General features: G+C 39.1%; 1 protein-coding gene across 1 annotated transcript; it reads left to right on the top strand.

Moving 5' to 3' along the window:
• The first annotated feature begins 18,697 nt into the window (after positions 1–18,697).
• On the top strand, positions 18,698–127,016 carry PHEX (phosphate regulating endopeptidase X-linked). The gene is made up of 22 exons (XM_081327745.1): positions 18,698–19,267; positions 24,058–24,126; positions 27,154–27,315; positions 48,806–48,892; positions 51,390–51,616; positions 53,152–53,220; positions 54,153–54,269; positions 57,337–57,420; positions 57,649–57,794; positions 65,116–65,209; positions 65,757–65,885; positions 74,628–74,729; positions 90,197–90,274; positions 101,633–101,736; positions 107,288–107,346; positions 111,844–111,898; positions 121,533–121,600; positions 121,931–122,061; positions 123,826–123,891; positions 124,023–124,127; positions 124,691–124,767; positions 126,538–127,016. The coding sequence occupies exons 1-22, from the start codon at positions 19,144–19,146 to the stop codon at positions 126,638–126,640; spliced, it is 2,256 nt and encodes a 751-aa protein (XP_081183871.1). The 5' UTR covers positions 18,698–19,143; the 3' UTR covers positions 126,641–127,016.
• Positions 127,017–130,604: the final 3,588 nt, after the last annotated feature.

The raw sequence follows: 130,604 nt of genomic DNA, 5'->3' as shown, positions 1-130,604 counted from the left end.
AAGGGGAATAAAGTTTGAAAACTAACATGACTTTCCTTAAAGAAACCACTGATCAATTGCACTACACTAGTTCAAATAGATATGCCACAATTACTGCACTGCCTAGAATTGTTAAATTCACTTTGGCCTCTAGAGTGCAATAGTTAAAATAAACATTTCACTTTCTAAATTATTCTAGTATTTGTCAGTTTTATTGAATCTTTGTATTTAAGTATGTTAGTTTTCAGAATGTATTTTGATTAAATTAAGAATACGTTTTTCCATTTTTGATTGTCCAGCAATATTTATTATGACCTCAAAGAATGTAAGTTGGTAACCATTATGCAGAATATCATTATGTATATATCTGGCATCGTCTGTTTCCAGTCTTTAATAGGAATTACATTGTTCACATGCTCTAGAACAGGGCATTTCAACTCGTGGTACGTGTACCACTGGTGGCCCTTTGGCACCTGGCAGGTGGTACGTGTACCACAGGTTGAAAAGCACTGTAAAAAAAAGTGTAAAAGTGGATGAGCTGAAGTGGCGGCAGTGCCAAAGAGGCCTGGGGGAGAGTCAGCTGGAGCTGTACTGTTGCTGGAGCTCTGTTGAGAGCCCAGGATCTGCACGTGCAGCTACAGCTGATCAGCACTTCCGGCCTCAGGTGGTGGTGGTGGCCAGCAGCCACATGCAGGCGTCGGACAGAGATTCAGCCGGAGCAGCAGTATTGCCAGGGCTCTACTGAGAGCCCAGGATTGGGGCATGCAGCTCCAGCTGATCAGCGCTTCCAGTACACCTGGGAGAGAAGAAGAGGAAGGAGAGAGGAGAGGATATGAAAGGAGGAGGAAGGGGAGAGAAGAGAGGATATAAAAGAAGGAGGAGGAGGGAGAGAAGAGAGGATATAAAAAGAGAAGGGGGAGAGAGGAAAGGATATACAAGGAATAAAATCAGTACTTTTTCTTCCTTTTTTTACAGTTTGTAACATTTTATTAGATTATAGAATAAAATACAAAAATACAAAGCAAATAGTAGGACACAGTGGGGAGGAAAAAGGGAAAGAAAAGTGAGGGGAGAAGGGAAAGAAAAGGCATTGACTTCCAACTTCCTCTGTTGTAGTAAAATGAAGCATTAACATCAAACTTCAACATTTTACTTTTCCATAATAGTATAAACTAGCCATTTCTATAACAACAAATCCATCTAATCAGTACAACCCAAAATTCCCTCCCCCCCTTTTTTTAGTCATCAAGTTTTTGACACCTTGCTAAGCACTGGTGATACTCAAATATTGCCATGTCCTAAAAGTGGTACTCTTTAGAAGGTCCTTTAGAAGGCCAGATCCTGAAGTTGAAACTCAAATACTTTGGCCACCTAATGAGAAGGAAGGACTCACTGGAAAAGAGCCTAATGCTGAGAAAGATTGAGGGCAAGAGAAGAAGGGGACGACAGAGAATGAGGTGGCTGGATGGAGTCATGAAGCAGTAGGCGTGAGCTTAAATGGACTCCAGAAGATGGTAAGAGCACAGGAAGGCCTGGAGGAATATTGTCCATGGGGTTGCAATGGGTCAGACATGACTTCGCAACTAACAACAACAAAAGTGGTACAATCTGTGAAAAAGGCTGAAAAGCCCTGGCCTATAGTATACACCAGGGGTCGGCAACCTTAAACACTCAGCCATTTGGACCCGTTTCCCACAGAAAAGAAAACACTGGGAGCCACAAAACCCTTTTGATATCTAAAATGAAGATAACCCTGCATATATTTTTTTTACCTTTATACTATGTATAAAAATTATAGTGTGTTGCATTTATGAAATCGATGAACTCTCCCTCCCCCTCCCAGCAAACCACTTACTGGGAAAATCTAACAAATTCCAATCCTTTTTGTCTTTTAAAAGGGTCTTTTTGTCTTTTAAAAGGGGGTGGCTGCCACTTGCCTGTCTCAATAACTGTCTGACAGTTCCTAGGAAACAAGAAAAGTAAAAGGACCACAACAGTTCGCTTTACATGCTTTTCCCAGGGCTCTGAAAAGACGTCTGGAAACCAAATTGATGCTTCACCATTTGGGTTGTGAAGAGACTAGCCTCTGCTGCAGTTCACATACTCTCTTTCTCTGCCAAATGACACTGCCAATTGAATAGCCCCCGCCAATCCTGCCATAGTCCATTCGCTTCTCCCTCGCGCTCCTCATTGTGCCCCTGTTTCACCAGAATCTCCCGTGTAGAGTTGGATGAGGCTTCTTGAAGAGGAGGGGGCTACTGCACCCAAGTAACTGATTGAAGGAGTGGTCCGGGTGGGAAGGGGGCGGCCAGAATTGAGCCCCGAGTGCCTTTTACCTTGCATCAGTCTTATCGAGTGGGAAGGCGCCTCCGCTGCTGCTTCTGACAGCCTCACGCTCCAGGGCGTGAATGAGGTGAGCACCTTTTGCATAAAAGGCACTCCGTGGGGCGAGAGCACATGGCTATAAAAAGCTGACCTTTCCTTCAAGCCTGTTTTCTGCTGGCCTCTGCTTTTTTTCAACTTGGATGGAGCAGAGCCACCCAAGCCGCTAGCAGCCAGTTTGAATGAGAAGAGCATTTCCTCAGGAACCACCTGAAGCTCCGCAGCTGGAAGAGCTTCAGCCAAGGTTGCTTTATACCTTCCTCTCCAGCCTCGAAGCCGCTTAGCACCGTTGGCTGCAGAAAGCCATTCCAGCTCTCAGCTGGTTTCAGCATGGGTCGCTTCAGCCGGCGGGAACTGACCAATCCAAATCAGAAAAGGTGCTCAGACCAAACTGGACTGGGAAAGATGTGCCAGCCAGGCTGTGCTCCAGAAGTTTTAATAAATGCCTCCAGTGAGACTCTTATTGGGGCCTGAAGGAAAGGTCAGCTCTTTATAGCCACCATGTGCTCTTGCCCCACAGAGTGCCTTTTATGCACGAAGCGCCCTCCTCATTCATGCCCTGGAGTGCAAGGAAAGCAGCCAGAAGCAGAGGTGGAGGCACTTTCCCACTCAATAAGGCTGGTGCAAGGTAAAAGGTGCTCTGGGCTCAGTTCCTTCCACCCCCTTCCCACCCGGACCATTCCTTCAATCAGATACTCGGGTGTGGTAGCCCCCTCTGAGAAGCCTCATCCAACTCTACGCAGGAGAGTGTGGAAGACGAGAAGAAGAGCGTGAGGTCAGGTGAGAATATTGGTGATGGTGGTATGGTGGCTGGGGAGGGGGGATCATGGCAGTGGCATTGGCAGCTCCCCCCACCCAGCCTGTTTCCCCAGCCAGCTCCATATGATGCTTGGCAGAAACCCCCCCTCATGCCCCATCTGACCCATGGACCTTCTTTCCAGCAGTCCTCCGTCTCTTCCTTCACTGCCACCACGTGCAGTCCCAAGAAGAAAAGTTTGTGGGCAGTCCCACAAACAAAAGTTCAATCAATCAATTCCAACTTCGCAAGATCTTTTTTACTTGTGAGAAATTGGAATTGATTGATTGAACTCCCACTTTTCTTTTGTGGGATTGCAAATGGTGGAGGAGGACTGGGAGCCGTAGGAGAAAGAGCTGCATGTGGCTCCAGAGCTGCGGGTTGCCGACCTGTAGTATACACCTATAGCAATGTAATTTTTTCCCCTTTTATATTGATCCAAATGCATTCAAGACAGTTTTCATCATTGTTGTGCTCTATTTCTGTAGAAATGTAGTTATTTCTTGTATATAGTGCAACTTCACCTCTTTTATTTGGTCTGTTTTTAAAAATAATTTCAATCCCTATAGCTGTATATTACATTTGTCGGTTTCATTCCGCCAAGTTTCCATAATGGCAACAATATCATATCTGCCCTCATTTACCTGAATTTCTAGTTCACCCTGTTTATTACTCATATTCTGTGCATTGGTTTATAGACATTTGAGTCCATTTTGACTGACCCTGTGTTTACTTTCTACATAGCCTGTTTTGTGCCTCAGTTCCCCTATTTCCTTACCACCTAAATTGTCTTAGTTGACAAAATTGAAGTACAATTTCTATAGAATACACTGACTAAAGTGAAGGATTTATGTATGGCTTATTCTTGTAAATTAATTTCCTATTTCTAATTCAGTTAAGAGCCTTTCTGATCTGATCTACTGTCATCCAAATAATTTAATAAATAAATCTCTCTAGCCTCTAATTCGCTTTTCTAACAGCCTTTGTTGATTTTTTTTTGGTGTCACTAAATATAAGCATGCATAAATTACAGTAGAATGATCTAGATTTTGATTCAGATATACCTTGCAGGCTTATTTTAGATCACATCCCATATTATATAACTATGCAGAAAGGTAGCAGGCATACAGTACAGTATTTCTTTACCATATGGAAGCATGTTGGATTGCCACAAACATTATTAGAAAAATATTGCTTAGAGAGCAACCTGGCACCTTCCAAATAAGTTGTAACTAAAATTCCCATGCAGCGGAATGAAAGTTCTAGAAAACATGGAGTACAATACAAACTTAAAACACATGTAGAGTATTGCTGTAGTTCCTACTGATTAACCCCAGCAGGGTGTACTATTTCCCTATGCTTGGTCTGTTAATGAGGCAGAAGGAAGTGATAAGAGAAGCTTTAAAAAACTGCATACATTTTCAAATGTTCTCCTACATAAACATATGCAGCTCCCCACAAATAGAAACAGAAAAACAAGCAGAACACTAGCTCATTTCAAAAAATTTACTATCACTGTCAACTTCCTATTTCCACGTTTAGCCTTTGGGCTTAGTTTTAGATTTATACTAGACAATCCATGACCAACTAGATAATTGTTTCAGAGATATTTCCTTACCAGATTCCTCAATGCCTTCAACAATGACAGAGCTTCCAATATATTGCCTTCACCACAAACGTTTTTTTTAAATTTCAAGGAGATATTCAGATATGTATCTACCTAGAAAGTAGCCCTTGTTGAACTGTATGTCAAAGTCAAACATAAGTAGTTGTCCACAGAAAATGTTTTATCACATTTTGTTTCATGCCAAAATGATTTATGATAATTTTAATGTCTTAAAAGGTTTTATAGAATTCCAAATTTCAATTCTATGGAAGTCATGATCTTGGATTTTGGATACATACTATAAATTAGCCTATTTGAGGTACCTTGTTTCAAAAATTGTTCCCTACAATGCACTGTTGTGCCCAGCTAAAGGTTACAGATACAAGAGCTTTAGCAATATATAGATGACTGTTTTCACTCAGTGATTTTTGTTCTTCCCATTTCCATTAAGATATGAGGGAATCTCTCCTACTTTATTTATTAACTTTATAAACCACTCCAATCTATATAAATCTGGGCAGCTTAGGGAATGCACATTAAAGCAATAAAAAGCAGAATATATATAGTCCAAAAGAGAGGGGAGAAAACCTCAATTAAACAAACAATAGATGCCACAAAGGGAGTTATTACCCATTCTAACCCAGGGCCTGGGGCAGAGGCAGGTTTAAGGACTTGCATAAACAGGGTGGGAGAAATTGTACAAATTTTGGCTAAGGTTGTGTTTCAAAGAATAGGCATCATGATGGAGAAGGCCCACTTTCTGGATATTGCCAGATGACACTGTTTAATCAGTGGAACTCAAATCATGGTAGTTATGTTAGACCATGCAGGACCATAAAGGAGATCAGTGGCCCTTCCCTTAACAGGCCCTATGCCACAAAAGGCTTTTTAGCTCCTTGAATTGCACCTAGCAGTTTACTGATAACCAGTGCAGCTCACAGAGCAGAGGTTAATATAGGCATGCCATGGGTTGCTCATCACTGCTCATTCCACCACACTTTGGACCAGTATAACATCTAAGTGGTCTTCAAGAGTAGTCCTATGTGAAATATATTGCAGTAGTTTAATTGCAAGATGACCAAAGGACGTGGCTATCTTAAAGGCCTTCAGGGCTAGATACGAGTATAATTGCAAAGGCCTTCTTGGCCACAGATGCCACTTGCTGCTTAACAAACCTGTCCACTTTTGATTTGATTTAATCAAGGACTTAAGGTAGTATCAAAAAAAAGAAAGCACCAGGCCGGATTGATAGGTGACTAACCAGCAGGGCTCTAACTTGACACTCTAGTACAGGGATAGGCGCACGCAGCTCCAGTTGATCAACGGCGGCCTCAAGGATGGCAGGCAACTGCGCACAGTCTTTGGGCAGAGATTCAGTTGGAGCTGCGTGAGGTGTTGCCTAGGTTCTGCTGAGAGCCCAGGATCAGTGCATACAGCTACAACTGATCAGTGCTTCAAGTGCACCTGGAAGAGAAAAAGAGGAGGGGGTAGAAAGAGGAGAGGCTATAAAAGGCAGGTTTTGGTGGGAAAGGGAGAGGGAAAAAAAGACAATGGGGAAAGAGAAGGGGATGGCAAAAGAGAGATGGAGAAGCGCAACCTTGAGGAGAGTAGTCATCTGGAGATGCACCAAAGAGCAGCCGCTCACCTCCCTCTGGAGGAGAACGGCTGCCTGGTGCGTCGCCGAAGAGGGCTAGTTTCGTCCGCACAGTGGCCGCTCGCCTCTGGAGAATGGCTGCCTGGTGCCTCACTGAAGAGGTCCAGTTTCATGCGCACAGCGGCCGCTCGCCTCCCTCCAGAGGAGAACGGCTGCCTGGCGCATTGCCAAAGAGGGCCGGTTTCGGGTGCAGAACGGCCGCTCGCCTCCCTCTGGAGGAGAACAGCTGCCTGGCATGTCACCAAAGAGAGCCTGTTTCGGGTGCACAGCCGCCGTGCACCTCCCTCTGGAGGAGAACGGCTGCTTGGCGAATCGCCGAAGAGAGCCGGTTTCGGGTGCACAGTGGCCGCTCGCCTCCCTCCGGAGAACGGCTGCCTGGCGTGTCGTGGCAGAGGGCCAATTTCTGGTGGGTAGCGGCTGCTCGCCTCCCTCCAAATTGGCTGTGGGAGGGGAGTGAAATCGCTCTGCAGCCCTAGATTTGGGCAGCAGAAGCATTTTTGAAGCCTCTGGAGCTTGCACCCATGGCCGTGGGAAGATTTTACAATGCTCCAGCAGCCCGATCCGGGCGTCGGAGGCCTGCAAAATGCTTCTGCTTCCCAGATCTAGGGCTGCAGAGCAATTTTGCTTCCCCCCCCCAGCCGATTTGGGCAGCAGAAGCATTTTGCAGGCCTCCGATGCCCGGATCGGGCCGCTGGAGCATTGTAAAATCCCATTGCCATGGATGCGAGTTCCAGAGGCTTCAAAAACACTTCTGCTGAGATCGGCCATGGGGGTGTGTGAGCGAAATTGCTCTGCAGCCGTAGATCTGGGTGGCAGATGCAGCAGAGAGAAAGAGAGATTGAGCCAGCAGGGAAGCAAAAGTGTGAGGAAAGGAAAGCATTACAAAGTAAGCAAACTTACAAAAAGGGGAATCTCTCTTTCTCTGTCTCTCTCTCACACACACACTTCCCCACCCCTTTTAATGTCTTCCAGAAGATGGTAGAGGACAGGAAGGCCTGGAGGAACATTGTCCGTAGGGTCGCGATGGGTCGGACACGACTTCGCAACTAACAACAACCACCTTTAATATCATGTCTTCCTCCACCCCCTTTAGTATGTCTTCCCCACCCCCTTTAATATCTCTTCTCACACCCCCTTTAATATCATGTCTACCCCCACCCCCTTTAATATCAGTGAGGCTCCTCCAGTGGACCATGACCCGGTGCTCGCCCCGGTCCCATCCCCCCTCCACCGGAGACCCTCAGATCCTCCCCAGTCCTGCCCAGTTCTGAACAAGTGCCCCTGACGCAAGTGATGTTGAGCTGGCCATGCCCACCCAGTGGGCCACGCCCATCCAACACCCGACAATAAATAAGGGGTTTGGGTTGCAGTTTGGGCACTTGATCTCAAAAAGGTTCGCCACCACTGTGCTAGGCAAATGAAAATAGGAAAGTACTTTATAATAAATATTATAATAAAATTATAATAAAAGAATATAAAGACTAATATTTCAAACTTAAAGGTGCATATATGCACGCAAGAGGAAAATCAAGCATACAGATGCAATGTAGGATTTACAGATTATCCCAAAGCTGCTTTTTTCAAAAGGCAAATGGACTTTGTTTTTCCTTGAGGACATCCTGCTTCTCATTCAAGAAGCTTCTTCTGTTCTCACTTTTTCAGTCAGAACTGAAGAAGTGTCTTGGATGAGAAACAATGTCTTGGATGAGAAACAATGTCTTCAAGGAAAAATAAGGACAACCATGACCTGGATGACTGAGAATCTACATAGACAGATTTAAAGATTACCGGTAGTTACGAGAACACTGAAAAATTTAACATTTCCAGTAATGTATCCTTGAAATTTTTTAAGGACTATGAGTACAGGTACTGTATAATGGCTGAGTTCATGTATGGTGCTAAACCATCATATAATTTGAGTTTGGATTATTTAATCATCCATTGTGGTTTGTAAACTATGACATGATTTACTGCAGTGTTCTATTTGTATAGCAACCAATTTTTACATTGGCATTTTTTTTCAAATTTGTTATATTTATTTATACATATTGCAGAAAAAAAACCTTAGGAAAGGAATATAATTTCTACACATTTAAATAATGTGGTAATACTATTATTAATGGTATACACCACATTTATGTGTTCTGAGAAATACAATATACTCCTTTTCAGCATTTGCACTGGAATGAGAATATATATAGCAGAGTTTGATGATGAAACATGACTATTAGCAAAATAAAATAGTTTCATATATTGAAGTGGATCCCAATACATAACAATAAAGAGATCCAGAAGGTTCATATGATCATAATTGGCAGAAAGGCATCTATTGGAAAAGCAGAAGTTAGAGTACATAGATTGGATTCATGATTTATCTCAGGATTTATTTATAACATAAATAAAAATAAATAAAATAAAATAGCTTAAGAGCTGCCATCTGTTAAATAAATAGCTTAAGGGCCAAATGTGGCTATATGGCAATATACTACAACATTTGTATGTGCCATTAAATGCCAGGTTTGGACCGAGATTATTAGATTTCTTTTAGATGTCAATGTTAATTTCTTTTAGATGCAATGTTTCTTAGTAGTTACATACATATTGGGGCTGCATGTCAGATACCTAGCACTTATTATTGGACAACAGATAGATAAGATGTACTTATATAGTTTTACTTTAAAAGCAAAATAATCAAATTCACTATATGTTTTCAGGAAGAAGGTGGAAAAGGCACCATTTCCTTTTTCAGCATGGCTCAAAATACTGAGCAACAAAGCAATGAAATTTGGAGACTAGCAGCCAGTTCCAATATCAAGTCTTATAGTACAGAAGGAAAATATTTTAGAAGAATGGGAATGTTTTGTCCATTTCTATATAGCATTATACAGAATTCTAAACTCTTATTACTTAGCATCTCTAAACAGTTTTGTGCTATTACCTAGAGTTAGATTTGCGTATTGAGGAGGTTTGTTTTTCCAGATGCAACATGCTTTAAAAAATAGATCTGCACTAATTGCTGATTCCATTCTGAACACAATTTAAACTGCTCTGCTAACTTGTAAAGCTCGTCATGATTTGGCATCAAGGTACCACAAAGATCACCTTTTCTGACCAGAATTGGCTCAGCCTGTTATATTGTTTGGGAGGGACTCACTGTTTTTATTTATTTAATTGATTTTTAGACTGCCTGGCTCACAAAACAAATCAAAGAGCGTACATTGCCATTATGTAAAAACAAGATTATTATAAAACGATATGTGATAGGTTAAATTACAAGTTATTTTAGTGATTAGCAACCAAAAATCTGTAAGGTACACTGAAAAGGGTTCAGGAAGCAAAACCTTGGGTTGTCCAGTGAGATCAGCCTTATTGCAGCTTTTGAGGAATTATAAAAAAGAAGTCACGTTTTTGAGCTTTTCAGTAACATATGTAACTGTTGATGGTCTTATTTTTCTGTCTTTCACTGTTGTGATTTGGGTTGTATGCTGCTTTTAATTTTGGTGACATTGCAAAGGTCATGGAATTGTGGCTTTTGTCTACTTGGATGTTAGCTAATTCTGTAGCATGGTAAATTTTGATAAACATCCCTTCAATTTCATCATTTTGTTTATAATGTATAAAGTTTATTTATGAAAACTATTGAATAGCAACAGATTTAAAATATTGTCCAAAGTGACTTCCATAATTCCCAATAGTTTCCTAATGATTTAGAGACATCTGCATATAATTTCAGATATGATTGTTTAATCAGTTACAAATCTAGCAGGCCACAGTATGATTTATCATGTATATATTGTCTACAAAAGATACCATTAGAGACCATGATCAAATACTTTTTTGTGGATATAGTTTGCTTTTATTTCAATAGTCTTGTGCTCTACCAAACTTGCCATTCTGTCATAAATATGTGCTGTGAAAAGCTGCTTTGCTTGCAGGCTCCAGATTCAGTCATAAAACATTAGGTATAAACGTAATAAACATCCCCATTAGTGGGACATGGCTCTTGGTCATGTAAGAGTTAATTACCTCCATCTTTACACACTCAAGTCTTTGCCATAGAGACATGTCATACAAAAAACCAAAGCTTTAAAAAACATCCTGAAACTAAAAGTTGCCTATGAGTGTATATTTTCAGGTCGGACAAGAGCCTTCATATAGCAATCACCACTGTTCGGTCAGTAGCAAAGGTTGCAGAAAATTCTCTAGTCAGATCCTACTATAGATAGCTGTTCTTCTATTTCAACTTGATATTCTGTATTTTGCAGATTGGCTCAAAGATCAATATCTGTTTTCTCCTTTGAAATGTGTTGTGGAAAGAAAAAAATGCCAAGCTCCACTTAGCAGAAGACTACAGTGTCCTTTTTGTTATATAAAAAAGTAAATATCATCATGGTAAATTGGACTTGAGTTAGGCACTGTGATTTGGAGTGCCCAGAAGTGACATTAATTTCCCTTTTAATGATTTTTCACATTAAATTGAAATTAACATTTGTGATTTATTGATGCTATGAGAATAAATTCTTAAAGAAGGAAATAGTTCAACAGCAATAGCTCTTAGCAATAGCACTTAGACTTATATACTGCTTCACAGTGCTTTACAGCCCTCTCTAAATGATTTATACTACAGCATGTCAAACTCGCGATGTCACATAACGTCGCGTGACGTATCACGACTTTTTCCCCATTACCGGCAATGGGGTGGGTGCGGTTTTAGTATGATGCATCCTTTTTGACATGCCTGATTTGCAGAGTCAGCATCTTGGCCCCCAACAATCTGGGCCCTCATTTTACTGACCTCGAAATGTTGAAAGGCTGAGTCAACTTTGAGCCATTCAGAATCAAGCTCCTGGAGTGAACAGTGAATTAGCCAGCAGTACAGCTTTCTCTAACTATTGAGCCTGTAGTTCAGACATCAGATTTTTCCATTAACAGATCAACAGCTTATTATGTCCTGCTAGTTGACATTCTATCAAGCTGTGTGTCAAACAAAAGAGTTTTTCAGCAAGCAGAAATAAACATGCTATTTTATATTTTATGCAATAAAATGCATTCTGTAATTTATTAGCAATCCATTTTTGTCTTTTATTTAAAGAGCAACCACTCTGGGAACTAATTGCTTTACTGTTTAATTTCATAAGCCATTTATCCTAGACCAGCTTGGATTTGAATAAGTATAGACTAAAATAAATATCTTCACTAATTATCCAGCATATTCAACCACAATACAGAACTTACATATGGATAGCTAATTGATAGAATATTAGACAGTCTTTGTTACATGAGAAGCAAATGGGTTGGTTTTTAGTATTTTGCACTGTTACTAAAAAAATTGATACAAGGACTTTGAATATTCCATTTATACATATGTTCCCAGTAGTATATTATGTTTCATTTCTGAATTACACAAGCTGGTTTGAGAAAAATTGTGCTGCCCAAAACTGACAATATATGAATATTTGTATTGTTCTTAACAGAAAGTGTTAAATCCTTTCTTGACTTTAAGAAAGTTTCTTGCATAATCTAAGAACACTTAAGAAGCTATAAAGAATTGCTAATCCCAACAGCAAGTTCAGCACATTCATTTTATATTAAAAACTAGTCTTTCATCTGGAAAGTGAGCTATGGACATAATGGACCACAACAGAAAAACTGATAGACTATTAGGCTTCTCTGTGATAATACTGGAAATATTATTGTGAATATAGCATCTCTCAGTCTCTGTCATTGAGGGAATAAGTCTCAGTCATTACATAGACTGCCTAAACAAATCTTCAGACAGTATTTAGTATTTCTGAGGCCTTTTTTGCTTAGGACTTAAAAGTATTTGTGTTTAGGACTTACAGCAGAACTGCCTTACAATTAGGAACAAAAACTATCCACTTTGGACAGTGCCTGGAATGAAGAATGAATTAATTAATATTAACCCTTATTTCTTGGCTTCCCATCATCTCCCAACATGCTATCTAAAGCATGAGATCTTCAAGAGAAGCTTGCTGCCCTGGCCAGGATTCTTTGTGTGATACTCTGAGCAGTTCTCAGTGGGATGTCCTATGGATGTGTTCTGTCAGCAGAGAGATAATTTTGTTGTTGACAGTAAGCTTGCCAAACACTAGAGAGAATGGATTCACTGCTGCTAACAGGGAGGAAGAGGGTTCAGAAGATGGAATATCCAGAAAGGAGTAATGATAGAAATAGACTTTTGCTCCTACTTCACATGACAGGATTGCTTCGGATGACCCTGATTAATGGGCAGCTACTGTGTTTCCCAAAAGTAAGACCCTGTCTTACTTTCTTTTGGGCTCTGAAGTAAGTACTAGGTTTTATTTTCAGGGAGGGTGTACTTTTTTTGCCGGTACCGGTACCAGCAGGCCACGAGCATGCGAGGGTGGGGCGGGGCCTGTGCATGGGTAGAGAAGCAATGTGACAGCGAGAGCGTAGTGGCTAAACAGATATGGTACCGGTATGGCCATGGTGGACGGGGGTGGAAAGGTTGCCAGGTGTGGGGCGCATCAGCCCAGATCCGGAGTGCCGCCCTGCCGCCTGCCTGCCAGGGTCCTTCGCCAGCAGCCATCAGTAAACCCACACTGCCCACGCCTCCGCCTTTGGGCTGCTGAGCGCCAGCCTGCACACCTACTCAGTGCTGCAGGCGCCAGGCTAAGGGCAGGCGCTGCATCTCTCATGCTGGCTGAAGTGGCTGGACAGACCACTCAAGACAGCTGGTAACCTTTAACTGTTTATTTTGGAACAGAGCAACAGATAACAGAGACATTCGGCTGGTAGTCCGCTAACTGAACCTGTGGGTTTTCTAACGGTATTGTATTTTTACTGCGCCTGCAGATTTCCCTATACGTCTTTAACGAAATTAGGGTTACAGCTGAACCTGAGTCCACCTCCATGTCACAATAAACTCCCTGCAGCTTGGTCTTAATTTTTACCTTAGGGCTCAAATTGTGCACCCCGACAACTGTCTCCACTAACACTTCTGGGGGCTTTCCCTTACTGGCTCGGTGGGTGATCGTACCTGGGGGGGTAGCCTCCACTTCATGCAGGTTGTCGCGGGGACGGCTTCGGCAGACGGGTTTAATGTGGCCAGTCTTGCCACAATTGTGGCATTTAGCGCTCCGGAACCGGCAATTGGCCCGGGCATGGTTGCCTCCGCAGCTGGCGCAGACGTTGCGTTGTTCTCTTTGAGCTGAAGTGAAGTTTCTTGGTTTGGGATGGTCGTTGTTGTCACTTCGTCTGTTTTGCCTTCTCTCCATTCGGCGTTGTATCGCGTCGGTGTCTGTCAGATCTATGGACTCTTCGTCGCTGAAAGACGCTTCGTCCTGATGGACGCTGCCTTGGGGTTCCATTGCTGTTCGGGTGAGGGACTTCTTGTGGTTGTCTTCATATGCCAAGATCTCCCGGGAGACCTGGGCGAGTGTCATCTCGGGTTTAGACGTGATTTTTTTCTTGAGGCGTTCGTCTCTCAGCCCGATGACCACTTGGTCCCGGATCCGATCTTCTAAGTCAGGAAAGTTGCAGCTCCGCGCAGCGTGCCGGACTCCTGCAATGAAGTCGTTCGCAGCTTCATCCGGCCGCTGTCTTCGCTGGGCGAACTGTACCCGCCAGTACAGTTCTGAGCGGGCCGGCATGTAGTGCTTGCTGAGCCGGTCGATGAGCTCGGAATATGGAACCTCGGTGATCGGCACAGGGCTGAATAGCCCGACAGCAGCATCGTAGACGGGGGGACCGCTGATGTATAGAAGTGCTGCTGCTTTGGCTCTGTCATCCGTAATTTTGCTGACGAGGAGGAACCCCTCGACCTGCCCCAGATGCGACTCCCATCGCTCGGGGTGGCGAGTGTCGAATTCCCTCACTCGTCCGAAATTTGCCATGCTGTCTGGGCTCGGTGGTCCGCTTCGCTGTGGAAGTTAAAACTCCCAGTGACTTAGCTCTGCCAGCCGGGAACTCCCTTCCTGGCCGTGACTTCAGCTCTGGAAGCGGATCCCACCTTCGTCGCCAGTGAAGTGGCTGGACAGACCACTCAAGACAGCTGGTAACCTTTAACTGTTTATTTTGGAACAGAGCAACAGATAACAGAGACATTCGGCTTTTTATAGTCTGCAGCCGGTCGTCAGGTCCAATCAGCGGCCGGTCTTTTCCCGCTTTGCTTTCCGCTCCAATCAGCTTCGCGGAACGCCTGACAGTTCGGTTCCTCGTGGCTGGCGGCTTGTGTTGCTAGACAGCTGAGAGCTGTCAACTAGTGCGCCTGCGTAAGCCGGGAGTTTTGACAGCTGTCAAAACTCCCGCGTGTTCGGCTGTCAAACGCTTTACCTCATGTTATGGATCTATAGCATTAAGTTAACATTTTAAACGAACTTATATACATATAATACACTGGCTGGGTGCTTTTAGCCTCTACTGGCTGCTCCCACTGGATCGTCTTCTGCCTGGCTGGCTGCTGCCACTGCCGCCATGAGGTGAGGTGGTGAGGCAGGTAGCGGGTGTGTGTGTGTGGAGTTGTTTCCCTCTGCCTGCCAGACACCTGCCCAAGCCGCACAGGTTAAGGTTGCTGTGGGGTGGGAGTTGCTTCCCTCTGCCTGCCAGATACCTGCTGAAGCTGTGCAGGGTAAGGTTGCCACGCCCCTCCCCCAGATACCTTCACCTTCCCCAAGTGTTTTTTTTTAACTAACCTGCCTTTCAGCTGTATTGTGTTTCTCCATTCGCTTTTCAACCCTCGTCGCATGTTTGTGGGACTACCGGTAAAAAAAAAAAAGTTCAATCAGACTTTCTAACTTCTCGCGAGATCTCAAGAAGTTAGAAAGTCTGAATGAACTTTTTTTCCGTTTTTTCCCCCACCCAAGTTTTTCCATTTTTCTCCTCAGGGCTTTCTATTTCCCATTAGGGTTGGGGGGCTGTGGGGGTTAGAGTTAACGTATGGTAGGCCTGGCAGCGGCATTGGGCACAATGCACGAGGCGTCAAATGGCCGCATTGCACTGAAACCAGCCGTTTGCCACCTGCCCAATGCTGCTGACATGAGGCTGCAGAAAAGCTGGGTGGCAGTAAGGAACCAGTATAATGGCACGTGGGTCAGAAGGGGGAGGATCTGCCAGGCCTCATGGCAGCAGCATTGGGCATGATGCGCGAGGCAGCAAATGGCCATGGCCAGCAGCAAATGGCTGTATTGTGCTGAAACCAGCCGTTTGTTGCCTTGCACGTTGCGCCCAATGCCACTGCAATGAGACTGCAAAACAAGCCTGGCAGTGGTAAGGAACCGGTATACTGGTACTTTGAGTCATATCTCCTCTCCCCCATCGGCTTCGCCTAGTCACAGAGGCAGGCCGTCCATGCAGGCTCTTAAGTAGGGCTTACTTTTGGGGGACAGGCTTATATTAGCCCCCCCAAAATCAGCTAGGGCTTACTTTCAGGTGTGGGTTTACTTTTGGGGAAACACAATAGTATGAAAGTGGAATATTCATCGGTGCAACAACATCTACAAGAATAACTCTTAAGAGGAAGGATTGGAGCAAAATTTATTAAATTTAAGTGTTGCTCAGCTTTGAACTACTCTGGGTGGATTACAATATAATAATAACACAAACCCAACATACTTCAAAAAACAAAACCCACAAAAACAAAGTAATGAGCAGGATGGAGAGTCTGGCCAGCAACAAAACTCAGCCACCCTAACTGAAAGCTTGGGAAAACAACCAGGTGGTCAAAGCCCTGCAGTATGCAATGAGGATGGGAGCCAACTGGATTTCATGGAGAACCTCTTTCCAGAGGGTAGGTGACAGAATGTGTGCTTCTTGGGTTCCAAAAAATATGACATTTTTTAATTGAAAAGACATTGTGCCCAAAATCTGTTGACTTGTATTAACCATACAGATACTGTATCACAAGAGAAAAATGGTCCCACTTATAACTGGGCCACTATGCCACATTAGGGACGTGGTGGCTCAGTGGGTTAGGATGCTGAGCTTGTCGATCAGAAGAATGGCAGTTTGGCAGGTCGAATCCTGAGTGCTGCATAACAGAGTGAGTGCCTGTTACTCGTCCCATCTTCTGCCAACCTAGCAGTTCGAAAGCACGTAAAAATGCAAGTAGAAAAATAGGGACTACTACGGTGGGAAGGTAACAGCGTTCCGTGCGCCTTTGGCATCTAGTCATACCAGCCACATGACCACGGAGACGTCCTCGGACAAGCGCTGGTTCTTCGGCTTTGAAATGGAGATGAGCACCGGCCCCTAGAGTCGGAAACGACTAGCACGCATGTGCGGGGGAAACTTTACCTTTACCTTTATGCCACATTAGACATTGTGCCATCATAACCAGTACCTTGAAGTGCACTAAGAACTGATCTGGCAAGCAAACCAGTTGAACCTTCCCAGTGGTCCTATGTAGAGAGTTGCAATAATAAAGCCATGAGAGTGATATGTGTACTTATTACATCCAATGGATGGGCAGACAGATGGACAGACACACACACACAAACACAAACACAAACACACACACACACACACACACACACACACACACACACACACCTTAGGAAACAATATATATTGGTACCATAATGTCTAGTGGCAGCAAAAAGATGGCTTTTTGGTCCAAACAAATAACAGCAGACAATGGCTGTGCCTTGCTCTCAGAGAAGGATCATCTTTCACTTTTATTCTTTTTAGCTCCGGCACTTGAATTTTCAGAAGATGTGAAAGAAAAGCAATTTTACCAAGAGCTACTGGCAGATTTACAATAAATGTAAAAAAGTAAATTTTCAGTAAATACAAAAAAGAAATAGCAGAAAGGCAAAATAGAGCAGAGCTGATATGAAATCCAACTTCAGCAGATGAGACACAGCAAAGCAATTTGCTTGACAGCAATAAATGTTTTAAAAAGAACCTCCACTTCCCTATTTTTTCCCTTACCAACAATTTGTTGCTAAAAGCTCTAGGACCAAAGGATGGTAACATTGGATTTTGGCATAAGCAGATTTTCACTTTGACTTCATATTGAATTCTGCAACCACCTTTCAATGCCAAGCTTCAGCATTGGAATAGATAAGATTTGTGTACTTGGTTTTTTAAATTTGAATCCATATATTTCCTCTGAAGCACTCAAGCCAGTTAAAACAAACCATACTTTGCCCTACAATAACTAGTAGAAGCTGAAAATACAAGGAATCAACAACAATACAACATAGAAAACAACTCCAAATACTGTCAGATTGTAATTCTAACTATATAGTTGCTTTAGCGGACAAATCAAATCCAATCTACTTGCTCTTAGTTTAACTGGTGAATGATACTAGAGCATCTGATGAGGAAGGCTTTCCTGATTTCTTTAGAAATTATCCTACTGGACTGAGCCTGTTGCTACCAATTACAAGTCTGTTCTCATAGCAAATAGCATCTAGGTGTGTACGAGTAAGGAATATCTGGGATTAGCAGGGGGGAAGAAGGATTAAAGCCTCATCTCATGTATTGATTTCTGCTCTGCAGTCAATTAAAACCTGTTGGAAGTCAGCACCCACCCACCCTCCTAGAAAAGGAAATATTTTGGGGGGATATTAAAAAGGACAGAATATTATATTTCCCCAAAGGAATAATGAAAAATCTTAGGCAAAGACAGCCCCAAGTCTCCCTCCTCCAGGCGGAAACCAAGCAGGCCAGCTTTTAGAAATGTAGCTTGGACTGGACCCTGATTAAGATTTGTGTTTCAACAAACCATATGGATATTTGAAGCATGACAATTAATAGAAGAAAGTGACTTTCTTGTCTTCTATCTTTCATTTTTGAGTTTTAATTGAATCTGTCCTAAATGAATTGTTCCCAGCTTTAACTTTTGAAAGTGCAAACTCTATAATTGTAGCATATCAGCCTGCAACCAGGCACAACATTATTATTTAATACATTTTGTCTTTCCTGTCTTCATAAAAGCACTTTACTGCAGCTTTATTCTTGCATAATGTTTGCACAGAACCTTTAGAGACTCCACAGGCACTGAAAAATAACTTGTTCATTTTTTTTGCTTAAAAAAAAATCCCATCTGTAGGTTGTTTTAATAACAAGGTTGCCTTCCACATAAGCATGACTCTGATCTTTGGCACTTGATGTCATAAACAAATCTCCTAAAATAAAAACAGTGTAAGTCATCCCCAGAACTCCTTGGAGCTTTAAAAGGACTTGTAGTTGGAGAAAATTTATTCTGTAAAGGAAAATGATGCAGCATCTAGAGTGAAAATGAATGAGATTCAGCAGATAATCTAATTGCTTAACAATTCTTTTTTTATGTCTGCAAAATTTTATCAGAAATCTAGTTTTTGATTGGAAAAAATTTTTTTGTTTGTTTTAACTGTTATAAACTTGAATGGTGAAACCATATATTGGGACAATACTGTGATTTTTTTTCTGTCCTGCACTGCTGACAAAAATTGGCCTGCTTGCAAAGAACAAGAGCTACAAATTAAATTGTCACTGTGTGCCTTTCCAAGTCCTGATCAAGGAAGGAATTTAATACTGCATTTTATGTCTTTTCTCCCCCCCATCCACTCCCACTTTTGGAAAGAGTTAAACATTTGGAAATGAGTTTTGACAGCAGTGTTAGCTGCTAAAATACTCAGTGATAAAAGAGATTTGAAGAAGGGATTCATGGATGGGACTTCTTTATAAGTCAACAGTAACAAACAGCAGAAGAACGAAAAACCGAGGTTTTTTCCCAGGGAGTTGTGAAAATCTATCCTGATGGAAGGAGAGACAACAGGGAGGTCGATGCCACCCAACAAGAGAGGAGCCAGCAAACTTCTCAAACTGTCTCTCGGTGTGTTTGTGAGCAGCACGGTCGTGCTTAGCATTGCCCTTTTTCTTGGTAAGTTTCAATCTGTTGCACTAGCATAAATACAATTTTCCAAAATTCTGTCTGCAGTGGTATTGCCATTTCATCTTTGGTAACTCTTCTAACCAAATTGCAATGGAAAATTTACTGTAGTTTTACTGCTGGAGATTCTGTTTCCAAGTTAAAGATTGCATTGGAGGCTTGAAAGGTCCTGAGATGTATTTTTCTTCTCTAGGATTCTATACCAGTTGCAATTCAGGATTTGGTAAACTGCTCTTATTATTTGTTTGAACAGGATTGGGAATATTCATTTATTCCTTTTTTTGCTACTCACATTTTAACTAAAAAGCAACCAAAGTCTACAAATACCAATGCATTTTATCAAGTTACAGTTTAAAACCTTGAATAAATTGTGAATAATGAACTATAGCAATATTAATCATAATGTCTTTATCCAGTGCTATAAATTGATAACAATATTATATAAAAAGGGCACATTTTTGTTAAAAAAGAGTGCGAATTACTTTGGAATTAAAAAACCAACCAACCATTGTTTCTCCTAAATACTGACAATTAACATGTGGCTTTTGTATAAAAATAAATTATGTCTTTCAAAGCTTGAAATGTATGCATAATCTCAATGGATCTATCGGGGATCCTTATTCCGTTTGATTTCTGTTAAGCTCCATTGTGTACATCAAAAAAGTAAATTTAGGTGTGCCTCAAAATGTTTTATAAATTTTGACTGTGCGTTCTTATTTATGCTTTTGAAATGATAAAACTAAAGATTCCCAAATGAATAATTAATTTTTTATTAAGAGGGGAATAGAGTTTCTGTCTTCTTCAGTTCCAATGAAAGCAAAGTAGCTAAAAGATGACTTCCTCCCAAACATTTAGTAATGGTTGGGCATAACCCTTGCTGATATATATATATATATATATATATATATATATATATATATATATATATATATATATATATATATATATATATATATATATATATATATATATATATATATATATATATATATATATATATATATATATATATATATATATATATATATATATAAATGGGGTTCACTGTCAATGTCCATTTGCCAAATGAGCTCCACAGAGAAATTGCAAGGCAGCTTTCCCCTATCAAATGCCCTCCAGATGTTTTGTGTTTTCAGCTAGTCACAACTCTTAAATGTTAAAAATCTCATCAAATTTATAGAACAGAAATTCCTTGTGACTGTACTTATTAAAACAAGATATCTATTGCAAAATAATACTGCATCTATTTTACTTAGGAAATGGTATTTATTTATTAGTTTTATTTAGATAATTTATATGGCTATTCACTCACTTTCAGTGACTCTAAGCAGCTTACAAAAAATAAAAAAACAATATTAAAAGAGTAAAACCTATTACCCTCTCCCCCCTGGTGACAACAAGCAATCAAATACTTGATGGGTTCCATCCCTTTCTGGGTTGCCCAAGTCTGTTGGCATAACCAGGTTTTCAGGTCCTTGTGAAAGAATATCAAAGTGGGGTCCAGTCTAATATCCGTGGGGATGATGTTCCAAGTGAGAGAGCTACCAGAAGACCCTGGGAAGAGATGGTCCTTTAAATATCTTGGTCCCAAGCTATGCAGGGCTTTAATGGTGACAACGAGCACCTTAAATTGCACTGGGAAGCAAATTGGCAACCAATGAAGGTCCCACATGAGAGATGACTCATGTGCACACCTGGGTCTGCACAGAACCATGGCATCCACTGCATTTTGAACCAACTGGAGCTTCTGGATGCTTTTCTAGGGTAGCCCCAGGTAGGGCATGTTGCAATATATAAGACAGGAGGTGGCTAGGGTGTGAGTGACTGTGAGCGGGGATTGTTGATCCAGGAAAGGGCATAACTGGCACACAACCTGATTTTGAGCAGGAACCATGAGTCCCAGATTACACACTGAATCTGTCCAGGCAGTGCCATCCCACCCAAGACCAGAGATGGCAATTCTTTGTGGACTAAAGAACCCCAAACTCTGGTCTTGTCAAGATTCAATTTCAGCCTTTGCTCCCCATCCAGCCATTAACAGCCTCGAAGTATCACTTAACTCACCATGGACAAAGACATATAGCTGGGTGTCATCAGCATATTGATGATATCTCAGTCCATGGTAACAATGGTTTTGCCTAGCAGCTTCATGTAGATGTTAAACAGAAGCAGAGAGAGTACTGAGCCCTAAGGGACAAAGCAGGGGACAAGGGTTGGGCCTCTTGCTTCCTATCAACACCAATTGAGAGTGGCCATAGACAATGGAAGCGAATCAGGACAACACAGAGCCCCCCCCCCCATTCCCAACCACTAAATTTGCTCCAAAAGGATACTATGGTGACTGGTACCAAAGATTGACAAAGGGTCCAGTAAAGCAAGAATGGATGCACTATTCCCAACCCACCCATGCCAGACTTCATCAAAAAGATATGACCAAAGCCATTTCCGCCCATATCTAGACCCAAACCCTGACTGGAAAGGATCTAGATAATCCATTTCATCCAGGAACCTCTGGAGCTGTCATGCAACCACCTTCTTAACAACTTTCTCCCAAAAGAGAGGATTGGAAACAGATAAAAAATTGTCCCACAGGGTGGAATCTAGCAACGATTTCTTAAGCAGAGGGCAGATCACAGTCTTCTTAAAATGCTGAGGCACAACCTCCTCACAAAAAGAAGCATTAATCACTGCCAGAAGTCACCTACATGTCACCTCCCAAGAAGTTTTTACAAGCCAGGAGGGGCAGATGCTTGCACACACACTCCCTAGGATCCTGTCTTACACCCTCAGTAGCAGCAGGTTCAAACCATTCCCAGATAACTGGGCAAAACCCTGCCCCACATGCCTTCACTGGACCAGCAACCATCCTGGCATCTAACTGGGAATGAAGATGAATGATATTGTCTTCCAGAAAATCAGTAACTTCTTCAGCATGTCCCATCAGGTGGACCTCTGTATCCTCCTTTCCCAGAAGGAGACAGTTCACCTTAAAGAAGGCTGTTGGCTGATTATCTGCAGGTACAATTAGTACGGAAAAGTACTTATGCTTCACCACTTCAAATTGCCATGAATAGCCTTAATAGCAGCTCTCACCTAAGTTTGATTGAGTTGTTCCTTATCTTCTGCCAGTGGCACTCTAGATGTCTCTTCATTCATTTCTTCCTTCTCAATTCCTCTGCATACCATGGGGGACAAAGAGGTCTACAATATGGGTTAGGAGAGGTCACAAGGACACAATCCTATCCACAGCCTCAGTCATCTTCCTATTCCAAACAGTGACTAAAAATTCAGCAGGACTGTGCAGCAGATCTGTTGGTCTAACCCCAATTCTTTCTGAAACCTATCCGGATCCATTACTTGCCAGGGTGGACAGACCTAATAGGTTCTGCTTCTCTGAGGAGTGGTATGTCTCTTGAAAAACTCATTGCCACCAGACTGTGATCTGACATGACAGGGGTACCAAAGACAAGCCTACCAATTCCAGGTCACATAGGTACTGCTCCAATAAGAACACCAAATTGTCATAGTCATAGTAGATATTCTTCCTACATAATCATAGAATTGTAGGACCGAAAGAAATTTGAATAGGGGATCTAACCACTTAAAATTCCTTCCCCATCAAGTAACTTTTTGGGAATAAGTACAAATCAGTTTTCCCAAATTATTACTCCAAATGTAACAAACCTTTTGGCTGAGGATCTGTTGTCCAAGCAAATTGTCATGATACATAAGCAAGAGAGAAAAAATTTGTATCATGACAATATGTCACTTGTTCTGTCATTCCTTCTGGATAAAGAATGCTGGCAAATATACGGAGTAAGGACTAGATAAAATCTTTTTACCGTTAGCTATTGGAGCAAGCATTGAAATATTTGGAGGAATACAGGATGAGGAAAGCAACTGTGAAGTTATAGAAACAGGAAACATTTTTAAAAAATCTGAAGTATTGACTGAAGATGAAAGAGGTTTTTGAAGGTCCTTTTAAGGTCTTCCCAAAGGATTTGTTGATCTGGAAAGGTTAATCTCCTTACTCCCTTCTTCTTCCCCTTCATCCTGTTTATTCTTCCCTATGACGTTTTTATTGACACAGACAGCACTTGTAGCATTTTTAGAGCTTAGGCAAGTATACATTTTCCCCAAAATTGAGTTTGAGGCATTTGGATTTTGGAAATCTCACAAAATGGCTGCTCAAATGCATATGATAACTGATGAGACTACAATTAACATACCTAAATTTTCCACTTCAATTTTTTACTTACAGTTAACAATAATGTTAAATACAACTGCTTTTATTTCTTCCTGGCGTCTTAATTGTTGTCTTTTTTATGTGTATGGAAAAAGGATGCAAATTACAAGTAAACATTTCAGTGCTGTGTTGATTAGCAAATTAATTCTGGACTGACTTCAGTATCATATAATGGTTGGATCAGGATGTAGATCAGGTTCAAAACTCCATCAGCCATAGATTTTCTGCATCACCCTAACCTATCTCCCAGTTTGGTGGCAATTAGTTGTTCTATGAGGCTACTATATCATTTCCATACTTTCTAGTAATAAAAAGGTTCACAGGTGTTGCTTCTGAATCAAACTGGTGTGGTGAGTGAACAAGTGGTTGATAATATACAAAATATATTCTGTTTTGAGGAAGGTATTATATCAACAGATTGACATCTTTTCCTTCTGTACTATCATTGTTGTAATCACCCAACTAATGTCTTTAGAGTCATGAAAAATATTTGTAGAGCCAAAGAGACCACAATCTTGTTATTTTCCTTTTGCAGTAAGTCAAGGACACATCAAATTTTATGCAAAGCAACAATATTGCTTGACTCCTGAATGCATTGAAGCTGGTAAGTAAAGTATTACTTTTTTTAATATAGATAAAGCATATTGGTACAAAGAGATGTAAACTCTTTCCTTTCCTTTTGGATCTCAGGAATCTGTAATAAATCAAAAACCATTTTAACCATTGATAACGTAAGTATAATTACTATTTTTTAAAATAGTAATTACTATTTTTTTAAAAAAAAATTGTTCTATCGGTTCAGGGAGAACCAGCATCAAGAGAAACCAGGAGACCTTGGGCTAGTTGATGTCTCTTCTAGGAAAGAGGCAATCCTTTTTAAGGTAGCTTACTTCTTTCTAGAGATGGTTTTGTTCACCCAAATCATCTGATAGGCTGCTGCAAAGAATTCTTATAGCATTGGATGTACAAAGCTCTCAGATCAGGAGGAGATACAGTAGATTTTGACAGTGCTAATGGACATAATTGTGGCCTCATGCTTTGAAATACTACTATAGTGTTGTGTTGGGTTGAACCCACTTCTGGGTTGAAAGGATTGAACCATGACATCACCATTGCCCAGGGAATGGCCAATTGGGGCTCCTTTTACATCCCTGTTAAGTTGCTCACTGAAGTGGTACCCCTATTTTGAAATGATTTGGGACATTTTGAATGTGTGAGTCCTAGCAAGCAGACAGAGTTCTCTGCAGTGCCAGTTTTGCTACTTCTCAGTTGGATCCCTTCATTTCATGACTAAGTTCTCCTATTAGGCAGTTTGAGGTTGAATTCAAGTGTAATCAATATAAACATTCCCCCAAAAATCAAATTAAAAATACATAAGTAAATCAATGCAAATATATTTCATTGAGATACATTAAATGTTCCTCAAATATCCAAGTAAATGATAAAACTATCATAAAGTAAATAATGAGGTTTTGATATTTGTCAGGCTTTTCGTTTGATAATGTTTTCTCTCCTGAGAAGCTCTACTCCTGATAATCTAAGAACATGCAATCCTAGCTAATTTTTGTCTTGCTGCCGCATCTTCCTTATTTTGATTCTAAGATCCTATTGAGAGGCCATATGTGATTATCAGGCCACCCATCTTACCAGGAAATAACTCTGGGTGACTTACAGACATAAAAAATACATACACATTAAAACCTAAATAAATTAAAACCAAAAATTAAAATCAAGGACATGTGGGGAAGGCAGGGGTGGAATGGGGGGAAAGGTAGGACCTATTACTTAACTAACCACCTCCACTGTGCTGTTCCCCATTGGGGCCCTAGGCCAACTGGCAGAGCCAGGTCTTTAGGCCCTTGAGTCCAACCTGTTCCAGAAGGTGGGAGCAACAGCAGAGAAGGCCCTCCTCCTGGACCCCACCAGCTGGAGAAATCCATGAAGGGCTTTAAAGGTGATCACCACCATCCTGAATTGCATCCAGAAGTAGACCAACAACCAATGCAGCTCACAGAACAGTGGTGTTACAAGAGCCATCCTTGCCCCTCCCCTGAAACTGCCTGTGCTGCTGCACTCTGCACTAGCTGTAGTGTTCAAAATCTCTTCAAGGGTAGCCCCATATAGTGTGCATTACAACAGTCCAAGTGTGAGATGACTAGGGACTGAACAACAGAGCACCAGGAGTCCTGATCCAGGAAAGGCCGCAACTGGCACACTACACAAAGTTGTGGAAAGTCTCGCCGTCACAACTGCCACCTGTTCCTCAAGAAGGAGTCACAAGTGCAGGAGAACCCCCAAGTTGTGAATTGAAACTGTCTGGGGCAGTGCCACCCATCCAGAATCAAGGATGACAAAGTCCCGGATCCCGGATCCCCATGTACCAAAAGCTATTCAGTCTTGCCAGGGTTCAGTCAAAGCCTGCTCTCCCCTATCCAGGCCCCCAAGCCTCCAGGCACCGCCAGAGGGTGGATACAGCATCACTTAGATTGCCAAGAGTGGAGATATAGAGTTGGGTATCATCGGCGTACTGGAGATACCTCAACCCCTGGTGATGGACAATCTCACTCCACAGTTTCATATAGATGTTGAAAAGGAGTGGAGAGAGTACACAAAATAGTGGCTGAGGGCTGGACCTCTCACATCAGTACAGATTGGGACTAGCCATAGAGAAAGGAGCCAAACCGATGGAGAACTGTACTGACCATCCACAGTTCCTGCAGCCATCTCAAAAGGGTACCATGGTCAATGGTATCAAAAGCCACCAAGTGGTCAAGGAGAGCAAGGATGGTTGCACGATTCCCCTCTCACTCTTGCCAGAGATCATCGACAAGCATGACCAATGCAGTTTCCATCCCATAACTGCACCTGAATACTGACTGAAAGGGGTTCATATAATCTGTTTCATCCAGGACTCTCTGCAGCTGCCAGGCAATCACCTTTTCCACAACCTTTCTTAAAAATGGAAGGTTGGAAACTGGACAAAAATTGTCCAGGCAGGTGGGATCCAGTGATGGTCTTTTTAAAGGAGAGGGCAAACCAGGGCTTCCTTAAAAGCATCCTGAAATGTTCCCTCCTCCAGTAACATAATAATCACTGCCGGGACCTGGCCACTACTCACCATCCTGGAGGCTTTCACCATCCAGGAGGGACAAGGATCTAATTGACAGGTGGTGGTGCTGATAGCATCAAAGGCTCCACTACAATAACCAGAAGCTAAAGGAAGATGAAGAGAAGAGAGATAATCTAGAAGTGGCAACCAAAAGATTCCCCCAGATTTTAGCATGGTCACTTGCAGTGACAGACTGAAAAAATCCAGATATAGCCAGAAAAATGAAAGCCAAAATGTTAGTGTATAGCCCAAAATCCATAACTTGAAAATCAAGGAAAAGAGTGAGATGGGCCAATACTTAAGAAAGATTTCTTTCCTTTCATTTTCATATCCTTTTGAAATCGTAGCCTACCTGAACAAAGTCAGATGGGATAAGTTAAATGGTGAAATTAATTATGTGGAAGTAAAGGGAATAAATAAAGCCAGAAAATAATAATCATAAATCTGGAAGTGATTTGCATGCCTTGTATAGCAATTAATATTATCAACTGATGATCCATGAAATTATATAACTTTTTCCAGCTGCCTCCATCAAAAGCAAGCTAAATACATCTGTGGATCCCTGTGATAACTTTTTCCGATTTGCCTGTGAAGGATGGTTACAAGATAATCCAATACCAGAAGATTATTCAAATTATGGAATCTATCCTTGGCTGAGACATAACGTAGATCTAAAATTGAAAGGTAAGTGGATCCTAGCTAACTGACTTGCTTCATATAGCTTTTTGTTGTTATCATCATTTGTTTCTGCTTTACTAAAACCAACACAATCGTGTATTGGATAGTTGCTGGTGACATAATTTATTGAACTTGTATGACACCCAACTCTAAGTGTCCCTTAGTGGCTATTACTTAAGGCAATACTGTTAGCAATCACACAAATTTTCTCCATGACCATCTATCCCTCACCTGGTCCTTCAGGTCTTCCAATGGTGCACCCACTACCACTGTAACTGAATCTGTTTGCCTTGCTGTTGGTCACTCCCCTTTTCCCCTTCCCTCTACTTTTCTCAACATCAAAGCTTTCTTTACAGAGTTGGATCTTCTCATAATGTGTTCAGAGTAGGAAAATCTGTGCCTGGTCATTTCTATTCTGAAATAAACTCTGAATTGTGTTCTTTGGTTACCTATTGTTTTCTTGGCTACCTATGGTAATCTTAGGAGATTTCTCCAACATCAAAATTCAAAAGCATCAATACACTTCCTATCCTGCTTTTTGAAAATCCAACTTTTGCTTCAATAGTGTGTCACAGGGAATATAATTGTTTATGCTATTCTGTTCATTATGGCATCTGAATATCATTTCCAAGACTTTCATGGCTGTTCTACCAAGTACTAATCAGCAGGTTATTTCTTGACTGCTTGTTCCTTTACTATTGAATCATAAATCATTTTATATTTTTTATCCATGTGCTTTTCCTGGTAACAACTGCCTAGATTCATTAAGAATTAGATGGCTCCTTTAATAAATTATTAGTTGTAGAAGGCCAAGGAATGGCCTTGAGGGACAGGAAAAAGCTGCTACTAAGGCAACAGATAAATAAGCCTGAGCGCAGGACAAGAATATAAAATGAGTAAACATCTTACACAAGACCTTCCCTAGTTCGCACAAAGATAAAGGGAGGGAGCAAAGGTATATTTCAGACTGAAAGTCTGTTACTATAGCTTTACAAGAACAGTAGTGTTGACCTACAGCAGAGGTGTTAAGCTGCCAGCCCACCGGCCGGTTGCATCATGCAGAGACCATGCCCACCCCAGCTCCGGAGATGCAAAAAAAGTTGTGATATGTCACAACACGTCACGTTTGACACCCTTGACCTACAGATATGGCATTGGTTTTCTTATTTATCTTGAAGGGCTGACATCATCATCACTGTTGCTGTTGTTATAATGCAGGAATGTTTTACTTGCCTTCTCTCATCCAACATAAAATGTTGCCTTTGCCATTATCACTAAAGTGATCAGTACCCTCCAGCCCTTCTCTACATTACTACTGCCTGTTTGTTTTAGTCAAACAGCTGGGATGAACTTCAGCACCTCTCCTGGAAATATATGGTTTTGGCATATGCTCTCTGGGTTTTTTTTACTCAACCTCCCAGGAACACCCTCCTCTATCATAATGAGGCAGCAGAACAGGACCTTCTTTTGCATTGTTAGCCAGACACCATTAGCTCTATTCTCTCTACCCTACAAGATGGTTCACTCATGTATATTTCAACAGGATGTTAATGTCAGATTTAAGTTTTATGTATACTTTAATTAAGCTTTTAAGCTTTTCATTTTGTACTTTGTATTTTAGTTATTTTCAGTTGCCTTGCACACACCTGCACATAGAAAGAAAGGATATAAACCAAAACTAAATCAAAATGGCATTACCATTTTGTGGTAAGGATCATAGAAGTAGCAGAGCCATTTGTGAAAACAGGCAGGATCTTTAGTGTGAAAACATAAGCCATGTGGTGAAAGCTGAATATACTCTAAGGTTATGAAGCTCACTATTTCAAACAATGGAATTCAGATGAAGTGTACAATAGAATAAAATATTGGAGAGATGGAACAGTGATTGATATTTAATGTGAGTTGCTTAAATTTGTGGATGGCAATTAGTTGGATTTTGAAGTTAAGCAGGCCTGGAGAATGGCCACAGATTCTGTGACAATATCAGATGGAAAACATATTCTGTATTCCAGCAGTCTAGATGTAGATTTAGTTGAAAAGTTATTCCAACAATCCAAGGATTTTCTGACTGTATCTATTAGACTTCTCCAATCTGGTATACTCTAGAGATGCTGGAGTATGTCTCTTGTAATTTCCAGTCATCATAGCCAAGACTTGGCAAGGTAGACATTACGGAAGGCACCACATGTGGAAAGGGAAAGGGAAAGAGAAGGGAAAGGAAAGCTTAGGAAAATCCACTACAGCTATATATGTATTAGAGGAACTGAAGAATGTAATCTTCTGATGGCAAATGTCCTAGAAAGAGGATCCATATTCTTAGTGAATAATTAATATTAACTGAGATAGTAGTACAGTTTCATTCTTGTTATACATGGCATTTTAGGGTTTATGTCACAGATTTTAAAGTGACATAAATTTAATTATATCTCTGGGAAATAGCAATGTTTAGGCATTTTAAAATTGGTAAATTCTATAAACTTTATTTTGCTGCTTTTTTTAAAAAAAACCCTAGATTTTCATTTTATCCAATCAAAAAATATTGGGCAGATTAAAATATAATAAATATATAAGTATCAGAAAATTATTTTAAGGATTACATTCTGCATACTTATGTTTTCTTAAATTTGAGAGGCAGATGAAGCCTGACATTTTGGCTGAGTTGCATGTGGTTCCTCTAAAATTACCTACCACTAAAGGACAGGTCTTGGGAAATGTTATTCATGCCTAGAAGAAAAATATAGTTTGGGGCGGAAATGTGTAGGAAGTGAGATATTTTAATCTGAAAGTTTTCTCTTTATGTTGGATTTTATTAAAAAAACCCTCAGTGAGTTGTTATATACACAGAAAAATACAAGTCTTATTTTTAAGCAACATCAACCATTTACTCTAATTACAGAGCAAAATACCATATGCTGGTACTCTTATGCATATCTTCCAATATCAATATTTTCAAAAAATGATTTATATTTTTCTGATGGTTATGTTTCACATAGAAAGTGTTAGAGATCTGTTTATATGGAAGATAATTCTGTTGACATCAACAGGACTTATTTCTATGTAACCCATTGTAATGTTCAAGATGTTTTGTTCCTCAAATATTATAAAGATATAGCAAGAAATTATTGCACAGCAGTATATTTTGATTGTTAAACCAGATGTGTTTGACCTGATAATTCTAGCATCTGTATATTATTCAAATGTAGAATCAGAGATTTGTGAAGTTCATAAATCTCATGTTAGGGATAACATGCATCCATTTTCATAAATTTAAAAACTAAAAAGTTCAAGTAATTTACTTTTGAACTTGGCTTTCAGGCAAGGACATCCACAATGTTGCTCAAAAATGTAAAGAGGATAGCTGCAATTTCACAGTTGAATCCAGTCCCTTTTTATGTTCATGTAAGCAAGAGAGGATCGTGCTTTGATAGCATGGTTATAGTTACCAGCCTAACATTTTTGACTGGATGCTATGCTTTCAGGAATAATGCTAGACATGTATTGAACAGTAATTAGATTCTAAAACAACTGCTTTTGGTGGAAGCTTATACTGGAATATTCTTCCTCCATAGCATCTTCCAGATGCATTAGATTTCTACTCTCTAACAGTTAGCTTTCAGCCTTGTTGAAAGACAGTAGATAGAAAGCAACTGCCATGTAATAGTGCAGAATCCAGCAGAGGACTTTATTTTCCTGAAGTGTTTTAATGTCAAATCCCTCATGCATTAAAAATAAGCACCACAATTGATGATATAATTTGCCAGTAAACTGTTGAATTTCATTGTTTACAAGGTATTGCATTAGAATTTTAAAAAAATTGAAGGCATGTAAACCAAGTAATCTTAAGCAATACAAAATAGAGAGAGATGCCAAGATTTCGACATATAAAGGTCTTGGTTGAGACTAATAAAATACTTTAATTGAGCTGACAGCCCTAGCCTTACTTGGGTTAATTGAGGCTGCAATCCAGTCAAAACCTATTTGAAAAAGAGCCCACGACTAGACATTTTTTGTATAAGTATGTGTAGGATTACACTGTGAACAACTGTTAGAGCAATGTTTATATTTGACTTGTAATATATTTTGATTTGTGCTTCTTACACACTGTGATATTGCATAAACATTGAACAGTCTCTTCCCCAAAATGAAAATTAAATATTGAGATTTGGATCCCACCTTAGATAAACATCTGGATAATAATTAGCCCCGGATTTAAGATCATAGTCTCAGTTGGGAATATGGGTGACTTGGGTATCATAGAAACCACAGCCCACATTCTTTTTTATTTCCAGTTTTATATGGATATTTGCCGCAAGTTGATGACACCTCTTTTATTTAAACTTCTGGGGCACTCTAATTGTGTTTATCTGCACTGTCCATTAAATAGTAAAAATAAATTTATTTCTCTGAAAGTAGCAAAATTTTGCTTCATTATGTGTAAGCTTTGCCCACAAATGGTTGCTGATAGTTTTTGCTGTTAGGGGATAATTTTTGGGTTGTTCATTTTATTGATTGTACTTTAATTGGTCAATGACTGAAATAAAGTTCTGTCTTTAAAAGTTTTGCTTATACTATACACCAATTGTTAAGCATTTTGTTTCTAATAGGACTCTACTCAAAGTTTTTTCCTCGCTTTGTTTCACATATTTTAGTTAGTTTGGATACCCAAATTCAAGTCTATATTTCAGCTTTGCATGAGGTCATAGATATCTTGTTCCCATTCCTCAGCACTCTTTATATTTGTGGATCCTATTCATTTCCTTGGCTTTTTTTTTTACCATAAACCATTAACCCTTGCTTTCTGTAACCAGTATGGATCGCCTGTTTATTTTAGAATAACCTTTAACCACACTATGTGTTTAGCATAATATGTAGATGGACTTTTATTTATTTATTTATTTAATTTAATTTTTATACCGCCCTTCTCCCGAAGGACTCAGGGTGGTGTACAGGGCAATACAATAAAATACAATATATAAAAATTAAAAGAAATATTAAATACAACAGCCCAATTCAATAAATTAATACAAAGCGTTAAAATACCCCTAAACCCATCAGACCAGGCCGGCTTGTTCAAATAAATATGTTTTTAGGTCACGTTGGAAGGAGCTCCACCGGTAAACGGTTCCAAAGGTCTGGCGCGCCCACAGAGAACACCCTCCCCCTGGGGGCCGCCAGTCGACACTCTTTGACCGTCGGCACCCTAAGGAGGCCCTCTCTGTGGGAGCACACTGGACGAAGGGAAGGTGATTGCAATTTGAAGGCAAGTGCACTTTTTATTATCACCCCCCTTTTTTTTTACAATCTCATCAACAGGGCCAAACTGTTAGTCCTGCTTCCTAAATTCTGTTCTCCTTTTTTTTTATTAAAGTGTTTTACAATTTTTTTTACAATACATATCCCCAAAACCCACCCGCCCCAAACCACCCCCTCCCCCCCCACTTCCCAGAGCTGAATACAGGGTTATAAATATAATAATCATATTTTAACTAATATTATCCATTATAAAATTAACCAAATTCATAATGTGCTTTAACTCCCCTTTAACATAGATACAATCAAATTATTAAAAACATACCGGTAATAATAATAACTTAAACAAAAATATAATCAATACTAATACTAAAATTAGTAACAATCTAAAATCTACTCATAAGCTAAATGGAACTTGTTGTGTATGTAAATAGTTATTAACAAGGTACTTAACAGATTGCAAACAGATTGCAGCATAGCAGGGTTTAGAGCGGGAAATTAAGGTGCATTCATTGGTTGCAATAACCTAGGAGCGGGAAAAGAGACTCCATTGATTGGTTACAGTTCACACTCTTCTCATATAAAAGGTTGCAACATTTGACAGTTAGTCAGTTGACTTTGTGTATTCAATAAACTCGTTCATTGTTAAATCACTCTGAGTCCTCGTCTATCAGAACTAAACAATTGGCGATGAAGGTGGGATAGACAGAAGACCAGAGAATCGGCGAATTGTTGCGCAAAGGCGGCAAATTCGAAAACGAATCACAGACGACCGTAAAAAAGCGGCAGCTTTACTAACGATTTGCGGCACACCGGTTTACCGAATCGCTGTCGGACTGTGTCAACCGCAACCGGTCTCAAGCGTGCCCTATGCTGACCTCCTAGCCAAACTTAAGGTCCACTTTACTCCCAGGAGATCCGAGCTCTTCTGGCGGCGCATCTTTGAGAAGAGGAACCAGAGACCGGGAGAGTCCATACAAAAGTTTGTCGCTGCCGTCAGGGAAGCCGCAGTACGATGTAAATACGATAATTTAGAAATTAGAATTCGGGACCGAGTAGTACTGGGCTTACGTGATGAGCAGCTACAAAACAGAATAATCGCCAAACCCACCGGCGATTTACAGGAGGTGATTGACGAACTTTTAACTTACGAGTCAACCGGGTATCGCGACCCCCCCCCGCAGCAGCATGGCTGCAACGTCCGAGATCAATCAAGAGGGTTATGTGGACTGCGGGGAGGTGGACCAGCAGTGGGAGGAAGAGATCGCTGAAGTCTCCAGGCGATTCGGAAAAATGGCGCCAAGACAACCCAGAAGTGAAGGGCCTGAACCTGCCCACCGTCAACAAACTACAATTCCGCAAAGACAAGCGACGGGGGCACAACGACCATGGAGGGACACCGCAACCAAACCGCGAGACATCGACATCCAGAACCGGTGCGGCAGCTGCGGAGGCAACCATCCCCGCGCCTCTTGCCGATTCCGAACCGCAAAGTGCAGGGCATGTGGCAAGACCGGCCACATCCAGGCCATCTGTAGGAGCCGTGCTCGCGACAACCGCCTTCACGAAGTCGATGTGTGGCCCGAGGGTAAGGTAACCCCTAATTTCAGTGGCAAGGAGACCCCTAAACCCCGGGTTAAAGTTCAAAATCTAGGGGAGGTGGCGCGAGTCAACCGGAGGAGACAGGGGAAAGGCCACAATTTTCCAATAGGAAAATTAAAAATTACAGTCCAGCTGCAAGGGGTCCCTTGCAGAATGGAAATTGACTCAGGGGCTTCAGTGTCAATAATTTCCACTGAAACCCTTGAGAGGATTGAACAAATAAGTGGAAGAAGAATTCCACTTAGTTCAACAAATATTCAATTAACTGACTTCCAAAAAAGCCCCATAAAAATAAAAGGGAAGACCAGCCTTAACGTTAAATTTAAGGGATTTAAGGGGGTCTTAGAATTAATTGTTACGGAGGGACATAGGACTAGTTTAATTGGACTTAATTGGTTCCCTGCCCTGGGCATTTGGATTGGGGGGATAAATTCAGTCATTAGGAAGAAGACCCTCAAATCAGTCTGCAATGAATTTGCAGACGTATTCGATGGATCTTTGGGGAAGTACAAAGGGCCCCCAATTAAATTTAACCTAGACCCCTCAGTAAAACCAATCAGGCTTAAGGCCCGAAGGGTACCTTTCGCCTTAAAGGGAAAAATCGAGGCCGAGCTCGACCGGCTTGTAGGCCAAGGGGTATTAGAACCTGTTGAGGGTGGTTTGTGGGAAACGCCGATTGTCACACCCCTAAAACCCAATGGGGATGTGAGAATCTGCGCTGACTACAAAGCCACCCTGAACATTGGAATGAAAAAGCATGCTTACCCGGTCCCGACGGTGAAGCAGGTCCTCGCGACGATCCAGGACGGCGCCATGTTTGCCAAGTTAGACTTGGGGCATGCGTACTTACAGTTGACTGTTTCTGAAGAAGCTGCAGAAGCACAGACGATAGTTACCCACAAGGGGGCGTTCCGGGTCCACAGGCTGCAATTTGGTATTGCAGCTGCTCCAGGCATCTTCCAAGAAGTGATGGAGAGGACCTTAAAGGGCATACCTGGTGTATGCCCTTACTTTGATGATGTCCTGATAGCTGGAAAAGATGAAGAAATGTTAGTAGAGCGGCTGGAACAGGTACTGGGCAGATTTAGGAGGGCTGGATTGAAACTAAAAAAGGAAAAATGTAGTATAGGGGTTAAATCCACTGATTTTTTGGGGTTCAGGATTGACAAAAATGGAATCCACCCTACCCCTGACAAAATTAAAGCAATAAAATGGGCCCCTAAACCAAGGAACAAGGCGGAACTACAGGCCTTCCTTGGCTTGGTAAATTTTTACCACACGTTTGTGCCACACAAGGCTGCCATTGCAGAACCCCTCCACAGACTCTTAGATAAGAAGACTCCCTGGCAATGGCTGAACAAACACAAAGTGAGTTTCCAAACGTTAAAAGACATCCTTTCCAGTAAATCAACTGTAACCCACTTTATAGAAAACAAACCAATTTATCTGGCGTGCGATGCCAGATAATGGTGTAGGGGCTGTGATCAGCCACTTAGACAACCAAGGAATACAAAGACCCATTGCATATTATTCCCGGACACTAACCAAGGCAGAGCGGAATTATGCTCAGATTGACAGGGAGGCATTAGCAATAGTGGCAGGAGTAAAAAAGTTCCATGACTACCTTTATGGTAGGAACTTTACCATACTGACTGACCACAAACCCCTGTTGGGACTGTTTACCACGGATAAACAGACTCCCCAAATTATGTCGCCCAGAATGCTGAGGTGGTCCATTTTCCTCTCAGCATACTCATTTTCCCTCCAATACAGACCGGGCAAAGACATGGGACACGCTGACGCCCTCAGCAGATTGCCCCTTAGCATAACAGAGGAGGATCCTGCACCTGTGGGACAAATAATGTCCCTACAGGATATTCCTGATTTACCCCTAACTGCTAAAGACATAGCTGAGGCAACAAATAAGGACCACACCTTAAAGAGAGTATTGGCCTGGGTCATGAGCGGGTGGCCAAATGCCAACCCGGACGAAAAATACAGGCCCTATTTTAGAAGGAAGGATGAATTATCAGTTCATTTGGGATGCTTACTCTGGGGAAATCGTGTGGTTATTCCAGGAATTCACAAATCAGCTATTTTACTAGAATTACATGAAGGACACCCTGGAATAGTACGGATGAAGGCGTTGGCTAGGAGTCACTTGTGGTGGCCAGGACTGGACAACGACATCGAGGAATGTGTTGCCAATTGCCATTTGTGCCAACGTTCTAGGCCTGAACAACAGCACATCCGTACGCATAAGTGGGAGTTAGCTAGGAATCCTTGGTCCAGGATTCATATTGATTTTGCTGGACCTTTCCAAGGGTTAACATTTCTAGTAGTGGTTGACAGCTTCTCTAGATGGCTAGAGGTAGTACCAGTCAGTTCAGTAACTTCAGCAAGAACAATACAGGCATTAAGGGGCCTCTTTGCCACTCATGGGTTGCCGGATTTAATTGTGTCTGATAATGGGCCACAATTCACATCTATTGAATTTCAGGATTTCCTCAAGGCCAACTCGATTAAGCATAAGACATCAGCACCCTTCCACCCATCCACCAACGGCTTGGCTGAACGGAACGTGCGGACCACGAAGGACGCTTTAAAAAGAATCATTCGGGGCGACTGGCATCAGAGACTGGCCGAGTTCTTGTTGGCCCAACACACGACCCCATGTTCTGCTACAGGGAAAAGTCCAGCTGAAATGAGGTGGGGCAGGAAACTGACTACCAAATTGGACAGATTACACCCTGACAGACTTCAATCAAACACTGAATTGGACATTCCTAACAGAACATTTAAAGTGGGGGATTTGATCTGGGCCAGGAATTACGGCCAAGGGGATAAATGGATTCCCGGGGTGGTGACTGAAATTTTAGGTCCCCTTTCGTACACTATTGAGGGGGAAGGGAATAGGATCTGTAAAAGACACATAGATCAGCTGAGGAAGAGATCCAGTGGATGCTTGCCAGTAGAGGGGGACCAAAGTATATTGGGGGAAAACAGTACATCCAGATTCAGGGATAACAACATGCTAGAAAGTGTGGTAGAGGAACGGCAAAACATCTCATCCCCTGGTTCCCAACAACAACAACATCAATTTAGTCAAATTGACTGGGAGGTACCCCTGCGAAGTAGGCCAGTGACCACTGATTTTCAAACACAAACTAATACACAAAACAGCAGCAGAGAAACATCAGAGCCTAGCAACCCAGAGCCCAGGTCCAATAGTAACATGCAGCCAAGCAATCAATCAGGAAGAGAGGTCCCTAGCAGCCAGAATAATAGATACCCTTCTAGAATACATAGGCCACCAAAATATTTAAAGGATTTTGTAAAGTAACAACATCAACTGGGGGGTAAGGGGTGTTGTGTATGTAAATAGTTATTAACAAGGTACTTAACAGATTGCAAACAGATTGCAGCATAGCAGGGTTTAGAGCGGGAAATTAAGGTGCATTCATTGGTTGCAATAACCTAGGAGCGGGAAAAGAGACTCCATTGATTGGTTACAGTTCACACTCTTCTCATATAAAAGGTTGCAACATTTGACAGTTAGTCAGTTGACTTTGTGTATTCAATAAACTCGTTCATTGTTAAATCACTCTGAGTCCTCGTCTATCAGAACTAAACAGAACTTTTTAGTCCCATATTTATTCTGAATATAATCTATCCATCTCCTCCAAACTGAAATATATCTTTCTTGCGAGTGATCCTTCAAATAAGCAGAAATCTTAGACATTTCTGCAAGATTCGATACCTTAAGTACCCATTCTTCTATAGTAGGCAAACTATCCTTCTTCCAATATTGTCCCACCAGTAACCGTGCTGCTGTTATCAAGTTCAACATCAAATTAATTTCTTTAGTATCACAATCTACAACAATACCCAATAAAAACAATTGTGGAGAAAACTTTATCTTTCTCTTAAAAATCTTTTGAATGTTCCACCAAATTTTAATCCAAAAAGCTTTTATATTTCTACAAAATTCTGTTCTCCTGAACTGTCATGGCTGAAATTGTTGTAGGGTTAGTGAGTTCTTAATAACACGTGGAATGAAGAAGTTATCTTAGTATCTGCTGTCTTTTGAAAGAGAGAGATTGAGAGTGATAGTTTCTTTTTTGTCATCACAATTCCTGCTCATTTTCCTAACTTAGATTTCAACCTTTCAGTGGCATTGGAAAACATAATAGATAATAGGTTGGTTTTGACTGATGCAATAATCTTCAAAAACTATTAGAATTATTTAGCCAGACCTAGATTAGAGAGAAAATTCTTAATTCTTAATTGGAAATCTATGAGATGTTCCATACCAAAAGCAACTGTAACACTTCCCTCATCCTTAGAAGCAATCTTGGAATGGCCGTAATTAACCGCAGACAGATTTTCAGTTGCTAAGGCCTATAGCATCATCCAGTTATTGTTAATGATACTACTATATCAGCACAATGGTTAAATGATGCTAAAAAAAGGTAAAGGTAAAGGTTCCCCCGCACATGCGTGCTAGTCGTTTCCGACTGTAGGGGCCGGTGCTCATCTCCATTTCAAAGCCGAAGAGCCAGCACTTGTCCGAAGACGTCTCCGTAGTCATGTGGCCGGCATGACTAGACACCAAAGGCACATGGAACGCTGTTACCTTCCCACCATAGTGGTCCCTATTTTTCTACTTGCATTTTTACGTGCTTTCGAACTGCTAGGTGGGCAGAAGCTGGGACGAGTAACAGGCGCTCACTCTGTTACACGGCACTCGGGATTCGACCCGCCAAACTGCCGACCTTCTGATCGACAAGCTCAGTGTCCTAACCCACTGAGCTACCGCATCCCTTAAATGATGCTAGAAAACATCATTAATCATTTTGAACAAATTGCTAAAGCTGACAAATTCTCCCCTCCCTGTCCAATGAGAGGTGCAAAAACTGGCTGCAAATCAGCATTGTGGCCCCACTGTTGCTACTCCATAGTTGCTTTTTAGTTGATTTTTAAAAGGCCTGATTGCTGCTGTGTCCCTATGCCTCTTAGAACCCTCAGGGAAATGAGGACTTGGGGCTATGGAAGCTTTGCAGCAGTGCAGAATAAGAAGAATCTAGAATTAATAGGAGAGAACAAAGAAACCACCCCAAGAGCCTGAAAAAGATGTGACTCCTATCACTATCCCACACCAATGAAGTGAACAATATTGCCTGTGCAATATCAAGCACTTCCTAAAAGCCATCCCTTTGCACCTTCCATTCTAGTGATAATGAGAACACTTTATTCCAGTTTTGAGCCCCATATATTGTACGTTGATATAACTATTAAATGTTATCATATAACTATATAACTATTTCATTCTGAATTGTTGATTAAAATCTTTTAAATGTGTCAGTTTTAAGAAGCATGCTACGTGCAAAATAGTTCCAAATAATAGCACGGTAACGTGTGAGAACATCATGAATGTATTTAAAACATAAATTTCATGCTAATGTATTTTCAAATGTAGCTGTGGCTTTTAAAAGTCAGATATATAAGATTTAATGATTACTGAATGGATAATGGATTATGTTAACTGATGATTTAATATGTCATAAATGTACTGTACTTAGGAGCCACATTGGCTCTCCTGTAAGCTGGATACATGAGAGCTATCTTTTTTTCACAACCCTTGAATTTTCTTAATACTTATGTATTAATTCATTTTTAACCAAATGTATCAAATTAAATGGTAGAAAAGTCAGAAACTGTGTAGGTTAGCTAGATGAGCTGTCCTCATAAAGGCTATGTGGGAAACCAGGAATGAGGAAAAGAGATGATTTGTTCCCTCAGTGAGGTTTTCATGGCTCTTCATGATGTGAGCCACAGGATTTCCTCAGACCTCTTTTGGTCAGGAGAGAGAGACACCACCTCTGAGTTTTGGGAGTTTATGCTGTTGGATCAGGTGAACAGTTTTATTTAGCTTTGGGGTTGCAAGCATTGTGAAATATAGTATTTAACTGACTTGTGCTTGAACTTCATTTTCCATCAAAATGACTCATTGTCTTTTCCTTGAATTCCAAAATCTACAAAGTGTGTACCAAAGTATATAAATTACATTCAGGGTGATCTCTGTATTCCATAATTTTTCTGGTTATCATAATTACCGTTGAAAAGAATAAAATGTAAGATACCAGGAAGCAAAGCTTACACAGAGTGTAAATAAAGCTTCCTGATTTAGATCTTGCAGCTCCAATTAACTGAAATGGAAGATCACAAGCTTTTTATGTCTGTTGAACTGTGCAGAGTCAATGCACAGAATGCTCAGAATTGTAATTCAGCAACATTTGAAGTCAAGGCCAAAATACATGTTACCTTAAATATGTTGTTGCATTTAATGTGATAGAGGGAGAAATAACAGCTGCTTCAGAAGGTATAAATGAGATCATGCACCCAATGCAAACAGAAAGAAGGGCTTGCCTTATTTTTAGCAAAAATAATTCCCATCTAAGGAATATTTAGCATAGCAGTAGTAATAAATGCACTGATTATACTGTAATATAATATTACTGCTTGTGCAGCATTTAGAATGTGGACAAATTTCTACATTATTGTATGGCTGGCACTGGGGCACATCCCTTATTTTCCTGAAGCTATTGGGGCTATAATAAGAAACATGTGGTCCTTTCATAAATTCTTTATTAGTCTAGCTTGTCAATAAGCCATTAGCTATTGTGACAGGGCATTACAATAACTACAATATAACTGATGAGTTCAGATTAAGAAAAATAACAAAAAACTTCTTTGATTGCTCTATGGTCTCACTATAGACAATGGTGGTTATTTCATGACAAAATAGTTTTTTTATTATAGGAATGAATAAGGGAAATACTTTGATGGCAGCAAGGAAATGAAATATCTGTAAAATATGTCAGAAAAATATTTGAGTTTTACTGAGTTCTCTCCTAAGAATTTTTCAAAAAAAAACACCACAACCCTGTAGAGTTCAAAAACAAACACACACCTGGAAAAACCAGCATGATTCCCCCAGCTGCTTATTTTGGCTTTAATCGTTAAACTACCAAGTAGATTTGCAGAAATAGACTAGGACTCTGGATTGGAAGGGAATAATAGACTCTAAACAGTTTTTAATTCCTTAGAAAAATGTACTTTAGAAAGACACATGTCACTGCAATGGAAATTCTCTGCCTAACCTTGTAGTATATCAGTGATAAGATAACTATATCAGGACCCTTTCATGTGTCCCATGCTTCAGTCTTAAAAATTACAAAATGCCCTTGGAGAAGGGTCAAGGTAATACTGATCATCCATCCTTCTAGTCAAGAGCAAAAACATGCATCTTAGTTTTCCCTCTCTTTGTGCTTTCCAAAACCCATCGTTCTAAATACCAAAAGGAGCGATTATGATTTCTGCTTCAGTTTTCTTCCCTCATGTATTCACCTGAGTTTTAACTCAGCACAGTTATGTTTTTAAATATTATGAGGAATGGGCATACATAAAAAAGGAGTAGGGTCAATCGATGTGATCCAGTTGCAGTTGTCCACGTGCACATAGACATACAGCGCATGCATAATCCTAGCCTTGTAACTAGTAGAAATATTATCACATTTGCTTTGGGGCCTAGGCATAATATGATCTAATAAATTGAACCGTGTTTTAGAAATGTAGCCCTACTTATTTGAGCAATTCAGTGGGCCTACAAAAATCTAAGACAGACATGTGAATTTCACGATATCACGTGACATCGTACGACGTATCGGAGATTTTTTGCCAGCAATGGGGTGGGTGCGATTTCTTCATGACGCATCCGGTCTGCGGGCCGGCAGTTTGACACCCCTGATCTAAGGGATATGTGACCTTAGTTTTAGACTTTTAGTTTTGTTTTTAAAGTATTTTAGCTTAAAAGTACTTGAAATATTTAATATTTTTATTAAAATACAGAGCACAGTTTCAACTGAAATGGATATTCTTACTAGTTTAATTTTTACATTTATGTATCTAGAAAGAGAAAGTGCTTTATTGCCATTACAGTTTTTTTATGCTTCAAAAGTTGCTTTGAATATTTAGTTGTAAAAAACTGAGAATGTAAACACATATATAACGAGTTGGGGAGCCAGTCTGATATAATGGTTAAGGCATAGACTAGAAACTCAAACTAGAAACTGGGAGACCATAGATTCTATTTCCACCTGGGGCACAAAGTCAGCTGGGTGACCTTGGACCAATGGGTCTCTTCCTCTGCCCTAAGAAGGAGGCAATGGCAAACTACATCCAAAAGCCTTGCCAAGAAAACTTTGTTGCCAGGTATCAAAATCTCACTTGAAGGCACCTAATAATAGTAATTAAATGTCATTTGGGAACAGACAGTGTCATCTCATCTTCAATCTCATTTCACAAATGAAAATGGAAAATGTGTTTAAGATTCTAATTCTCATGGAAAGGGAACTGACTTGTAAAGAAATCACTGTTAGCAAATAACAGTAATATAAACTTAAATGGTTACTAAAAGCATGATATTGGGAAACTGAGTAATCGGAAACAACCTTCAGAAAATAGCTTCTTTCCCTTTTAAAGAATGTTTAAGACTTTTTGGTGTGCATTTGTAAAATTCAGTGGTTACTTTTAAAACAGTGTGTAACATGGCAGGCTATCTGGATACCCGTAGTCCCAGGGAATAGATTCAACTCCTACTCTAGATTTTCCCAACCTGATGTTCTCAGATGGATTGGAGTACAGTTCCTATCTTGACCAAGGAGTGTTGCCATTAACTATTCTGACTGATGATAGGGGAGTCCAGTGCATCTGGAAAGATGGGGAAGACTAGGCTAGGCTGTGTCTTTGTCATATCCATGCAGGACTGAACTTTTTTATATTTTGAGTAGTCACTTTCTCCTTCCTTCCTTCCTTCCTTCCTTCCTCCCTCCCTCCCTCCCTCCTTTCCTTTCCATCCATAGAGCTATGAAGAAGGGACCAGCACAAGAATAAAAATGTTGAGCCTAATTTTAGAGACTTGTGGTTCCATTTTTTATTTTCAGCAAGCAAAGTATATACTTAGCATTTTCTGTGTTCCTAAATACTCCAGATGTTTGTCTTCAGCATCTCCTTGTTTTTGGAGTTTGGACTATAATCCTTTTTGGAATGCACTAGTGTACTGTTGCAATGTTATAATTAAAGTCTCTGTGTTTGTCAAGTCATGAGTTCCTGGGGGGAGAGGGGAGCCACAATTCTAAGTTTGAGGTTTTCTAAAAAAAAATGTAGGTCCTACTTTAGTAACTCATTGCTGAACAAAACAAAGATCATGGGAACCTGCTTGAAAGGGGCACAGATTATTAGTCCATTTATCACAGTATTGTCTACATTAACTATTCCTTGAGGGAACAAAAAGGCAAATTTTCCTTCCTTCCTTCCTTCCTTCCTTCCTTCCTTCCTTCCTTCCTTCCTTCCTTCCTTCCTTCCTTCCTTCCTTCCTTCCTTCCTTCCTTCCTTCCTTCCTTCCTTCCTGATGCAAATCTTGACTCTTAAGATCCTGGCACCAAACTATGGACCCTAATGAATGCAGTAGTGTTCTGCTGGTGAACTACAGTTCAGATTCAGAAAAATCTGCCCAAAGTTTTCACAGATTGGATCTTTTATGGAATTTGATCCAGACAAAGTAAAAAGTCATTTCACTCTAGATAAATTGCATTCACAATGTGCCTTGCATTTGATCTATGTAGGAGAGATACATAAAATGCAAAGTTGCTTAGTATTAAAAAGATAGCAAAGAATTAAGCAGAGAAAGACTTCCAGTGACTTTGTAGATTTGTTTTTCTTCATAATCATATCTAAAGTTTGCTGTTGACTTTTCTGAGATGGCTCTTCAACAGTCTAGTATATTGTTCTGATAATCCCTGACTGCTCCTCAACTGGTGTTAGCCAGGCTTCATCCTCCTTAACTTCTGAGCTACAACAAGGTCAACCATGCACTAACTTACATAAAGGAATTCCTTCATATTGATCCTTCAATAGGCCAAGCATCCGACTAAAGGCAATGATGATCTATTTTACTTGCATTGCACATGTAGAGATAAAAGCCTTATTGTTTTGAATATTGGTTTATTAATGAGTATTCCACTTTGTAACAAGTCAGTAGTATTTAATGTTATGATTTTAAAGCAATTTAAAGGTTACATTTACTTAGTTTTTACTTTCAAAAGACTTCTGCCTGTTATTTCATTTTCCTTGAGTTATTGTCTTTACCTTCAAAATCAAGAAACCTGGATTTCATCTTGAAGACAAGCGATTCTTTAGGAGGGAGAGAAAAACATTGAATTGCCTAGCCAAAGATGTCTATCATAGTTAATTTAATTTATTTTAATTTTATATTGGATTGTTTTTAAATTTTGCCTTGTAAACCGCCCTGAGTCCTTTGGGAATAGGGCGGTATATAAACCAAATAAATAAATAAATAAATAAATAAATAAATAAATAAATAAATAAATAAATAAACAAACAAACAAACAAACAAACAAACAAACAAACAAACAAACAAACTACCAAAGATGTTCAAAATGTTTTGATATCAGAAGGAGGACCATTTCAATTGCTATTATTTTTAAATCTTCTCCTGAAGATTTAAAGTTTTGCAGCTTCCAAGTATTATTCTTGGTTTTTTTTCATGCTTTCAAATTTATCTATAAAAGGATATATCTAGGACAAAGCAGAAGACAATATGCAATATGTGTCTCAGTAAGGAGCTATTCTGGATTCAGTTCTGCTTTTGTAGAAAGAAGTCCTGGCAGAAGCCCGGTAGTACAGTCAAAGTACTCACAGTTTTGTGAAGGATTTATAATGCAAGCTGGGTCTGGTAAATGCAAATTACTAGTATAATGATACAAGGTTAGTTTGGTTAATTGAAGTTGAACCTTTAAGATACATTTGAAAGTGCATTGATTGCATTGGCTTTGGACTGTTCATTTGAACTTTGAGTGGAGTGTGTACATTTTGCATGTATTGATGTGCTTGTCACTGTAATCTTAATATTATTGGTGCAGTTTATCAGCACCAGTAGATTGTCCCTTTTTGCATCTATCAACCACATAGGCAATGAGAGACACACAGTTACTTCTGGTGACCTTGTGACCAGTAGGCAGCTATAAACAAACACACTTTTACAACATGATAAACCTATTTGCTCGAACATGCTAAGTAGGAGACATGACACAGCCTATAGAAAAAAATGATTAAAGCCTTGCTTAACTAACATAGTTGAAAATATTTCTAAAAACATAAGAATAGAAAGAAGGATAACTTGTGCTTGCCTGTACGATTTGTATATGTTTAGGGTAGAGAAGTGTTAATAGAAAAGAGTATGATGAGATTAGCTCTTTGTTCTGCTAATTATTTGCCTACGCACCACAGATTTTATTTAAGGAAAGAAAAATTGGGGAAAAGTAACTGATTTTAGCTAACTGATTTTTCAGCTGCTCTCTGCTTTCCTAAGCAATCACAGCAAAGAGATAGAGATGTTATATTTCAACTGCTCTCATGGGGAGGATTGTTGTTTTTAAAAAAAGTTGTAATAATAATCACTTTGAATAATTTTTCTGCAAATTCTGGAGTCAATAATAGCTATTCTTGCCCTGGAGTGAAAAAAAAATCCAAGAAAACAACAGGGTCATTGTTCAAAATGCCCAATGATTCCTAGGTCTAGAATACTAAAAATGTTTTGAGGGTTTTTCTAGTGAAACCTGGAGAAATTTTGCTCCATCGAGATATTGGGGTTAAAATTTTACCTGCCAAAGATGAAGAAAATGGGCACCTTACATAAAGTCTGGCAATAAACCCTGACGGAAAGGTTTGATGTGAATTGGCCACCTTTTGAATAAATTATAAACTGAAATTCAGTGTTTTGTCCCAAAGTTGTACATTTAGCTTTTAAGGTAAAATAATGTACATCACATATTCAGAATTTAAATCTTACTAAACAATGTTTCCCAGCTTTCTGCACCTTCTTCTTTGCCCATTTTCTGTGACTATTTTATTCCTATGAATATATGTTAGCCTACATTTTCTTAAAATATATTGATTCATAGATGTAATGGAGGTTTGTCAATAACTTTCCATGTGTTGTAACCATATGGAATGACAGTTAATGCCAAAAACAACTTCCTCTCCCAAATAAAAATGGCATCAAGAAAACAGTGCTCAAGCAATGCAAATATCCTCAAAGTACAAACTTAAAATTACTGAAAAGAAGAAAGAGGAGTAATATTGATTCAGGGGACACAATCTGAGAGGAAAATTTTTGGCTTAATCTCAGAAACAGCAATGTCATCACCCCACCCCACCATTTTTACTCTTGATATGACAAGAACACAGCTAAAATATTTTAGGTCTGAATTTTCATAGATAGGATTTTTTTCCTTCATAAATTAAATGAAAGAAGTTTAATTTGTGAAGGAAGTTGAAGGGTATGAAACCTACAGTGAAACTATGACTGTTTGTAGGCTGGGAAAGTGGCAGGGGCTAGAAATAGCAAGTAAGATTAGAGGTAACACTTTACCACAAATATACAGTTAGTTTCAAAATAGTTCTTTTTCTGTGAGGAAAAGAATCCTGTAGGAGTATTTAGCTTTTAGTGGAGGATATACTTCATTTTAACAGGATATGATTACTATTTACTCTTAGGATAAAGTGTATCCTGTTTAGGCTTAGATCCAACTGATGATGGCTATTCTAAAGATCCTAAACATTTAACTGTACCTTTGTAACACTATCTGCACCACACTCTTCCCTTCCCTGGCTCCATCCAATTCATCCTTATCTGAGTTCTAAATTCAAAGAAAAATGAAATTTAAAGTATAGAAATAGTAACTCAGGGAAAAGACATCAATCTATTCTTATACTAAATATGGTTGCTTTTGAGAAGTAACTGTATTATGAAGGAAAATGGAAACGGGCTTGATTATTCTTGATTACTTCTATTTCATGGTCAAGGAATCATGGTTTTTCCCATAATAGCCTTACAACAAACCTTTGAAGTAAGCAGGGGTGAGAGAAAGTATAAAGTATAAAAGAACAGGATCAGCCAGTGAATATTCTGCTGGAAAATGAGTTTATACTAGATCTTCCAACTCATAAATTCTACTCAATCTACTCAGTATTTTATTGCGTATGTGTATATGTGTTTCTCTCCCCCCCCTCTCTCTCTCTCCTTCTCTCCCTTAGCATTTTCCACAAGTGCTGGCTCCACTTTTTATTTTAACAGATCAACCAAGTGTTGATCCATCTATTGTGACAGGAATTGAGAGAGTGACTGCCCCAAAATCATCCAGCCACCTTTTAGTTCTAAGGCAGGACTAGAATTCATAGTCTCCTGGTTTCTAGCTGGTGCCTTAACTGCTGCATCGAATGGACTGTTTCACACACACTCTCTTTCTAAGTCAAGTACAGATGTCTCTTTGCCTTTCTGGCAAGATTAGGTAAATTCTGTGAATTTACAAAATTTTACATAATTTGAATAGTTTAAGCAAGAGAGCATGAATCCCTTGAGCCTGTATTGGAGTGCACAGATGACTAATGAGACAAATTATGACATTTCACTACTTTGGAGCTCAGTTAAATACTGACTTTGGCACCTGGTGTTTCCATTTTTTGTTTCCAGCTCTATGTAAATCCTGGCTTGAGTCAATTGAGCTGGAATATGTTATAGATAACTAGGTCAAAATATTTAGAATGGTTTCAGGGAAATTAAGGTGGCAGCTAAAGAAAGGGAGCAAGATAATTGACTTCTACATTTCTTTCAAAATGTGTAATGTAATGTGTAATGTGTGTAGTTGTTTTACTTAGAAGCATGGAGCAAAAAACTCTCAGGCATGATTTTAACTTTGCCAGATCAAGCCCTGCATTTCTAGAGTGCCCCTGCATTAGTGTTAATTTGATATACTTCCTTTGGTATTTCAATCATTTACGAAAGGGAAAAATACTTAAAAGTTCTTTCCTTATTTATGTTTCAAAATAACAATAATAGCCAATTTCCTCCATCCTTTATTTTGTCATAACTGTATATATGCTCATTCTGTTTTCAAACGTTTGTATTAAATAACATCTGGCATTTCTTCCTTTAAGGAAGTATTATGCAATTAGAATTATTTTCCAGCCTTTCATATAATATAGTAAATGCAATATATCATGTAATATAAGAAACAGAGCAATATTTAATTATAATCTGGGTTGAATAAGCATAGAAGAATGAAGCTTTTCGAAAAGTTCTCAACATCATCACTTTTTTTACCAATAAAATAAAAGGTGAAAATACATCTGATGTGATATAATTGTTGCTGGCTCTACTAGAATTCTGAATAGGAGTGTTCTACAATGCAAGATTGTATTAGAGTTACCATTTTGGACCAAGTGTAAGAGAGTGCTCTTCAGCCGGTCTCTTTGGTGTTACTATCTATTCTAATGTCAATGATGACATTCTAGAACAGAGTATAACATTAAATGGAACTCTTAACATTTCTCATCATGTGTAGTTTAACATTTTCTAAGTTGCTCAATCAAAAATGTCCATGGCAGCCAATCTAATTTACACAATTATTCCCAAGAATTCAGGCATCTTATCTACATTGTGGCATTCTGATCTGTTTTCTGATAATAATAAATATCTTGGAAAAAATCTATTCTTTGACAGCTCTCCTTGAAAAACCGCTTAGCAAAAGACGAGACAATGAAGCTGTACAGAAGGCCAAGATACTTTATTCTTCATGTATGAATGAGAGTGAGTAACTATTTCCATACTGCTGGAACTATATGGTGCATAACTCTATTAGGAAAAAAAGATGTACAAAACAATCTAGAAAGTCCTAGTGTACCTGTGCAGTGAATTTTACATTCCAGATATGTGCAATGGGCACTTTTTTCTGATTGCACTTCAATCTGTGCAATATTATATCACTTACAGTAAATAACTATATAATACCACAGGCTACTATTGATATTTGTGTATGAAACAGGTATATCTAAGGGACATGTAACCTTTAATGTCGCTTTTTCTAGTTTATTGCTCATTTGTTATACTGGATGGTGTCAATGACAAATGTATTATAACACACCAGGAAATACCAGATCGATTGGTGACTCAGTATGGTAATTTCAGAAGGGGAACTGAACAGTAAGATTGAAACAGGGTTTTTGAATAAATGGTTTATTATAAAAGAATACTAAGTTCATGGTTATGTTAGGATGGAATAGAAAGTGATTTAATTAACACTTTGGAGGGGTACAAAAGAAAGATTGAAGGATTCTGATTCGCATAGAAAGACTGGGGAAGAAGAACTAATATCAAATAATAATGTATTAGAATAATGAGAGATGTTAAATAAAATTTTAGAGTTTTAACACTTCATCTATGATGCCTCAACAACTCTTTGGAAGAAATAAAATAAAAGAAACGAAGAAGGATTATATACCAGGAATTTTAGCTTTGCCACAGAGAAGTAGGAAAATATTTTTTCCCATGAGATCTGATAGGTGCTGGGATGAAGCACTGATTACATTGGTTACATTTGTGTTCATATCTTTAGATTTTGGTGGGTTAATCTTTTGTAGTCCAAAAGCAACTTGAGGAATTATGACACAGTAGAAACAAAAAGGAAAGATGCCACCATTCTTTTATATCATCTTTTCTTTTCTTCCACCTGCATACATGAAACTTTGGAAACTGAACTATATTCAATGTCCAAGAAAACGTTTATGTCTATATTATTGAGATCAGGCCACTTGAAACATGTCTGATAAGACACCTTGTCGATAAACCAAATATTGCATTTTTGGAGAGGACCATATTTTTCAAGCTGATGATTTACACATTCCAAATCAGCATCGTTGAAGAAATGACTCAGTCACAGTTTCTGAGATTGGCCATCAGAAAAGTGAAGCCCAGATATGTGGAGCTACTCATTGACATTTATTCTCACTTTTCCACAAATCCAAAATAGTCTTGAAATACAACTGTAGTCTTTAGTAAATACTAGCACCCCAGAGAATTCACTGAATCCTCCATTTCAGGTAATATAGTTCATTAGCTCTGCCAACCATTTTTTGGGGTTAGGTCTTACCATTTTTACATTCAAGAAAATATTTATATATAAAAAAGACATCTCCATATAGGTAGTCCATGATTATCAATATGTAGCCTAGATCCTACATATTTGTGAGTAGTGAATCATAAATTATAGGAGAGATTCTCATTTAGCTGGAATGGAAATACTTTTCAGACACCTACTGAATAGAAAGAGGAAGGAGAAGAAGAACATGTTACATTCAGACTCAGAGAGAGAGGGGGGGGAGAGACAGTGTAAGAAAAAACTAAGTGAAGAAAGAACAAATAGTTCCCAGACTAGAGAAAATTCTTATATCAACAAAGGTGCCCCAATGCCCTCCAACTATATTTTGACACAAAGATGAGAAGATAAAGCCTAGAATTTAAATCTAGGGAGACAGACCTAGGCATAGGCTTTATAGAAAATCCAGTGGTGGGATTCAGCCGGTTCGCACCACTTTGGCAGAACCAGTAGCTAATTTTTTGTTGCCCAGGCCCAGAATGGACTTCCGGAAGTGGCATCCACACAGAGAACCGGTTGTTCACATATTTGAATCCCACCACTGAATAAATCTGTTTGCACATGGTTTCATTTTTGTCAGCAAATATAGCTGAATTGTGTCTGAGAGTCGTCTAAGCAAAACAGCAACTTAATTTCAAAGTGAGGGGCTGAAGTCTGACAGCCAGAGATTATGTTACTGTTGGTGCTACCTAAAACTGCAATTTGAAATAGAGATAGACTGCCTTGCCCTCTGCTATTATGTACAGCAATGGCCAATATTAATCAGGGTTCCAGTAGAACCATACATAAGTGCCATAATCTGGTACATGCTGGCCAGCTAGCGGAGCACCTGACCATCCATCATACTGAGTCAAAAACTTGGATGATTTGCATTTGCTCTGAAGGTTGCCAGTGACTGAGCAGTAGTCAAGGCCTGAACAGACAGATGGCAAGAGTGTACATTTTTCTGCTCTCTGTGCCAAGACAAGCTATTCAAAGTGGCTGATTTTTAGCCTAAATCTCTGGTTTCACTTGATGTAGAGAAATATACATAATGATAGGAAAGCAGGCTTTTGTTGCCAACAATATACAGACAGATCATAGGTACTTAAGAAGTGGATTTTCTTTGCAAGTTGCCTTATGCTGACTGATTTATTTTTTTCATTCTCCCAGATAAGATAGAAAAAGCTGATGCAAAACCACTTCTCAACATGCTGAAGCATTCTCCATTTCGCTGGCCTGTGCTGGAATCAAACATTGGGCCTGAAGGTCTGTGGTCAGAAAGGAAGTTCAGCATGCTCCAGACCCTTGCTACTCTTCGTGGACAATACAGCAATTCTGTTTTCATCCGATTATATGTGGCTTCAGATGATAAGGCTTCTAATGAGCACATCATAAAGGTATTATTAAGGAAGCCATACAGGTGGCATTTTCAATTAATTTCATTTTATTATTTAGTATTCTGTCCTTAACCTGGAGCAGGAGATGCTGGCAATTGGACTGTAGCAATGTTTTCTAAACAGGACTGGCTTTAAAGACCCTCTAGAGAAGCTGGATAGCGCAAAATACAGTACTGTAGTCTGCTTGCAGGTGAACCACCACAGCCTAGAAACAGCCATTCTGCATTGGTTGAAGTGCAATTCAAAGTGCTAGTTTTATCTTGAAGAGCCCTATATGGCTTGGCTGCTGGGTACCTCCAGACCTTTTTCACATGGAATTGAATGATCTGATATACGCTTTTCAACAAACTCTGTAATGGGAATGGGGCCCGTGTGTATTACAGCCAATGTTTTTTTCATTGTGGTACTTGCATTATGTGACAGTCTTCCCTGGAGTCTAATCAGTGCCCTGATGGTCTTCTTCAAAGTAGTAAAACTAGTAAATACAGCATTTCTAGAAAGCATTTGGGATGGTGACTGTATGCCAATGCTGGGCCTGCAACATATTTCTTATTATTATATCGTTGTCTTAATTATAACATGTCTGGGAGCCCATGCAGATTTTAATGGTATCTAAAAGATAGGAACAAACCTAGAGATAATAAGCACATCATAGATGTATTATTTAATTAATTATTCACTTTATATATAAATGTATATAAAGGTACAATTATGGAAGCCATGCAGATAGGTTGTAAGCTTTTGGATAGACACTTAGCATTCAAAATTAAACAAGAAAGAAGAAATGCAATTTTGTAATACCACGTGGACATCAGCAAGAAGGCCTGAAGCTGTGCCTTACTTTTTGAGTTAATTTATTTTAAAATCAAATGAAATTATTTATTTGTACCCCAGAGAATTCCTTCCTTAGCCACATATGTAAGAAGGTACTGCATATTTTAAATCTGTATTTAACTAACTCTTCAGCTAATTTTTTTAACAGGATTTATAAAACCTGTTACATTAAATTACATCTGTGTTCAACAATATCTTGACATCTGGTTATTAGTATGTATATATGTAAATGACTAAACATTGGAAAATGTATGTAACAGTATTCCTGAAGCATTCTACAGTAATTTCTAATTTAATTTTCAGCAATCTGCTTTACAGAAACGACATTGCTATATTCTATTTAATTTTTGAAGAAACATGTTGGTTCTTAGATTGCCTTGCTATGAGATATTCACATTTTTGGGATGAAGCAAAAAATTGATTGTAAAATTAGAACTCCTCAGGGTTTACATATAGATTTTGTCAAAAATGTTAATAAACAGAAGGCTTTTGTGGACATTTTCCTGAATTCTGAATTCTGCCCACCTCCTTTAACTTATAATACTACATTAGATATTGGCATTGCAATACTGCTACAAATCTATTCACAAGTAGTCTCACTAAGATCTTTGGGTTTATTTTTGAAGTCTGGTTATAGAACTATAGTCCAAATTGTGTTTTTGTAAATCTAATGTATAGTAATTCTTATTTTATTTATATAGTTAGACCAAGCATCTCTGACTCTATCAGCACGAGAAGACTATCTGGATAATACCACAGAAGCTAAATCTGTGAGTGTTATTTACTCAATCACCTAAGTACATTCACAATTTTTCCCCAGCCTATCTGGAATTAAAACTCCTAAAAGCTAGCTGGATTCTGTGGGTGAAATCCAAGCACATCTGCAGAATACCAGGCTTGGAAACTGTTCATTCTTCAATATTTTGTATGCTATATGTGGTATAAAAATGATATTTCTGCTAAAAATTTACATAAACCATATGAAAAGTGAGCTGAAAGAAAATCTTAATTATGTGAGAATATATACCTTGTCACTTACTATCTATACAGTAATTTACATATCGTTCACAACATAGCAAGTAAATATAGGGAAAGATAATAAATGGTATATAGCGATTGTATATTTCAACATATTCTCCCTACTCTGCACAATAAACACACCAATATGTCAGTTACTTATTATCAGTAGAACCTTGCCCTGTTCCATGACCCTGTTCCTTTTCAGTGTTGACCATTATTTGCAGCACAATCTTCTTTGTTAATTTATGAGTTGCAACCAAGGATGTCTTGCTAAGTACAATTTTACCATCATTCATATATTGCACAAGTCTGAGTTCTCTTCTTGTGTTTAGTTTTCTGAATAAATAGATAAATATTCCCTGATAACATAGAAAGATAAAGGAAGTACAGATGAAGTTCACATCCCTGGTTCCTTCAAAACCAAACTTTTGAAGAAAGCTAGGGATCCACTTTCTCAAGATTTGCTAATTAATGCAAATGGAATGCTAATTAATATTTGCGATGATTTACACAACCCGTTAAATAATATTAAAATTCAATAGTGTTACTGAAATTAAAAATAAAAATAAATAAATAATGTGCTATGTTAGGCCATTCAGTGTAAAATAAGGTAAGAAGTGTTATCTACTTGAGCTATTGTCTTTTTTGCTGTATTAATGTCTGAATTCTTACCCCACTGTAGTACAGAGATGCCTTGTTCCAGTTCATGGTTGATACCGCAGTCCTTTTGGGTGCCAATGCTTCACATGCAGAGATGGACATGAAATCAGTGCTTAAATTGGAAATCAAAATTGCTGAGGTTAGTGCCCTTTAAAATATAGATTTCAGCTGCAGTTGTGGTAGCCAGTCTTGAAGAACCCTGGAGTTTTCCCTCTATTCAGCACTGTTCTTTCTCAGATTTGTAATTCAGTGCCATCTTGGTTGCTGTTGCCTCTTCTGCATCTGTTATTTTCATCCATCTGTCTTTGTAAGAACATTTGAATAACAGAATAATAGAGTTGAAAGGGACCTTGGAGGTCTTCTTGTCCAACCCCCTGCTCAAGCAGGAAACCTATACCATTTAGACAAATGTTTGTCCAATCTTTTCTTAAGTACCCCCAGTGTTGGAACATCCACAACTTCTGGAGGCAAATCATTCCACTGATTATTCGTTCTAACTGTCAAGAAATTTCTCCTTAGCTCTAGGTTGGTTCTCTCCTTGATGAGTTTCCATCCATTCCTTCTTTGTCCTGCCTTCAGGTGCTTTGGAGAATAGCTTGACTCCCTCTTCTTCTTCTTAGATATCGGAACACTGCTATCATGTCACCCCAGACCTTCTTTTCATTGCACTTATTTGAACCACAATTTTTGCAGTCAAATTATGCAAACTACATTTAATAAACTTTGACCACTTAGAATGAAAAAATATTCTCATTTTTGATGTTTGAAATTTTGGTAGTTTCAGGATGGCAGGTACAGATAGAGTTTCGGTGATATTTAATCATATATAATTTTCAATGATTTAAATTCTATTGATACCAGTGATTCAGTAAGTTCTTATGATTTCTTTTTAAATTCTTTTTATGCTTTCTAGTCTTTTATGTAATTTTATTTTTGCACTTTATATTTTTTATCTTTTTAATGTTTTGTATCCCATCCTCCTTACATGACCATAATAAAGGTTTTTTTAAAAAGATGATCAGAAACATTAAATTTAAATTTAGTATCCCCTGCTTATAGAGAAAACATATCTGATCATAATCAAATATGATATTTAGAGCTTATTGGTCATGTAACTGTATACTGCCTGTAGCTCCTAATAAGTAAAATACAAACAATATGTTGGTTTGCAAGATAGTTATTAAATAAGAGAACTTAGCTCGTATTTAAGGGCAAGTGGGGAAGTATAGAAATACATATCATGCAAATACAATGAAATTTTTGTATATTTTACACCTGTGTTGCAAAGTCACACACACAGTACTCAGGGTTGGGACTTTTATCATGATGCAAGATCACTTTAATAGAGATAAGTAGGAACCCTTAGCTAGGCAAAATATTTCTTTAAGTCCAACACAAGAAATTCAGAAACGACTCAGGCAGATGCTTCCCTAATTCACTGAAATATAAGAAATAAGTAAAATTCAGTAAGATTTGCAAGATAATGTTATTATACCTAAGCATAATAAAATAAGTTTAGCCTTCTCCTAGAATTGATTTCCTGATCTGATATATCTAGAGGGGCTGGCAGGAATAGCATGAGAGGGCCCTTTCCCTCTAAGATTTTAGAAGGCACAAAAAGAAATAAATATGTGTACAAATACTTTTTTTAAACTGGACCCTATGTTTTGAGACAAATCTCTTTATCAGTGGATTGAAGCAATAAAAATACCTTCACAAGATACAGTCTATAATGGATTAAATCTTTCCATCAAAGTATAACATTTCTAACATACAAATGCATAATGAATACATGCAAAAGACACATTAAACAAGACATTGACCAGGGAGAGTGCCATAGGGGAAAAAAAAACCCTGTACATTCAAAGTATAAAGCAGGGACAAACAATCTTAGAAACTAAAGGAGAACTTAAATAAAACAAACAAACAAAAAGCTGATTAATTAATAAGAGCACAATTTAAAGCATAAAACTGCATCACGAAGCAAGAAGGCCCAAATAAATGTTTTACAAAATGACAAATAACCATTCATGTACTGACCAAACATTTTGCAATAACATCTTGCAAGGATATGGGAAGTTTAAGCTATTTATGGATAAATATATAAGGACTTTTAATACAGAAGAATTACTTGTGTCAGAGTTCAGGATAATTGTGTTGCATAGAGTGAATGGCTGCAAGTTATACATAAATAGCAAAAAAACTAGAGCAAACCTAAACTATATTCAATATGCCATAGAGAGGAAAAATACTGGTAAACTAACTGCGAGAATGTTAAAAATGGAAAAGCTCTAGGTAAAATATGAATATAATTTACTTAAGGAGTGGCTTTATGATTTCTTTTTAGTGTGTATGAGAATTTGACATGTGTGTCTGATAATTGGAAAAATGCTATTAATGTTCTCTTCAAAAAGAAAACTAGCAAGACTGAATGCAAAATTTAAAAGGATTTATTTATTGTGCAAAGGGAGGCGGTGGCTCAGTGGGTTAGGACGCTGAGCTTGTCGACCAGATGGTCGGCAATTTGGCAGGTCGAATCCCGAGTGCCGCGTAACAGAGTGAGCGCCTGTTACTCGTCCCAGCTTCTGCCAACCTACCAGTTCGAAAGCACGTAAAAATGCAAGTAGAAAAATAGGGACCACTCCGGTGGGAAGGTAACAGCGTTCCGTGCGCCTTTGGTGTCTAGTCATGCCGGCCACATGACCACAGAGACATCCTCGGACAAGCACTGGCTCTTCGGCTTTGAAACGGAGATGAGCACCAGCCCCTAGAGTCGGAAACGACTAGCACGCATGTGCAGGGGAAACTTTACCTTTACCTATTTATTGTGGATACCTGGGAAAGGCTTTAGTAGATTTTTGATTGAAAAAATATGAGCGAAACAATCAATAAAATTTAAGATCTGCAATGAATCTTTATGCTGGCCAGACTTTTTCTCTTCAGGAGGACACTGTGGTTATCTGTAATAGCAAAAAACTAGAAGCATAAATTATATTAATTATAATATATAGAAGAAAATTGTTAAAATAGTTATACAGAAAAGTGGCTGTTTATGTATAATTATAAAATAATTCTGTTGTGATATCAGCAGGTTTGATGTAACATTGGTTGTCTCAGTGAAGGAACTATTAAAAAATCTGTTGATGTTAACAGAGTCAGAGTGGATTTCTCAGTACCATAATATTTGTTTACATGTATCTTTGCAGATAATGATTCCACATGAGAATCGAACCAGTGAATCTATGTATAACAAAATGAATGTATCAGAACTCAGCAGCATGATCCCACAGGTTGGAAAACAACTTTGATAATGCATGATTGGACTCGATATACCTTTCTAAATTAAAAGCTGCTTTAGATGTGCATAAGGTGCAATTTAAATTAAAATAGTTAAATATATATGTTCACAATTAAATGCAGCTGTTTTTATGAAAAGTTCAAAATATTTGCAATGTGCAGTGAAGGTTTTTTTTTTTTTTTGTAAGAACCAAAAGCTAAATATTTTCCATATCTTTCAGTTTGACTGGCTGGCATATATCAAGAAGGTGATTGACACTAAACTCTATCCTGACCTGAAGGACATTGATGCTTCAGAAAATGTGGTCGTCCGAGTGCCGCAGTATTTTAAAGATTTATTCAGGATATTAGAAAGAGAAAGGAAAAAGTAAGGATTTCTCACTGATGTTGTTTTACTGCTGGACCTTTAGAACAAAGTGTTGGTTCCTGGTGCACTTTGAAGAAATAATATATACCTGCAGAAGTCTTTCAGTTTGTCACAGTGCTTTTTTTCTAAAAAAAAAAAAAAAAAGGTGCCGGAACTCTCATCTTGTTAATCTTTTATTTATATAATTTTATTTATATATTTATTTATATAATTAAAAATATATATATTCAATTCTTAACATACCGTATTTTCGGGCGTATAAGATGACTTTTTAACCCATGAAAATCTTCTCAAAAGTTGGGGGTCGTCTTATACACCCAGTCGTCTTATACGCCGGAAAATACTATTCACCTCTCTGATCTTTTCTCTTTTCTGCTGGACGGCGGGATCGCTGGGTGAATGGAGGTAGGCGATGGTGACCCGTGGTTAAGCGGCCGATGGCGAATGGGTGATGGAGGGCAAACTCTCGTCAGCTCCTGGGGCGGCTACTGCAGCCGCCGCCGTTGCTCTCTGTAGGACTGGCCATGCTGGCGCTTCCAATGCTGGCTGTCAGGTCCCCAAAAAGAGGAGGGGCAGGCAGTCCCCAGAGGTGCGCTGCTCGACAGTAGGAAGGGAGCACCTTTGCTCCTGCCGAGGCACCGCCTGACCTGCGCCGACCGGAAGAATCGCTTGCCCGGTCACGGAGTGCGGAACAGCGGTACTTTGTGCCCCTCTTGCTCGCAGACCATGCAGTGGCCCTCACCAGCCGGCCTCGGCATGGCCACCCCAAGCCCGGCTCTCTAGTGCGTCTTCCGGGCCCGCCTGGCCAACCGTCTCCTGGGTGGGGCTTGGCTCCAGACGCGGTGGCTGCTCCGTCTGCAAATGCTATCTCAAAGCCGGATCGCGCTTGGCTGTGCAGGCTGCCGAAAGGCGGGGACTCAGAGTTCCCGCGGTGGTTGCTGTTTGCAGAGTCTGGCCTGGAAGAGCGTGTGGCTTTGCACCATTTGCATCAGACAGGGCTGAATCGGGCTTGTGTCGGACACTTGGCAACTGGCATGTATGTATTTTCCGGCGTATAAGACGAAAAATCTTGAAAATCTTCTCAAAAGTCAGGGGTCGTCTTATACGCCCAGTCTTATACGCCGGAAAATATGGTAAATTTAATTTATTGTATTTAAGGCAAATGTTCATAGTAAATTCCAAAGTTTTGTCCAATTCTTGTTCAGCAAATCTTTGAGATTTGAGCCAAGTTTAATTCATAATTTCCTTTAGTTTTTTCATCTGTTTTTGGCTTAGATGAAGTAATGCATCTTTCAGGCATTCACCAAATAAACTAGAATTTCTTGTGAGCATCTCCTTAAATACAAACAGCTCATAAGCTGGTCCTACCTATATTAGCAACTACATTATTGATGGCTTGTACATTTTAAAGATATGATCACATTGGTTCAAGTGAATGAGATGCTCCTATAACCCAAAATGCATGCTATTAATTCATCCCTGCCAAAATAGTTATTTTCATCAGACTTAGTTCATGATGAATTTAGAACACTTTTCTATCAAATTTATCATGAAGACAGCATAATAGGCTGCCATAAGGGTGAAAAATTGTGGGATATCTGAATGATGCAAAAAAAAATGTTGGTAGAGTTGAAAAGAATCTTGCAAAGTTACTTCCTTTTTAAGGAACAAAACAGAAATTTCAAAAGTTATTATAAGGATTTTCCACTTGCTTTGCAGAAACAAATGCATTATATACAGTAAAAACACATGACTTTAATTTAGATATTACTGTCAGAACAGCCTTCCCTAACATGAGATTTTCCAGATGTGGTAGTGTACAGATCCCATAAATGTTAGCAATATGTTTCAGTGGGATGAACTCTGTTATCTATTTGGCAAAGAAAAAAGGAAAAAAATAAGGAGTAAAAGAACCATTTCATGAAAACATGAAGAAGCAGTAGCTTCTGACTGGATAACCTTCTACTCAAATCTATACATGCTTGTTGTTGTTGTTGTTGTTAGCTGCGAAGTCGTGTCCGACCCATCGCGACCCTATGGACAACATTCCTCCAGACCTTCCTGTCCTCTACCATCTTCTGGAGTCCATTTAAGCTCACGCCTACTGCTTCAGTGACTCCATCCAGCCACCTCATTCTCTATTGTCCCCTTCTTCTATTGCCCTCGATCTTTCCCAGCATTAGGCTCTTCTCCAGTGAGTCCTTCCTTCTCATTAGGTGGCCAAAGTATTTGAGTTTTAGCTTCAGGATCTGGCCTTCTAAAGAGCAGTCAGGGTTGATCTCCTCTAGGACTGACCGGTTTGATCGCCTTGCAGTCCAAGGGACTCGCAGGAGTCTTCTCCAGCACCATAGTTCAAAGGCCTCAATTCTTTGGCTCTCAGCCTTTCTTATGGTCCAACTTTCACTGCCATACATTGCAACTGGGAAGACCATAGCCTTGACTATACGCACTTTTGTTGACAGGGTGATGTCTCTGCTTTTTAGTGTGCTGTCTAGATTTGCCATGGCTTTCCTCCCCAGGAGCAAGCGTCTTTTAATTTCTTGGCTACAGTCCCCATCTGCAGTGATCTTGGAGCCCAGGAAAATAAAATCTGTCACTACCTCCATTTCTTCCCCATCTATTTGCCAGGAATTGAGAGGGCCAGATGCCATGATCTTGGTTTTCTTAATGTTAAGTTTCAACCAAACTTTTGCACTCTCCTTCTTCACCCGCAACAAGAGGCTCTTTAGTTCTTCTTCACTTTCTGCCATTAGAGTGGTATCATCTGCGTATCTTAGGTTGTTGATATTTCTTCCGGCAATCTTAATTCCAACTTTTGATTCATCTAGCCCTGCCTTTCTCATGATGTGCTCTGCATATAAGTTAAATAGGCAGGGCGACAGTATACAGCCTTGCCGGACTCCTTTCCCAATTTTGAACCAATTAGTGGTTCCGTGTCCAGTTCTCACTGTTGCTTCTTGACCCGCATATAGGTTTCTCAAGAGACAAATAAGATGGTCTGGTACTCCCATCTCTTTAAGAACTTGCCACAGTTTGTTATGATCCACACAATCAAAGGCTTTAGCATAGTCAATGAAGCAGAAGTAGATGTTTTTCTGGAACTCCCTAGCTTTCTCCATGATCCAGCGTATGTTGGCAATTTGATCTCTAGTTCCTCTGCCTCTTCGAAATCCTGCCTGTACTTCTGGTAGTTCTCGATCCACATACTGCTGAAGTCTAGCTTGTAGGATTTTAAGCATGACTTTACTAGCATGAGAAATGAATGCAATGGTGCGATAGTTTGAACATTCTTTGGCACTGCCTTTCTTTGGAATTGGAATGTAATCTGATCTTTTCCAATCCTGTGGCCACTGTTGAGTTTTCCAAATTTGCTGGCAAATTGAGTGTAGCACTTTTACTGCATTGTCTTTTAAGATTTTGAATAGCTCAGCTGGAATACTGTCACCTCCACTAGCTTTGTTGTTGCTCAGCTTTTCTAAGGCCCACTTCACTTCACATTCTAGGATGTCTGGCTCGAGGTCAGTGACCAACTCATTGTGATTATCTGGGACATTAAGCTCATTCTTGTATAGTTCTTCTGTGTAATTTTGCCACCTCTTCTTAATCTCTTCTGCCTCTGTTAGGTCCCTGCCATTTTGGTCCTTTATCATGCCCATTTTTGCATTAAACCTATACATGCTACTACTGTTCAATTGTTTAAAAATGAATTTATACCAATACAAATAGTAATAAAGTTTATACAGATATAAACAGATGCAAATAAAAGAATTGCATTTCATTTTATTTAAAACGAATGCCATTAAAAAACCTACATTGCAAAAATTAGTTAAACTGAAGAAAAACAATTGGAAAGGAGAAAGAGAAAAAAAACCTCTTTTGTTAGGATTTCCAAATAATAATGTTATAAAATTCAGGTTTTAAGCAAAGGCTACATGAAGTAGTTTTATCCAATCTAACTTTGTTAACAGTTTCAAGAACTGAGAGCTAGCACTGAATCCAGCATAAAACTCTGGCACATACACATCTATTACAAAATTTGCTTCTTTTGCTATCTTTCAGACAGGATGTATTCAACCACAGATAGAGAAGTTGCAATTTGAGTGTATAGTGATATGATAATATTAACATCACTTTTATATATTTAAACTTTAACCTCCAAATCTGGTTCACCACAGTATTAATCTCTAATCATTAAGGAACTACATGACCAAAGCATACAAATAAAGTTCCTTGAAATTTATTATCTCTCCGTCTTAAGGCAAGATTACAGCCAACCTTTCGGAAACATCCAAAATGCCTAATATATTCAGTTTGCCAACACTATAATATAATACTATAGATTCTAAAAACAGATTATTTTGATGATAGAGTATAATCAAGCACTTATTGCGTTCAAGTGATATACCATGGATCTGGAAAGTCAATAAGACTTACCTGCTCTACCAGATTGAATAATCATTCCTCTTTTTCCCTCTTTTTTCAAACTGGCAAGGTATTTAAATCAAATAATCTTCCCTAAATTTTGAACAATATCAGCTTTATTGCTGTAAAACATTGAAACATGTTTTAATGCTTTCGAACAACAGTTCTTCATGGGAAGTATTAAAAAGTTTGTTATGAGTTAAGATTGTATCTTGATGGAGAAGTACCCATTGAATCTGTATCCCATGTGTTCTTATATTTCACTTTCTACAAGGACTCAAACCTGTTTCATAACTCCCTACTTGCTGAAGTCCATAGCCAATTCTGATTTATTTTATTTGCAATTATTCGTATCAGACCAGTTCATTTCCATTTCCTTTTATGTGGCAAAATATTGTTACACTTTTGGAAAATTTCACACACGTTGATCATCACGATGGTCTAATTACAGTTTTATACTTGTTTTTTACTTACCGAAAACAGAAACTGTTAATCTGTTGGATTCTGTGGAACTGAGTTTTTAAATAATTAAAAAAAACATACTTAAAGCTTGATAAACCTTAAAGCTTTTGTTTTCCAATACAGTCTATTCCACGTCATAAAGCCATTAATACTATTTCTTAGATTTGATCATGATGAAAATGTTGTGTACCGTCTTTGAAAGTCTTCTCCAATGTACAGTAGATAACATTTATGGAATTTCAGAGACTGCTAAAAGGTGAGGCTGAAAAGGAACACAACAGATGTTTTAACTGAATATTTTGCCATGGCTGTTTTATATTCTGTATCAAAGATATCAAAGGATTCTTTAGGATGTTGTTAAATTCTCTGGGCAACAGACAGAAGCAACATATGAAGTGGAAACCATCATAGTAGTATTATAGCAGTATTTATAGTAACTTGAGTTAGCAATCATTGTGAATTATTATGTATAATATGCATTTCCGTATATGTTCCTAAAGTGCCTTCATAGCTGCAGTCTTCTTAAAGTGATTTTTAAGTGGTTCCTTCCTCATTTGATTGCTCCTGACTTTGGCCTGTTTCTTTTGTCCTGTAATGTTTAAATTGCAACCATCATTTTCACATGAAAGTAGGAGTTTTGAAATGAAAATCCTGGCTGTTTGCCTTCTAAAAAATAGTTATTAACTTATTTATTTTAAAAAAAGTATTTAAGAGAAAGCAACATTGGTTTTGATTTCAAAACGTTTATCAGTTTAGAAGCCACATTCAGTTGCACTATATTTATTCTTTAATTTTTTCATCTATTTTTTCATAAATTTAAAAGTCCATATGTACTAATTTTTCTGTCTTCATAAAAGGCAAAGCAGAACCTTGGTGTAATCCTTATTTTTATAATTCCATAAGATATTTGAGGTAGAAAATGCTGGATCATCATCCTTAGTTTTGCCCTACCCTAAAACAAGTTGCTTCTCAATTATAACTTGAGCCATCTATTGCTCTTTGTTCTTCAGGAATCTTATAGCAAAAAATCAATTCTTGTTTGTAACACCTTGAAACCAAGCCGATGGATTAATAGCATTGCCTCGCTCCTAGGCACTGGATTAACATGGCCTCTTGATTCCATCTGGCTCTGATTCTATCAAAGCAGTAGTATTCTGTATTAAAACTGATAGACTGCATTGCTCCATGTGAGGCAAGATAAAAGCAAGCTGATTCTGGCCAAATTTTGCACATTTCCTTGAGATATAATATCATGTTCAAGCTTTCCCAATGAGACAACAGCATTTTCTAGGCTCAGTTGAATTTTGAGTTATTGACAGATGGTTGTGTGGTATCATTTGGTGGAGGTGGGATAAGTCTTGATTGTTTCTATGTCTACCAATAATCTGCCTAAAAGGCCTTAGCCCAAAGGTCCCCACACTTTTTCAGTTCACAGCATCCTTAGTGTCACAAAAATATGATGTTGCAAAACCTGATGTTTCTTGTGGTGTCGCTGTGAGATCACTGTAGTGCCCCGTGGTACCTCAGCACACAGTTTGGGGAATTGTAGCCAGAGGTATTCTGTGTACAAGATTTAACTCATTCAGGTAGTCCTCAAAATAATTTCCTATAAGAGGCAAAGTCAAAGATCAAAATAGGTTGACAAAATATTGATTCTATTCTTTCAAACTAAGTTTTTAAAAATGCTTGCCTATTTGCAATGTTTAATTACTTAACATCTATATAGCTTATGTCATTTAGCCTTAAAATGATCTGGTAACATATGTCATTATTCATAGTATGATACCTAAGACGTTGTAGCATTAGATACAAACAGCAGAGGCACTATATTTCTGTTTTATCAAATTTATTTTTTAAAGTTTATATTGATCTTGTGATTGCATTGATTCAGTTATTAACTGTCCAGAATAATGCAAGTTACACTGGAAGAGCAGAGCAACATCTTTTCCAATAAACAATATTCTTACTATATTCCTTGGAATTATATATATTTGGTTCCAGTATGGAACATGCCATTAAGAAATTGATTTCTAAGTCTTTCTGAAGCTCTGAAAGCTAAAATATTCAAGACGTTTATTTAATTTGTTTTTAGTGACCACATTTTTTTTTATCATGATTGATCAATTAAAACTATACTAATGAATACTATAAAAGTTATTAAAAGGAAGGCTGGGTGACTGGACCAGTGACTCTTTCTCATCTCAATCCAACCCACAGAGTTGTTAAACCTTTAATTTAAGACTACATCCCAGTTCAGGATATTCAAAAGGAAAATGTCCTTCATTCTACTGTAATATGTTTTTGTCAATTCATACTTTATTCATATAGTAAGTTGATAGTGTAGTGAATAAGAAAGTAAAAAACTATGTATATTTCTAGTATTGGCTGTACATTGGAACACATAGATCTAGTTGATCTTCGTTGGTATGTATTACAGGACTATTGCCAACTATCTGGTATGGAGAATGGTTTATTCAAGAATATTCAACCTCAGTCGGCGTTTTCAATATAGGTGGCTAGAATTTTCAAGGGTAAGTATGGGACATCAATATCCACGTAATCCATGTCTATAAAATCGGTAACAGCATTTGATGGTCATAATTCATGAACTAGTATAATTCCAGCTAGCCCATCTGAACCAAAAGCTTTTGTAGAGATCAGTGAGTATTGAATTTCTAATCTTTCCCAGATCATTGGGATTTGGATCTTGACAACTGTTTTTTTAAAAAAAGGAGTCTTTAGAGTTTCTTTGTTTACTTATTTGAAAAATAAGTAATATTTAACCATATTATATAAAATCACTCTGAATGGCTAAGAATTAATAGAACACACAAAATAAAAAATTCTTACATATCACCAATGCTGTAATGCTTCCATCACAAAAACACAAATGCTGGCCTTACCCCCCACCTTGGGCCAATGCTTAAGGGAAAAGCCAGGTCTTAATGGCCTTTAAGAAAACAAGGAGGGTGGGGTTGCTCTTTATCTCAAGGCTGTAGGCTGTTTCATTGTGTAAGGAGAGCTACAGAAAAGGCTACACAAGAACTTGCCATAATATATCAATCTTAACCCAAACAGGTAATCCAGGGAACAGGATCTTTGGTGCCTCAATGGGATAAATGTGTAAACTTCGTAGAAAGTGCTCTCCCATATGTTGTTGGCAAAATATTTGTAGAACGACATTTCCAAGAAGATAAAAGAGAAATGGTAGGTTTTATTTTGTTTTATTTAATTTTTTTATATTTGTTTGATTGTTTCAACACAGTAAACAATAGTACAAGAGTTAGGGAATTAATATTATTTTATTGTGGAAAATGAAAAGTCCCAGCTTCAGGAACAAATCACATCCACACAAAATCTATAAGGTTAGATAGATATTATAGCTTACTTAGGACCAGCTAGGTAGAAATGAATAACTGTTTTTCTCTCTTTGAACTGAGTTAGATAAAAACAGCTTTTCTTAACTACTAACTGCTACATTTAACATAGTTTTGTACCAATTTTGCACCATTTTATTACAAAAAGCCTGAGTTTTGTATCACTGTAGATAAGGGAATTCAGATATTTCAAGTTAAGATTCTGAGGAAATTATAGTCCTATGTTCACTCAGTATATGTGCTAGCGTTTGGTACCAATTATACTGTTTTGTTACATCAAGGCCAAGTTTTGCAATCCCATCAAAACTAAGTCACTGATATGCATTCTATGTATTAACATTGTTGTAGCACCTATTGAGCACTGAGAGAGAGCTTTTTACTTCTAATGGATATTCTTGAATTTTATAAATATATGCAATATAAAGAAATAAACAAGTCACAAAACTAAGACACTGAATTTAGACTCACATCTCTGTAAACACTGAACAGAGTATAAAACAAGGTAGTGTGATGTCCCTTTGCTTATCTACAATGCTTGATAGAATATTTACCATAAATCATAAAATGAATGGAGGTCTTATAAGACAGACAGATGTTCATAGAAAGATAGTGGATGCTGTGTGGCCTGTCGCAAGGAATAAATTATCACAAGAAGGAAAACTGCTGTGTGTCAACGCTGCTAACATCGAATGTTCTTGCTTGACAAGAGATGAAGAAGCAGCTATTTCATATGTTAAAGTTGTGTATTGCTTTAAGAGATAGGGTTAAGGCTCGGAGGAGGGAGGAGGAAGATTGTGCCTCAAGGCCGTATGAAATTAAAGAAGATAAGAACTTGGCCAGTTGTCTAACGGAAGGGAAACTGATTCTTTAAATTAATAGGAGAATATGATTAATGACAAAATTAGAAAGGTGGAGAATTGTGTTTTAATATATTGTGCAAGGGGGCGGAGATTTCAGATTCCAGCTTCCTTCGAGCAAGCATTTGCCGGTGTATTAGGCTAATAAAGGACTTTTAAGGTAAACAATGCCTCAGAGTCACTTGAAAAGCCCATACATCAGAAACTTGACACTATGATTCTTGTTATATGGAAGTGAGAGTTGTGTCACAAGAAACATAAAAATATGTTGACTCGGGCACTTAAATATGTGTGGCAAAATAAACAAGTAAAAATGTTTTAAAAATGGTTGATTACAGAACATGGATTGAATACAAAAGTAAGTAACCATTGTGAAAGAAATACTTTGAGGTGGCTTGGTTATACAGAGAGAATGAAAGAGATCAAATTTCAAACTAAAAAAAAGAGAAACAGTGTATGGGTTAAGAGGAAGGGGAAGATTGGAAAAAAAAAACCTGGCTGGCTCCATTAATAAGATCCTGAAAAGAGAAATGTATGAAGCATAAAGACTGAAAGGTAGCATATGTGGTCAATGGAATGATGTAAGCAAGTATAGAAATCAATTGTGAATAGTATGGGTACAAGATTGATTCGAGGTACACACACACACACAAACACACACACACACACACACACACACACACACACACACACACACACACACACAAATAGTTTTAGCTGTTTCCTTTTCTTTCATCCTATGTTATGCTTTTAACTTCTTTTGCTTAATCATTCTTATTCCTTTATGGTACTGCCAAGTTCCAGCTAAGAAGCCCAACAAAGCAAAACACCAGAAACATTGCGATCTCTAATTTAAACTTTATTAGAGATTAGCAAACCGGTATGATAGAAGCTGGCTCTGAGAATATGGTGGGAAATAGATACAGTAATTTAAAGAGTAAAACTTTCCTTCCCCTCTTTGACAGTTCAGGCCACATTGTCCAATTCATCTTCCAGTGATTGTTCTAAGAAGAAACTTTGGTTCGCCAAAACATCTCTTTAGTGGCTTCGGCTGTCACACTGGTAGGGAGCATCTGTGGATCCCAAATTCTCCCCCCTTCACCCCATAACTGTAGACAAACTAGAAGCACTATGGCGGTCCTAAAGACAGTACATTTCATAGTGTTATGTACTGGGTTCGTTGCTTAATGACCAAGACGAGGCGAATGAGTTCAGCAAAGATCATTGCTTATTGCTTGCAGGATCTGAACTGAGAAACAGGGCTGCGAATGCAGCAATTTATATCCTGGCCTCTAGGTGGCGGCCAATAGATTTAAAGCAACCTATTGCCGCCCTAGAAGCAACCAATAGCAGCACTGGAGACGGGTTGTCTGAGGAGCTGGGAGCCGTTAGCCAGCTTCCCTGCTCAAGCAACCTTCCCACGTGGTGTTCCCTTAACAAAACAAGCCCAATACTTTACAACCCTTCCCCCCTAGAATGAACAAACATTATAGCAACAAAAGGAAAGTAATTACAGCAATACAGTTTACAAAAGGTATAACGATAGTGTGAGTTAACACGTTTCCATCCTAGCTAATACAGGTGATTCCTAGCTAGCAGCACAATAAAGGTACATACAACATTATAGCTTCATTATTTCAGGACAAAATCTTGAAGATAATCAGGAGGTTTGCAAGTCTTTGTGGAACGCCTGGGGACCCAGGCACTTCCTGGCCTACCAGCTTGCCCGCCGGGCTGGGTAGACCAGTGTCTCTCAGTTCAAGTGATTCAGGTTGGCTTGGCAATCTCTGGCTGGCCCTTCCAGGTTGGCCCACCGCAGAGTCAGTTTGTTCTGCAGAGTTAGCACAGCAGCTGTAGTACTCAGGTTGGCTTTCTCTATCAGGGGACCCATGTTGCACTTCCAGGCTTTCCTCCCCTACAGCCATCTCCCTGTTGCTCTGGCTGTTTTGGCACTCAGAGTCTATGCATGGACTGGCCTGGCTACTGGTTTGTGGCCCGAGGCAAAATCCTGTGACGAAGTCCTCACTTTGTGGCCGTTCTGGAAAACGCTTCCTAAGGTGATCGATATGGTGACAGACAACTCGCCCGCCCTCTAGGCCCACTTCGTATGAGAGAGGGCCTGACATTTTAGTGATTTTTCCTGGCACTCACAAGTTTCCATGCCCATAGTTCCTGGCCCACACCCCATCGCCCACTTGCAGCCCCCTCGGGGGTTTTGGGCAAGAGGCCTCTGCTGCCACCCGGTCTGGGTGCAACCTGTCCAGTTTCATGATTAGTCGCCTCCCCCAGCGCAGCTCTGCTGGGCTTTTACCTGTAGCCATGCATGGCGTGGAATGTTGGCAAAGCAAAAAGTTGGCCAGTCTGTGGTGCCAGTCCCCAGTCACTATATGCCTTAGTGACTCTTTTGTAGTGTGAACCATACATTCAGCTTGACCATTAGTAGATGTGTGAAATGGGGCCAATGTCGCATGCCTAATGAGGTTTGCTCCCAGGAACGCCTGAAATTCTGCCGCAGATTACTGGACACTACGACGTCTGGCAGCCCATGCATGGCAAAGAGTTTGCTAAGCACCTGGATGGTCCTTGCAGTAGTCATGTTTGCAATTGGTATAACTTCTAGCCATTTAGAGTGGCTGTCAACCACTATAAGAAAGAGCTGTCCCTGAAAGGGCCCAGTGAAGTCTATGTGAATCCTAGACCAGGGAGTGTGAGTCTTCTCCCACCAGTGAACTGGAGCATGCGGCATTTCAGGCCTTGATTATTGGCATGTATAACACCCATGCACCTGGGCCTCAATGGCTTTATCTAATCCTGGCCACCATAAATAGCTTCTAGCCAAAGCTTTCATGGGAACAATACCCGGATGGCCTTCATGCAGTGATTGCAAAACCCTGTCTCTTAGTGAGGTAGGAACTACGACCCCATCAAAGAATACAACCCTTGTGAGCTGATAGCTCATGTCTCCTTGTAAAATAGCTCTGAAACTCAGGACCTGGGCTTTTATCCAGCCACCCTGTGTGTACCCACGGTAGTGTCTTGTCTGCTGCCGTTTCTGCAGCTATGTCCCCTGTGTGGAGGGGAAACTCCAGCAAGTCCTAAATGGATAAAACACAGGCTGTTGGGGCCGGATCTGGTTCAATTTGTGGCAGTGGAAGCCTTCTCAGGCCATCCGCATGGCCCATATCCTTGCCGGGTTTGTGAATGAGCTTAAATGTATAAGCTGATAAAAAAATGGACCATCTAAGCATTCTAGGGGATAGTATGTGGGGTGTCTACCTGTCTGTAGTGAATAACCCCAATAGCAGATTATGGTCTGTGAAGACCATGAAGTCCCTGCCGTATAAGTAGTCGTGGAATTTTTTAACTCCAGCTACTATGGCCAATGCCTCTTTGTCAATTTCAATGTAATTACACTCAGTGGAGGTCAGTGTCCTTGAATAAAAAGCAATTGGAATTTGAGTTCCATCTTTCTCTAAGTGACTTAAGACTGCACTCACCCCGTATGGGGACACGTCACACGCTAAGCAGACTAGTTTAGACTTGTGAGGAAGGAACGTGTGGTAAAAATTGAGGAGGCCCAATTTTGTTTTGTTTTAGGGCTAGGTGCCATCTGAATGGCTTTTACTTTAGACTCATCTGGGTGGATGCCATCAGCATCAATGCGAAACCCCAAGAATTCAGTTGAAGGGACTCCAATACTGCACTGATTCTTTTTAAGCTTGAGGCCTGCTTCTCGCAGCCTTTGCAGGACGGCTCTGAGCCTCCTTGCTAGCACCTCAGTGGATTCTCTGGTGATGAGCATGTCATCAAAATAGGGGCAAACCCCCAGAATGCCCTTGAGTGTATGTTCCATGATGCCCTGAAAAATGCCTGGGGCTACACTGACCCCAAATTGCAGGCGCTTTACTTTAAACACCCCCCTGTGGGTTACAATTGTCTGAGCCACGGCTGTGGCCTCATCAACAGGAAGTTGCTGATAGGCCTGAGCCAAATCTAATTTCGCAAAAATGGTGCCACCCTGCAAGGATGCCAGGATGTGGCTTACTACTGGTACTGGGTATGCGTGTTGTTTGAGTACCCGGTTAATTGTGCATTTATAATCTGCATAGATTCTGACCTTCCCATTGGCTTTTAGTGGTGTTACATTTGGGGTTTCTCACTCACCCCCATCTACTGGTTGCAAAACGCCCTGTTCAACACGTTTATCTAATTCAGTGTCAATTTTGAGGGCAAATAGGACCCTACGAGGCTTAATCCTGACAGGCACTACGTTCAGGTCTAGTTTGAATGCTATTGGTGGGCCCGTGTATGTTCCCAGAGCTGAATCAAATACATCTGCGAATTCCTCACATACTGTTGCTAGACTCGTGACTTGGGTCCGGTTGATTCCGGTTACTTGGATGCCTAGCGCATCAAACCAATCGAGCCCAATTAGGCTCATTCTCTGGCCCCCTACTACAACAACATCCAGGTGCCCTGAAAACCCCTTAAATTTAATGGCTAGTGTGGCTTCACCCTTGACTGTGACTCTGGCATTCTGAAAATCAGTTAGTACAATATCAGAAGGCCTCAGCTTGGCCCATCTCTTACTGCGACTACAAACGAAATTAAATGTTTCAAGGGAAATAATAGAAACAGTGGAGCCTGTGTCCAGCTCCATCTTGCAGGGGATCCCTTGCAGCTCCACCTGAAGTCTATACTTGGGCTTAATCAGGCGGTGAGCCCCTGTACGACAAATGCTTCTGCAGCTGAAGCAGAAACCCATGCTGTGCTGTCCCATGGCCCCGGTAGCTCTCCTGGTCAGATCTTCCAACTGGCGACTCGATGGCCGGTCCCTCTGGCGACCTCTGCAGACAGGTATGATGTGGCCTGTCTTCCTGCAGGCCCGGCATTTGGCTGTCTGGAACCTACAGTCCAAGCGTTGGTGGCGGCCACCACAACCTGGATATCTAAGGAAGGGATCTGCCTTGTAAGTGGCCTCCTGTTGCTTGTTGCAGCGACACTGTTGGTCGAGTTGTCTGTGTAACTTGTCGACTTCTGTGTCGTTTTCGGGGTCTTCTGTGTGTTCGGCGTCCTCGTGGTGGATGGCTTCTTCATGTTGTGCAGTTTTGGCGGGCTGAATGGCTCGTACGGCCCCGCTGGTGGCTTTGTCCACCATGACTTCCTTCTGTGCATCCGAAAATGATAGACTCTCTTTGGCGAAAAGCTTCTGCTGTAGCTCTCAGTTGCGGAGACCGCAGACAAGCTGGTCTTGTAGCCTCACCTCGACATCGGAGAACTGGCACAGGCATGTGGCCTGCCTCAAGGCCGCAATGTACTCGGATGCAGTTTCACCCAGTTGCTGTATTCTTTGCTCGAAAGCATAGCTCCAAGCGATCACCAACAGCTTGGGCTGGAAATGTTCTCCAAGCTTCTCCTTCAAGTCTGCGAAGGATACATACTCCAACGGCATTGGCGCAAACAGGTTCTCTGCTAAGTTGAACGTTGATGGGCCGCACACACAGAGGAGCGTGGCAGCCTTCAGTCCATCCTCAGCGACCTGGTTCACTCGAAGGTAGTTCTCGACCCTGGACAGGCTACTTAATGTTGAATTCTGTCAGCTTTCTGACCTTGGTCATTTCTGTTGGTCTTCGTGGCTGGTGCTTGGCGTCTTCGAATCCTGCTCCTCCGTTGCCCAGGGACTGGTCCTCTGGGCACGTGGTTGCTAGCATGCCTGTGCTAGCTGACCGTGGGGGCAGAATTGCTTTTCCTGCCAGGCGTGTGCTGCCTCTCCCCTAGTGACTTTCAGCTCCGTTGGAGAAGCAGGATCCCACCTTCATCGCCAGTGTTATGTACTGGGTTCGTTGCTTAATGACGAAGACGAGGCAAATGAGTTCAGCAAAGATCATTGTTTATTGCTTGCAGGATCTGAACTGAGAAATAGGGCTGCGAATGCAGCAATTTATACCCTGGTCTCTAGGTGGAGGCCAATAAATTTAAAGCAACCTATTGCCACCCTAGAGACAACCAATAGTGGCGCTGGAGACGGGTTGTCTGAGGAGCTGGGAGCCGTTAGCCAGCTTCCCTGCTCAAGCAACCTTCCCACGTGGTGTTCCCTTAACAAAACAAGCCCAATACATTACACATAGCTTCACAGATACTTTGTATAAAGTTGCTTACTGCACCAGGAAATAGAGTGATGGCTGTGTATGTATTGGAATGTGCCTGAATATATGGTAGGCATAACCCAAAATGTTCTGTAGAAAAAAAATGGGAAAGAAAACTAAATCAAATCTTGAATGAACAATGCCATGCATATTTATAACCCTAGGCGTGCTTACTCCATTAATGCCTTGTACATGCCTCTTTGTGGTAATCTTACGGAAATGCTGGGTTTTAACATGAATATGGACAAGATGTAAATAAATACTCTGGTTTATTTCATTTTTAAAGTGGGTCCTTTTCATTTCCTTAGTTTATCAATCATGTTTCAGCTGCTTAGACATTATGAAATTATGGCATCCCCATGTTCTCTTTGTTGTAAATGCCTGTTACAAAACAAATAATCTATTATGGCATTCTCAAATGTAGTCATTGATGAACTCATACCTTGGGTGTCATCTTGCCTTTCTGCTTTGAACAAAGAGATAATATTTATGATCTAACCCTATTGCTACAGATGTGCACAAAAATCAGAATATACCCCAGAGCCCAATTTTAAAATCTAGAATATAAACTGGCAAGCTCCAAGTTCAGGGAGTTCAGCTCATTAGTGCACTAAGTTAATTGAAACATTACTCTGCCATCAATATTCTGTGAGTTAACCTATTCCCTGGGATGCAGTTTACTCTTGATTGTTGAATGCTCAGTCATATTCTGTCTTAGATTTGTACTGACTTCCATATTGAATAAAAATAATGTGATATTAAAAAGACATTAATGAATCATAAAAATAAGATGCTACAAGTCCCCTAGGTCGTTTAGAGAAGGGCATTCTTTTTTTTTACATAAATCAATATCAAAACACAATTTTAGCCAGCAGTTTCTAGGGTGGTAGTTGAACTGAAACAAGAACAGAAGTGTTGCAGCATCTTGAAGCCAACAATACTGTTACAATATTAATGGAAGTTTAATACAATAATGTTAATCTAAACCTATTTCTTTGGTTTAGGTGATATTAGAAGTTTCACTTACTCCATTTTTTTCTGAGTATTTTGCCAATATTTGTTTTCACATTTTAGATGGATATTTAGGGGAAAATCTGGCTTTGATGCTTTTTCATAATTTCTTTCAACCTAAATACATTTCATAACAATATTGCAATTTTTATCAGTCTCATACAGTTTTGCTAGTATGAGCTTTCTTAGAACTGAAATTAGAGGCTGGCAATACAATACAGGGTAAAAACATATGGGAACTGAAATACAAAACACCTTTAGGATACTAAAAATTGACCATAGGATAAAGAATAGAGAAAACTAAAGTATATTAGGGTCTCTGAAGGTCATATAGACCTATTCCTTCTTATTCTTAAATTGAAGAATGTTCAGTTCGTCCATGTTCTTGGCTGGGAACTGGTTGAGCAAAATAATGCAAATATTGAATGTATAACTAGATGCACAACTGCATCCATGCTGGCAATTTGCACAGAAACACGCTTGTCCATATAGATTTCTTCCCTCCATGGTATTGGATTGAAAATGGCACCTTTCTCAAGGAGATAATGTTTACTTCAGATGGCAGAGCTGACTGAAGGAATTCGATGGGCCTTTATAGACATGTTGGAAAATGAAAATGACTGGATGGATTTGGATACAAAAAGAAAAGCTGTTGAAAAGGTAAGGATATTGAAATACAAGTCTATACTATCATATATGAATGTATAGCTAGAAAAAGAACTTAACGTAGGATTGGATGTTTATTGCAAAGTTCTATCATTTACATCTTGAACTTAGTTAAATCTTTATACTCATCATGATAATTTTTTGATTCCTCATTTTGCATTTAAATAGAACAAGTTAATTTATTATATTTCAATAAATAGTTTTCCTTGCGAGAGAAACTATTAATTTAAGGTTTCAATACTTCTCTTCTTGATGTTATTCAATTCCTGGAATTGATTGGAATTATTGGATTGGAATTATTGTACATCTGTGATTTTAACACAGACTTGAGCTATTTTATTTGTTTATTATTTGTATTCTTATAAAAATCTGGAAATGGTTTAAAATAAAATTCATTGTATGTATTACGATATTGTCAATACAGGTCAAGTACAGTTTCTACTGAATAGAACTTATTACAGTGCATTATGTTTGATTATATTAAAAAGAATGCTTATCACTGTATAATTTATGTAGAATAATCAAATTTGAAATTTCAGTTTAAGATGGTGTGGGGAATCTTAAAGCTGAGATTTACATTTCATTTTTTTTTGAATGGTTGGGAACCACCGTGCAATAATCGGGGAGGATAATGCGCAGTAGGAAGGTATGTGTGCTCTTTAGGCTGGTTGTTAAGTCTATGTTAAGGCACACAGTACAGTTTTTAATGTTTTTCATTCAAACTGACATAAAATTATGCCACTGATTTTCAGCAACTGTGGTTAAAGGTTCAGTTCTCAAAGTCTAATGTTATCTGTAATTTAAAAGTACCAACATAATAGTCTCAAGTATTTTCAGTCAGAAATTATGGTGCACATAATTATTAGCTCATGAAATTTAATACATACCAAACATAACTTTTGTTTTACCTTTTCTGATGCTTCAGTAGTTCTTAAAACTACTCTCCCTTGTTCTTTCAAGTTTTTTTTAAATATTTTAAAAAATGGAATTTGTGTTAGAAGTTGTTCAATTGCTTCCATTTCTTTGTGACCTGATGGAAATAATTTCCAGGATTGTCTGTTTGTAACGAGGTATTTGAATTGCTGTAAGCTCATATTTATGCATTCTGAGATATCTAGTCACTTTTATTTGTTTCATTCTTAATATTTTAACATATAATTATGCATTATATTCATTGATATTATTAGTTATCATTTTTTCACTGAAAAAGATGATAATGATTTCTTTTGTTGTGTAAAAGTAGAATTTAATGACTCTTGTCTGCAATAAGAACACCCCATTCTAAGATCTGCATTATTTTCCTACATCTGTATTTCTGTTAAAGTGGGAAGAAAATTCCAAAAAACAAACTCACTGTGTCTTATTTGACTTCTTAGAAACTATGATAAACTGGCTTGTTGAGGTGGGAAACTTGCTCTTGACTCTGCGGTGGTCTCTTTTCACATGGGGCTTCTTTTATGTGAAACAGCCTTCAAACACTTGATCTTCCAGGAAGCGCATATGTTGCCCTAACAGCTTGAAACCAATTTTTGATGTATACTGTTTTCAAAATTTTGTGTGACATAAGGAAAATATGCAGCTATGAAGGTCTATTAATAGATTAATAGAAGCTCATCCAAAGGTAATAAAATACTTTAAAAACACTTGACTAGTCAGAGGCAAAAGGGAAGAAAACATCCCTTCTCCTTGTTTGATTGGATTGTCGGAAGTGGCTTGCAAATACTTTTCCTGAGGGCGCTCATACTACAGGCCGTATCTGAATCACTAGCAGGTTGTGATGAAATAAAAACAGGTAGGATTTGGTTTTCTACAGTTCTTTTTTTTAAAAAAAAACCTTCAGAGTTCTTAGATGAAAAACAGTAAACTTCATGCTTTTTAGATGATACAGATGTGAAAAATGTATTGAATAACCCAGGATTCACTTAAATTATTCACTATTTAAAAGAATTTACTCAGAGAAGCAGCAGTAGCAACTGGTTTATTTTGAAGGCCAGAAAAACAGTAGCAGCAGCAACAAAACATTGGGATAAAGGCTGAATCAAATTCAATAACATTGTTAGGAGGTTGTGATTTGTGACAAATAGCTATATTTATATTTCATAGATCTGCAGATAAAACAATGAGAAAGATTTCAGTGGCAAAGATGGTATAAATATAGGTTTACACATTGCACACACTAATTACAAGTGTTGTTTAATTTGTGGTTTGTATGTTAAACATACACATGTCCTATCAATTGTTGTTACTTCAATAAATCATGAAATAAAACATAGGTTAGTGCAATTAGTAAATAGTCAAATGCCAAGTGAAAAATGTCAACAGTAAGGATAGCCTACCAGAATGCTCTTTAAGAGATCATTGAAAATAAAATCCATCAAGTAAGCTCTTTGACTACTCCACTGCCCCACTGTAACTTTATTGGAGAATGGGGCTGAGAGCCTTAATACTTTGGGATAGTAATATGCTAGGTACCTAAAAACATTAAAATAAGGTAATTACTACAAAACAATCTTTTGTTTTTGTTTTGCTACAATCCCCATTGCAAATATAACATAGCCCAGTTATGTTTACTTTTAGAAATACATAGAAAATATAGCAATCATCTTCAACTTGGTGTTCTAATTTTGAAACCTTCATAGCCTGATTTTGAGATGACTTTTCAGTGTAGCTATGACACCTGAGATAAAGTGGAAGTGCTTCAGCTGAAGCTGGTGTGTTTGCTTAGCAAAGGCAGCTCCAAGCTTTTAACTTGAGGGCCACTTATAGACTTCTTTGGGCAGCTTCTTAATGGGCAGCAGAGGGCAGCAGTAGCACACTAATTAGCTTTCAACAAATTAGGTAAAATGTTAAACTGAGCATTGTGAGAGTCCCTAGGCAGACATTTGATCAGAACCATACTTTGTCAGTAATATTGTGGAAAATATAAATGGCGGTTTTCTCAGTGAACTACAGAAGGCTGGCGATGGACAAAGCCAAAGTTAAATTTCGGCTCTGTTGTGACCCTTTGGCTCTAGCATCTGGCTAATGGTGCTACATGCGGATAGTTCTGACATCCAGTAGGTACTTATACTAGAAACACTGACATTAAGTAGCTCTTAAATTGGAACAATTACCACCTAATTGGAAACTCTGCAATATGTGCTTTCAAACTTTTTTTTTCTTTTCTTTGTTGCAGTAAGAATGTTTGAAGAATTTATTTATTAGATTTGTGTTCGGTCTTCGGTTCAGAGGCTTAAGGCACCATACATAGTGCTCTCTTTTTCCAGGTCCTTGCACCATAAGAACCCTGTGAAATATAAGTTGGACTAACAGTAACTGATCCTCAATCACCCAGTGAACATCTATTGCTCAAGATGAACATGGATTTTCCTAGTGCCAGTTTAACACCTTAACTACACTGACTCTTTGATTTTATTTACTGATCTGATTTGTTCTTCCTGATGTGTTGTACAGGTAGTCCTTGAATTATGAATATAATGAAGCCTGACCATTCCATTCATAACTCGAGAATTTGTGGGAGTAAATCTTGTACCTTGAACAAGATCACTCCCTGCTTTCGCCGACACATTTGCTAATCGAATGTGTGGGCAAATGCATGGTTCGTTAAGTGCACATGATGTATCTCAGGGTGGGGAAGGCCATGGAGGGTAATGATGTAACAGGACTCCAAGGCATCCCCAACCCACTAAGATACCTCATACTTTCCTTTCCCTTCCTATCACGTGGGACTCACCTTGCAAAAATCTGTCTCCTCTCTGCTGCAGTTTCTTTCCCATTGAGGGAGAGGAGAGTTGACTTCGAAATGCTTTTCATGCCGACATAGTAGCTCCTTGATACTGTAATATCATGCAAATTCAAACTCCCATTCTCTGCAAAAGAGATCAGCTTCCATTCTTGGGGGGTGGAGTGTTTGCTTTGTTTGCATGCCTATGGGGCAAAGTGTGGAATCGGAGTTGGCCGGGCACAGGAACCAATGCTGTCCATAGCCCGGGTGCGCTGCTCACTCATATGCATCGGCCTTCATTTGAGGGCAGGAAGGAAGCCTTCAACTCAGCGCTGGGAAGGTGGAATCATAGCCACTCAAGTGGCTGCTGGCACCAGCAACTTGGGTGTCCTGGTTCTGTCTGAGTTGGAAGAAAGCGGAGGCGCAGCAGTAGGACTACTGTCAAGCAATAAGCAGCGTTGACAACTACTCTCAAACAATAAGGCCCAGGTGTGCTGCTCGCACAGCAGTGGGATTGCTTTCAATAAGGCCAGTGCATGTGAGTGAGCGGCACATCTGGCTCTTAATGTTTGAGAGCAATCCTGATGCCTCACCTCCGCTTTCTTCCAACTCAGACGGAACTGGGGCACCCAAGCCACTGGTGGCAGCAGCCACCTGAGCGACTATGATTCCACCTCCCCAGCATTCAGTTGAAGGCTTCCTTCCTGTCCTCAAACTAAGGCTGATACATGCAAGAGAGCAGGACACCCAGGCCCTGGACGGCATTGGTTCCTGTGCCCAGCTGACTCCGATTCTGCCCCATAGGCTTGCAAATAAGGCAAACACTTTTCCCCTCCGGGGGCTATACTCTCTTTTGCAGAGAATGGGTGTTTGAACTCGCATGATATCATGGCACCCAGGAGCTTCCATTGTCAGTGCAAAAAGCATTTCCAAGCTGACTCTTCTCTCCCTCAAAGAAAAAGAAATCACAGTAGAGAGGCGACAGATTTTTGCAAGGTGAGTCCCGTGTAGCAGGAAGGGAGGGGGAAGCAGTTGTGGGGAGTTGGGGGGGGATAGGGTGAATGTTGCAGAACCTCTGCAGTCATTTGAAAGGGTGAACAACTGCCATGGTGCTGCAATAGTAGTAATTTTAGGACTTGCTTGTAAACACTAGGGGGCGCTGATCACGTAATTTCAAACAAGCGTTAAGTGAATGCCCGTAACTTGGGGATTACCTGTACACATTGGAAATTATCAATCCACTTTTACATGTTCTGAATTTAATTCTTCAAAAATTTCCTTTTCCTTTATTTGGGATCCAGGGTATGTTATTTTTACACTTTCCTCTTTGCTTTCCTCAATATTAGGTGACATCTGTCCTCCACTGCATTTATCATTGCCATCCCCTTCTTTGCTTATTTTTTTAATCTATAATCCTCTGATTGTCCTCAGAATTTCTTCTCCAATATGTTATACAGTCAATTCCAATATCCATCAGTACAAAAATGTGTTTTGGCAACAAAATAACTAATACAAATTCATGCAAATTCATGGAAATGAAATATTATACAAATCAATAGTTGAATTGGCTTAGCAGTGGGAACTAATGGAGGCCTACCTGAAAGGCACGGTGGCCCAGCGACCCAAACTGGCACAATGAAGCAGAGACCAGCATAGCAAACCGGACTACGTGATGCACTGGCAGCTCGAACGATGGAGAGAAGGCAGCTGATGATAGCGCAAAGCAGAGGAACGGTGAGGTGGCTGTGGAAGTGAAAAAGAGTGGCCAGCAGCAATGTGAAGCAGCAGACCAGTGAAGTGGCTGGGGGCAGTGCAGAGGCAGTGCAGAGGCAGGTGGTAGAGAGGCAGCCTGCAGGCGGTGGTGTTCTTTTCTGTGGACCGGGAGGCCTGCAGGTGGAGGCGAGGCAGGAGTGGCAAAGACAGATGGTGGTGGCAAGACAGCGGCAGACCAGAGGCCTACAGGCAGCAGCAAGGCAGCACGACAGAGACTATCAAACACCAAACTCATGGAACAGGCAACTGAGGCTATTGTGGTATGCAATACATGTTCCATGTACGCACTGATGTCCAAAGAACACCCAAACTATACATGCATCAGATGCAAATTATGTGAACTACTACAGGAAAAGGTTACTAACCTAGACGCAACTCTAGCCAAACCCCAACATACTAAAGAAAGCTCCACCCAAACTGAACCAAAAAACGAAGAAATAACTCCCAGAGGATTTGACCCTACCGATAAACTCTTGGAGGAAGACAAATAGAGGTATTTCACACACAGAAGAAAACACAACACCCAAAGAAAGAAACAGCATATAACAAACAAACCACCTCTGCCAAATCCTACCCAACTAGAAGCAGCCCCACTAAAACTGACCAATCGATTTCTCCCCTTAGACGGAAACACGCAGACCCACAAACCCGCCCTCAAAGAAGACATGCAGACACCTAGCAAAAAGACTTCAAATATCCCTTAAAAAGCCACATCAACAAACACACCTGAGATAAACAGAAAAGCACCCCAGACTGCAGCGCCCCCCAAAAAAGAAAGGAGAGTGTTAATAATAGGAAACTCTATCCTCAAAGGAACAGAACCATCCATCTGCAGACCAGACATACAATCCAGGAAGGTATGCTGTCTCCCTGGAGCAAAAATCAAAGATGTGGCCGAGAACTTAACCAAAATAATTAGGCCCACACATTACTACCCCCTCCTCCTCCTCCACATTGGGACAAATGAGACAACAAGCAACCTGCACACAATAGTGAGGGATTACAAACAACTAGGCAATAAAGTCAAGAAGCTAGGAGCACAAATAATGTTCTCATCAGTACTTTCCACCATTGAGGGAAAAAAGAATCTTAGAAATAAACTATTGGCTAAAGGGTTGGTGTCTCCAAGAAAACTTTAATTTCCTGGATCATGGATTGCATTTCCTACACGAAGGACTCTTGGCAAGGGATGACCATGGTGAATTGCTACTACTTTGGTTTTACAATTAAAGAAAAAAGCATTTTATTAAAGAAGAACAATGTGTAACAACAAATTTGGATGCTTTTTGTTTAACAATGTTAACCACCCATTTGTGGTTGAACATCTGCCAGTTTTAGAGAATACTCTAGTGCTTTCACTTGTTTTTCCTTGGCTTAAAGTGACATGCAGATGACCATGCTGGAATACTAGTTTCTCCAGATAAATCAGCACATTCTCCATGGTTTGCCATTAAATTTTATGCGTAGTAACAGCAAAGCATGGCTGCATTGGGAACTGTATCTGCTGAAGAGAGATACCTTCACCTTCTGGTAAATTGAGGATAATTCTTGGAATCATGGGAATGTCATTTTTTAACACACCAATGTTTCTTTGCTACAATGACATTCTTGTGGAATTCTTCCACAATCATCTACATTCATTCTAAGGTCTAAGATGATCACATGACCTTAGGACACAGCAAGAGTCATAAGTATGGACCAGTTGCCAAGCATTTGAATTTTGATCACATGATCATAGGGATGCTACAAAGGTTGTAAGTGTGAAAAATGGTCATAAGTCACTTTTTTCAGTGACATTGTAACTCTTAATAGTCACTGAATGAATTGTTGCAAGTCGAGGACTACCTGTATATTCTCCTTGCTGGCAGAACTATATCCTCAAGTAATTCAATTTCATCATTTTGGTTTTTCTGAATTTTGTCTTCTCCAACGTCCAGTTCGGACACAGAATATCTTCTGTCTCTCTCATTCAATCACATTTCTGATCAGTTGAAACTTAACAAATTTCTCCATAGGTATGATTTTTTTTTGATGCGCAGATTCTCTACATCAGCAACTTTTCTTCTTTTCCCAACTGGCAGAAAATGATGGAAATTGCCACAGCAAATTGCCCCAAAGGCCTAATTTTTACTGTATACATGTATATTGTGAAGCGTCCAGTCTGTGGTTTCAAAGCTCTCCCTCCTAATCATGAGGTCTCATTCCAGACAATAGGCATCGAAGTCAAAGCAAATTTGCATTCTTGGAGGTTTCTTCCCCTCACCCACCAATGATACAAAGAGTATTTTCATTCACTTTGAGAGGTATCTCACCAAGCATCAATATTATTGCAAAACTGGATAATGCCACAGAAACAGCTACAACTACACCTCCCCTATCTTTATTGATGACCAGGTCAGTGTTAAATGTCTTTTACATTCTTCCTGGTAAATCAATGAAAATGATCAAAGAAAGATTATTTTACAAGCAATTACACACATAGTCGAGACAACAAAGAAATCTGTCATTGCCTTGGAGGTTCTTCTTCTTTTGGTATCTTCTATAGTTTATTGCCTATGATCATCAGCTTGCAACAATCGTCTCTCTCTGCAGACATCTTAGAATGATAGAAGGATATGACCATTATGTAATTCAAAAAATACTGGCCCCTTTATGTGATGAAGAAGCATCTCAAGTAGTAGAGGTCACTACTTCATGGAGTAACAATGCACACTTGACTTAGAACATTGGCCTCAAAAATTCCAAAGAATCCTCCACTCTTTTCCAATATTTCTTCTTTCCCATTTCTTATTAGACCAAGTACAAAATCTTGGAATATCCACATAGTACAGTGTTTTTGCAAATGGTTTGTGTTTGAAGAGATCCACAAATTCTGTTAAAGTGATTCAGCATTATCTTGAAAGAACACTTGATGCTGTTGTGGAAGGTGCACTTGAAGGCAAACAACAGCTGGTTCCCTCTTGTGAATTTGAAATTCAGCAGCTGAAGCAACAGCTTCAGAGGACTCAATATGTCAGCTTGTCAAGTACTGTGTGATTTGGTCTTCAGTGCTCAGTGCAAAAATTGCCTGATACTCGATGACGTATTTGGTAGATTTGACAGATGAGCATATATCTACACTGAGCTGACAACTGAAAACCTTCAAATAGTTGTGCATTATAGGCACCACCTACTGAGGAGTTATTTTGGCTTGCCCAAATGTATCATAATCTTGTGGCTTGAATGCTTCATTAAGCCACAGCAGAGTGCAAATGAGGCAGACTCTGCTTTTGGTATTCCATACTTAGCACATGATTCCTTCCTTCCTTCCTTCCTTCCTTCCTTCCTTCCTTCCTTCCTTCCTTCCTTCCTTCCTTCCTTCCTTCCTTCCTTCCTTCCTTCCTTCCTTCCAGCAGCCACAACTTCTCAAATTTCATTCTCTCAGAATAATGGGTCCTGGCATTCTGTAAACTGGCCCATTTCAGCTACCTTTATTGACAGTTTTACTCTATGATGCACAATTTCATTCAGGACAGATTTTAGTAGTACAAGTAGTAGTATAGTTACTAGTATAAAAGTAGTATAAAAAGAAACTTTCTTTTTAAAAATCAGAAACTATTTATTAAAGAATGAATAGCATACATCTACAGCTCAGGTATGATTTATTACATGTTCCCTAACAATTATAAATATTTTTATAAAATGTTCTATAATTTATAAGTGAATGATAGCGAATAAGGACTTTCAGGCTATATGAAAGGATGGCCTACCCAGCCACTGAAGACATGATATAATTGTTCTGTCTTGAATGGGAGAATGAAAAAAATGGATTTTCACAGAGTTATTATGCTGCTCCTTCCTTTGTTGGCCTACTGAACTCAGTATTTGGGAATAATATTGCAGAATCGACACCACAAATTCATGTTTCAATGCAATGAAACTTTAGTTTCAAGCCAGCAAATTGATTAAATTTAAATAAGTCATAGATTTTTTAAAGTACTACACTGACTATTTGGAAACCACCTGGTGCAATATGTAGCTGCTTGTCTGAAACTGGACTAGACCCATTATAGTTGTATCCTCCTACTGTTGCATGTACGCAAGGTGGAATCCACCAGCCTGATATGATCCAGCAAAGAGGGCATGTCAGAAGGAAATTTTTTATTCTGCCTTTTTTCAGAAAAGCTTCCCCTCAGGACAAGGATGCCCCAGTCTATTTTGAAAAGATTTAATTTTTCTGCAGAGCCTTTGAGGATCAAGAGTGTGGTAGATATTGTGGAACATGTTTTCCTGTTAGTGAGAAGCCGATGCTGCATTGAATGTTACTTTTGTGGTACTGAGTTTAGTTACCATGTTTTAAATCAATGTTATACTTTATTGTGCTTTATGGGATAATGGGAGAATCATGTGGTTGAAACTGCATGTAAGTCCTAGTAATCAAGTAAAAAAATTGCTTTCCTGATGCTTCTGAGGTTGCTACAGACAATACATAATGCTGCAATTTCATTTACATATACAGAAGGAATATGGATAACCAATAGGTTGGACTATATGGCACGAATAGTTAGCCAACTAATGTTCACTTCTGTCTATTGGAGTTCTTTTGGATGACACATTTATTATTGCTTAGGGTTTCATTCAATTTCTACTTTCTTCATTGTGATGAACAATGAGCTCTATTTTTTTCTTCTGGATCCTGTGGTAATGAAATGTTTTGTTTCTGCCCTATATTCCTGAAGTTGAAGGTTTTGAAGGTTAAGCTTTGTTTGGGAATATCTTGAGCCATTGGCTTTCTATATTGATTTGAAAAAAAAGTTTGGGGAAAATGCTACTCTTTAAATATTGTCTCACTTGCAGATTAAAATAAATTCATACAAGTGCAAGGTTTTACATTGCATTCCTCATACAATATGCCTCTCAAGCCAACGCTCTTTGGAAATATTGGAAACAATGTAGTGTCCCTATTCTGATGATAAATTTTGATGATGTGACTTGTGATCCAATGCTATCCATATCTTGCCTGCATTAATGGGTTTGAATGGGATGGGATACAGATAAGAAGCATATGATTGTGGTTTACAGTTTACATCTCTTCAGGTAGTAGCTTTTACCCTATAAAAAGCAATTTTAATCTATATGCATCTAATTTACAAAAGCATGGATTCACTAACCAGATGTGATGTTTTTCATCTACTTTGGCTTGATCTGAAACCATTTGTCATGACATGCTTAATACTCTTTTATCTTTTGGTGTTAGATTATTTGCTGCAGTCAGCTTCTCCCTTGTTACCTGGCTGCTGCCAGTGCTCAGTCAGTTGTAAGGAGTTGTCAGTTCCATTAATAATCCTAGCATAGTGCAGACAGATTGTGGAAAACCGGAGAAGGGGAAGGAAATTATATTTAACCCCAAGTTTCCAGCTGCCATTCTATTTCCAGAGAACAGCATAGCCCAAAATATTAACCAAACTGTGTGAGATCAAAATACTTGTGGCCATGTTCATTATCTACCTAAAAAACAGAAGTATGCATGTAACGAATGCATGCATTTGTTACATGCGTACAATAAAGCAGGCGTACCCAACCCCCAGTCCATGGACCAGTACTGAGCCACGGCATGCCAGCAACCAGTCTGCACAAACAAGCAAAGCTCCATCCGTGGGATGGAGGCAGCACACAAAACAACATACTCTGTGGTCCGTGGGAAAACCTCTCCATGGAACTGGTCCCTGGTGCCCAAAAGATTGGGGAGCTCTGCAATAAAGAAGAGCTTGGAGTCAACAGTTGTGCAACAAACAAAAACAGCATAGTAATAATCAGTGCTTTTTTTGTAAAAGAAAAAGGTGCCGGAACTCACACATGTCATACAACCCGCCTTGCCTACCCTACAAGGTTCCATCCAAAAAAGGTGCCGGAACTCCGTTCTGAGCGTTCTATGAGAAAAAAAGCCCTGCTAATAATTCTTATAGAAAGACCTACACCTGGTCTACATTAGGCAGTGACTGGAACTTGGATTTCTGTTAGGTATCTGATAACAATATCATTCTAGTAAGCACTAGAGAATGAAAAAAATCAGCAGAGTGGACCAGAGATAAAAAAGTTTTTTTAACGACTAAACACAGGTTAAATAAATTCCTTATGCTCTTTATTAAACCTAGATGCAATTCCTATTTGCCCACATTATTAGTGTAAAATGCAGGATTGGAAGGCTGTCTTGATACTTAATGTAGTCAAATGAAATAGATTTTAGACATCATTCACATTTCTGCCATTCATTTTCTGATGCATTCTACATAAAGCATTCCACATTGCAATGAACAAGGACATACATTCAGTTTCATAGCTACTAAGATTGTTGGCTGTGCAGGTACAACAATAGCTAGAGAAATGATTGAAGCCTGGCCCTTATCAGCCAGCAAGAGTACTGATTTACAACCAGCTTATCAGGTACTTAGGAGCCAAGGGCTTGGCAGCACAAGGAAACAGTAGCCAGTTGCCAACCATCAACACACCAATCAACCAATAGGAAGGCACCACATAAACAAGACTCATAGAATAGCCCAAAGCACGCATTCCAGTGAGAAAGAATGAGAGGATGGGGGCTCCAGCACGAGTCCGAAAGCTTGGAAGAGGACACCTCTGGTGCTGATGACTGACCCAAATTGGATCTTTTTTTGTAATAAAACATACACTCCTTTTATATAAAATATAAGAAACACTGATAAATTTAATTTGATACCAAACTAGATGTGGGATTGCCAATCAGGAGGTCCAGTTAGAATTCTGACACAGAATGGTTAAAAATAATTTGCATATGAAAAAGACCCACAACCATAGAAACATAATATTTGTCTTATCTACTATGTTCTTCAGTCAGCCTATAATGATTGCTCACTTCATGGATTAAGAGAGGACTCAGTTCTCAGACCCATCCAGGAAGTATGGAAATTAATAAATATGGATGTATAATATACATTATTCAGCAATGTTTCTTTTTGATGACCTATTGATCATGTTTTAATATCACCACTCGCAGATTCAGATGATGTTATGCAGCCTAGTTCTGATTTGAAATATCTTTAGCGTTGCCATTTGATCAATATTTACAGCAATTAGTTCACTTGGAAATCATTCACCAGGTTGGGACAGTTTATCCACATTCATTATTTTCCAAACTTTGTAATTAGTCATGCTGCAAAATGAATAGGTGTTTTCTTTAAAGGTCACAATTTATCAGCTCCTAAAGTTATTATTCTCCTTCTGTTTGCTTAATCCTCTATACTGAAAAGCATGAATGCAACAGAAAATTGCTTAGTTGCTTTAAATGACTACTTTAGAAGACGTGCAAGACCTCTATGACTTACCTAGGTCATTTTAAAAACTAGATCAGCAGAAATTTCAACATTTTTCCCCCACTTGCCCTTTTGTGTTGAATATAAGAAGAGAAAACAATCAGGTATCTTAACCTAACAGTAATTACACAGTGTCAATCAGTCATATACCAAACAAAAATAAGATATGTTTTTTCTTGAAAATAATAAAAACCTGGGAGGCTCTGATGCTCCTTTTGGAAAATTAAGAACAAATATTCTCTTTTGTTATTTACTTCATTTCCCAATTTATTCTGTATGGCATTTGTCTTCTATTGTTTTTCTGTCACTGAGATCATTTGCATGACAATGGGATCTGTCTTGCTTAAGGTTTCGTCTCTTTCTGCTGCTCCTGCTGTTAATCTCCCACTTGTTTTCTGCAGGATGTCACGTATTAATTATCTCAATTAATTGTAAAGATATTTTCACAAGTGACAAATAAATACCTGGGGTTAGCAAGATTAGCCTAACAGAATTTATTGCCAAAGGGAGTAGCTAAAGGCCAGCCGTTGAAGTTAAAGTGTATTGCTATAGTACCCAAGTGGTCAGATTATTCTGTGTGGAAGACAAGATAGCAGAATTTCTCTGTTTCCAGGTGGTAAGATATTCATATTAAAATTCATTTAAATCATTTACAATGTGTGTGTACGACGTTCAAGATTTTTGCCATGTCTGCTTTAGTCTGCATAATAAAAAGAATGGCCACGTGGACTAGAAAACTACCGGTAAGGAATTTTCAGAAACTGAATGGCAACATTTCTTTTATAACTTGATCTTTTTGAGCACTGCCTCTTAGCCAAAAATGAGAACTAGAAAAGCCTCCTGCCCCAAAAGTAAAAGAACAATGAATGCTTATCCTTATCTCCCCATAGTGATCAATACAGGTAGTCTTCAATGTACGACCACAATTGTGCCTCAAAGTTCTGTTGCTAAGTGAAACATTTAAGTGAGTTTTGCCCCATTTTACAACCTTTATTTCCACAGTTGTTAAGTGAATCACTGTAGTTGTTAAATTAGTAACATAGTTGTTAAGTGAATCTGGCTTCCCCATTGACTTTGCTTGTAAGAAAGTCCCAAAAGGTGATCACATGATCTCAGGACACTGCAACTGTCTTAAATGTGAATCAATTGCCAAGTGTCCGAATTTTGATCACATGACCATGGAGATGCTGCAATGGTCATAAGTGTGAAAAATGGTCATAAGTCACTTTTTTCAGTGCTGTCATAACTTTGAACAGTCACTTAATAAACTGTTGTAGGTTGAGGACTTATTGTATGTTTCTTTAGAGAGACCAAGCACTATTAACCTTAATGGACTAGTTCCTACAGAATCTCATCTTCTGTCTAATTTACATTTACATTTAGCCAGGCTATAATCTGGGTTACAAAAATCTGGATAACCACAGGATGGCAACAGCCCCCCACCTACTCAGAAAATTCTTTTTGCTTATCAGTTCAGATATGATGCTTCTTGTTGCCTTCCAGTATTATAGTAAGATTCAATATATGCTCCTGTGAAGTTGAATTTGGCCACAGGTAACTTCTGTATCAGGGCAAAGGGACAAAGTCTCACCTGGGTTTTGCATCAAAATCCAAAATCTCTGATAACTTGGACAATTGTTTATTTTTTCTGACACAATCAAAAGACTGGTTAAACATGTATCTTAAAAGCTTCTTATTACAGTACTGTGTGAATACAGAAAATATTACCTTTGTTTCCTGACACAGAGAGGCAATTATATTTTCCCAAAGGCATGCTTGCCCCCTGTACAATATGAACAAAGTATTCTTTAACCTAGAAGATGTATAGACAAATAATTCTACTTACTGAACTCTAATCTAGTTAATAGATTCACTCCAACACATTATATTTGAAGGGTTTTCAGATGGCTCTGCTTGTTTTATATGTTGTTATCGTACATGAAAGAGAGTTCCTACCATCTGGTTCGACTTAAAAATCATAACAGTGTTCCTCTCCGCCCTCCCCCCCGGCCCCCATATAGGATGTCTAGATTTGAACAATCTGTATATAAAAACTGCGTACCATAGAACCAATCATTATGCTGTATATATTACTATCTTTAAGGGAGGAAAAAGTAACTGCTGAGCAGAGACACTACAAAGCCAAATTTGGAGTCCCTTGGTTGAGAAGAAAGAATGCACAGCTTCATAGAGAAAGATTTTTTTTTAGATCAGATTAAAGCAAGGTAGCAGCACAGTAGGATGAACAGTGAGCAGAATAGGCTAGGGAGTGTCCCCCCCCCCTAAAAAAACCCACATTTTCCAAGACTCTTTCAGCCCTGGAACACTGTTTATGAGCAACATTTGACCTGTGATAGTTACATATTTTTGCATGAAAAGATCCAAACACTAACCATCTCCAACCTGGATTTTTGAAAAATAACAGAAGTTTTTTATACTTACTATGGATAAATAACATTCTGCAGGTTATTTGTTGTTGTCGTTGTTGTTGTTCTTTGCAGGAAAGTAAAATACAGACTTCCTGTTTTTAAAGCTAACAACAATAGCAAGCGCAATTAAGATTACCATATGATTTAAAATTTACTTTAAATGGTCATCCTTGTCATTGTCACGTTTATCCATTTTTTTTCCTAAAGGCAAAATCAGTTTTGGCAAAAGTGGGTTATCCCGGATTTATAATGAATGATACATATATTACAGAAGGCATCAAAACAGTAAGTTTTGCTTTATTATTTTCAATTATTACTTGTTGCAGTTATTGTTATAATATAAATTACAAATGCACGTATGTTCATATACTCATTCACCATGTAGAATGTTCAAGATTTAACCAGAGCAAAGAGTATTATAAATATAAATTACAAATTTCTAGTGCTAAATGCAATCATCCTCTCATTACAAAGCGTCCTTTCCCTTATGCAGCCTATCTTCCATCCTCGTCCTTGTCTCTGCTCTGCTTTTTCAGGATATATTAATGCTATGCATACAATTAATTCCCACTGGAAGTAAAGGAGTAATAACTTCTAAGAGCTTCATTGATGCATGTCTTCAGTTATATAAGTTTGCTTTGTACATTTCTTGAGTTCCACTTAATTGCTCACATTATTTACCTGACATCTTTTGTTAAGCATCATCACCTCTCAGGAGAACCAAATGTTTTTAATTGAAACAAATGATGATGATTAAGTATCCTAAGATGGATTTAATCTCTGAAGAGAAGTGTAAGCCTCATATTTAGCTCCTTGTTTTGCAATATACGCAAATCTTCAAAATAAAACAGTGATTATTGTCAATTGTATTGCTGGAGCAAATTAATGGCAGCTGCAGTCCACGTTCTGAATCATAATTCTACAACTAATTTGTTAAATATTCAGCAAAGTAAAAAGAAAAACAGAGCTCCAAGTATACCATACTGTCAGATTTCAGTTCTGTTTTTCCAGATATTTAACTCCATATTAAAAATGCTTTTTTGTAGAAGAGATATTATACACATACGTGTGTATGTGTGTGTGTGTGTGTGTGTGTGTGTCCCTCTATACCAGGTTTTAAATTCCAGGCCTTCAATTCTTAGGTTTTCTAATCAATGTACTTTCCACCATATTTTTTTCCCTAGCCTTGAGAGTCAGAGAGCCATGCTCAGTTAAAGAATGGTTCCATCTGGTTTGAGTATCACTGGCTTTTACCTCTTATCCTAAACCCCTTTTTACTTTACTGAAAGGTGCATCTGGAAGTTCAAGGTGCATCTTTTTCTCCCTCCTTCTGTGTTTTGGGAAACTGGTAGACACCGTGGGCTTTTTTCCCATTGCTAATTCTTCATAAAGTGGAACTGACAAAATTTTCCCCCTTTCAGATGTATCTATGCTCTTTCTCTGCTTGTTACTAATACAACATTCTATCTTAGTCCTTTCATCACAATGGGCTGCTTGCTGGTTTGTTAGACTAAGAGTTGATAGCACATGTGGTGCTGTGTTTACTTACTGGATGTAAGTAACTGCCTCAGCTAATTCTCCCAAGAAAGCAGGACTCTTGAAACTGACATTTTTTCAAATAGGAACTTTTATTGAGAATTAGTGATAGGAGGAGAGCAAAGCAAGATCTAAAGACTTCTCATGCAAATAGCTACATTAAAACTTTTGTTCACCCTAGAGCCCAACTGTCCAGTTTGCGTCCAGCCAATCCACAGGTGCAAAGGTGTTATGGGAACGGTTCCCAGGTGCTTCACCAGATCTCACAATGGAGTGGAGAAAAGACAGATGGCCCCTGGCACATTCCTTCCCCCTTTTCACATCCAAAGAGATACATCAAAGTTGAGAGGGAACAAAGTAGAAGAAATACATCCATAAGCCTCCCTCCCAACCAAGCAAAGCCTCCCCCCATCCTGTAGAGCTAAGCCTCTCCCTGCCACTAGAATGGCAGAGCCTGAAAAGAAACATTGAAGGGGTTTCTGACATGCTGCCCCCCTTAAAAGAAGGAGAAGTCTGCTGAAGAGACAGAAAATAATAAAATTGGGAGGGGGAAGAGAAAAACAAGTTAATCAGGTTTGTCAGGGTAATGAGCATAAAAACGTTTGAGCAGTTTTGGAGCTCTAACATGTTTTTTTATGAACCCATTCATTTTGGAAGGCCACTAAGTACTGTGTAGCCCCTTGGTGTTTGCGTGAATCTAGGATCTCCTTAATTTCAAAGTGTTGCTCACCCTCTACCATGATGGATAGAGGAAGAGGAGAAGCTGCTGGCCTTAAAGGTGAGGTTATTTCTGGGGGCACCCAACTGAGTGGCAGTGAAGTTGGGTGTGGATCCAGATATTTATTTCCGTCCTTCGATCCTCCTATGGACATGACCAATTATGGGACTGCCTATCCTGGACTTGCCGAACCTATATGCGGCGATACACCAGCACAGACTTGTTCGCCCTCAGGGGTGCCCCCCTCTCCTGGGTGCAACCCGCCTTTATAAATACCTCCAATCTCGATGAAGGGCCCGATTGTTGGGACCCAGAGAGATGGCTGGGCAGGGGCAGGGGCCTTCAACATAAATTTAATAGGAGGCCCCTGGTTAATTTTTTATCAAAAATTTTTATTGGGTTAGGGAGAAGGGTGGGATGGGGTGGGGGTTGTTTGGCTATGGGGGGTGGTCAATCAACCATGGCTCAGGCCAGGCTTGGGTCTGGTCGCGCGGGGGGAGAACAGGGTGTGGTTGTCTCCGGGGCTCTGGAGTGGGTCGTGGGACTGTCGATTCCCACGACGTTGGGGAATGGCAGCAGGTGCATAAACAGAGGGGCGTATCGTTACCGGGGGGGCCGTCTCCGCTATTTGCAAGCGGTGAGGCGCTCCGACCCTCTGTTTCTTCCCCAAGGTTCCGGGAGCGAGGATGTGCAGCCTCCTGAGCTCCGGTTGGTGTACCTGAATGCCAGGTCCATGGTTAACAAAGCTCCCCTTGTTAGGGATTTAGTTGAGGGTGAGCATGCGGACCTGGCTTGCATCACGGAGACTTGGTTGGGCCCGGAGGGTGGGGTCCCTTTGGTTGACCTCTGCCCACCAGGTTTCCGGGTGCTACACCGGCCACGAGCTCAAGGTAGGGGTGGGGGTGTGGCGGTAGCTATCAGGGAGACCTTATGTCCGCGGGAGACCACCGTTCCTCAGATAGTCGGGTGTGAGTCTCTCTTCTTGAGATTTGGTCCGGGGGCACAGTTGGGCTTGCTGCTGGTGTACTTTTCGCCTAGTCGCGCAGTGGCAGCCCTGCCCGAGCTGCTCGATATCCTCTCGGGGTTGGTGATTGAGTTCCCCAAACTTATAGTTTTGGGTGACTTCAATCTACCATCCCTGGGAGGCTCATCTGAGCTAGCTCGGGAGTTCATGGCTTCCATGACGGCCATGGACCTGACGCAAGTAATTTCTGAACCAACTCATGAGGGAGGCCACACCCTTGACCTGGTTTTTTATCTGGACGGTGGTTTGATGATCTTGGTGGGGGCTCTCCATTTATTATGCCCCTGTCATGGACCGATCATCACCTCCTGTGGCTGGTCTTCCGTTTTGCCACCCCCCGCCGTGGGGGTACGGAGCCAATTAGATGGTACCGCCCCAGATGCTTAATGGATCCTGATAGATTCCAGGCGGTGCTGGGGTCCCCACCTGCCTCCGTTGCTCACAACTCGGCGGATGCCCTAGTGGAAGCCTGGGAAAGGGCGGCCACTGAGGCACTTGACCGAGTTGTACCCTTGTGGCCCCTGACCCGGTGCAGATCCCAACGAGCTCCATGGTTCTCCTCGGAGCTCCGGGAGATGAAGCGTCGGAAACGGGGCCTAGAGAGCTGTTGGAGGTCCAGCCGATCCGAATCCAACCGGTTGCGACTAAGAACCTTTATTAGGTCTTATCTCGCAGCGATGAGGACGGCGAGGTGTAATTACTTCTCTGCCCTCATCGCGTCCGCAGAAAATCGCCCGGCCGCCCTGTTTAGGGTGACCCGCTCCCTCCTTAATCAGGAGGTGAGGGAGGATCCCTTGCAGGGTCGTGCCGAGGAGTTTGGACAACATCTGCTGGATAAAATCGCTCGGATTCGGACCGGTCTGGACTCCAACTGGGCAGAGTCTGACGAGCAGGACACGGGCGGTCTTGTCGATGTTATCTGGGAGGAGTTTGATTCTGTAACCCCTGAGGAAGTGGACAGGATTATGGGGAGGCTGAGCTCCACCACATGTTTATTGGACCCGTGCCCTTCTTGGCTGGTTTATGCAGCCCGGGAGAGGACACGAGGCTGGTTCCAGGCAGTTATATCTGCTTCTTTGAGTGAGGGTAATTTCCCCGCCGTCTTGAAGGAGGCGGTGGTGAGACCTCTCCTCAAGAAGCCTGTTCTGGACCCAGCTGTTTTGAACAACTTTCGTCCGGTCTCCAACCTTCGCTTTCTTGCGAAGGTTGTTGAGAGTGTGGTGGCGCATCAGCTTCCCCTGGTCCTGGATGAAGCGGATTATCTAGACCCGTTCCAATTGGGTTTCAGGCCCGGGTACAGCACGGAGACGGCATTGGTCGCTCTGGTGAATGATCTCTGGAGGGCTCGGGACAGAGGATATTCCTCTGTCCTTGTCCTATTAGACCTCTCGGCGGCTTTCGATACCATCGACCATGGTATCCTGCTGCGGCGTCTCAGGGGATTGGGAGTGGGAGGCACAGTTCTTCAGTGGTTCTCCTCCTATCTCCTGGGACGCTCACAGTCGGTGTTGGCAGGAGGGCAGAGGTCGACCACTAGGACCCTCGCTTGTGGAGTTCCTCAGGGGTCGGTCCTCTCGCCTCTCCTGTTCAACATCTACATGAAACCGCTGGGTGAGATCATTCGTGGTTTTGGAGTTGGGTATCATCAATATGCCAATGATACCCAACTTTTTATTTCGACCCCAAACCACCCCAGTGATGCCCTCGATGTGATGTCCCGTTGCCTGGAGGCGGTTCAGGCCTGGATGGGGAGGAACAGACTTCAACTCAACCCTGACAAGACTGAGTGGCTGTGCATTCCGGCATCCCGGGACATTCAAAATATTCCATCTCTTCTTATGGGGGGTGAGTCCTTACCCCCCGTGGATAGGGCTCGCAACTTGGGAGTCCTCCTAGATTCATGACTTACTCTGGAAGATCATATAGTGGCCGTGACTAGGGGGGCTTTCTCCCAGGTTTGCCTGGTGCGCCAGTTGCGGCCCTATCTGGACCGGGATGCCCTGTGTACGGTCACTCATGCGCTCGTGACCTCTCGCCTGGACTACTGCAATGCTCTCTACATGGGGCTTCCCTTGAAGACCACTCGGAGGCTCCAACTGGTACAGAATGCGGCCGCGAGAGTTGTCTTGGGAGTTTCCCGGTACTCCCATGTTACACCTTTGCTCCGCGAGCTACATTGGTTACCAGTTGTCTTCCGGGTGAGGTTCAAGGTTTTGGTTATGATCTTTAAGTCCTTACATGGCATGGGTCCGGGATACCTCGAGGACCACCTGCTGCCTGTGTCAACTCCCCTCCGCCCTGTGCGTGCCCACAGAGAGGGCCTCCTCAGGGTGCCTCCGGTCAGGGAATGTCGACTGGTGGCCCCCAGGGGGAGGGCCTTCTCTGTGGGTGCTCCGGCATTATGGAACCAACTGCCGGTTGAGCTCCGGATGGCATCGGACCTTCGCTCCTTCTGCCGCGGGCTGAAGACCCACTTATTTGAATTAGCTGGTCTGGCCTGATGGGGAATATTAGGGGGTTTTTTTAATGGTTTTTTTTTACTATTTTACTGTCATTGTATTTTAATTGGGCATTGGTTTAATTTCTTTTTAATTTTTGTACTGTTATTTATACATGCCCTGTTAACCGCCCTGAGTCCTTCGGGAGAAGGGCGGTATAGAAATTGAATAAACCTGAACCTGAACCTATTTCAGATTTAACAGGCTGTAGTGGAATTAAGGATTTGCCTTAAGGGTTTTGGGAGTTCCAGTACTACTGTGACAGGGTTTATGATGCATTTTATTGAGAATGGACTCACAAATTTGGGTCCTAGTTTCTTTAATGGCTGCAATGATTGAAGGAACCTAATAGACAAGTATACCTGGTCCCCTACTTTGAACTGTTTAGGTTCCATTCTCTTGTCTGCCTGAGCCTTCTTCTAAGGCATTTCTGACTGATGGCCAGGTGTTTTGCAACTGCTTAATCCGTTCCTTATGGGAAGGGATGGTGGGCTCGTTATTTGGCAATTCGGGCATGGGGTTAAAACTTGTTCTGTGGCTACTTGAAAAGGAGTGAACCCTGTGCTAGAATGGACCACATTGTTGTACGCTACTTCAGCAAATGGGAGAAGGTTGGTCCAGTTGTCTTGTTGATAGATGATAAAATACTGTAGGTACTGCTCCAGTACTGAGTTTGTTCGTTCTGTCCCACCATTTGTTTGAGGATAATAACTAGATGACAGACCTTGGTCCAAAGGTCCAAAAATGTCCTCCAGAATTTTGAGTTGAATTAGACTGCCCTACCAGAGATTATGTGCTGTGGGGCTCCATGCAAACAGTAGATATGTTGTAGGAACATCTTTGCCAGTCTTTGCCATTGGTATCTTTGGGCAAGGGATGAAATGGACCTGTTTTGAGAACAGGTCGGTCACCACCCAAATAACGGTATTTTCAGCACTCTTGGGTAATTCTACAATAAAATACATAGTCATCTCTCTCCAGGGTGCTGAAAGGTTTGTAACTAGTTGCAAAAGGCCAGGTGTTTTTTCCTGCCTTCGTAGGGCAGCTGGCGACATAACCCTCCATGTCTTTCTTAATGAAGGGCCACCAAAATTTGTCATTATAGGAGGTGTAACATTTTCATGAATCCAAAATGCCCAGCCACTTTGGAGTCATGGCAGGTCTGTATAGTCCTTAGTCTCTGGCTTGCTGGTACATACATTTTCCCCGCTACCCATGCAAGCCCATCTCATATGGAACAGAGGTTTTTGTGACTAAGGAACCAGTCATCATTCTCCAATATTTGTTTGAATTCAGATGTGGCAGTGATGTCTGGCAGGGGTTTACCCTTTGATTGTACTCTCGTGGTCACTGGTGCTGCTAGCTGCTGTATTGGAAGCATGGGTTTAACTATTTCTGTTTTTACACTGTTATATTGTGGTAATCTCAATAAGGTGTCTGCTAGGAGGTTCCCCAACCCGGCAGATAGTGTAGAGTAAAATTGAACCGTTGGAAGTATTGTCCTCATCAGGCCTGTTTGGGGGATAATTTCTTTGGGGTTTTCAGTGCTTCCAGGTTTTCATGATCTGTCCAGACCTGGAAGGGAATTTTATGTCTCCAGGTGAGAAGAGCCCACCTTAGGGCATAAGCCTCCTTCTCCCACACTTCCCAGCGTTGTTCTATCTCAGCTTTTTGAGACGTAAGCACAGGGTTATAGTTTTGTTTTCCTGAAGTAAAAGTGCCCCTGCTGGTACTTCAGATCCGGCTCTGTGGAAAAAAGTCTTTTTAATTTCTTGAATGTGGCTTGGCATTCCATTGTCCACTTTAGAGGCTGGCTGGGTTTCGGCTTGCCCCCTCCCTTCATTCTCAGTAAGTTTGTGATGGGGAGGGCCATCTGTGCAAAGGAGGGGATGAATTGCCTATAGGTTAGCGAAGCCCAGGAAGCTTTGCAGTTGTTTCCTGGTGCATGGGACATCCCACTCTAGCACAGCCTGCACTTTTTCTGGATCCATTTCTACTGCTTCATGTGAGATGCAATAACCCTTCCTTGCTGCATTTGAAGCAGGCAGTTGATCGTGGCTGAGTCAATGTGGGTCTGGGTGCCTCTCCTTTCTTTTCCAGGGGAGATCTTTCCAAGTCTTCCCTGATCTGTATGGGTTGTGATTCTGGTCAATCTCTGCTTCCTTGGCTGGGATGCACCAGTCGTGTAGGCAAACTGGGGCCCTGGGAGGAATGTAGGCATTGTATAGCTCATTGTTAAGCCCATCCTGGAAGCAGCTTACCAGGATTGTCCTCCGGCCAGTTGAGACAACATGCCAGGTCCCAGAATGTCTCCATGTACTAGGCTATGGGGCAACATCCTTGCCTGACCATTTTTATGCAGTCCTGTGCCTTCCTGTCTTTGAACCACCATCTTAGGGGCTGATATAAAGTGGTTGAAATTCCATAGCTCTGGGGCATTTGAATTGTGCAGGGTTACCATCCACCAGGCGGCGGCTTCTTCCAGGGCCAGGGTGATGACCCTGACCCTAGCTTCCTCACTTTCAGTGGAGCTCACCAGTTCTGCTGCTGCCTCAGTGACTACGGCCTCACCTTTGCTTCCCCCAGCTTTTTTGAGCTGTTCTCACATCTCCCTCTGCATCATCTGGATTTTATTTATTTATTTATTTATTTTTATTTTTATTACATTTACATTTAAGTCCTGGAACACCTCTATCTTGAAATGCATCACCCGCTTTAGGATCTGGTCAGTTGGATCCAGTTCTCCTTTAGCTTCTTCATCATCATTGAATAGTTCCATCTTGGGCCTATAGCCTGGTTTTTGGCTGCCCCAGGTGAAGGTTACACACTGAACTCTTCCATCCCAGTCTTCCCTTTTCCCCACACCAAATGACCACCTCCCTTGTGGATCCATGGCAGCCATCTCTTCCATCCATCTGGATGAGCTCTCCTAAAGGTGAGTCTTGGTGGTAAGCTCTTCCCCGCATTCGGAGTTGTCCTGCTTGCTGCCATGGAGCGACATAGTGTGCATGGTCCCCACAGTAGGGTGGATGCCTCTCTGGGCTGTTTATGCTTCATATGGAAAAGCCAAAGTTCAGTCAAGCAAACAGCATCCCTAAGTAGATAATAATTCAGTCATCTAAGATTAGAGGCTTTTAACACCCTGATGTAAGCAATACTAAGCTAACAGTTAGTACTTTGCACGATTGTTGACAATTTTTTTAACAAGAACTGGCAAAGATGGTTAGAAATCAAAGCTGGGATAAATAATGGAAAGAGGAAAAAGAGAGAGAAAGAGAAAGAGAGAGACTTTTGATTGGTATCCAAGTGGAGCTTTAAATTCATAATTTCCAAGGAATTGTTCCTTGAAATAAAGTCTGCAATAAAATGTTTATTTGGGTTTAGCTCTTTTAAATATTTTCACACTTTTATTTCTTATGTGCTTAATAATGTTTTTCAATGAAATATGTATGTTTATATGTTTTTCAGAATAACATAAATTACACGGGAATCGTTTGGCATAAACAACTTGGCTAGGTGCCTTTTAGTTTAATATCTAGGCTTTCACAGGTCAATGCAATAAGTAGGTTTTTCTGTAAATACAGAAAAAAATTATGAAGAGACAACTGCTTTTGAGTTGAAGCAGTTTTTTGGCAATTCTGAAAATTATACTAAACAAATACCCTTAACTGTAGGGTCTGAGTTTAAAACTGTGACATTATCATATTTCTATTTTTTTTTGAAGTTGCCAGCAGTTATATTTTTAAGTCATTTCCTCAATGTGACAAAATATTTATTAGCTCTTAAAGGCCATAATCTGAAAATGAATTAAAATTTAGCTGATGGAAGCATTAAATTTTTTTAAGAGAAGACCAATTTTATGTTTGCAGCTTGTTTATTTTTTGGTTCCAAATATTTCATATTTAAAAATATCATTAGTTTTCTTTCAGATGTCAAGATTATTAACTTTTCTCAAATATGATTCAAGGAAGGGATTTTAAAGTATACTTGTTCTCCCACATTTTTATACTATTCACCTTCAAAATGCATTCCATAAATAGTAATCAAAATGCATGCAGTACCAAGCTCTAGAAGCAACAGTGGAATAATTATGTTAAGTTTTCCAGTGTGCTATATGTTGGGGAAAACCACATTTGTTGTCTATGGAATTTCCTAGTATATGCTCACATGGCAATATTTACTAATTTTCTAATGCAGAAAGACAATTCTATTCATTTAAAAATAAGATAATCTTGCAATTGTGTATTTATAGAAGTCATGGAAACAGAACTCTTTTCAACAGAATTGTATTGCTTTCCAATATAGAAAAGCACCAAAGTTATTAGACACATAACCTACATATTTTGATGTTAACATTTATAGGGGAAAATTCAGTTTGAAAAATGGTATTATTGTCGAAGGATTGGCAAAGTTTGGGGTGGAATCAATGAGAAATCAGCCTAGAGTCTCTATGGACCTTTGACTAAGTCCAACACTTCTTGAATTCCATTGACTTTTGTCTAATGAGAAAATAGTGTTAGCCATTAATTGAGTAGATTCTTATGCATAGGCATGATTAGTAATAAATCAGATTAATTGTAACTTCATGTGTTGTCTTGATCTTTCACAACTGACAATTATATACTATTATATTATTACATTCATTTTTCTCGCCATGCACATGTATACATAACCCAAACTAGACTGTTGTTTGTGTCATATAATATGTGTGGGTATATGCATACTTCTGTATTTATTTATTTATTTATTTATTTATTTATTTATTTATGTTTCTCATAATTATGTAGTGTATATTGGAGGTGGTGATGCTTTGAGAGGTGAATGCAACGAAATTTCATTTTAATGTATGCCCATTAGTGTACATTCACAGTGACAATAAAGTTATTATTCTATTCTATATTCTATTCTACATAGAAAGGCAACCAATAGTACTTTGAAAGATTATTTCTTTCAAAATTGGTAGTACAATTCTTTATGGTGTATGCAACTGAACCCCAGCATAAAATTCTAATTATATGAAATAATACAATCTTTCTGAGAGCCATATTTTCTACACCTAGAAGTACATCCAATGTTTTATTTAGAATAGAAGCTGGTTGATTAGCACTGAAACAGGTGTTAGGAACTAATCATAGGACATTTGTCCCTCCTAGTATATGATTGTAGAACAAGACATTTGGATAGCAATATCCAAACTACTTCACGTGGCATGTTCTCTGACTATATATGAAATGGAATTTTATGAAGAAATATTATGATGCATTGGACATAATTTAATAGCAGTCGTTTGGTCATATTTTCACCTCAGTGAATTAAGGGAGCCACAACCTGTACATTTTTAAGTTGTCCTATATCCATCACCAATGGTCCTTTTTCAAAACACATTTTAATGTCTTTCCTTCTGCAGTTATGGATAGCAGATATAAAAAGAATTTCTGCAGCACTTAATCAATGCTGTTATGCCTCTAGGGCAATTTCAAAACCTTAGAAGGTAGATTTCTAGGATGTAAATTCTAGGTGGAAGTGCACTCTTAATTAATTTGCCTTTTAATAGAAAGACTACAAAGCAAACCCAATAAATGAGAGAGGTCTTAAGACCACCCTTTTAATTGTTCCATATATTGGTTTCAATGAATTGTATCATATCCAAATTGTTAATAGAAGTATTATTTGTATCAAACTGTTATAATGCTATTATGTTTTTGGATTGCATCTGATTTGGTTTTGGACCACAATGGAGAAAAGGAGGAGGAGGCAGCATTTTTTTCAGAATATTTAAATTCTGATATTTTACTTGTCTAGTATATTAAGGTTGTTCATCTGTTTTAATTTAATTATATTAGCATAATCTTTATATTTATTTCCAGATGAAGTTTTCAGAAGCAGACTATTTTGGCAATGTCCTTCAGACTCGCAGACATGTGGCCCAATCAGATTTCTACTGGCTGAGAAAAGAAGTCCCCAAAACAGAGTGAGTTGGGAAGAGATGTGCTGGGGAAGTATTGAGATGAAATCCAGACAATTAATATACAGACAATTAATATACAATATTCAGACAATTAATATACAAGAAATATAATTTAACACAAATTTTAGACTTCTCATCCCCAATCTATTGTTCTGAAACTGGTAAAATTTTAAAATGCTTAGTTTGCCTGGTTTAGAACTTAATAATGATAACTGTGCTACAGATGAGTTTCTGCTGGCAATTATGGCTGTTTGGAATGGTACTGCTAGAATTTCCATCTAACAGAATTTTTATAAAAGATGGCTATCCACAAAAATAAGCAGAGTTGTTATTATTATGAACTTAGGGTCAATAAAGTAATGGGATTGAATCTTCATTTTAAACTGGATGAAAGTAAGCTTCTCCTTTTATTTTAAAAGAGGATGTTTGCCAGATGATATCATAAGACAAAGAATCAAGAGGAAATGACATTCCTTTCTCCTTCCCCCTCTAGTTTGACAAAGAGAAGTGGGGCTCCACAACCACATATATCTTAAATCCTTTCCACAAACTGCATCCTTTTCCTCTTTTAAGTCCTGCTACTGCATTTCAGTGTGCAGAAGAATTTGCAAAGAAGATCATGAAACAGCTGCTTCTTCCATCTATCTGTTGTGCACCTCTCTGGGCGTAAAAGAGGGGGGAGTAGGCCACTACATTGCTGAGATCTGAATTGCAATATAATACAAAAGCCACAGCAACACCTATCATAGCCCTTGTTTTGTATGTGTATGTTGTAAACTAAGAGAAAAACCTGAAGATGTTCCGAGATTCTTCTAGATTATTTGCTATCATTTCTATAACAAATTATATTTAGTTTGTCATGAGTGTCCAGAGCAACAAACACATTTTCTACTTTATGAAAAAGGAGATAACCCCCCTTGATGTTTCATTCTTATGGATGTGGTTATTAGCTTCACTAAGAAGATTGTTAGTCTTTAAAATGTCACTGAAGATTAAATTAATTGGCAAATATTTCCTGAAATATAAAATTGTAGGGCAGTCTCATATGTATTATCTTCCATCACTGTTCTACTTTGGAATGAAGAGAACTGTTCAACAACTCAGCATGTATTACATTAAACTCCAGCTTATCTTTATTCTTTTTCTTTCTCCAAGGGCTGTTTAATATTAGCTTTTCCCACTTGTTCTTCATATTTATTTGGCTTAATTTTCTTCAGAGGGTTTGAGGGAATGTGTTCTGAACTAGTTAGCACAAACAGACAGAGCATAGTAATATATAAACGTTTTGTGCCATAATTGTAAGGCATTTCTTATGGCTTTTCCTTGGGATCCTGTTTATTAGATTTACAGTGCATTGTATCTTTTTCTCACATGACAAGTCTATATGTGTAGTTTCTGAGATATAAAATAGGCCGTGGACCTGTGCTGTCTAAATTCAGTTGTTGAGCATCAAGTTTAAAGGAGAACTGAATCTGAATCAGAAATTCTCTAGGAGCTTGTTGGTTGAATCAGGACAAAAAACAGCATCTTGCTGTTGTGCTGAAAGCTCTGACTGTTCAGGGTGTGTGAAAGATGTAGAAAATGGCAGGGCTTGTATTGCAACAGTGTAAGGGCCTTTCAATTCAGTTTCAATACAACTACTTTATACACATGCCTTTCATTTTAGGTCAGGAATCAAGGTTTTATAGTCTGTTAAAATCCAGACCATGCAAATCTGGAGATACAGTAACCCATTTTATTCCTTCCAAACATAAAAATACAGTCCTCATTATCTGAGAGTTCAGATTGTGAGGATTATTTTTCTGTCATCATTGTAATAGCCAGTCATATAGATATCTCAGAAGGGGAGAAAACTTTAATTATAAAGTCAACTGAAATCAGGAGAAACATTACTCTTTATCATATTACTCTTTATAAAATTGCATTAGGCCCGTTGAAAGAAAAATTTTCATCAGGGTCCAGTCTAAGCCAGGAATAAACAAAATGGAGACTGCTTAGGAAAGAAGGTTCAGTTTATTTAGTTGCCAGAAACATCAGTGATGGTAGCATGTTTCTGGGGTGGCTGACAAAATGGAGCTGGGAGTGGGTGGGTTTTTATACCTTTTGGGGCTTTGTGTTTGGAGTTGTTCCTGTTTGTGGTTGTCCCTGTGCAATGAACTTTGACCTGAGCTTCAGTGTGCCCTTTTAGTATTCTAATGGTGGTGGGTTAATCCTATTATGTCATAAAGGTCATGTCTTTAGATTTTGGGTGGCAGATGCAGAATTTAGGGGTCTTTGTGTTTCTAATCTTAGTGTTGATAATAGACAAGTATTGGAATCAGCTTTCCCCCCCAGAATACTAATTCAAACTGTAATTTCCTACAGTGAAATCTCCAAAATATTCCTATAGCCACATCCCAGATATGGTTGAGTATCTTCCATTTTCTACCATTTAACTGGCCATGAAGTTCTCCAATAGGCCAGGAGAAATCCTATCAATGCCCATTAATAGTTTTGGACTAAACTATCAACTTTCCCAGTCAGGGAAGAGGTCAAACATAGACAAACATATTTTTACTATTTTCTGTTCTTAATGTAAGATGCCCCGAGTTATTCTGGTGTTAGCTGGCCTTTAAAACTTGCAAATAAACAAACAAATAAAATGAGAAGGATTAAATCACACTATCTTGAGACATTATATTGCAGGAAGAATTTTAGAACCTTTTTGAGGAGGAATAGTAAGTTGTAACGATTTTTCAATATTTGCACATTTTGAATTTATTGTAGCTGAATTTTCTGCTATGCAGTATTTTACATGCTTAATTTAGAACTCGGCAATAAAGGATAGCCTGAAAAGACATGTTACAGTAAAACTGCATAATTAGTCTTTTTTACAAACTGTTCTGAAATTAGCCAAAAATCTGTATTTAAAAAGCAGGCCTTACATTATTATTTTACAGTTTTTCAGTTATTTAAATAAGCATGAAAAATCTGATCTCTGAAATGTACTGGATAACCAGTAGATGGCAGGAAGAAATAAAGACAACTCTAGCTTTTGATTGAGGGCAATAGAAGAAGGGGACAACAGAGAATGAGGTGGCTGGATGGAGTCACTGAAGCAGTAGGCATGAGCTTAGATGGACTCCAGAAGATGGTAGAGGACAGGAAGGCCTGGAGGAACATTGTCCATAGGGTCGCGATGGGTCGGACATGACTTCGCAACTAACAACAACAACAAGGAACTCAGTGGCTCAGTGGGTTAGGACGCTGAGCTTTTCGATCAGAAGGTCGGCAGTTTGGCAGGTCGAATCCTGAGTGCCACGTAACAGAGTGAGCGCCTGTTACTCGTCCCAGCTTCTGCCAACCTAGCAGTTCGAAAGCACATAAAAATGTGAGTAGAAAAATAGGGACCACTACGGTGGGAAGGTAACAGCGTTCCGTGCGCCTTTGGCATCTAGTCATGCCGGCCACATGACCACGGAGACATCCTCGGACAAGCGCTGGCTCTTCGGCTTTGAAATGGAGATGAGCACTGGCCCCTAGAATCGGAAACGACTAGCACGCATGTGCGGGGGAACCTTTACCTTTTTTAGTGACCATATGTAATATTTGCAGACTGTATTTGAAGCCTAATTTAAATATCTGAACATAAGGAGAATCTATATAGGGAATCTTTCCCGAAGCATTTGTACTGTATACACAAATCTAACAAAGTTTGGGGACACTGGGGTATGTAATGAAATTATATAAGGCAACTTCATTCCATCCTTATTCATTTATATCAGTATTTGGAAGAACAAGAAAAGTCACCTCTTTCCACCAACACCATTACCAATATAATGCTGTTTGTTGGTTTGGTATTTGCATATGGGAAATTTTATTGGCATTAATTTTCTCCTGCAAAGGTGTAATCTCTGTACAGTAATGAATGGTCTGGTGGACATTTTTGTATAGGTAATATACAGGTATATTACAGGTAATGTATAAAAAAATTAAAGCATGTTAATGATAAACAATAGACATTTATAAAAGTTAATACTTTTTAAGAAGTATACTAAATATTTTTCCATCTTAAGTGATTATAAAACTTATGGAGACAGCTTTCATCTCTTTGGGTTAAGGCTGGTCGAGGTCTCTAGGTTAGAACGTATTGAAAGAAAGCTCTGAGACAATTGAAGCAAATAAGATAAAGAAATGATGCTAAAGGTTATGATCATTGTGGAGACTTAGAATGTGCAATGACATTTTAGATTTCCAATAAAAGTGACCTAAGTGCCACTCCAGGTCATTCCAAAAAGTCATTCAATGTTATCCTATGTAAGGCCACTTCTTTTTAAGCATCTGTGCTGCTGCTTTTCAGATTAGCGTATTTGGCTGCTGCTGTAAATGACTCTGAAATTGGAATGCAGTCAACCTTGCTAAATGTTTTCTCCTGATTCCTCAGACTAGATGTCACTCATCTTCTACTCTCTTACTGAAGTATATCTTGCATCTTATGGTTTTACTGGAAAATGTTTTCCAGAAGAGTGCAGAATAGGGAGACAAAGCATGCCTGCTAAATAAAGTCTATTGTATTATAAGTATTAACAATTAGATCTCTATTCAGTGATATTCAGGCTTATATATGATATAGGATATTTAAAATATAGAATGGATAATAAAAATAATTGTTATATTGTTTTACAGTTTAACATTAAATAATATTATACAAGTATATTTGATGATGGTTTATTAAAAAAACTGATAAAATGGTGGATAATCTCATAAATCCTATAATTTTGATATTTTGATATCCATGATTAATGCATTTTCTAAAATTTCATTTAAAAAAGGGAAGCTTATGTCTTTTAGCTATAATGTCAAATATGGATGGAAGATATTCTATTGTACTAGTAGTCCTTGACTTATGAACACAATTTGGATCAGAATTGTCATTGTAAGTCATTACAGTTGTACGTTGAGTCAGACCCAATTTTACCACAATTTTTATCGATTGTGTTAAATGAACCACACCATTGTTAAATGAATCTAGTTTCCCCAATGGGTGTTTGTTTTTCCCTGGACATCAGCAAAAAAATGTTGCAGATCAAACCATGTGAGTGCAGGATACTACAACTGAACATAAATACAGACAGGTTGCCAAGTGCCCAAATTGCTATCATAGGAGCCCAAGGGTTGTGTAATGGTTGTAAGTGTAAGTACAAGTCATAAGTGATGTTTTCTGATGGCATTGTAATTTGAATGGTTGTTAAATGAATAGTTCTAGGTTGAGGACTACCTGTAGGTGTTTGAACCACTTTTACAGACTATTAATCTTCATCCTTTGCTCCATAGTTGTATCCTGATTTCCTTTGTACATAGAATAATAAGATGCCTGCTGTGGCTTTGAATGGCAGGCTCTGCAATTGTAGTTTAAATCTTGAGGGAGATCCAAATTTAGCCAAAAAGAGCAATGAGTTCATATAGGAACTTGACATTTGTGGGGGCGAAAGGGGATGGAGACAGACTGTGACAGATGTTTTCTGGTTAATAGAATAAGAACATCATATCTGCTTTTCTTTTCTCTTTTCAACAGGTGGTTTACTAGTCCAACAACAGTGAATGCCTTTTACAGTTCATCTACAAATCAGATCAGTGAGTACTTGACTAAACCACAATTTAATTACTTATCTGAGAAAAAAGAATATCCTTCAGCTTTTATAAACAGTGCTCCTCACAATTTTAAAATTGTTATTTCCTCATACTGCACAAAAATACCTACTAGTTTTAGAAACTGTGTCCTCATTAAAAAAAATACTAAAACCGAGTGCATTGTATGTTTACAAGTCGCTAAATATATTGCATTTGCAGATTGGCTGTTGATTTTACATATTCAGGGTACAAAGAGAGAGAAAGAGGGAGGAAAGGAAGAAGAAAGAAAGATAAATGAATGAATGAATGAAGAAAGAAAGAAAGAAAGAAAGAAAGAAAGAAAGAAAGAAAGAAAAGCCAATTGCATAAAAATATCCTTTCTAAGAAAGAAGTAATATTACCTTTATGAAGTAATAAGGCATCTGATCGTTTGTGAGCAAGGAATCCGTAAAGCAAGCAAGCATGCAAACAAATCCCATACTTATTAAGGCCATTCACTCTCTAATAATTTACAGTATCAGCCAGCTTTGTTAAAACAATGTAAAACTGTATATTGTTTTATGTTTTTGTGCCTGGCATCAATTAAGCAGTGATAAGCTTTTGAGCTTAATGGCAGGGGTCTAGTTTTCTGGTGTCCTAACATTTCATCAGCAGAAAAAATGGCGCTCTTTGCCTCTGAAAATGCCAGTCAAAGCAAAACATCAGGACACCGGAAAGCCTCATCACAGCCTTTCATCCCAAAATCATATCACTGCTTGAGTATAAAGTCCATCATTATTCTGATCCTGGCAAAACAACAATGAGAGATCCAGTCCAGTGTGGTGGTTAAGGCATCAATTGAAACTGAGAGACTCTGAGTTCTAGTCTTACCTGAGGCACAAAGCCAGCTGGGTAACTGAGGGCCAGTCATTCTCTTTTAGCCCTAGGAAAAAGGCAATGTCAAACTGTTTGGAAATATTGCCAAAAGAAAACTTCAGAGACTTGCTTAGAGAGCCTCCAAGATTCAAAACACGAAGGCACGGCCACACATTGCTAAGGAAGGCTTAGCAAGCTGTTTTATACAATATCTCCCCAACTACTCCAAAATCGGGGGGGGGGGAAACCCTATATATTTGAGCGACATTACTAATAATCTCCAGGCTCTTCCTGGACCTTGAACATGGAAAATAATAACAACAACTAATATTAAGCAGCTCCTGATCAAATGTGAAAAGGTGGAGACTATTCTAAATGTTCAGAAAGCACATAGGGTCTATCCATGCTGGTAAATTGCCTCGTTGTCAGAATTAATTTGTTGTTATTTCTGAAGGGTAAAAATGGACATCACTTTTTATTAATTTCCCACTCGCCTTCAAAGTAAGCTCAAGATAGATTTTTCTGTTCCACTTCCAAACTATGTTTGTTTGTTATGTTGCTTTTGGAGTGTTTCTGTCTGTTTGGAATGAAATATTTCAGTCTGTTTTAGGCTGATTTAGCAGTTTACTAGCTATTTTGCAAAGAAACGGGTACTCTTACAGGTAGTCCTTGACAACAGTTCATTTAGTGACCATTCAAAATTACAATAGCACTGAAAAAAGTGACATGACAATTTTTCATACTTTCACACATTGCAGCATCCCCAACTAACACATATTTATGGTGTCCTGGGATCATGTGATCACTTTCTGGTGACCTTCTGACAAGCAAAGTTTAATGGGAAAGCCAGATTCACTTAACTGTCTTACTAACTTAACAACTGCAATGATTCACTTAACAATTGTGGCAAGAAAGGTTGTAAAATGGGGCAAACCCCACTTAACAAATCTCTTACTTAGCAACATAAATTTTGGTCATAAGTTGAGAACTACCTGTGTTCTAATAGATAACATATATCCTTGTAACAACACAGTTGAAACAGTGTGGTGGCTGCAATCTTCACTTAACATATGAAAGATTGCTGGTTCAAAATCTGTTTGCAGGTTCGGTACCAAAAAAAGGAATACATAGTAGAATATGCCAGAATGGTTAAAATGAACAAAGATGTATTAAGTCCAGATTGGAGAGATCCTCCCTCAATCTGTCATGATGAGCACAAGAGTTGGAAGGGACTTTGGAGGTCTTCTAGTCCAACTCTCTTCTTATCCAGCTGGAAGCATCTACTCTTTATAAACCTTACCTGGGATCCCTCAAAAGATAGCAATTTTGTGTGAGGGGATGAGTGGGTGCGTTTTCCATTTTCCTGTGCCAAAACAGGTTAATAGCAGCAGCCAAGAGATGGGTGGGCAAAAGAAGATTTCTTGTGGCTTTGCTGCCTCCCTTGTAATGATGTAGGGTCTGTCTGTGTGGAGATAATGAATTTAATAATTTGGCCAATCAAACAAATATGAAAAAGAGTGGAGAAACTGAAAAAAATTATCCATCATTACTAATAACAGCATTTTAAATTACACAATATAAACTACAGCTTGCAAATTATTGAATTATAATGTTTAAAGAGAGCACTTCTTAAGGTTCAGGATTCTTCTAATAGCTTTTGCTGAATGTAAGAGCTAAATAACCTGACAAGATGAAATATTATTGCTTGGGTTTTCTTATCTCTGAATAGAATTAAATAGGCACCATTACAGAAGATACCCTGGAAGAAATCAGTGTACTTTTCAATCTCCTTCTGCTCAAGGTGGGCAGAACAACCGTCAGCTCCCATTTTCTTAACATGCATAGTGACTGAAGGATTCCTGTCCTTCTCTGGGTTGAATCTGGACTTGCTGAGGGTCTCTCATTTGAAGGATTGCCATCTTCAACTACCCTGTTGTCAAGTCTTCTTAGTGATTGCACTTCCTGTGGACCAACCTACCGTTAGACATTTTGACAACTGTTAAATACTTTGGAAAAAGGAGTGAAATCATGCAATTCGGAACAATGACCATTATTCTACTTCAGTATGGGGAACACATAGGTTAGTTGCTGTTAACAGCATTATTTTGGCTAGGAAATTAACCTTAAATTATGATTGTGGGTATAAACTGTTCGGATTCTATGAAAATAGAGTGGTATAGAAATTGAGTGAAGTAAATAAATTGGCACATTAAAAGTAAACACACAAACAAACAAACGTTTTCTAAAAGCTCGTTTGCTCTAAGCTGCCCCAAACTGTTGGAGGCAGAGGGCTTTCCTCCTGGTCTTCTACATTCCTGGAATGACCATGTCATCTGTACTGTGTAAGAACATTGGAGGATATGCAGAGCTGGTAAAATAGCTACATGGTTTGCTGATTAAAAGTCCAATTCATATTGAATGAGCTTTAGCAATAGCTATGGCACTTAGACTTATATACCACTTCTTAGTGCTTTACAGTACTCTCTGTTTTACAGCAGTTGTATTAAGTCATCTCAGGTATAACAATATTTTCATTCTAGCTTCCTATACAAAACTATCTGGTTACATTTTGCCCCAAAGGCTATGCCCCTTCAATCAATAATTTATGGCTTTTAAAAAAGAACATTTAAATAAGATGTGCAGTAAAGCTTGATTTACAGATTTATCCACTCATGTTCTGAGTATTTCCTTTTTATTTTTTCCCCTCATGGAAATCTTTATTCTCCCCTTCCCTGTTCATTAAAGCCTCTACTTAAAGTTTCTGCTATATATGTTTTAGTATTTAAGGTTTTTGGAAATTGTTTGCAGCTTTTGCTGTTCTAGGCTGTCTCTTATATTTCTACTGCAATTCCTAGGCTTTCTTTTGCTACCTACATAAGCACCTGTATAAAACAATCTTATATAAATAGCTTAGTCTGGCCACTTAGGGATGATGAGAATTGTAATTCAGATATCTAAGTCTATGGAAAAAGCACAAATGTTTCTTTAAGTTACATTATTTATTTATTTATTTATTTTAGAAAATGTACATGGCTGCCCGACTAACTCTCAGTGACTCTGGGCAGCTTACAAAGATAAAAATCCAATAGTAAAACAATAAAAAGCAATAACCCCTCATCCTTTCATATATTTTTGTATTATAAAACTTTCAATAAGATGGTGGTCAACACACTACAGTATATAATCCCAGGTTAAGTAAATATATTCAAGTTGTGCAAAGGAGATTGTTTTGATGATGCGACACAATTGAAACTTGTTTGACCAAATTTGGATAATAACCTGACCCACCCAATAGAATGACAACACAAGCCAGTTCTGAGAGATAACGGTGTTTCAATGGTAAGTTGTTTACTTGAATTTTATCTGTGAGGAAGGAAGGAAGGAAGGAAGGAAGGAAGGAAGGAAGGAAGGAAGGAAGGAAGGAAGGAAGGAAGGAAGGAAGGAAGGGCTTCCTATAAAGACATACTATGCTTCTGACTGAAACTCATTGTTTAATTTTTTAAAATTCATTGTTTAAACCATTAGATTAACTGTTGCCCTTGTGTGCAGAAGGTATCGTATCCTGTCTAAATGTCTTAGAAAATCTCAGACTTCTTTATTTGATGAGACTGAATTCTTTCTTTTCCTCTTCTAAAATCACCACAGGGTTTCCAGCAGGAGAACTCCAGAAGCCTTTCTTCTGGGGAACCGAATATCCCAGGTAAGAAGTCTTTATATGTGAAATGCTTATAAAGTCAAATACATGAAATATCCTTACAAGTTAGCACACTGATTGAAGCAAGAAACTGGAAAACCTAAATATACAGTATGTGCAATTGAGCATGCTCTATCAGCTTTAACTTTAACTGTAAATATAAGGTAAAGGCAGGGCTTTTTTCCTCATAGAACGCTCAGAACGGAATTCCGGCACCCTTTTTGGATGGAACCTTGTAGAGTAGGAAAGGCGGGTTGTATGACATGTGTGAGTTCCAGCACCTTTTTCTTTTACAAAAAAAGCACTGGGTAAAGGTAAAGGTTCCCCCCCACATGCATGCTAGTCGTTTCCAACTCTAGGGGCCGGTGCTCATCTCCGTTTCAAAGCCGAAGAGCCAGCGCTTGTCCGTACAAAAACTGCTTTCTTCATAATACCTATTTCTTTTTCTTGTTTTGTTTTCAATTCATTAAAGATCTGTCCATGCATTCTGCCCCCATTCCTTCATCCTCATGCACTGTTTAAAAGCCTGATCAAACAGTAGACACAGAAAAGGAGTTCTCCCCATATTTGTTTTACCAAGGTTTTCTTTACAGAGCTTGTCGCCTCCATTCCTCTCCTGTGTATTTAAACATTTTGTTATACAATGAAACAGGCTTCAGGCAGAGATGAATTAAGTATTCCTGTTCATGTATTGCAATGAATATTTTTAGAAAACTAACTACTGTTAGCAGTGGATCTATCTAGAAGCTGCTAGTTTTCACACATAGAAAGCAAAACAAAATAAAAAACCTGTTAATGCTAAATATGTCTCTGGAATTTAAAACACACAATTCCTATTTATGAGATTAGAGATTGTTCTTAGGTTCCATTTTGTTGTTTTAATAATATTCTCAGTAATTGTTACAATTCTTCCCCCTCCCCCCACGATTATTTCCCCCATAAATTCTTTATATCATGAGAATTTGCCTCCTTATATTCTCAATGAGAATTGAATTATAAAGTAGAAAAGCTAAGTATCTCTGAGAATCTAGTTCTCAAATCATGAAATGTGACAGGAACCAATTCCAGAAAGTAGAAATTAATTTAACATCTTTTGCCTGGGGCAAAGTTTGTTAGTTACTGATCTTTGAAATCCTTGTAGAATCCATGCATAGGGTAGTGTTGTGAAATCAACATTTATTGAGCATGTCTACACTGAAATCAAAGTGCTAACTGCTACTTATACATTAGTGTACTTATTAATTAAAAAACCAAAAATAAGGAACTATATATCTTTGATGACATTTTGTGGAAGATTTTGTTCTTTTCATGATAGATACTGTGTTAAATGTTTTATTTTCCAGCAGCTAGCACAGACATGTCAAACACAAGGCCCGGGGGCCAGATCCGGCCCACGAAGTGGTTTCATGTGGCCTGTGAAGCCATCCTGGAAACAGTAACGGAATGGCCCCCACTGCTTTGGCCCTGACCCAGAGACCCTCCTTCTGCCAGAGACCCTCAGATCTGTCCCACTCCTGCCCAGGCCCCTATAGGCACCCTTGATGTGAACGATGTAGAGCTGGCCATGCCCACCCAGTAGGCCATACGCACTCTAGCCACGCCCACCCAGTAGGCCACACCCACCCTGGCCATACCTATCCGGCCCCCTGAGGGCAGCCGCAATGCTGATGCGGCCCTCAATGAAATTGAGTTTGACACCCCTCAGCTAGCAGCTTCGGAAGACACAGCATTTTATTACTGATTGATTGATTGATCCCATCTCTAATCATATCAAACTATATTTGAGATTGTTCCACTGCTGCAGGCTTATTCCACTATTTTCAGGGCCAAGCATCATCAACAAGAAAACTATTGATACTGGAAAATGTTCTGGCTGTTTGCACCCATAACCAATGGAGAACCAAAAACCTGTGTACATGCTCTTACCGCTATATTAGCTCAGAACTACTGAACTAGTGTGTAAAATTCAGCCACTATCTCCTAAGCCTTTAATTATGTCAATTCCTAAGTTATTTCTGAGCAGTCCTTGGTGCTCTCTGAGCTTAGTTGTTTTCTTGCAGATGTTTCATTACCCAAATTAGAGAGCACCAAAGACTCCTCATTTCAATTCTCAACTACAAATATTCTCCTTTATTGGTAAGTTATTTCTTCTTTTCACTAACATTCCTTTTTTCTCTGATCTTCCCCTGGATTTCTGTCTCATTCTGCTATCAATTCTTTTTCACCCATGCTGCATTTTTTTTAAAAAAAATAAAAACTAATTTTCTCTGTTTTCAGTTAGTTTTTCTCTAACAGTTATCCCTCCCAAGCAGACTGACCTTTTTTTAACCAAGAAAGTAGACGATAGTCATTTTTCAGCTGACAAGTGTTTGTCAATATCTTATTATCCTATATTTGCACATACATTGTTAAAAATTTCATTGCTAAAGTTTACATAAATAAATTATACTGGGAATGTTGTGCTATTGTTCCACTATTGCTCAGTTCCTGGGGAAATATGTATAGAGATTTCACTCCTTTTTGTATTCCAGACACACTCCTTGATGTTATCAAAAAGGTGAACAGCCTTACTCTTAACACTGTATTCTGTATCTGATGCCACTTCTTTCTTTGGTACAATATAAAATAATACACTTGACATAGAATGGGATGCTTCCATTTTTTGAAATGTATAATTTTAACCTCAGGCTTGTAATGGAATTTAGCAGTGATAAAAATAAAATCGATAAGAACTATTTTATGACATACAATTGAGCTTTTGTGGAGGATAGAATAAAATAAAAGGCTAAGATAGAAATTCAAATATACTGTAAGTTTTGAATATGACTTAGAGGGCAATTACCATGTTATGGATTGTTAAATCACATGAAAATCTTTGAAAATCTGCAGTGACATTGATGGGGTGTTCTTGTTATAGTAAATTCAAACTAAACATGAGGTGTTGTGATTTTGTGTTGGACTACAGAGTTAGTGGAGAAAAGATATGACCTTTCCTCTCTCTCTCCATTTTGGTCCTGTGGGTGGTGAGTTGAGCAGGAAACATAATTTCAATGAAGAAGAGATCATCCTTGGCATTTATCAGAGTTCTTTCCTTCTCAGTGAATTCTTCTGCATGACAAGTCATTGGGAATGCAGATTACTCCAACAGCAAGTGAAATCAGTCTGCTGAACAGATGTATAACTCTCATTTAAAACCATCCATGGGCTGAGAGGCATTGCATGTAGTAGGAAAGCAGACAAGCATGGATGTGAATATGCATTCCCAGTATTTCTGAGCAGAAGAATAGCAATAGACTTATATATTGTTTCACAGTGCTTTACAGTCCTCCCTAAGCAGTTTACAGAGTCAGCATATTGCCCTCAACAATCTGGCTCCTCATTTTACCGACCTCAGAAGGATGTAGGGCTGAGTCAACCATGAGCTGGTCAGGATCGAACTCCTGGCTGTTGGCAGAGTCAGCCTGCAGTACTGCATTCCAACCACTGAGGCACCATGACTCAATATTTAGATACTTGTGTTGAATTGTCCCAGATTGCAATGGGAAACCCCGGAGTTCATTCCAGGCTTTTCTGATTGGCTCCTTGTTTTGATTTTTTAATAGATTTCCCCCCTCCCAACCAGGATAGTTATATTCATCTGTCATTTGAAAACTGGCCAGTTTTTGGTCCATCCCTTTCAGAGGTTTCCGTTTTTAAAATGACTTTGTATTTAAAAATATAAATTTAGAAGATGGGATAATATGTTTCCATATAATCTAGATTTCACTTTACCTAGGCTGGATGTGTTACCCACAGCACTTCTTTTTGGATGTTTTAAACATGTCTTTCCAGTTTTGTCCATGTGGTAATGGCTCAACAAACTCTAAGCCATTTGTTACTGTAGTGCTCCTTTCATTCTATTTAATATTACATCTGTTAGACAAGGACTCAAAAGTATCTTTCCAAGTCACTCAGTTTTGTACCACCATCTGTAGAACACATCACACGATTAATTAAAATTGGATATACTTTTTATAATATATATATGCATACATTCAGTGGTGGGATTCAAATAATTTAACAACTGGTTCTCAGCCTGAAGAGCAACTTAAGAATATGTGAAGGCACAGGCTTCCCTAAATGCTAAAAGTAAAGGAGGGGTGGTGGTGGAGTAAGCCGCCTGAGGAAGAGGCAGAGGTGGAAAACTGCTGCAGGGTGGTCGGTTTCACCCACCACCATCTAGGAACAAAACATCTCAAGCAGCCCTGAGGAGCCTTGGTCACCAAGGTCACACCCACTTGCACAAAGCAGCAGCCCATGTGGGCTGCCTCCATCCCAGCCGAGAAAGGGAGAAAGGGAGAAAAGGAGAAAGACAGTTTACAGTAACTTCCTTTGCCTCCCCGGGTGTCCTTAAGTCTTCTTTCCTTGTTTCCTTTTTCTGTGCAGTGATCGCTGGTCCATACTTTCTTGCTGCCCTGCATGGGCCCACATCTCCCTTATCTGTTCTGGAAATGGCAGCCCTATTTCCTGCTGCTTTCCTCCCAATAGAAGGGAGGAAAGGAAGGACATTTTGTACAGAAGAACGCTATGGTAATCTCCAGGAAAACTACACCAGCTGGAGCTGGGCAAGGAAGGCCAGGTTCCCCTTCCCCAATGATTCTGCAAAGCCCTTGAGGAGCGGATTGGGCCAGCCCTGCAGGAAGTGGATCCACTTCTCAAGAGCTTTGTAGAACCATTGAGGAAGGGGAGCCTGGCCTTCCCTGCCCAGCTCCAGCTGGCGTAGTTTTCCCAGAGCTTATTGTAGAAAGAAAGTGTGGTGGCAGCGATGGAGGGCTGGTGGAGGGATACCAGGGCTGGCAGAAGGAGGCAGCAGGGGAGGCTTGCGCCCCCCCAGTCATGGTGCAAGCCACAGGAGAGTTGGTGGACGAGGAGGCAGTGGGGACCAAAGAAAGCCCCTCCAGCAGCAGACACAGCTGTTGCGCAGCAATGGAAAAGCCTTTCTCCGTCACTCCCCCTAGCTCTGAAATGGCGGAGGGGGACTGGGTAAGGCCCATCCTCCATAACATGGCCGTTTGGCTTGGGAAGGGAATGAAAGGGAAAAGGCGGGGGGGGGCAGCTGATGTGATTGAAGGCACTGTGTCTCAATTTGGTTTCCGTTGCTCCTCTCTTAGACTTTTGGGAAGGGTTTTCTTTTTCCCTGCCTGGAAGAAAGTTGAACGAAAACCAGATGTGTTCCAGAAAACACAGATTTATCATAACCAGTTCTCCAAACTATTATATTATATTATATTATATTATATTATATTATATTATATTATATTATATTATATTATATTATATTATATTATATTATATTATATTATATTATATTATATTATATTATATTATATTATATTATATTATATTATATTATATTATTATATTTATTATATTATATTATATTATATTATATTATATTATTATATTATATTATATTATATTATTATATTATATTATATTATATTATATTATATTATATTATATTATATTATATTATATTATATTATATTATATTATATTTAGATTAGATTAGATTAGATTAGATTATTAGATTAGATTAGATTATTAGATTATATTATTATTAGATTAGATTTATATTATATTATATTATATTATATTATATTATATTATATTATATTATATTATATTATATTATATTATATTATATTATATTATATTATATTATATTATATTATATTACATTACATTACATTACATTACATTACATTACATTACATTACATTACATTACATTACATTACATTACATTACATTACATTACATTATAATTCTGTTTAGTCCTGTCTGATTTTTGAATACTGCCTGGACAAGTCCTGCTGTTTTCTTGTCAAGGTTTTTCAAAAGTGGTTTGCCATTCCTCTTTTCTGGGGCTGAGAGAAGGTGATAGCCTAAGGTTATCCAGCTTGTGGGATTAGAACCACAGTCTTCCAGTGTCTAGCTTGATGCTAGAATAGAATAGAGCTGGAAGGGACCTTGGAGGTCTTCTAGTCCAGCCCCCCGCTCAAGCAGGAGAATCTAGCCTCTTCTTAAAAACCTCGAGTGATGGAGTGCCCACGATTTCTGGAGGCAAGCTGTTCTACTGGTTAATTAACTTCCTCACTGTCAGGAAGTTTCTCCTTAATTCCAGGTTGCTTCTCTCTTTGGTCATTTTCCAACCATTGTTTCTTGTCCTGCCCTCTGATGCTTTGGTGAATAATTTGACCCCCTCTTCTTTGTGGCAGCCTCTCAATACTGGAATACTGCTACCATGTCATCCCTATTTCTTCTTTTCTTTAGGTTAGTGAAACCCAAGTCCTGCAGCCATTCTTCATACCACTATATCAGGATGGCTCTCTCTATATTTTTAGCACTCTCTCTCTCTCTCTCATCAATCTAGCAATCAATCTATACCTACATACACACATTTTATATTACTTTGCTTTTCTGTTATATATATAGAGGTATACAACAGTTTGACTATTGTACATTTCACTGAATCTAGCCTTATGTCTATAATAAATTGATTTCATTATAACCTAGATTTAATCATATTTTAAAAACATCTATTTGTATGTTAATATGCCCTATGCACGGTCACCCATGCCCTTGTCATTTCTCGCCTGGATTACTGCAATGCTCTCTACATGGGGCTGCCCTTGAGGTGCACCCGGAGGCTTCAACTGGTGCAAAATGCAGCCACGTGGGTGTTTATGGGAGTATCTCGATGCTCCCATGTTACACCACTCCTGCGCGAGCTGCATTGGCTTCCGGTTGCCCTCTGGGTACGATTCAAGGTGCTGGTAATTACCTTTAAAGCCCTACATGGCTTAGGCCCAGGATACTTGCGAGATCACCTGCTGCCAATGTCAACCTCCCATTGCCCGGTTCGCTCCCACAGAGTTGGCCTCCTCAGGGTTCCGTCGGCCAGGCAATGCCAGCTGGTGACCCCCAGGGTGAGAGCCTTCTCTGTGGGCACGCCGATCCTCTGGAATGAGTTGCCTCCGGAGCTGCGGATGGCCCCTGACCTTCGATCCTTCCACTGTAACCTGAAGACATGGTTGTTCCAACAAGCAGGCCTGGACTGATCATGGTTTTTAAATTTGGTTTTTATCGGCTTAAATTGTCCTTTATTTCTTTATTTATTGTTTAATTCTTTTTTAATCTTTGTATTCTATTTTTTTAATTTTTTATTGTTGTGAGCCGCCCTGATTCCTTAGGGAGAAGGGCGGCATATAAATTTTAATAATAATAATAATAATAATAATAATAATAATAATAATAATAATAATAATAATAATAATAATAATAATAATAATATATGGATTTGCATTTTTGGAAGTTTTAATACATGTACACACAAACATACAATTACTGCTATATTTTGTTTATTTTATTAATAATTATTTTTAAAAGGAGTGAGATTTTCTAAGAGCTTGGAAATGCAATACACTTGTTTCTTGGTTTAGTGTGCAACAATAGTGACTTCCTCATGTTTCATTCACTAGCAGAGGGGACAAACTACATTTTATGTAGACTTTTAAAGAAAAATTTTTAGCTGCTCAATGTCCTCAAGGAATAAAATACGAAACAACATAAAATGAAATAGCAGCATAATCCAATGCAAATTCCAAAAATTCAATTCCATTTCCAGAACTTTGCCAACATCAAGTTCACAATCTCTCTTAAAAATAGTAAATCTGAATTTCCTGGATTATATATGTAACTTGTATCTATATTTTATATCATTCAACTCCTAGCCTCTGTCCTCAGGGAGCCATCTTTGCCTGCCATGGGTTTATAATGACTCATACTGCAACATTCAGCCATTGTTAAAGTTACTGTGAAAAGTGTCTGGCTGTAAAAATGCCATCATATTATCCTTTGGGTACACTTCAACAGAAGTGTTTTAATATAAACAGAAAAAATGGCCTTATTTCCCAACAATAATGTTTCCTTCCTTCCTTCCTTCCTTCCTTCCTTCCTTCCTTCCTTCCTTCCTTCCTTCCTTCCTTCCTTCCTTCCTTCCTTCCTTCCTTCCTTCCCTCCCTCCCTCCCTCCCTCTTTCTTTCTTTCTTTCTTTCTTTCTTTCTTTCTTTCTTTCTTTCTTTCTTTCTTTCTTTCTTTCTTTCTTTCTTTCTTTCTTTTTTCTTTCTTTCCTTTCCTTTCCTTTCCTTTCCTTTCCTTTCCTTTCCTTTCCTTTCCTTTCCTTTTCTTTTCTTTTCTTCATACAACATATATGACAATATAATTGAATATATGTTTGTGTACACATTGAAGGAGAAATGGGGTTTTTGTTACTCCAGATGTGACAGCTCAGGGGCAGAATATTCTTTGATACCCACTTTTAAAATTCTGTTATTGGTTGGATACAGGAATAATTGATTGGAATATGATTTCCTGTCTGTCTTCACCATTTTGAATTCAGCTCAGGTGAAAACCTTCAAATGTTAGCTTTCAAGTGATTTCTGAGAATAAAGTAGGATGAAAACTGTGCCTTCTGGAAGTAGTCAAGTTTCACTTTTCTCATTGAAAAGTTGACCCTTCAAAAACTAAAAGTTATGCTTTTATTCCAGGACTACTTCCATATTCTTTTATTCCTTCTTGCTATTTCAGTTCTTAAAAACATGAGAACCATGGGTTTCCTTTCACTAGTATATTTTAGAAACTTATCTCTTTAGTCTGGTATTTAACTAAACTTGCACATCTTCCCTTTCCCTTCCTTTTTCTTCCATTTTGTGGTTTTAAACCAGTGGTAGGATTGGTTCTCTGTGTGGATGCGGTTTCCAAAATTCCATTCTGGGCCCGGGCAACAAAAAATTAGCTACCGGTTCTGCTGAAGTCATGTGAACTGGCTGAATCCCACCACTGTTTTAAACTGTAAGATTACAAAAAAGCTTTTATATTCTTATGACATCAAATAATTTTACCCTTACATCATTACAAATAAATATCTCCCAATAAGGACATAAATAATAAGCACCAGCAATTTGGTATTACTGCAAGCATACTCCATTCTAATACATTTGGCTATTTATACTTTAGACCTCTCTCCATCAAATTTGATTTAAGACAACCTATGAGCCATATTTGGCTTATATGAAAAAAAGATATTCAGTATTCTTTTGACAATTTAATTAGCTTGAGATTTTTTTGCATATGTTTGGAAATTACAGTTGTTAAGAGAAGGTCTTCACTCTGCTGTGACAAATACAAAGTTTATCTACTTGGTACTGCAGTGCTAGTAATTGATTCCAAAAGGTTAATTGTGAGCAGCCTTGAAAAGGGTTGATAGAAATGTAACACTGAACTGTGATTTGTCCATTAATATAAAAACATCCAATGTGATTAAAACTGCATTCATCATATGCCATTAAGTTTTTCATAGAGAATTATATTTGAGATGGCACTATATTTAATGTAGTCAAAGAAGTTAAATGTACTTTTTTGTGTATATTAGCTCATTTCCACTTGCTTTTTACAAACTAAGAATTTTTTTAATTTCTGCTAATGTTTATCAAATAATAGTGATTTTTCTTCAATGATATCTTTAAATATACTTTCTTCCAGTTTACATAAAATTGAATGGAAATTCTACTGGATCTCAAAATTCTTTTCTTTTTCAGGTCATTAAGCTATGGTGCTATAGGAGTTATTGTTGGGCATGAATTTACTCATGGATTTGATAACAATGGTAAGTTATTTAGATTCTTAAAATCTGGTTAAAAAAGGAAGACTAATTTTGGAGACCTCTCCTAACTTCTGTAGGAATAAAAATGATGAACTCTAAATGCAAACCTCACATACTTTCCAAAGCAATATGGAGATGTAGTGTTTCTGGTCTTTTGAGTGAAAATAGTTAATCATGCATTAAATTCTTGTTTCTATTTATGTATGTTTTAAGGTTAACATAAACAGTGAAGTGATTCTTTTAAAGGAAATGTTTCTGGGTTAAGTTTTAAGAAATCTGTATTTTATCTATGCTATGCTTTGCATTTTTTCTCTCTTGAAAATGAAAATGCAGGTCGCAAATATGACAAGAATGGAAATTTGAATCCATGGTGGTCCTTGCAGTCAGAAGAAAAATTCAAAGAGAAAACAAAATGCATGGTCAATCAGTACAACAGCTATTACTGGAAGAAAGCAGGGTTGAATGTAAGTTTAGGATGTTTGGCTTAAACTGATTTGGACCGATCAAACTAAGTCTGGAACAATCAGTAGTAATATATCATCATGGCATTTTGATGTTTGCCTTTTTTGTAAATGCTTTTCCTCACTTTTTCCTTTAATTTCAAAGCAGAGAGGGAAGAAAGAGTTGAAGTGATGGGAAACCACTGATGCTCGCTTAATTATTCGTTACACACCTATACTATTATATACCTGTAAATAACAAAGTTAAAGCTGTATTTCTTTAGAACTTTTGATTGCCTGTCTGTCTGACTGTCTGCTTATATCTAATCTCTACCTCAGGGCTTTTCAATCTTTTCACAGATTGTACCATTTTTAGTACATGACAATATTTGAGTATCACCAGTCCTTAGCAAGGTGTCAAAAATTTGATGAGTTAAAAAAGGGGGGGGGAATTTTGGCTTTACTCAGACATTGCTCACAAAGCCTCCTGCTAACTCTTTTGATCACTCACATGTTGCTCACAAAGCCTCCTGCTTGCTCTTTCACTCACTCACACGCTTGCAAAGCCTCCCACTCTCTCTCTCTCTCTCTCTCACTCACACGTTGCTCACATGTTGCCATTGTTTCCAAAGGCCACTTGCTCACTCGCTTGCTCACTCCTCCATCACTTGTAAAGGCCCCTCTCTCTCACTCTCTCCTCATCACTTTGCTAACAAAAGCCTCTTCTATTCTCTCTCTCTCTGTGTGTTTTTTTCCTCTCCCTCTCCCACCAAAACCTTCCCCTTTTATAGCTTCTCCTCTCTCCACCCTCCTCCTCCTTTTCTCTTCTCAGTGCACCCGGAGCTCCAACCAGCATGCAGCTGCACGCACAGATCCTGGCACTTCTGCAGAGCCCTGCAGCTCCAGCTGATCTCTTCCAGGCCTGTGCAGTGCCGCTTTGGCTCATTCCCTCCCCTGCTACACTTGGCTAGGGGTCACGTACCACCTGCCAGGTGCTAAAGTACCACCAGTTGAAAAGCCCTGCTCTATCTCATCCATCCATCCCATCCATCCATCCAGTAGAAGGGAAAAAAGGGAATTTGAAGCAATAGGATCCACTGACTGGATTCCTTGGAAAACCTAAGCACTAATGCTGCATAGTAGCCAAAATGGTTTAAAAGGCAGCTTATTTCTTCACTTTTTCAACAGCTGTAATGCTGCAGGCAACTTCATACATATATAAAAACATTTTTTTCCAGCTTTGCCTACAGATAGTCCTTGTTTAAAGACTGTCCTGTTTAGCAAGTGTTCAAAGTTACAACGGTACTGAAAAAGTAACTTTACAACTGTTCCTTGCACTTAGGATGGCCATCACATTCCTTTGGCTGAATTATCACCATTTGCCTGCTCTACAGCTGGCTTCTGACAAGTAGAGTTCTATAAAGAAGCTGACAGTGGAATTGCAATTTGCAGTCACATGATGTCTCACTTAACAACTACTACCTAGCGACAGAGTTGCTGATCCCAATTGTGACTGTTAAATAAGGACTACCAGTACTTTGCCTGCCGTTATGCATTGATATGACATTAGATTACATTACATGAACAAATTATGTACTGTACTGATTAAGATCCCTGGTACCCATTCTGTGACAACTATATCCGGATACATATAATACCATGCCCCAGTAATAATCTGAGAGTAAATCTTAAAGTATTTGTCATACCCTTTTATTTTTTACCCAGTTATATGGAAAAATTTGATGTGGGTTGAGAAACCATGTTAATTTACAATATTCTTACTCCTAGATAAAAGGAAAAAGGACTTTGGCAGAAAACATTGCAGATAACGGAGGGCTGCGAGAGGCTTTTGGGGTAGGCAGCTCTTTTGTTTCTAAGTGCAGACCAATACATGGTCCACCCCACCTGCCCCAATATGATACTGCAGGAAAAAGGGCTGGTGAAACCTGCACTGCCTTCAATGTGTTCATTATGTCTCTCATCAGGCCTATAGGAAATGGGTCAAAGAGAAGAGACAAGGAGAGGAAGAAGCTCTACTACCAGGCATTGACTTCACTCATGACCAGCTCTTCTTTCTGAGTTATGCTCATGTGAGTAGTACATAACATTTCAGAATGGAGTTGAGTTGTGGTGGTTTGGGGGCACGAAGGGAGGCTCAGCCAATCTCAGTGTATACATGGTTGTACTTTGACAATAAAGGTTCATTCATTCATATGCATATTTTTCTGTTCACGGTATGTTGAGCAGACAAGTCTGCTTGATTACCAAAAGAATGTCATTTTCATAAACTGTAGATTATTACCAGTGGCTGGCTCCTTCCCTTCCCTTCAAAAAGAAACAAATTGCAAGGCCTCTCTTCAGATTCTTTTTTCCACAATACCATACCAAAAAGATGTAAAGCACATTTCACTGCTGCTTCCTACCTGATGGTTCATTCCTTTTCGGCTTTCTAGTTGCTGAAGAGAAAGAAATTTCAAGGGCAGTCCAAATTCCCTTTCATAGCACAATGTTGAATGGCTTTGTGCATAATTTGTCTCCAATTCACATATGCTACAGACAACTATTTCTGTCATTGGTTACAAGCTGGATCATGAAAGAGGTTCAGAAATATTTAACTAGTTCTTTTATCTAATTATCTAACTATTTATCTTAGGTGAGGTGCAATTCGTTTAAACTAGAAGCTGCAAGAGAACAAATCTACACTGGAGTTCACAGTCCCCCTCAGTTCAGGTATTTTCACTTGCTTCCTTTTTTTTTTTTGCAATTGCCGTAATACAGTAAATCGGGCAGGTATAATAGAACTAAAATAAACAGCTGTTCTGATCAGTTAAGAAATGTGACAATTTCTTTTAACCACTCTGTTGTTCTGCAAGAACTCATACATTATGTACTTCTCTCCCTTTGCTTTATTTTCCATCTTGATATTCTATTGAACATCATTTCCAGAGATTTGTTTTTCTAGCCCCAAGAAGCTGATTAGTAGAAGGGAGATAAAATTGGGGTGGGAGAAATGATTTTCTTCTTTCCAGGTAGTAGTTTCTCTTCTCTGTAACATTTAGCTGTGTGGATTTTAATTTATTAACATTTATTCTAGTATTCTGAATCTAAGTGTAGCATTATAATCATGGGTATGGGCCAACTGACCCCACATGTCAACACATTAAATCAGGTCTAGACATGTGGGTAAGAGGATTGTTTTCTTTTTCTGGCAAATGCACACACCCAAACATTTGCACAACTGAAGGCAATTTTTGCCTACCTGGATCCTGGATCCGGCAAAAGCTTTTGCATTGTGGCCCAACAACACAGTTTCGTTACCCAAATTGTTCCATTTTTTCTGTGGGGTGAACGTTTTTACACTGCTTTTTATTTGTTCTGCTGTATTTTAATGCTGCATTTTATTTTTTAATGTTTTGAGTACCACATGGAGACTGTAGGAAGCTTAAATAATTATATCAAAACACATTATTATATACAATCATAATGAATGAAATAGTATTTAAAATTACTATTTTTTTTGAAATAATCAGCCTTTCCTAGAACAGGAATTTCTTTTGCAATTTCTTTAGTGCAATTTCCTGCCAATATTTAAAGGAGTGCTGTATTCAACATCCAGCAGGTTTATATCAAACCTAAATCCCAACTCACACAGTTCTCTTCTTCATCCCTAACTGTGGAGCTATTTCATATATCCTTAGAAATGTAATTACATCTATAGAAAGGTGCTAAGAATCCTCTTTTAGCTGTCTGTATTTAAAAGATTTGTTGCCCAAATACCTGTCTTCTGAAAGAGTAGGATTAAAAACGCCTTGCATGGATAACCATTTGGAATGAGAAAATACATCTTCCAGTAACATAGTTTCCCCCTATAGGATGAGTTAGGCAGTGAAGGACAATAATAATGCAATTATGACACAATTTTTCTTTTTTTAAAAAAATATAGGGAGCTTAGATAATGTTGAAAAGCTTGAATGATACCGGATCAAATGGACACTTTTAATGAAAAAAACCCTGCTTCAACAATTAAAAGTAAAGTTAAATCTAAAGTACATGAATTATTAATAATATATCAACTATGTTCAGGAAAGAAAACTATCAGGATAAAATTTCAGGTGCTGCTGTTGAGATCCCTGTTTAATGTGCTGCTGCAGGCAATAAACAAGCAGGAGACTAGGTGGAATGACATTATACAGATTAATGGTATATCTTCATCAACAAGGTTGTGTCTTGTCCTTGGGCGTCTTGTCTTCAGAACTTATCAAGTAACATCACCTAATGTACCCAGGTACATTAAAATGCTGAGCCTTTTAAAAGATTTTATATGTTAGCTGAAATGGTATGATGCAGTAGCAGGGCTAGCTTGAATTAGCATATGTTTCTCTGCAGGAAATCAAAATGAAGGCTTCTTGTGGCCTGAAATCACTACAAGTATATATATTGAGAATATGAGACACAGTATTAAACTAATTTGCAAATTTACCTTTTATTTTTCCACTTTAGAGTTATAGGTGCTATGAGTAATTTTGAGGAATTCCGGAAAGCTTTCAACTGTCCAGAAAATACTACAATGAATCGAGGTGCAGATTCCTGTCGAATTTGGTAGCACTTCCTCTGGAATCCTGTACAGAAATCATGCCTTCCTTTTACTGGCCCACTATTGCTTCAGAATTGCATTGACCAAGTGCAGACCAATATTATTTTGCTTTGCAGCATTCCCATCCTGGGACCCAACCAGCTGCCATTATTGAATTGCTTGTTCACAAGCGCAGGATAATTCAAAATGTAGTATGTAGGCAACTTTTTTAAAGAAATGTGTCCTTTATAAAGTTCATAACATGTATAAATTTGTACTATAGTATTCTCATTACTATGAAGCAAAGCTACATCAACATTATACGATTATAATGGTACATTTATATATATTTTTATAGCGGTTATGCTGACATTTGAAATTAGTCGAACTATACCTCCAATTATATAAACCCAGATGTTCAGTAAAATCTTCTGATTTTCAGCAATCACATGCATCTTTCATCTGCCTTCTTGAAACGTTGATCAGAGAGATATTTGGGACCATAACTTTAAGAATAAGGCCATTTAATCTATTCTCTTTCCATTGCTACTCTGAGCTACATGGTGGAATAAACAAAGGAGGCCCACTGGGTTCAGAATCAGCTTCAGACGTGTATGTTTTCTTCTACCTATGATGCACACAAACTCACAATCTATGTTTCAGTTACAATTGCAAATGGAAAAAATTGTATCACAAATATTTTACCTGAATTGTGGGCATCATTTATTTTATAATATAATAAAAAGGTAAGTTTGAAACAAAAATATAATCATTTAAAACTCAGATGCATGATCCTATAAGGTCAGTTTAAGCACTTTCTCCACATATAGATATTGTGGCTATTTGCCTCCACATTGGTTAAATATATATAAAATGTAGGAACATCATTAAATCTTTGCTCAGCTAACTGCACATTGGCCTTGTGACAGATGCTTTTAATAATACACAAAAAGTAAATTTTCTACTTGAGTTGGTTTAATTTACCTAATATACGGGTGTAGGCCAGAACAGAATTGGGAAAAGAGGCAGATGTTTTGTACCATTATAGAATGTCTGCTTGTTTTAAGAAGTGAAGAACTTCCTCCTAGATACCACCACTTCCTTGCAAGGAGGGATCCTTGGTGCTCTCCGAGCTTGCTTGTTTTCTTGCAGATGTTTCATTACCCAAACTAGGTAACATCATCAGTGCTAGTAAGGTGTGCAGTTTGCTGTCAGTTTATATTCTAGTAGCTTGCCTTGTCAATGTTGGTGGGGCTGGCCTTAGAAATTCTTTGGTTGGGCTGTTTACTGCTGGCTTCTTTGGCAGTTTCTTGATTGGAGTATTGTTTAATGTTGGTTTGATGTTAATTTTGGAGTAGGAAGGCTTAAAGGGGCAGCTTCTGATTAGAACCTAGCACTACTTTGTCTTAAGAAGAGTTCCAAACTTGGGTTACCCTGGGTATAGTGCCAGAATTGGCTCAATAATTCCAGAGTTTTGCAGATATATTGTAAATGACAATGCCAATTCACAGCTGCAGATGGACTCAAGGGAGTCAATTATAATTTACTTCAAAAGTCTTGACCGTTTCTAGTATTTTAGGCTTAGGAATCTCTACTGCAAAAGAGACCAAGGAGGGCATGCAGTGACAGCATTGATTCTGTGGAATCCATTACTGTAGCAGGGTCACTTTAGATCACAATATAAAAAGATCCCATAGACAGAAGATGTTAACTATACTATAGTAACAGTAGGGTTCTTGCTACTAAAGATTTGAGTAAAGAGTGAGATAATCTTATATAATTTTCCTGGTTTTTTTTAATTGCTTAAATATATCCATTTTTAAAATTGTTTGAAATAGGATAATTTGGGTTAATGATCATATAACATAACCATTCTCAAATCACAGATGAAGATAATTAAAATGACAGTGGTTTTATACATCGTATGACATTGTCTACTGTTATCTGCTTTTGAGTTCACTTGTGAAAAAAATATGTGATACATTTTTAACAAATAAATCTTGCAAAGCTACTCCAATATATTTTTTGTTTTCTTTTTCTTAATGTGAACAAGAAGAAAGGTATCCAAGTACCAAACACTATTTAGTTGCCTATAAAGGAGCATCTGTGCTAATATTGTATGGGCAGAGCAATTCTAAATCGAGTCTTTAAAAGGTAAGGGTTTCCCTGGTCCAGTTGTGTCTGACTCTAGGAGGCAGCGCTCATCTCCATTTCCAAGCTTGGAGGAATAGAATAACAGAGTTGGAAGGGACCTTATAGGTCATCTAGTCCAACCCCATGTCCAAGCAGGAGACCCTACACCATTTCTGATGGATGGCAGTCCAGTCTCTTCTTGAAAGCTTCCAATGATGAAGCTCCCACAACTTCTGAAGGCAAGCTGTTCCATTGGTTGATTGTTCTCACTGTCAGAAAATTTCTCCTTATTTCTAGGTTCAATCTCTCCTTGATCAATTTCCTTCCTTTATTCCTTGTCTGGCTTTCAGGTGCTTTGGACAGCCCTCAAATATTGCAACGCTCTATCATGTCTCCCCTGGTCCTTCTCTTCACTAGACTAGCCATGTCCTGTAACTGTTCTTCATATGTTTTAGCCTCCAGTCCCCTAATCATCTTTGTTGCTCTTCTCTGCACTCTTTCTAGACTCCCAACATCTTTTTTATAGTGTGGAGACCAAAACTGGACTGGGCTTTTATGATCATATTTTTCAAAGTTTCCAAAGCTTCTTGAGTTGTTTTTCCTGTTAGGATTTTCATCAAAGGAATCTTTCTCAAGCTCTCTCTGAGTTTGCTAAAAACACCTCTTTTAAAATCTAAGACTCTGGTACCATTATGTTTGATTTCTTGTGTTTGAATTATATTAAATGCACCCAAAGTTCCTGTCCCTCTAGTTCCCTTCTCTACCTTTTGGACAACAAAGTTGTCAGCTAGTATGGTCAGGAACCTATTCGATTTCTCACTTGGTGCAGAATTAGTCTTGCACTTGATGTCAGGGTAATTGAAGTCCCCCATTACTATTGTACTGTGTTTCCTACATATATTTGTTAGTTGATTAGCAAAAAGTATATCTAATTTTTCTACTTGGTTGGGTGGCCTGTAGTATACACCTATGGCAAGGTCATTCTTTTTTTCTTTTATATTGATCCATATGCATTCTAGGAGGTTTTCGTCTTTGATCTCATGCATTTCGGTAGCAATATAATGATCTTTTACATATAGTGTGACTCCACCTCTTCTTTTATGGGGGCTGGGTTTTTTTGAGCAGTTTGTATCCTTCTATCAGTATGTTCCAGTCATGGGTTTCATCACACCAAGTTTCAGTAATTCCAACTATATCATATCTACCTTCATGTATTAATAATTCAAGTTCACCCTGTTTGTTCCCCACATTTTGAGAATTTGTATATAGGCATTTGAGCTGAGGGAGCCAGCATTGTCTGAAGACACCTCTGCAGTCATCTGGCTGACATGACTATATTCTGAGGTACATGGAACGCTGTTACCTTCTCACCAAAGTGGTGCCTATTTATTCATTTGCATTTGCTTGCTTTTGAACTGCTAAGTTGGCAGGAACTGGGGCAAGAATGGGAGCTCACTCAGTCACATAGGTCTCGAATTGCCAACCTTCTGGTTGACAAGCCCAGTGTCTTAGATACTAGGCCACTGCACCCCTTAGCCATAGTTAAATATTGTGCTCACAGTGAGTGCAGCACAAATAACAGGAAAGGATAGGGTTATTTACAAAAGACTCTTTATGTTTTGGATTACGAAAATATTAAGATCTATGCTAGGAGACTTCTGGGGATGAGAGTTTTCTCATAATTTGTACTAAAGAAAGAATTGTTTTCAGATAGATGCTTCTAATATTAAGAGGCAAAATGTACATGGAAGGATTTTGTCTTTTCTGAATAGATTTTTTTATGGAAATAAATTCAAAACATGGTTTCATCTTCCGATTGTTATCAGAGTGTTGTTAAAACAGATCATATTAAAACAACCTT

This window comes from Vipera berus (assembly GCF_964194415.1).
Source record: "Vipera berus genome assembly, chromosome: 4".
Lineage (NCBI taxonomy): Eukaryota > Metazoa > Chordata > Lepidosauria > Squamata > Viperidae > Vipera > Vipera berus.
This window is presented reverse-complemented; position numbering and strand designations above follow the sequence as displayed.

Coding starts and splice junctions, on each gene's coding strand:
- PHEX (XM_081327745.1), top strand. CDS start 19,144: ATGGAAGGAGAGACAACAGGGAGGTCGATGCCACCCAACAAGAGAGGA. Junction 54,270..57,336: donor TGGAAATCAAAATTGCTGAG/GTTAGTGCCCTT, acceptor GTATCTTTGCAG/ATAATGATTCCACATGAGAA. Junction 121,601..121,930: donor TCATGGATTTGATAACAATG/GTAAGTTATTTA, acceptor ATGAAAATGCAG/GTCGCAAATATGACAAGAAT.